We start from the raw sequence: 143,461 nt of genomic DNA on the forward strand, positions 1-143,461 counted from the left end.
GGATGGATGAGTGTGTTTGCAAGGAAAATCAGTGACTAGACCACAATGGTTAGTGATACTGGGAGGCATTGAGTCTAGCACCATGTAACTACTGTCTCATTGTGCCATCAGGAATGGAGTGAACCCCAATTGGGTTGTGTACCCCTCCACATTTTCTCCAGGAATAGTCCTGGCTCTCTCCACCTCTCCCCTTCACGGGTTACAGGGAAGGGCTCCTGATTGCCATGTTCGTAAAGACATGGGGGCTGCCATGCTCAGAGCCACTCCCCATCCAGGTTAGGGGGTTGGGGACTTAGTTGGTGAGTTATTCTAGGGTGGCACTTAACCCAAGGTGGTCCGGTCTATGTCCCTTCCCCTGGAACTTGGAATCAGGACAGAGAGTCCTCTCCCTGCAGGCGACTGGACAAGCGCCATTAATTACAGACCCTGCCCATGGTCATGTTTTCTGACATATGGACCAGAGAAGCCTGTTTGCAACAAGGAAAGATAAAGCTTTCTGAGACAAGATGCAAGATAATGAGAGGACTCTGATGGCTTTTCCAGACTCTGGTTCCAGGATCTTCCTGTGGCCTGGACACTTTCCTGACCTTGGGGTTCCATGAAACACTCCTGAAGCCTTATTTGAAATTTCCCTTTTATTATTGGAATTAGTGTGAATAACTTACATTAGTAAAAGCAACTACTGTATCACTTATGTCTCAGAGCCCTGAATCTGCTTGTAAAATAAGTATGGTGGACATAAATGAAGACTGCCTAAATGAGAACGAGCCACGGCCATTTATCCAGAGCTTGCTGTGCAGCAATGGAGCCAGCCGTCATCACTTGCGAATGGCAGAGACTCAAAGGCAGGCAGAGGAGGAGGAAAGCTTTCTAGTTAAAGAAAGGGAAGACTGCGGTTATTCCCCGGTGGGAGGCTGATGGCCTGAGGAAGCTGTAGGCGGGCATCCCATGTGATGGGTTAGGGGTGCATATTTAGCTTCCTCTGGTTAGTCCTAAATTGGACATGGGGGCAAAAATTAGGGAAGTTGTCATTTATTAATCAAGTCCTGGCCATTTGGGGTTGATTGCTACAAGAGTTATTGTTTGGCCTCCTGGACTAGTTGCTACAAGCTGTGGGTCAGAGTTTTATTTTCAGGGTGGCCGTTGTCCATTTGTGTATGCAGTATCTTAGGGTGATACCTGTGTCTGTCTCCTTTACTGGGAAACTTTCAAGAACTTCAATTCACCTGGTTAAGGGAGTGATATGTGCAGGAACACTTTCTGCTTTTGGAGGGTGTCTTAGGATAAGGGGCACAGAAATCAGGGTATATGCATCAGGCCAGGAGGGTTCTAGGATATGTAATCAGAATAAGCCGCCTGCTCCTTCTGTGCGCCCAGGGCTGGTGAAGTGTCTTCGTAGTGAAGGATCCTCCACATTCTCAGCCTTGGAAGTCTGCTGGGAGGTTGAAGGTGAGCACATCAGGCTTTGAAATCGTTTTGCTGAATTCCTCTTTCAGTCTCGGCTTTGGGGCCTGGTGAAATGGGGAGTGGATCGTCTCTGCTTATAGAGCTGCAACTAGTCCCCAGCCTGTGCCGTGTCTCCACCAGTTCTTAAGTGCATAGGCTAAGGAGGCCCTAATATACAACCGAGCACAAGGAGTGAGCAGATGTAAAGTGAAAAGGGTTCTTAGATCTCATCCAATCTGCTTTCTCCCACCTCCCCACCAAATGTCTGAAAGAATAGCGAGGAAACAGATTTAGCGAATGTATTAGTTTCTATTGCTGCTGTAACGAATTATCACAAACTTAGTGACTAAAAAGAACACTAATTAGTTCACAGTGCTGTAGGTCAGAAGTCTGGGTGGGCTTGACTAGGCTCTACGCTCAGGGTCTCATAAGGCCGGAAATCAAGATGTTGGCTAGATGAGGCTATTATCTGGAGGTTCTGGGCAGAATCTGCTTCTAGTTCTCTCAGATTATTGTCAGAATCCAGTTCTTTGTGGCTTTTGGTCTGAGGTCCCTGTTTTCTTGCTGGCTGCCGGCCAGGAGCTGCCCTCAGTTCCTTAGAGCTGTCTTATGCCTTCTCACATGGCCCCTCTACCTTCAGCGCAGCCGGGGCTCATAGATGCTTCCCACACTCGAATCTCTCCCACTTCCCCTTCTGTCTTTTAAAGAGCCATGTGCTTGGGTCAGGCCCACCCAGATAATCTCCATATTTTAAAGTCAATTGGCTTGGAACTTGAATTACCTCTGAAGAATTCCTTCACAGGAGTGCCTACATTCCCGAATTGAACAACCAAGGGACAAGAATCTGAGAGAGGCCGTCTTTAGAATTCAGCCTACCACAGAGAGATCATGGTTTACACTCTAAAGGAGTTTTGAGTGGAATAAAACTCTTGTACCAATTCTGAGTAATGTGTAATTATCATTCGGAGGTGGAGAAAGAGGATGAACATTGTGTTATTTTTTTTAACAGCAGCCGTGGGAAACTAACGTAACCTGTTTGCTTTAAGCAAAAACATCAGGGAGCATGCAGGGCTGAAGGAGTGTTGTGTGCTGATAGAGTGAAAAACCCTGAAAACCAGACAAAACTGAACCTGGGGCGTCGGCTGGCTCTGGAATTGTCAGCATCTGTCCCTTTCTCTTGTTGGCATCAGACTCATGTCATCATCATCATCCTCTTCATCATAGCACCTAATATGTGCCAGGTACCAGGCTCAGCATCAGCACCTTACCTGCCTCACCTCAGTGAAACCTCCCACCGTTCTATGAGGTAGGTACAGTATTAGCCTATTTCTTTTTTTTTTTTTTTGAGGAAGATTAGCCCCGAGCTAACATCTGCTGCCAATCTTCCTCTTCTTGCTGAGGAAGACTGGCCCTGTGCTAATATCTGTGCCAATCTTCCTCTCCTTTATATGTGGGATGCCTACCACAGTATGGCTTGCCAAGTGGTGCCACGTCCGCACCTGGGATCCGACCGGGTGGACCCCAGGCCACCGAAGAGGAACATGTGCACTTAACTGCTGCGCCACCAGGCCAGCCCGTAGCCTATTTCACAAATGAGGAAACTGAGGCTCAAAGAGGTGATTTCCCATCTGTGGTTGCACAGCATAAGTGACAGAGCAAGGACTGGAACTCAGGTCTGTCTTACCCCCACTCTTGGCTTTGGCAGTTCCCTACACTGTCTTCCCTTTTAGTTAGTTCTCACGCACAAGCTTAGTCTTTGAGTTAAAGCTCCATCATTTCAGGTGGCCAGAGGCAGAGGGGTGGGATAAGCAATGATCTCCATGAGCCTGAGTCCTCCAGGTGGCGGCATCCCCCTCCAGGCCAAAGCAGGCCTGGTTCCATGGATGTTTGTTAATGAGGAAGTGAGTGGATGGGATGCCAGCTGAGCTCTAGCTCCCTCGGGGCCACTGGAGGTTCCTAGTGATCTGGACCGACTGGGCTGGTCCCACCCTCTGTTCAGTTAGAGGAGGGGAACACAAAGCTAGATTTTCATTTCTACTCCTTTCCAGGAAACTATCAATGTTATAGATGTTAAGGTCCAGGTAAAATATCTTCAGTGCAAGAGGGAATAGAAAGTCTCTGGCCCTGACTCTGACAGGAGAGCCTGGTTTTACAATTTGTAAAGGTGGTTGGCTATAGCTTGCTTTTCTCCAAGGACGGGAGGGACAAGATGAGCGCCAGAGGGGCCAAAGGTAAGGGCCTGATTCTGCTGCAGCAAAGAGGGGGCCATCCGCTCCGCCCCATACTCGTCATCCGTCACCCCACATTCCCTGCCATGGGTCTCCCAGATGAGGCCAGACTGTTGATGTCTTTTACATTTCTATGGAATTGACTTCTTCTATCCCTGCCAATGTTGAATTAACTTTGTACCCAAATCAAGAATTCCCCTCCTTTCTAGAATTTTCTCTATTTGTCAGCAGAGGCAGGAATCCCACTGAACGTTTGTTAAAGAGCCATAGAAGAATTCTAGGTGGCCTTGCTTGCAGAAGATAACTGCACTTGAACTCTATTTATATATATATATGTATTTTTTTTTTTGAGGAAGATTAGCCCTGAGCTAACATCTGCTGCCAATCCTCCTGTTTTTGCTGGGGAAGACTGGCCCTGAGCTAACATCCATGCCCATCTTCCGCTACTTTATATGTGGGATGCCTACCACAGCATGGCTTGCCAAGCGGTGCCAGGGCCGCACCTGGGATCCAAACCGGCGAACCCCGGGCCGCCGAAGTGGAATGTGCACACTTAACTGCTGCACCACCAGGCCAGCCCCTATCTATATTTTTTATATTATTCTTATGTAGTCTTCAGAGATTCAACTGGGATTGAAATTATATTTACCAAATTTTAGCATACTGGTACCTTAAAAGAAGTAAATGTAAAATAGAAAAATGTATAGCTTTTTATGCAGTAAACAGTAAACTCAGGAAATTTTCATTTATTCAACAAAATTTTGCCGACTGTCTATCAAATTCTAGGAATATAAAACGGAACAAGTCCTGTCCTCAACTTGCTCACAGTCTGTTTGGGAAAACTATTATGAAGCTGTTGAAAATCATGTTTTCGAAGAATTTGGGGAGCCCAATGTAGGACTGCATACCGAGTACACTTAAGCCCATAAAAGATTGGAAGGGTATTGTTCAAAATGTTAAAACAGATTATTTCTGAGTTGTCGGATTGCAGAATTATTTCCTTCTTTATACTTTTCAACATTTTCTAAAATTTCTAAAGTGAGTCACGTGATTTTGATAATTAGGGAGAAAAAGATGTCATTAAAAAACGATTGCACCTGATTAGCTGCAGCCCCCGCTCTCTGTTGCCAGCTGATCCTCGCCTTTGGCAAGAGACAAATTTCATGAGCCCGGAAGCCCTGCCAGGAAAAATGCAATTAATCAGAATGAATCGACCCTGGGGCCTGGCCAGCGCCCGCCGGAGGGAGGGGAGGCTCAGAGAAGCCCCTCTGGAGAGGGGCTATATTGTTTCTCAGGGACACTCCAAGATTGAGCTGTGCCCACCTTTGGATTCCCAGAGCGCTGACCTAAAGATTAATTGCTGGGCTGGACTGAAAGCTGGATAAACGCTGCCTGGACTCTGGCGCTGCGTGCGCACCTTGAAAAGTGAGGAAACGTGGCTGGGCAGAAGCTCAGGCAGATCTGCACCCCTCTGAGCTGCCAGGGAGAACGTCATACTTCCCTCCAAATGACCATCAGGTTGCTTGACTGGGAGTCCAGGTTTCTGCCAGAATGCATTTGAGACTAAAATCCCCTCCTGCTATACTGTCTAGCGCTTTTCCTCTCGGACCAGTAACATCTGCATCCCCAGGGGGAATGCAGAAGCTCAGGGCCTCAGCTAGATTTGCTGAATAGGAATCTGCATTCCAACAAATCCCCGGGTGACTGGAGAGCGCTGGGTTTGCATAGCACCGCTCAACACACCTCTCAGTTGCTTGAACCTCAGACGGGCTGCAGGGAGGAGCGAGGGGGCCCTGTGGGAAGCCTTGCCTGCAATCAGCGGGGCTGGAAGCAGAAATGGACCTGAGGCCAGGCCAGGCAGCTGGAGAGAGCACTGGTTAGCATCTTACTTCTGCTATTTAGAGCAAATGAGGCCGGACACTAGCCTATTCCAGGGCGACCTTCTCTAGGAATGTGGGGGGCTTACTGGGTAATCTCTCTCTGTTCCTCACAGGGTCCCTGGAGCTTAGTAGGAAGCAGAAGGTATTATTTTTATTTTCCAGATGGTTGTATGGGGGTTGGGAGGAGGGAGGTTGGGAGGTTGCCAGCCTGCTGGGAAAGCTCAGAGCCCTCTCCTCGGTCTAATGGTGCCAGCTGGCTCTCGGGCCAGATATGAAGGCTGCGTCCAGGCACACCGTCATTCCAGATCTCCAGAGAGCTGCCAGGTGGGCTGCTGGATCCTCTCGTCACAGCCGAGGCCCTGCAGCGGGGCAGCTCGGGAGTGCAGAGACACAGGGCCACTTTTATTTTTTGAGAGCTGGTGGTGATGGTTTTCAATATGTTAAAAGTCCAGAAATGCCGGAACAGGTTAAAATGTTATAGTTTTAAAAAATATTCATATTTGAAAATATTAATGTTTAAAAACACATACAGTGTGAATAGGATTTACGTTGTATTCGTCTGCTAGGGCTGCCATAACCAAGCACCACAGACTTGCTGGCTTACACAACAGAATCTGTCTCAGTTCTGGAGGCTGGAGGTCTGAGATCAAGGTGTGTGTAGGGTCGGCAGCTTCTGAGGCATTTCTCCTTGGCTGTGGTTGGCTGTCTGCTCCCCATCTCATCATATAGTCTTCTCTCTGTGTGCCTGTGTCCAGTTGTCCTCTTGTTGTAAGGAAACCAGTAGTATTGGATTAGGGCCCACCCTAATGACCTCATTTTAACTTAATTATTTCTTTAAAGATCCTGTCTCCAAATATAGTTACCTTTTGAAGTCCTGGGGATTAGGAACCTCAACATTTGAACTTTTGGAAGATACAGTTGGGCTCATAACAAACATCATTTGGAAATAACATCGAAAGTCTAGAATAAAGCCCGTTTGTGAATGTAAGGCCCGGGCCCAGGGGCCCTCCTCCTTCCCTCCATCCTGTCTGCGTCCTGGACCCATAAGCCATCCAAGTGGGCAGAGGGAGGTGTCTGATTTTCCCTGTGTTTGTGTGTGGGGTGGAAACATTGTAAAAGGTCTTCCCTCCCCTTCAGCCTACTGTGGCTGCTTGCTGCCCTCCGAACCAGTGTTCACTGTGGTCTTTATGTGGGTCCCAGCAGATTTCCGCTTTGGTGGGAAAATTTGAGAGCTTGGCTTCAGCCAGTGCTCATGGCTTGGGAGAGTCTCCCCAGGGGCCAGCAGTCTGTTGCCCCCACATTTGGGGCATGCATGGAGGAGGCCTGCCCAACGTGATGTCTTCTGGCCCTGAAGGTATTCCTGCAGTTCCAAATCCCCTGGAAGAACTTCCCTGGGGAATTATTCAGTAATCACAAAGTCAGAACTGCCCAGTGTCCATCTGTGCCTGGGGACCTGCCCCCTCACAATGGCAAATGTCAAGTCTCTCAAGTTTTCCTTCCTCCCTGAGGCCACCTGTTATGGGCTGAATTGTGTCCCCTACAAAGGATAATGTTGGAGTCCTAACCTGCAGTACATCAGAATATGGCCTTATTGGAGACAGGGGCTTTACAGAGGTGATCAAGTTAAAAGGAGGTTATTAGGGTGAGCCCTAATCCAATAGGACTGGTGTCCTTATGAAAAAGGGGAAATTTGGAACCAGAAATACCCAGAAGGAAGACGATATAAAGAGACACAGGGAGCAGATGGCCATCAACAAGCCAGGAGAGAGGCCTGGAACAGATCATTTCCCTCACAGCCCTCAGAAGGAACCTTGGTTTCCAAAACCAATTCTCCAGAACTGTGAGACGATAAACTTCTGACGTTTAAGCCTCCCAGTTCGCAGCACTTTATTAGAGCAGCCCTAGCGAGCTGACGCACCACCTGTGCTAACTCCTCCCCCGCCCGCCTCCCGCCTCTCTCTCCTTCTCTTGTACCCACCCGGCTCACTCTTCATTACACACGGACGTGTGCGAGGCCTTGTGCCATCCCCAAGGGTGTCTTGTCTAATTTACTTATGTGGAAGTCTTGGTTCTCTTCAATGATCATAAGCTTCCTGAGAGTAAGGACCAGGATTATGTTCCTTTTTAAAATTCCGCTGGACCTTGCTCAGTACTGGCCAGAAGATCAATGAAACCGTGTTGATCTGAAGGACTTTCCTCCCTTCCTCTGTGACCATCTGTGACCCCCTCCAGACACATGGGCTACAAGAAGACACCGAAGACCCCACCCCTCAAAGCTCGGGGGACTTTGACGAGGTCCTAGGATCAGGGGGTGAGTGCGTTCCAAATGCAGACTACGTTTCTGCCACGTCGGTGAGACGCGGATCAAAACAAATAAAATTCAGTGATGGAAAAAAAGTTTTTCGCACACCTGAATCTGTGGCTTGAGCTTGGGACCCACTGCAGGAACTTTTATAGAGATTTCATGTCTGATGGAGTTAGAATTAATGTTTCTTAAATACTGACAGCTTCCCTGTCCAGGTCAGCATTTTAAAAGAAAGGAGCAAGTGAGAAAGAGGCAGAAAAGGTGGGGGAGGGTGCTCCAAGGCGGTTTCCACCCAGCCCACAGCCTGTGCCATGGAACCTTCCACGGGCCCAGATGCTCTTTCATAGCTGCTCTCCTGCTGGGGAAGCCCTGGGGGCCTTGTCTGCTGCTGCTTGGGAGGAAGTGTCAGCTGTCTGGGCTCTTGAAACCGCCTGAGCTTCTGCTTTGTGCTGCTTCCCATATGGGAAAGAGCAGGGTTCCTGTTCCACAGCCTGAGAAACCCCACAGGCAGCCCCTGAGTGAGATGTGAGAAGAGAGTGAGGGGTGGAAGGTGGGCGAAGGGGCCAAAAGACACAAAATTCCAGTTATAAAATACATAAGTCACAGCGATGTGATGTCCAGCATGGTGCCTGTAGTTAGTAATACTGAATTGCGTATCTGAAAGTTACTAAGAGAGTGAATCATAAGTTCTCATCACAAGAAAAAAACTTTGTAACTGTGTGTGGTGACAAATGGTAACTAGACAGTGTGGTGATCATTTTGCAATGAATACAATTATCAAATCATTATGTCGTACACCTGAAAAGAATACAATGTTATATGTCAACTAAAAAACTGACCGGGGGAGGTCTGAGGTCCCTCCCGTTTGTGACCAGGGACGCCACGGGCTCTCTGAGCCAAGGTGCGGAGCTCCGTGCTCCTGGGACGTGGCCCTGCGGAGGTTCTCAAGCTCAGTGGGGCATCTGGGTCTCTGGGAGAGGCATGCGGAGTCCTGTGGGGTATGGGGGAGGGGGCTCACTCCGGGGTCAGATGACCTCGGTTCACGCCCTGGCTTTCCTCCTCATTAGCTGGGTGAACTTGCTTCTTGACTTCTCTCATTTGTCAAACGTGGATACGAAGAGCATTTTCTTTTTCGCTTTGCTGTAAGGCTTTAATGCAATAACCTACGTGAAGCATCTGGCATGTAGGATGTACACAAGAAATCTCCCTGATGATGATGCGCAAAACGTCTAGAGGGGAGATTTTGCATTTGGTAGGATGCTAAGATCCTCGTTAGGGTGTTCCATCAGTAGTTGGAGAAGAGTGTTGTTTTCCTACACATCAACATGTGCTCCTGCCTGGTGACATTTATAGTTTTTGGCTGTCCATCATCTAACCCTCACTTCCTAATGGCACCTGTCACTTTCCCTTTCAGGAACCACACACCTGGGTGGAGTCGTGTGTGGGGCCCCAAAGGGCCAAACCCCAGCTCTGTCCTCAATGGGGGTCGGGCACATGCCTTTGGCTTGGCCAATTCAGCTCTCCTGGAAATGGTCTCTGATCCCTCTCTCTGGACTCCTATTAGGTAGGTATCCAGCCTTCTGGATCAGTCATCTTTTCTCTCTGTTGATTTTGTTCCCTCTACTGGATAGTTTCTCTATTTTATCTTCTAGTGTTTCCGTTGAATTTATTATTTTAGCTATCATAATTTTAACTCCTGAGAGCTCTTGTCTGTTTTCTGATTATTCTTTTTTTTCCTGCTTTTTCTCCCCAAATGCCCCCAGTGCATAGTTGCATATTTTAGTTGTGGGTCCTTCTAGCTGTGGCATGTGGGACGCTGCCTCATCGGGCCTAATGAGCGGTGCCATTTCCATACCCAGGATCCAAACCAGGGAAACCCTGGACCGCTGAAGCAGAGTGTGAAAACTTAACCACTCGGCTACGGGGCCAGCCCCTGATTATTTTTTTTTAAAGATTGGCCTGAGCTAACATCTGTTGCCAATCTTTTATTTTTTTTCTTCTCCCCAAAACCCCCCAGTACACAGTTGTATATTCTAGTTGTAGGTCCTTCTTGTTCTGCTGTGTGGGACGCCACCTCAGCATGGCCTGATGAGTAGTGCTAGGTCCACACCTGGGATCTGAGCCAGCAAAACCCTAAGCTGCCAAAGTGGAGCTCGCAAACTTAACTGCTCGGCCATGGGGCCAGCCCCCAGATTATTCTTTTCCCTCCCTAAATATAACATTCTGTTCTTGTTTCGTGGATGCATACCGTCTTAGTCTGTTTGGGTCGCTAGAACAAAATGCCACAGACTGCCCGGCTTACAAACAACAGAAATTGATTGCTTACAGCTCTGGTGGCTGGAAGTCCAGGGTCAAGGCTCTGGCATGGTCCCCTTCTGGGGAGGACCTTCCTGGTTCGTAGCTGATGCCTTCTCTCTGTGTCTTCACTCTGGAGGGTTCTCTCTGGAGCCTTTTTTATAAGAACATTAATCCCGCTGATGAGGGCTCCAGTCTAATGGCCTAATCACCTCCCAAAGGCGCCTCCCTCCTAATACCATCACCTTTGGGGGTTGAGATTTCAACATATGAATCTGGGGGGCCCACAAACATTCAGACTATAGCACGCATCTTTCCTGAAGGGTATTATTTATGTTTTTTTTCTTTTCAGTGTTCCTCTGATCCCTTTAGTCCTCTCTCCCCTCTCTGAGCTGCTTTTACTCTGATAGTTTGCTCTCTCGCCTTTTAGAGTGAGGCACCAAAACACGAATTTGACAGCTCCCTGGGCGTTCCCGCCCGTTGCCCCACAATGAACAGCAATCACGATGCTGCTTTCTCTGTTCCATCTTCTTCTCTGAATACTTATTATGGCACTTTACATTGTTTGACATGTTCCATTACATTAATGACTGTATTTACTTACAATTTCCCAATTGTTGGGCATTAAGTTTTTCCTTTTTTTTCTCTCCTAGAGGTAAGTTTGCTATAAATATCTTTCCACATATGGCTTTTATTGCCATCTGAATCATTGTCTTGGAATAAATTCTGCTTGTGCAATTGTCAGGTCAGAAGCTGGTGGGCACTTTCGTCGCTCTTCTCTGTGTTGCCAGATTTCTTTCTTTCTTTCTTTCTTTTTTTTTTTTGAGGAAGATTAGCCCTGAGCTAATATCTGCCGCCAATCCTCCTCTTTTTGCTGAGGAAGACTGGCCCTGAGCTAACATCCGTGCCCATCTTCCTCTACTTTATATGGGGGACGCCTACCACAGCATGGCTTGCCAAGCGGTGCCATGTCTGCACCCGGGATCCGAACCGGTGAACCCTGGGCCGCCGAGAAGGGGAACGGGTGCGCTTAACGGCTGCGCCACCGGGCTGGTGCCCCAAGCAGATTTCTTTCTAAAGGTGGTGGATTCAGGTCCAATGTCAGCGGCAATAAATGAGTACAACCCTTCAAGCACAGGACTTCCGAGTCTTCCTTGATTGCTCCTAGTTTCAAAAGTACAAAATGGCACTCATTATTGTTCAAATTTGTCTTTCTTTGGTTCCTAGTGAGGTTGGACATTCTTTTGTGTGGAACTGGACAAATTTAGCCTGGAGTGACATAAGGAAGCCTGCCGGATACAGAAAAGCTCCTTAAAGCTCCTTCAAATAGATGCAACAGCCAAATATTCTGTGTTGTTGTGTTGGCAGTGGTTCTTAGCCTGGTGCTGCGGGCTGGTTGGAGGCTCTTCCTGGGGGCTGTTAATTCCTCTGCACGTCCAGCCTGCGCCTCAGGCAGAGAAGGTCTCAGCACCAGAGAACGCTCAGAAACAAGGACTTGCAGGTGCTGGCAGTTTGATGTCCATGAGTGATGAGTGGCGGTATCTGCCACAGTGTTTCTCAGTAGGAACAAAAGTTCCCTTGATGTAAGCAGGGTCAGGTGTGCATTGGGACGCAAGCTGGGTCCCAGTGAGTTCTTTCTGAAGCCTGAGGTTGCCAGGGCCTCTGTATAAAGTTGTTTGGTCTGTGCGCTTCATAAAGGCAGCGGGCCACAGAGGCACAGGGGCTGCTGAAATCTAGCTTCGATTCTGCTCTAGGCACCATATGGGCCAGAGGCACTCCCAGTAGACCGGGCTTTAAACTCTGAGGGAAGATGAACCTGTGGAGTCTGGTGAGGGTGAGAGGCAGGTGTCGAGAAGGAGAGCCGGGGCATCTCAAGTCCCAGGATGTGCCTACTTTCCACTGCTGGGTCTTCACCATCAAAACAGGAAGTGGGGGTGGCCTCCCCGGAGACCCCTGGGCTTTTGTCATGTGTGTCCCGTCAGCGTCTCCCTTTGAGTGCTCTGGAGGAGGACAGCCTTCTGGACCTCCCCTGGCCTGGCCTGGCTGAGGCGGGTCTCACAGCAGAAGGAGAAGCGTGGGCCTGCGGGTCTCCAAACCTGGCCCTAGTCCCGGCTCTGCTCCTAACCGGCTGTGTGACCCTGACAAGTCACAGAGGGGACTGGGCCTCAGTTTCTCCAACTATAAAAAGAGGAGGTTGAAAAAGGAAATCTTAAAAAAAAATTTATTATGATAAAAAATCTGGTGATTCTATGGTTTTAGATACGTAACTTTATAAACACTTGCTCATCCTCAATCTCTTCTGTATTAGGGAGAATTAAATTCAACTGAGAATAACAGAAAAGCCCCAAATAAGCAGACTATAATTTCTCTCTCATTTTCAAAAAGTCCAGATGTAGAAATTTTAGGGCCAGTGTGTTACTCCGTGGTGTCAATTCTGTCCTGTTCTCTGCTATGACACTTGGATTCCCAAAGTTTCCTCCTCAACCTAAGATGGCTTCGGGTGCTCCAGCCACTACATCCATATTCCAGCGTAGGAGGAAGGAGAGGAGGATGAAGAGGAAACATCAACAGTCTTTAAAAGAAGATTCCCAGAAGCTACCACGAATTGTTTGCTTTACATGCGATCGGCCAGAACTTAGTCATATGACCACACTCAGCTGCAAGGAAGTCTGGGAGATATAGTCTTATTCTAGGCATCTACGTTCCAGATAAAACTGTGGGCTCTCTGACTGTGAAAGAAGGGTAGAGCAGATATTGGGAGCCATTGTCCCCACCTTAAATTTCTCCAGGTGCAGGGCTAGCCAAATAAGCCTCTCCCTTTGGCCTCTGCCCCTTGCCGCACAAGCCCAGTATCAGTGACTCCACCTTGCTTCTGCTTCTCTGGCTCTACGGGCAATTTTTGTTTATCAGCCTCAACTTCTACCTCTGGGTCCCAATTTCCCGTTATTTCTTCATTAGGGATGTGGAAAGAGCGTTTCGTTTAGTCTTTTCACTTGTAAGCCCCCAGGTGTCTTTCAGCTGCTGGAGAGAGGTGACCCATATTTCAGGGGTGCCCAAGAGCACGCCCGGGTTCCGTGACTCGGTGAGAGGACTCAGCATATCGTCGAGCTCACAGCGATGGTTTGTGACAGCAAAGGATACGAAGCAGAAGCAGCAAAGGAAAAGGGGCATGGGGCAAAATCTCGAGGGAACCAGGTGCGGAGCCTCCCAGCTTCCTCTCCTGGAGGGTCACATGGGATGTGTTTCATTCTCTCTGCAAGGAGTTGCAACGACCCGTGTGAAATGCCTACCTGGAAGCTCACTGAACACTCAGTGCCCAGGTTTGTCCTGGAGGTTGGACACGTCAGCGCTCTCTGCCCAGCATGTTCCCAAGTTCCAGGCTCCCAGCAGGACGGCAGGTGCTCAGCATAAACCATGTTGCACCGTTGAGGCCCAGCGAGCTCTTACCAGCTCTGGGAGTGGTGGGAGCCTCCGAAATCCAGTTTCTCAGACACCAGCCAAGGGCCAGCTCTGCCAGCGGGCTTTTCAGGGAGAGCAGGGTCAGGCCTGCTGTGTGAACTCTTTCCTGCACAACTGCTGACTCTCTTCTGTAGGCACAGGATCATGGCAGGTTTGGAGCCAGTGACGCGGCTTTGAATCTTGCCTCTGCCATTTGTAAAGTAGGTGTCCTTTGGCAAGTCCCTTTACCATTCTGGGCCTCAGTTTCTCCAGTTACAGAAAGGGAATCCTCTTCTCCTCTCCCCCTCCCCTCCCCCCGCCCCTTGCAGGGTAGTTGTCAGGATTAGGGGTGATGTGTGCAAAGTGTCTGGAAGGCTCTCTAAACGGAGCAATTACTGTTGTTAGTCTTTTTTCCTCCCTGTCTTTGGTCCGATGCCTGGGGCAGGGGCGGTGCCGTACAGCCAAATCAAGGTGGAGTAGGAAAGCGCTGGGTGTCCTGCCCACCTTCTCCATCCTGCTCTCTGTCTGGGGGGCTGGCATGGGTGCTCTCCATCAGTGGCCCCCCTTGCACCTGGCTCTGGTTGGGTTTGAGCAATCGTGTGGGGGAGGTTGAGGTTGGCTGTTAATTTCGTTGGCTTCTCCTGGGGATTTACAGGGTGGCCGTGCTCCTCTCCCCAAGGCTGCAGCTCTGGTGGGCCAGCCCTCACTGCACCCCTACCCTCTGCAGGTGTTAGTGACCACCCTCCCCACTTTCTCTGTCAAGGGTGGCGGGAGGGGTGGGAACAGCTCCCCTCTCTTGTGTGGTTTGGTGGTGCTGGGGAGGAGTGGAGAAGAACGTAGGGAGGGATGCTGCACTCTTTGTCTTTCCATTTCCTGAAACCGCCCCCACTTTCATAACTCGCCCTCAATTAGCCTGTCTGTTTCTTGTGGAACCGGGCTGGGACAAGGCATTAGGACACCTGGGTTAGAGGCCAGGCCTTGCCATCCACTAGCTGTGGGACCAGGACACGTTACTTACCAGGCTGTCAGCCTAGGGGTGGAGTGGACACCCCTCTCTGCACTCCCTGTAGACCTTGCTGAGGGCCTTGGACACGGCAAGTCCAGGGTCCCAGACTCGGTCACCCACAGGGGCCGGGCAGGAGCCGAATGAGCGAAGAGGGGGGCATGGGCATGGGAGGTGCAGGGGACACCGCCCTCTGCAGGATTCCTGTGTAGGAACGCAGATGGGAGGTCAGAGCTTTCGATTTTTTAAGAGAAGCTGGAAATCCAGGCTTTATGTGAACTCTTCCAAGTTTTCCATGTTTGCTCACCTTAACAAAACAAACAAACAAAAACCCAATGACAATAAAAACACGGCGCAGGCCAAACAGTTTTTGACCCAATCAACTTCTGTCCGCCACCTCTCCAGGCCTGGGAAGCTGCCCTCTGCTCCCTGCAAAATTGTGCCTCCTGGTGGCGCATTCAGGACGAGGGGCTTCTTGACCCAGCTGAAAGCTCTCAGGATTAAGTAAGCAGAGGTTCTTCCAATAGACAAGCGCCTTATAGTGGAGAGCAAGCAAGGGAACCAGAGATCAGCTTCAAGGTTCATCCAATTCTAAAATAAAGTCCGCTTTTGCAATTATACTCAGTATTAGAATGAAAATGGCTTTCACTCATACAGAGGCTGGACTAAAGGCGACTGGATGTGTGTCCTTTTTGTGTCCCTCACAGTGCCTGGCACATAGTAATTGCTCAATGGTTGTTTGAAGAATGAATGAGTGTGATGAATGGGTGGACGACTGGCTCTTTGCTTGGATTGCAGAGGAGACTATCATGTGAATTTAGGCTGAGGGACAAGGGAAAAGTCCTCTTAGGCGATTCCTGAAAGACAGCTGAGAGAATGAGACTTCAGTGTTCATTCAGAGCCTAATTCGAAATAATTCAGTTAGGATGTTTTGTGTGAGGTTGTTTTTTTTTTTTTAGTCTGTATGTTTTGGTAAATAAGAGTTCGTAAGCGCAGCGCTAGGCATAGAGTAAGTGTTTAATAAATTGTGGTTGTTATTTTTTACTTTTAATGATCTTTAAGAGTCATCTTTAGCTAAAAAGGAGCTTATTCAGAATAGGGCTATTTTTGGAGAATTGCTGCCCCCTAGGGGACGCTATGGAGAAAGACGAGAATGTGAAGCCTCCCGCTATTGGGCTTGGCGCAGTTGGCTTTTCCAACTGGACAAACATTTCATTGAGGGCCCGAGGGCGGGGTACAGAGGGGAACAGTGCACAATCTTCTTCCTCCAGGAGCTCACAGAAACCACAGGGCTGGAAGGGACTTTCCAGACGTGGGATCTCAGACCGATGTTCCCCCTTAGTTGGACGGCTTTTTTTGTGGACACACACGCTCCCACGGTGACACCCTGTTGTGTTTTATGGTGTATAAATTGGATTTCAGTTAGCAAGTTAAACTCAGGGAGGAGGAGCCTTGTGTGCTAGATCACAGCGTGGATGAAGGATGGAAATGAACCCATCGTTCAGGGTACTTTGAACTGAGGCTGTGACTTCCGGGGGCTCCCCTCCAGAGCAGGGTTGGGACCTGGCTCCACCACCCGCTGGAGCACTCGGCTTGGGGCCATTTGTGGAATTTCTAGGGTGAAGGACATGGTCTGGTCTAAACACAGACGTCTTTTACTTTTAAGAACTAATCCAAACAGTAGGAGCTGAACAACGCAGGTCCAATTTGTAGTGGCTCAAGAAGCTGAGTTGGGGTCCAGCATTGGGGATGTGAGTTGGGAGATAAAGCCAAGGCTGTTTATTTCTATTTTATTTTTTTTCCATTTATGTCATTTAATCACCCTTACTTCTCTCAGTTGATATTCTGCTGAACCAATTTAAACTGCTCACTGGTTTCTTTGACACGTTCGTAACCTTCATTCTATTCTGTTCCTTCTTATAGAAACAACACTTGTGCAGGAGTTTTAGACTAGGGAAGGACCTCCCACACCAAGAGGGCAGAGCAAAAGGAGGGGAGGCCAGCCCACAGGGCTTCCTGCAGCCCCACAGGTGAGGGCCGGGAGAGAAAGCCGAGCCGCCCAGGTTCAGACAGATTTGGGGGCCTCAGCTGTCGTCTTTCAGCCTCAGGGAGAGGGGGGTGGGTGCTGACCATGGTCGTGTCGGGGGAATCTGAGTGGACAGATGCCCAACCCAGCAACACCGTGGGGCTGAGAAGGCATCCTAGAGCCTCAATCCTGGGAGGAGAGTGGAAACCCAGAGAAAGGCTGAAGGAATGTTTCTCTGGAGTCTGGCAGAATGAGCTCTCCAAATAAAAACAAGTTGAAATTTGGGGATTAAAGTTGGTTTTTCTCATAAACCTGGGTTCAAGGCCTGATTCATGTCCACTACACTGCTGAGGAGGTGGGTGATGTGAGGAAAATACTTTTCATTCTTTTACGATAAACTGAGAAACAGGCTGCAGTTACTTCTCAGTCAGGGTCCAGCCAGAAGAGGTGGGCTTTCATTCTGCAGCCTCATTTACCCCACCCCTCCAGAGAAGTGGACCTGTGTAGGCCTCCTTATAAGGTTTAACATAGGGAGCAGGGGAGAGAGAGGTGCTCCCTGCCACATCCCTACTCGGGGCCCCAGGTCGGGGCCAGTGCAGTCGTCGGTCCGTGTGGCTGGCAAACGAGGGGTTTGAGAGCTGCGAGCAGGATTGCCCAGGCCACTCGGCAGTGCTGAGCCAGCTGCTTGGTGACGCCCCAGAGCTTTCCCCATCTGCACAGTGACAGTCCCCACTGTAGAAATGGGCTGTGCTCTAGAACAATTGCCAGCCACTTATTAGGGATTGAGGATGTCTTTCCCCAGGCTCCCTCCAAATAAAATCATCCTGTCAGTGTTGACTGTCCCTGGGCTGGTTTTTGCTGGTTTCGATTTTGCTAATGAGGGCAGCTTTTGTACACAGAAAACACAATTTATGGCTACTTTGGCTTTTAAAATTAGCATTTGATTAATTAAGGATACAAATTCAAAACCTTAAGTTTATAAGTTCAACTTAAAAATCCTATTACTCTACTGCACTCTATAAATACACAAATCTTATTACTCTGTAGCAAAATTTATAATCACTTTTAAGCTCTTGATTAATGCACAGTCCCATTTGCAAACTTTGTTAATTAAATCTCCTTAGGCATTTTAAATTGCATTTGTAAATTTATTAGTCTATAATATATAAAATACCATGCTAATATGTAATATTAAATTTAATATGTTTAAATTTCATTTATAAATTTAATTTTTCTGTCATTTAACAAAAACTACCAAGGTACTTAAGTAACTCTTTTAAATATACAGATTTATAAATATTGAGAATTATAAGTTATCTTAACCACTTCACTGTTATTTATATATTTAGCCAAATTCTCACATACTTTTTAATTTAAAACACAAGCCTAAAATCAAATACTCAAAGATACATTTTTATTTGAAATCACAAGTTGAATTCATTAGATTTTCTAATATGCCAAATTCTCTTAAATATTTCAAGTTCTTTAAATACCACATATTCAATGATAATTCCAAATACCACTCAAAAATATTAGGATGGTGGGTTCAGCATCTCTACGCTGAATTCTAAGTTTTCTCAGGAATGGAAGACATTTACCCACTAAAGAAACTATACTGTCTCAAGACATTTTGGGGTAAACTTCTCAGTGGATTGAGGTTGTTTATTGATCAAGATTTTGTTTATTATAAAGATTTGGGTAGTGATGTAAGATTTGGAGCTGTTCACTGAGGCGATTTTTCTCATGACTCCGAAGGAAAGGTTGAGCCCTCTTTTATAGTCCTGGTATTCTTAGGGACCCCAAGTGTGTGCCCTCCAAACAGGGGCCCCTCAACCCCACGCCCCTAGATTCATATTATAAATGTCCTGGTTCTCAATTGTCCTCACCTCTAGACAAGTTTCTTATTTTGTTGCATTGAGTATATTCTGAGTTATCTTCCTAGTCTGGGCCATAAAAAGTGCTTACAGATATTTAAATAAGAGGTGGCTGGATTCTGCATCTGTCTCATTCTCCTTGACTCTAGAGCCCAGGGCCAAAATTAAGCCAAGGACAATTGCCTGTAATAATTCTGAGATATAGGAATAATGACCTGGGAGGGGAGAAGGAAGAGCCTCCTTTCTCTTTCTTGGGTGGAAACAAAACATACTCCACCCCACTCTGTGCACCTGCCCCCGTGCCCTGGGGCCTCCTCCTGATGCCCCTCGTGCCTCCTCCTGCCCCAAGAACCCGTCACACATCCTGTGGATTCTACCCAGGCAAGTCTTTTCCCCATAGTGCGTGCCTCTTCCTTTTCCCAGTCACACTTCCGGTCCTCTCAGGACCTTGATCTCAGGGAGAAGTCGGAAGGGGAGACTAGGCAGTGCAATGAATTCATCCAAGTTGGTGAGTGAGTGATGGCTTGGACTCCTAGAGGTGTTAACAAGATCCCAATGAGGACCTTACTAACCTGAATGGAACTCTCATAGGAATTTGAGTCACTGTGCTAATGTTGAGTATAAACATTCAAACATCCCAGGGTGGGACCTGTGGGAGAAGGCGCCACACCTGCCAGTCCTTTCCCATAGTGTGTAGCGGCCATCTGGCTGGCCTCTCTCAAGGCCTTCCTGATTTTCACAACTTTTTCCACTTCTCTATTTCTTTTTTTTTAAACTGAATATATTTGACATGTAATATGGTGTAAATTTAAGGTGTACAAGGTGTTAATTTGATACCTTTATGATTGCCGTTGTAGCGATATTTAGCACATCTATCACATTCAATAACTATCCTTTCGTTTTTAGTGGTTGGGGTGATTTTTAGTCTCTTAGTAAGTTTGACAATTGTGCAATACTGTTGTCTATATTCATTATACTGTGCGTTAGATCTCTATGACTTATTTACAACTCATTGCAAGTTTGCACCCTTAAACAACGTCAGTCTTATCCCCCTACTCCCCATCCTCTGGTCACCACCATTTTACTCTCTGCTTTTTATGAATTTGACTTTAGATTCCACATACATGTGATATCACACAGTATTTGTTTTTTTCTGTCTGGTTTATCTCACTTAACAGAATGCACTCAGGGTTCACCCATGTTGTCACAAATGGCAGGATATCCTCCTTTCTCGTGGCTGAATAATATTCCATTGTATACATACACCACATCTTTTTTATCCATTCATCTGTTGATGGGCATTTAGGTTGTTTCCATTTCTTGGCTATTGTGAATAACACTGTAATAAACATGGGAGTGCAGATATCTCTGTAAAATCCTGTTTTCATTTCCTTTGGATAAATACCCAGAAGTGGAATTGCTGGATGATATAGTAGATCTATTTTGAATTTTTTGAGGAGCATCTATATTGTTTTCCGTCGTGGTTGGACCAATTTGCCTTCCTACCAACAGTGCACAAGGGTTCCCTTTTTACCACGTCCTTGCTAGCACCTGTTATCTCTCGTCGTCTTGATAATAGCCATTCTAACAGATGTGAGGTGCTAGCTCATTATGGTTTTGATTTTAATTTCCCTGTTGCTTAGCGATGTTGAGCATCTTTTCATGTGCCTGTTGGCCCTTTTGTTGTCTTCTTTGGAAAAATGTCTATTTAGTTCTTCTGCCTGTTTTTAAATTGGATTGTTTGTTTTTTCCTTGAGTTGTACGAGTTCTCTATATATTTTGGTTATTAACCCTTATTGAGTATATGGTTTGCAAAATTTTTCTCCCATTCCGTGATTTGTCTTTTCATTTTGTTAATCGCGTCTTTTGCCGTGCAGGAGCTTCTGAGTTTGATGTGGTCCCTTTTGCTGTTTGTGTTTTTGGAATCACATCCCAAACACTATTGCCAGGACCAACGTTGAGGGGCTGCTTCCCTACGTTTTCTTCTAGGAATACTTCTTCACTGCTTACACAGGAAGTTTCCTGAAAGTTCCAAGATTTCTACACCAGCCTCCAAGATATTGAGGAGGGATGACTAGGAATAAGACAAGAGTGTACCGAGTTCTGTGTTGGTAGGTGTTTGACAGTCAACTTTCTGGAGCCCTGATTTGTAGTGTTTGCCAATTTCTGAGGTGTAACTACTTCCCCCATGGCCAATTTCAAACTATCAACAGTTTAACAACTTGCTCACAAAATTCCTAAAAATTGAATGGTTGGCTCTCATGATCTGGTACGCACCGGCCCCAGCACACCACTGGATCTACCTGTTCTATCTGTTCTCTGTTTGTATATAATAACTTTTGTCTTCCCGACAATGTAATAAGCTCCCTAAAGGCTGGAGTCATGTTTTAGATCTCCTGTGGGCCATGGTACTAGCATGGTTATGGACACAAAAGTATTGGTTAACTGCTGAAACTTTCCTGCAGATATATTGCTTTCTCGGAGCAACTGCACAGCCAGCAGCAGGGAAATGGCGGGGCCGGGGGGTGGGGGGGTGGGGGGGTGGGGGGGGTGGGGCAGGGCGAGAGGAGGCGTGCTCAGGGAGGCTGCCTCCTCTTTCCCGCAGTCCCGCAGTGTAGGGGAGAAATAGGAGCCACACGATGGTTTTGATAAGGAAACCAGGTTCACTGAAAGTCAGATCAAGATATTATAAGAATTCAGCTGAGATTCACATCCAGATCTGACCAACCAACACACTTTCCTCTGGGACGTCAGTGTATTTCACGTGCAGGCTCTGGTATGTACTTCAGTGATTAGAATGAAACCCCTCAGGAAGAGGCACAGACTGCCTAGTAAAGTGGCCAGGACTCTGGAGAAAGGACATTAAAATAGCTCTAAAGGTAGAACACAACTGTGCCACAGAGCCGGGGGTGGGGGGTGGGGGGGGGGAGGGCCACGTGGGTGAGAGAGAACCTAAGGGCTCAGGAAATAAGCTTTCAGTGAGACACAAAAAGTGAGGAAAAGGGGAAGATTGAGAGATGACGACCTCCAACCCAATAAAACTTGCTTCTCTTTCCCAGGCTTTTTGGAGTTGGGAACGATTTGTAGATGTGGAACCACAGGTGGAAAAAAGCCCATGGCAGCAATATGGCCCAGAAATCCCTGGGCGGCCGCTCCTGAAGCAGGATCCCCCCGGGGAGACAAGGTAGTGTCGTCAGAGGGAACAACGTGTAGACAGGCCTGAGTTCTGTCCACTCACTGAAGACCCGGATGTGGGAGATCGCTCTCCCTGAATTGTGAGCCCACACCCCTGCAGGCTTTCCGTCTCTCACGTTGCTCACACTGTGCCACGGTGCTGTCTGACGACGGAAACTGTGATAAAACTGTGTTCGGAGTGTTTATCCTTTATTTATGATTTAAGATATTTCCAGGAATTATGGAATAGGAGGATATGTTACTACCCAGCAATATTCTTTAAAACAAAATGCTTAGGGAATTTATAAAAATTTGCCTGGATCTTTGCCTTACAAATGGAATGGCAGAAAGGCTAGTGCATCAATTAGGCAAGTTTCCACCCTGTACATAGAGCAACGCTACTGACACCACTGGGGTCAGGGCACGTGTGGTGAGCAGCTTTTGAGTCGTAGGAGGGCTTACGTGATCCATCTGCACTACTGACCTCTAGTTAAGATGCGGTCATCCAACTGACCAGCAAACTTCTACTGATAGCTACTATATGCCAGGTACTATGCGACACAGCGGGGATACTGACTGGAGTAAGACACGGCCCTTTATGCTCAACGAGATGATATCCACTAGGGGGAGCCAAATACATACGTAAGAGTGATAACCAGTGGAAGGTGCTGGGATAGTCTGTGTGGAAGGTGTCGGGGGTGGGGGCGGGTATCAGAAAGAAATGGGCAAATCTGGCCCAGGATTGGTCAGGAAAAGTCTTCAGAGGGAAGGTACCCCTGGCACACGTTTCTGAGGCTCCTTACCCAGAATAAGGAGGCTGCAGAGGTGAGCATGGACAGTTAGGCTTCTGTATGATGCTAACTGCAGTGACCGAAGGTGAGACCTTTGGGCTGGGCCTTCTGAGTCACGCACACGCTCCATCTCACACTGACCTGGTCTGAGGAAAAAGATCCCCCTACGAGTTCAACGTGGCTGCCTAGGAGAACAACACACCATCCGAGCCTGAGCCGCACGTAAGTGATGTCTGAGTACCACGGTTTTTAGAAATTATCTCTTCTTTATTGGCACATTCATATAAAAAGTTTGATATATTTGGGCTGGTAAAAGAAAGCCACAGTGTATATAAAGAAGGAAGTTAAAAAATACATGGCTTTAGTGTTTGGAGAAGCAGTTACGGATTGCTTCCTCAGTTTAATTATCCAGGCGATCGAAATTCTGGGTTTGAAACTCTTGGAAGTCCTCTGGGATGGTGTCTGCAAACAAGAAGAGGCACAGCGGGGGTTAGTGAGGCTGCTGACACCCTGGAGGCCCGTCCCTCTCTTGCTGTGCGGGCATCCTGTAGGGGTCAGTGTCAGCCTGCCCAGCTGGCCCGGGCAGCCACTTTCGACTTCAGGCTGCTCTGCAAATTGTTGGCTTAAAGCCCAGGAGTGCTCATTCACAGGCCTCGAGAAAATTAGCAGGCAGAGCAAATTTTTAGTCTGATTATGTTTGAGCCATATGAAAATAAAGGCTGCCTGTAAATTAAACCTGACTGAATCCTAAACCAAGCAGTTTAATTCCATGGGTCTCGATTTCCTCCTCCATCAAATAGGAAAAGTGAAATCTACCTTTTACTTTGGTGACACAGGGACTATCAGGTTTTAATGTGCATGAGCTTTGGGCTTCTGGGAGGAAAGTGTGCTATAAAAATGAGGTGGCATTATTTGATTAGTTCGAGTAATAATACTTGCAGTAACAAGACTGTACGTTACCATTGCAGCGATACTTGAGGTTGGACCAAATGATGTTTTCTTGGGAGAAGCAGAAGACGCCAAGCCGGCCTCCACGCATGGTGGTGTCGATGGTGACCCCGGAGTCAGCCACCAACTCGGAGCCTTCATAAAATCGTACCCTGCAGACAACACAGCCCGAGCGGGTCTCCGTGAAACTCAAACCGAGGTCAGGGTGAAGTGCTCATCATGAGACCAGGGTCCCACTCCTCAGACACCCGCATCTTTCTCTCCTTCATACTCCATTTGTCACAGACCTGCACTGTGCTCCAGCTGTCCCCCTTTCCTGCTAGATTGGAAGCTCCATGAGGTCAGGGACCGTGTGTCCATGTGCTCTATCTTCTGTCTCTCCAAAGGTGTAACACGATGTTGGGCACAGAGTCAAACTTGATGGGAACTTGCTGGGTCGCAATACGACCCAGGACTAAGAGGCTTTGCGACTTCATTGTCTTGTGAGTTACCTTGTCTAGACACCATGCTGAAAAACGGCTCCTCTCCTTAGGTCTGACTGATATCATTTGTTGGAATCTCAGAGCAGAGATTCTCATCAGGAGTGACAGCGTGCCCTCAGCAAGGCTGTAGAAATTTGTGAGGGTATTTATGACTGTCACTGTGGCATTCAGTGACAGAAGCCAGGGATGCTGATGGCTTACAATATCCTGAAGAGAACAATCAAAACTTTTCCTGCATCCCATACACTTCTGGAATGTTCCTCCAGACACTTGGGTAAGTGAAGAGCCTGTGTACAATTATCCAGGCCTAGAAACTAACTTGTTTTCACTTGTGAACATCAAGTACTTATTGCAGTTTTAATATAAAGTGAATTTTCTAGGGTAAATTGAGAAACTGTTGAGTACTTTGTTGTGTTTGAAAATTAAGAGCTGTCCACCATTATAGAAATTCCCATCACTGTTGGCAAGACCACTGCAGTATTTAAGTCACCAAAACCACAGCCTGTGTTAGAATGTCACCCCCACAGTGATTCCAGGTAACGGCGCAAGTGCCTGTCTCACTCTGTGTTCTGGTGTGGTTCTGCCCAAGCGTTTACAAGATTTTGTTATAAATTATTCTCTTTTCTCTATTATATTCTTAGGGATCAAATTGATTTTCTAAAATTATAGGTGCAGGTAGGTTATTTTCTATGATTTCATTTTGGGACAGAAGAGGGTACATTTCAAAATATTTGTTATAAGAAAGAGGTGTTAGGCTTAATCGGGCTGAGAACATGATTACGTTACTGTGAGACAAACACAGAACATTTGACATAATGTCTCAGAGAAGAGCAAAACATGAACTAGCCCTCGTGATTTCCTTTTCTCCACTAGGCTGCTTTCCTGCCCTGGTCAGCGGAAGGCAATCGGTATACCTTCCCAAATGCGCTACGGAGGCTGGCGTGGGCGCTGATCTGTAAGTCTGAGGAATGAGACGGGAAGCACAATACGTAAGTCTGAACTTCAGAGATGTAGTCCTAAGCCATCCTAACTTCTGGGGATAGTTTTTAGCTTTTGTTCTGAAATAGTTCTCTAGGAAAATAGGCAGATGACACTGGCACACGTGAAGATCAGTTCATGCCGCGTGCATCGTGCCAGGCACTGGGGACCAAGCTAAACTAAGACACAGGCGCTGTCCTCACGGAGTTTACAGTCCAGGAGGGAAGACGGACTGGAAGGGAGTCCCTGCGGTGCAGTGGGGCATATTCGAATAAGTGATCGTTCAGGGCCCAGAGGGATTGCAGGGGCGGTGTGGATGGAGACTCAGCCCCACGTCCCACCCCATACCGGTCAGTGTGTCCACGCTCGGGCATCTCTGAGAGCACAGCAGGAGGGATCACCATTCAAGTGCACCAGGCCCCCAGTGCTGAGACCTCCCCCTGTGAAGGTCCTTCCACCCCCAGTTTGGCCCTCCTGTCCAGTGGTCAGTCTGAGGTCTCAGAAATCCTGGCATGCCCTTGAGGGTCAGGACTGCTCAGGGCAGCAAGGGCTCTGCGGTGCTGAATGAGCGGGCGCTTTGCTTCAGGTGCCAGGTGAGGAGACGGGCCCTCCGCCTACCTGATGTAGCCCACCTGGGGCCGGTGTTGCAGGAACCAGCGGTAGGATACCTTGTCCTTCCAGCCCACGTTCCTGGAGTCCTTCCACAGCAGCCTCACCTGGTCGCTGGTGTCCCCAGTGTGCCACAGGGAGTTGCGGAGATGCTCCCCTGGACCTGTCTGAGACTTCACGGCCTGGACAATGACACAGGCAAGGCTTTAGAACAGAATGCACAGACCATCCACCCTTCCTGGGTGCCTAGGGTGGTGAATTCTTGGGGATGATCTGGCTGCCTTGGATTCAGACAAAAGCATAACCACTTAAGTGCCATGTCTACTGAGGTGACCCCAACCCATTAGTAATCAGCACTGGCCAATATTCCACTAGCCCGTTCCACATTTTTCCTGCTGTAAATCCATCGTTCCCCACATTTGTCTGATGGGGGCTTGAAGTCTGCCTTTTCTCCCAGCAGGAAGGACAGGCGTAGCCGCTCAGCCTTCAAAGTCAGCCCTCTCAAGGAAACAGACGAGCCCATCTCCAACATGGTGTGCCTGAAGATGTACCCCCAAATCTTTACTCGGGTTGACGTTCTCACCATTAGAGGCACCCAGGGGTTAGAATGTAGCTCGTACGTGGGAATGAAGGCAGGGCCCTGACCTGAACACTAGCACAAATGCATCAACTTCTCAGATGAACTAAATGCCAAATGGGAGAAACCACAATTTAAAAGGAGGGTGAAGATCCTGGAAGGAAGGGAGACGAGTGACTTTAAACCGCCACCTTAAGCTGAATGCCAGGTTCTGCAACAGCTCGGAACGGGGTGGCCTGCCAATACGTCTGCTCTGTCTGCTTCCACATGACCACGTAGAAGCTGGAGCTGTCTTGGTAACCAAAGATAAAGCCGGCATAATCATCGTCCGTCTGGGTGTTTACGTGGAAGGTCCCCTCAAAGTCAACTCCATTAAAAGCGGTGTACCCTGCAGAGATCAGGATAAGACATTAGAAAGGCAGACAAGCCACAGGAACACCTGGAAAGAGTGAATTCTACACAAGTGGTAACTGAGGCCCTGGACATACCCACTGCCAGGCCGGGGTCACTGTTCATGGTCTGCACGATCTCCATGCCCTGCAGAGAGAGTGGGAGGAGTTAAGAGCAATCCTAGAGGGCCTGGAGAAAGCTCAAGGACGCCCAGAACCTCAGGCGTCATGGGTGAGTGGTAAGTGATGTCTGACCTCCACGTAAAGATCTCATTATCTGAGGAATTGCTGTACCTGATTATGTGCTCAAAGAAAGGACTAATTTGTTAAAAAAAAAAAAAAGTTCAAAGCAGAATAGAAATAATTTTGCTGAAATTGTCATTTAAGCTGATCCAATAAACTCTTACTTGGAGAACGTACACTTCTAATGAAGGTGATTTGCTGGGTGATGCTAGAAAGCTTAAGCCTCTCTGTGCCTTCCTCCTTCAGTCACACAGTGACCAGGACATGCAGGAGGCAGTCTCCTAGAGAGATCAGGAGCCTGGCTCTAGGGTCAGACCAACTGGGTCCCAATGCCAGCAATCTCAGCCATCCTCCTGCAGTGCTTCCGTGAGCCACCAGTAAAGCTTCATGAGACTCAGTCTCATCATCCGTACCACGGGGCTGATGACTGCTTTGTCGTAGGGCTATTGTGAGGAATAAATGCGATGTGGAACAGCGCCTGGCTTGCAGTCAGCACCCTCCAAAGTTACCTACTGCCCTCAGAAGGGCCTGTGTTGAGAGGCAAAGCTGAGCTCTTGCCGACCATGTGACACTCACCTGGTTCAGGACCACCCAGTTGGGATCGATCTGGGCGTCGCCTTCAGGGTCCAGGACCACAGTCTGGTAGGCCCTGAAGTCGGTCAGGGTGACCTCCGCGTTCTCTGGGCAGACGTCGATCCAGTCGATGACCTGGTCCTGGTCAAAGTCTGTCTCACAGATGTCTCCCACACCGTCTCCTGAGTGCGGAGGAGGAGGGGAGAGGAGGTTGATCGTACCGACACCCCCGCCCAGACCCCACCATTGCTCGACAGACAAACGGGCTGGGCAAGGAGCGGAAGAGAGCCCAAGCTCCACCTCCAGGGCTCTGGTTTGCACCCTCATCGGGAGAGAAGCCCTAGAATCAGCTGCATCTGAGCTGGCCCTGGGCCCCCACCCCAGAGTCCTTGTGGTGGGTTGGTGAACCCCACTGAATGTGATCAAAAGAACTTCCTGGGGACAGAGTGGAGGGCAACCATTCAAAACTGACCTTACAGGAAACTCTAGGTGTCCTCTGAGGACAGTGGGGTTCACCAACTGGAGGATTCTAAGCCTGACCTTACACAAGCAAATGTCTCTAGCACTTTCTGGACTATAATGTATAAAAAACAGGGGAATTATTGTCACCACAGCATCTCTAAGACCGTAATTTCTGGTGGTCCTTAGGCTGCAGCTGGCCCACCGTGTGTTTTGTTCCGCTGACATCATGGTATTAAGATATCTGAATTTGCATAGCTGTGGATGGGCATGCCCCACCAGCCCGCCACAGTCCTCAGCTCTCTGCTGCCTCATTTCTGGCTTTGTGCATCCCTTTCCTTATCTGCTTGGCCCCGCAGGCATCTGAGTTTATGGCCCCACCTAAGCCATGTGCTGCTGTGACTCCTCGTGAAAAGAGCAAGCGGGATGGTGGAGCAGCTCTCCAAGCCCCTGGAGCAGGTGCGTGAGGCTGCTTCTCTGCTCCTAGGATCTCATCCTAGGGCCACTCGGAAGCTGCCAAGCAGCTTTTCTCAGACAGAGGTGGAAACCAGTGTCTACCACACGTCTACTGTCCACACAGGCTGTGGCTACTCAGAGAAGCCGGTTCCCTGGGAGAGGTGCGCCACCAGGTGCCTGGCTGAAGGGAGCCCGGGGTCCCACGCAGCCCTGGGCTGTGCCCACTTACTGTTGCTATCCTCCTGGGCTGGGTTGGGGACCAGCCGGCAGTTGTCTGGTCCAGGGGGCACCAGGTCTGGGATGCCATCATTGTCATCGTCATCATCACACTCGTCACCAATTCCATCCTTGTCAGTGTCCAGCTGGGCACTGTTAATGACAGTGGGGCAGTTGTCTGTACTGTCCTGGTGCCCATCTCCGTCACTGTGGGAGGAAGGAGAGGTGGTTTGCATCACAGAGGGCAGGAAGAGTCCAGCGCTCAGGAGGGAGAGTTTGGGTTTGGGGTTTTAACCAGGCTTGGTCTAGTATCAAACCCACATGTCCTTAGATGAGGCTGCCCTCTGGGCTCAGAGACCATTTTCCCCACTTCCTCAACCTGTTTCAAGTAGATCAGGTCCTACGCAGGAAGATAGGGCTGGTTTCCATGATTTTGTGACCAGATGCTCCTATCGGTCCCTGGGACTGATGTGCAAAGGGAACAATGTGAGGGCCAGGGAGTAGACTGCTCGGTGTGAACCCGGGCTTAGCTGCGTACCAGCTTGTGGCCCCAAGCATGATCCTTGACCCCTCGATGGCTCAGTGTCCTCCTCCGTAAAATGGGAACATAACAAAGCCTACTGCATAGGGTTGTTGTGAAGATTGAGCGATTAGAATGGTGCATATTCAATTTTAATAGATGAAAAAGCATTTCTAAGCACCAGGCTCTTAGGAAGCCTTGCAATGTTTTCCTTTCTATTACTCTTCATAATCCCCTGCCAGCGGACCCAAGCAGGATTGGATGTGAGGGCCAGCAGGAGAGTGGCGAAGAGGACAGAGCCGTGCTTCCCCACAGGTGGGCACGTAGGCTGGGCTCAGGCTTGCAAAGCACTTCTCAGAACCCTCATTCTCTGCCTGCCTGATTTTTCTTCTTTCCAGGTCTAATGGCCACCTGAGGATGAGGCTGTCCTGTCCCCAAGGTTTCCCTGAGGTGATGGAGACCGCCTGTGGCTACTGTGGATCAGAGTAGATACTCCCTTCACCTGGCTCTACCCATGGGCTGTGCTGGGCTGGGAGCTGCCCCTATGCAGTCTAGGATGGGACGGAGAGGGGTGCCAGGGACCAGTCTATGTCCTTCACGCCATGCTTCCCAGGGCGGGTCCCAGAGAACATGAGGCCAACCTGGACAAGCAGAGATAACACGGCTCAAACAGTGAAATTCCTGGGCATGTAGCAGGGCTGCTTTTGAAATCACAAGCTTGAGCTATTTCCATTAGCGGCCATTCTATACAGCCTTGAAGATTTTTATGCAAAAGCAAGCAGTTCCTGTCCTCCTCGCCAGGGTTCAAGTTTGTGGGAATTAAAACGTAGCAGAATGAGTCATTTATTTTAGGCAAATATCTAGCGGCTGGTGGAATAGGATATTTTAGAAATTACTTTGATGGCGATCAGAGTACAGGATGACCTGCAACAGGAAACATTCCTGATGGGCATCATTTAGCGAGGTTGCCACGGCACCAGTTCTGCCTTCCTCTCAAAAATGGAGACATTCTATGTGAGACCCTGTCGTGGACTTGCCTCTCCTCAAGCTGTGGCAACAATATAACACAGCCACCACTTTCTGTAGGTCACCTGAGGGCCAGCACTGGGCCAGGGGCATTCCCTGCAGTATCCTTCATTTTCACTATAACCTGCCAGATGCATTTAATTATCTCTCTGTTGCAGATGAAGAAATTGAGATTCTGAGAGATTGACAGATGTGTTTAAGTTCACTTGCTGAGCATGTACTTTGCAGCAAGGACACTGAGCACAAGGACGGAGAGGGGACTTTATAGGAGTTGTCCTTGAGCAAGGTTTGGCTTGAGAACCGCTGTCTGCAGGGCAACCTCTCAGAAGAGGTTGAGAAGGGCAAGCTATGTTCCTTTCCGCTTTGCCTTTCAGAATCCCTGCCTCTCATCCTGGCCCACTGCCTCTATAAGGATTCCCTACAGAGATGAAAGGGTGAAGAGTGGGGGACCGCAGGGCCTCTGGGGCAGAGCTGCACACGTCTGTGTTTTTGGTGATGTTCTTACGGCATCTGATCCAGCCGTGTGTCCTAACAAAGGGCTCCATCCATGTGGGGCGAGCAGGGCTGACAACATTCATTTGCATAGAACAATTCCACTCAAATAAAGGAGACTGAAAGAAAAAATCCTAAGGACAATGAAATAACAGTGATCTCTCAGCAAACTGACAGCTTTCTATTTCGGGACAATGGAGAAGCTTTCCTGTGCTGAAAGTAGAATAGTAAAAGAGCGAATACCTGCAGAGTGCTGTCAATGGAATGGAAACTGTAATATGCACTCTTCATAAATTAACTCGGTTAATTTTCACAACAGTCCTATGCGCTACCTTCCGTGTCATTCCCCTTTTACGGATGAGAGAATCGAGGCACAGAGAGATTAGGTAAGTTGCCTAAGGCCGGCTGTTTGTCAGTGAAGGAGCTGGGACTTAAACAGAACTGTGTCACTCCAGAGCCCATCTCTGCAGCGAGATGCTATGCTGCCTGTCTTGTAATAGAATCTCACTTGCTAGAGTGCCTAGTGGCCCCTCCTGATACTGTGACCCCCATGCAGAACTTTCAAGGAGGCAGGGCTGTTGTCCCCTGAGCAGCTCAGTCTACCCAGAGAGATCCCAAAGCATGGTGGCAGCAGAAAGCTCTGAAAGAAAGAGCACATCTGGCCCTGTGCCGCTGGGAGATGTGCCATACCTGTCCTGGTTGGTGTCACAGGAGTCCCCAACCAGGTCGTTATCCACATCAGACTGCAAAGAGAACAGAATGTGTTGTTACTTATCCCTGGGCCTGCATGCACAGAATGTTCCAGAGGAGGCAGACCTGGTCCATCCTCACTGGATCTCTGGAATTGGGGTGATGCAAAACTGCAAAAGGACAACACCATATCAATGTAGGCACAATGCTGAACTTTCACAAAAGGCCTTCCAAAATATCAAGCTCCATGGATGGGCTGCCTACACACCAGACGAGCTGGTTGGGAAGGGCACCAGGGCAGCGTGGCTGCAGGTGGAGATGCGGAACTCTGGCACGGGTCGGAGGGGAGCCAGCCACAGGCACGGGGACGAGGCACTCTGGTGGTGATGTGCTTCTGCATGTTGGAGTGGAGCCGGCATGGGAGTGAGTCACAGAGGGAACAATGACTCCCTCTCTCAGGGCTTAGAAAACCCATGACCCATCACAGCCAATTATCCAGACAGGAAGGAGGAGTGAGAGGGGAACACCACATCGCTACTGAACTTAATCTGAAACGTCCACACACAGGCTGTGTAGGGGTTTGGGGACTAAACAGTTAATTTCCACATAATATTTTCTTGTCTGCAGAAAAAATTTGTTTTGGGCATCATTAAACTCATATTATTAATGCCATAGGCTATCTACAGCCAGCCTGGGAGATTAGTCCAGAGGGCCTCAGATCTCCTGTAATGTCCTTCCTGTCACCTCTGGGCCTGAAGTATGCAATTTCACCCCCTCTGCTCTGTTAGGTATGCAGCAACAGCAAAGAACTGAGCCGGCGGGCTGTACTGTGATTTTAGATATTGGTCTTCAGTGAATCTTTGCGTATGGAATTCAGCCCAGAGACTGCATTCCCTGTATCCTACTAACCTGGTTAGGGTTGCTGACATCAGGACAACTGTCGCAGGCATCCCCCACGCCATCACCATCCTTGTCCTGTTGGTCACGATTGGGAGCTTTGGGGCAGTTGTCCAGAATGTTTTTTATTCCTATGAGAAACGAATGCTTCCTTGAGGCAGGCAAAGACCCCAGAGAGGTCTGGGACACAGACTTGCAGGTGCTGTGGCGATCAGGCCTGCACACAGGCAGTAGTGGCCTCTGCCGGGGCCACCCTCAGACAGCCACTGTGTTTTTAGCAGTTATCTGGACGTAGCGTCAAAGGATGGGTTCTGGGTGACTTGAAAACGAAGGGTGATTTGAGGCATTTATTCAGTGAGTTATAATTTGTCCAACACAGCAAGGGCTGTCACTGCAACCAGAGGAGTGGGTCCCAAGGGCTAGGTGGGCCACGCCTGGAGAGGGAGCACCTGTGGGCATGTGAGCTGTGACTGAGACCAAGGGCTCCGGCAGGGGTATGCTGGAGCTGGCCCATTGTGACCCTCTCTTCCCAGCTTCCCCTTCAGTCCTGTCATCTCGCACTGTTAGCTTGAAATCAGCGATGGTGGGAGTGGTAGTTACATCATGGAAACTGGCAAATGCTACAACTCGGAGCTTTTTGTGTATGTTTTGTTGAGCTGGTTTACCAGCACACCACTGGGGTGGGGAGTGCATTTCTAAAAGGAGTTTCCTTCAAGACGTTGTCATGTGATGTTTTTCAGAAACTATTGGAGCCACCTGCACTTTGATGATAGTCATCTATGTGTTATGGAAGCTATACAGGAACAAATGTCCTTCCTCAAGTCCTGTGAGGCTCCAGGGGGCGCCATGCACACAGACCACAACAGGAGGCCCCTTCAGCAGACCCTGGAGCCGGGTGATGCAGCCGCCCTGCCTCCACAGCCCTTCCCAGAACAGGCAGGGGATGTCCATGTCTGGCAAATGCCTGGTTCTCTGCAGCAGGAGCCTGACTCGGAGGCGGTAGCCTGTGGCCCTGTTCAATCCCCCTAGTTCAATTCTCCATTTCCAGGACTCTCACGTGGGAAAGGGACGGTGAGGAGTGGGCAAAGGTACAATCTGGAAGACAGATGCCCTACAAAGACACAGCCCTGAAAGACACTGCCTGAAGGGACTCCTACAAGGGTTCTGGCAATGATGTAGAGTTGCAGAAACACCCAGGGTTATTCAAAAGGAGAGTGGGCTGTGGAATCTCCTTCCACAGAAACAAGTGGACCTCAGGTCCCCCAGGCACAGGCTGTGTTGGAACCACCTGGAGCGGGAAGGCTCCGTGAGTCAGTCGGTCCATTCCTGCTCCTAGCAGAGAACAAGGGCGAACAGACAAATGAGTCCCCCCAAAAAGACAAAGCAAGACAAACCCACCATCGCCATCCATGTCATCATCACAGGCATCCCCTTTTCCATCCCCATCAGTGTCTTTCTGGTCATTATTTAGGACATTCCGGCAGTTGTCACAGGCATCCCCAAAGATGTCTTTGTCACTGTTCCTTTGGTCCATGTTGTGAGTCAGGACACAGTTATCCTAAAGGATCAGAAGACTGAACATTTACTCAGACTTTCACTGAATCCCTCCTGTGTGCGCAGTCGTGTGGTGGATGCCGCCCAACCTCCACCCCCATCGTCATGAGTTGTCAGAACTCAGGAGGCCCAAGTTTGTCAGTTTCATATTTTAAACATTTGAGAATCTTAGAATACAAAGTTGCAGTGCTAAGGGAATGCATGCATTGAAACTAACATTTGGGATGATGAATATAAACAGTTGACTTCATGGACTTTATTCCATCACCCCTAGTATGTGGCAATTCACAGGCCTTCCCAGCAAAGCAGGTACCTGCTCATTCAGGACCCCATCTCCATCAGCATCCTCATCACAAGCATCTCCAATGCCATCTCTGTCTGCATCTTCTTGGCCAGAATTTGGCACATACTTGCAGTTGTCCTAAGGGGGGGAAAACACAGCTCAGAGAGAAATCCACATCTGTCTTTTTGTTTTTTTCAGCTTTATAGAGAGATAACTGACAGGTGAAATTGTAAGATATTTAAAGTGTACAATGTGATGATTTGATATACATGTATACTGTGAAAGGATTTCCCCCCTCGAGTTGAATAACACATCCATCACCACACATATTATGCCCCCCCCTTTTTGGGGCAGAGAACATTTAAGTTCTACTCCCTTAGCATATTTCAATTATACAATGCAGTGTTATCAGCTATAGTCACCATGTTCTACATTAGATCCTCAGACCTTATTCAACCTATAACTGAAAGTTGGTACCCTTTTACCACCTTCTCCCTATTTCCCCGACTCCCATCTACATCTGTCTTAAGCCAAAAACTATTTCTGACCTTGAAACTGACCAAGGCTGCCTGGCTTCGTCGTTGGTGACTGTTTTGCTACATTTAGATGCAGCTACTTTAAAAATGCAGTTTTAAATGGAACCCACAGAACCTCTCCCCCAGATAAGATGTGCCCTTGGGAAGCCAAGTGTATGTGTGTTCGTGTGTGTCTTTTTTCCTGCTTGTCCTCCTTACCTTCTTACAGTTCCTGGCAGAGCATGGCAGTTCCTCATCAGGGTAACTGTCGATGTCCACATCCTTTCCACAGATGTATCCATCACCAGCCCAACCGACTCCGCACTGTGAAGGGAAAGGCCATCAGAGGCCTGCGAAGCTGAGCCTGGTGGGAAGCTGGTGGCTAACAAGGGCCTCGCTCCTGTGTGTGCATCCCCAGAGGGAGGGCTCAGAGCCAGAAAGCTTTGTTGGGTAGGATTTTAAAACCATCAGGTTGTTTTTGAACAGTCTAATGGTTCAAAATTCAAAAAATATAAAGGGAGATATAGTGAAACTCCTTTCCACACCTGTTCCCTCGGCTCAGGAAATCAGGGCGATCTGTTCTCATGTACACTTTCTGAGACACGCTGTGCTTAGTCAAGCAAATGCACAGGCACACTCTCTTTTTTTCCTTTAACACAGTCTGTAGCACACACATACACAGTGGTGCACCTTGATTTTTTTTCACTTTTTATTAAGATTATGATAGTTTACAACGTTGTGAAATTTCAGTTGTACATTACTGTTAGTCTTGTTGTAGGTGCACCACTTCACCCTTTGTGCCCTCCCCCCACCCTCACCTTGATTTTTTTCAATTAACATTGTATCTTGGAGCTCTTTCCATATCACTCCACGTGGATTCATGTCATTCTTTTTGGCCATGGATGTATCATACATAAGGTGTGGTATGCGTCTGCCTCAATTAATTCAACCAGTCCTCTCCTGGTGGATGTCAGGTTTTTAAAATCTTTTTCTATTGCAAACAGTGCTGCCATAAATAATTCTAGTACATTTGTCATTCTGCACATGTACCAGTTTCTTAGTGGGATGGTTCAAAGTGGGATGATTCCTGGTTCAAAGGGTATTTGTATTTGTAATTTTGAGTTATTGTCAAAATGTCCCCCATATTATGGTCAACTGTCTTCTCCCAGTGGGAATGAATGCGTGAACGGGTGGAGTGGCCTATGTGGCACTTTCCTTATCTTCTTGGGCCACAGTCATATCTCTGAATCTAACAGTCTTCTCGATCAATCTCCACCAAAGGAGGAACTTTCCGAGGTGCTGTACCTCGGTTCATACCCTTTTCTTTTAACAGAAGAAGGTTCTCACAGGCGCAGTGCAGGGTGTGCACGTTCTCTATTCCCTGGAGGGGTGGGCTCTTACCCTACCACCCTCCAGGTGGGCTCTTAACATCAGCCGCTGGGAACAAGCCTTCGCTGTCAGCAGAACAGGCATTAAAATAACAGTTATGCCAAACCAGACTCTATAACCATGTTCTCCAATGCCTACACTGATGCTGCAAGGTCATCCTTATCCCATTTTACAAAAAGGGCAACTAGGCTCAGAGTGGTTAAGTCCCTTGCACAAAGTCTCAGAGCTGGGACTTGAACTCAGGCTCGTCCTGGTCACTGTCTTTCGCCATTTCTATTTGGTTGATGCGCACACTGAGCTCCTCCTCTGACATTCTGTACCCTCGTTGGCCTAGTTAAAGGATGGCTGAGAAACCAGAGAAAGGAAGTCATTCCACAAGTGGTGTCCTGGGGATGAGGGGTCCCTGGGAGCTCAGCCCAGGAAGAGGAGGGGTGGCAGAAGAGCAGAAAGAACAGGGGAGAAGGGGGCCTAGAAAATAAAAGAGAACCAGAAAGGCAGGGAGAGGGAAGAGTCTGAGGGGAACAGAGTCAGGGGCAAAGGAAAGGAAACCTTACATGAGTCAATATTAAATTTCCTGACCTCACTAATCAAAATAAGGTGATTTAAGACTGGTGACTTTCTAAGCTGCAGCCTGCCTGTTCTTAATCATCTGCGCTCTCCTTCTGCAACCAGAGATTTAGGAGGCAGGATTCCAAAGGCAGCCCTCCCAAAACTACCCCTATTTCCGCTCAATTGCTTCAGCAGGGCCTTCAGAAGGCCTGGAAGGCTCAGCCGTGGGGTATGGTCCTTGACTCATTTTAATGAAGAAAAAATTCCCTCTAGGAACAAATACATTTTTAATGAGCCATTTTCTGGCAGATTACGTTATTTTAGTAGTCACACCAAGCGTATTAATCCTTTACCATCTGTCGTTGTGCCTTATTACAATTTCAAAAACATATTAAGAGCCCCATCACCCACCATCCCAGGGAAGTTGTTAATTTGTTCACAGAAAATGAGGATTTAAACATAGATATACACTTGCCTCTCAATGGTAATAAACACGCGCGAGCAACAGGAATGAGGGAAATTGTTGGCTTTTTCCCCCCTCCACCCTAGCTCGCTGCTTCCTCAGGACCTTGTTACAGACTACCTATATTGCTGGAGAGAGCTGACCTCATTACATTTATTTCTTTTACTTAGTTTTGATTCTTCTCATTTTTCCTATTTGAAAAGTGATATGCTCACTGTAGAAAATTTTGCCAGCATAAAGATAAAGAAGTCTAAGTTTGAGATATAAAGAAGAGGGAAAAAGTCTCCCAGAATCCATCCTGCTGCTCGGAGGTTATCAGCATGTACCTGTGAGTCTCAGCCTCTGAAGGGCCACCTGCCAAGGGCCTGGCTCACTGGGAAGGAAGGAGGAGGTGTGCAGCTGAAGATGGCTGATTCATTCGTGCCTAGAATCCCCAGGGACTCAGGAGCCTGGGGTTTGGGAGTGGATGGCAGGAACGAGCCGCCTTCTTTACCAAGGGCCCACTAAACACGCCTGGCGTGAGACCCAATTCAGGCAGTGACTGGCCTGTTCTCGTCCCAGCCTTCTCCTTCCCATTTTGGCTCCAGGGCTGGGAAATGCACAGGAAGAAGAGTGACCACCCACTTAGCTATTCCTGAATCTAGATGGGGGCGGACACAGCATGGCGCCCTCCGCCCTCACCCACTCACCAGCGGGAGACGGGAGGTTTCCCTCTGAGGGTTTATACGACCCACCACCTCTCCAGTGCCACCCACCTCCTGGAGTATTGGGTCAGATTTCGAAAGTGTGAGGCCAATTAGAAATGACAGCAGTACACTAATAAATCATATAAAGAAGCAAGGGCAGGAGACGGAAGAGAGGGAAGGAGACTCCTTCACCTCGTGCTGCTCACTTCTCGGGCTTTCCACAGAGGGCGCTTGGGAGCTGGGGCTCCACCACTGAGGTGCCCAAGGGGATGGTGTTGACCCACGGCCAAGAGGGACAGAAAAGGCAACTGATGGTTAGATGGACTTCAGGTTGCTCCCCACAAACTCAATTGATGACCCTGTTCCTATTACATCCTCTGTTTATCTTGACCGAAATGTTTCCATTTTTGAGTGCATTTACCCTGAAGCAAGTAGAAATCAGGGAGGGGTGGTGTTTAAAATGGATGAGGCAAAAATGATAAAGCAAGTAACAAACAACTTACCACGCACGTCACATCCCCCTGCCTCCCTTCGATGCACTGCGCGTTCACGCTGCAAGGATTCAGTTCTGGATTCCTGCAGTTTCTTTCAATTTTGCATCCCCTTGTCTGATCGCCAGTGTACCCTGGTTTACAAGGCCCACAGCGATAAGACCCCTGCAGGGAGCAAGGACAAGACGATGAGCCAGGGGCTTGGAACTGTGAGCAAAGGTACCATGATGGTGTTTATGTTTCTATGTCCTCAGCGATGCCAGGACTAAGGGAGACCCATGCCTGCCTCTCTGCTTCCGTGTACGTCTTATAAGATGGTATGAATGTTGGGGAAGATGCCACCAGATTGGAAGATGCAGCCGTGAAGGAACAGAACTGATGCAGAATAAGGCTAGACAGGGAACCACCATCACTTTGACTTGCCAGCTCTGCTATGGGGGGCGGAGGGGGAAAGGGCTGAAAGTCCCAGTGAGAGGCTTTCCTCTGGGGACAGGGGAGATGGTTGGATTAAAAAGCCAGTTAGAAATTTTCTCTTTTACTGCTCCTTTGGCTTTTTTACAATTGAGAGAAAACGAACAGGTGTACAGAGAAATGTTGGTGATGTTGGTGGCCCTGCACTGAGAATTCTTGATGAGGTGGGCTGCTACGGAAGAAACCTGGCAAATGAGCTGTCAGCCCCATGGCAACGGCACCTCCACAGCCAGGCAAGACTTGTTCTTAAACAGCTTTCCTGAGATAAAATTTACATATCACAGAAGACACTCATGTAACGTGTACAAGTCAGGGATTTTAGTCACTTATGACTCTCAATCGCCAAACCCAAGGATGCCCTTCAATGACCTTTCTGGATCTACCCGCCTCACTGGATTCTCCACTGGTCAGCTGCCTCCTATTCTTGGCTTCTGTTCTTTCTCCTTCGTCTGCTTCGTTTGTGAGGTTCTCTGGAGTTCTACTTTCTAGGCACTTCCACTGTCTCCTTTCCTTCTCCCTGGGTGGCTTTAGTGATTACCTTTATGTCAATGTCTCCCATATCTACTTCTGCAGACTAGCTTTGTCCTGGTGAAAAGCTAAGAAGCAATAAATCCCTGTATATTCCTAGGTAGTAAGGCATTGTGGATAAGAACAGAGGCTCTGCAGCCAGACTGGAAGTCTTATGAGATGTGTGGCCTTAGCCTAATTACTTAACTTTTCTGTGCCTCAGTTTCTTCAACTGTAAAATGCGGATAATAATAATGCCCATTGACAGGGTTGCTGCGAGGATTAAAATAAGTGACTTGATCTTTAGAAAATGCTTGTAAATACAAGGAAACCAGGAACCTAGAGATTAATACTTTCCCGAGGACATGTGCTAAGTTAGAAGCAGTACACATGGGACCAGTAGATCTTTCCTGACAGTCCACTCTGCTACACCTATCATCTTGGAGCGGCCAATTTTTCAGAAGTGGGCGGCCAGGTCCTTCTTCCTAGTCTGACTTAATCTGGAGGGTCCACTGAAACCTGCCCACCATGGGTGAGCCTGCTGTTATTTGAAATCCTGGTGGCGTGTCTTTCAGCATCACAGTAACATGCAGCCCCTGTGGTGTGACAGTCAACAGACGGATTGTGTGGTTCCCTGACCAGGAAATGAACCCAGACTGCAGCAGTGAGAGTGCCAAATCTTAACCACTAGATCAACAGGGCTGGCTATATTCTGGAATACTGAACTATTAATATAAACTAAGAAGCTCTTCATATTTTTAAAATGCAAGAACAATAATATTTTATTCAATCATTTATCTTAAAAGCCCAACATTGCAACTTTGATAGAAGATAAAGAACAAGTTTGGCATTTATAAAATAATTCTTCTTTTTTTTTTTTGGTGAGGAAGATTGACCCTGGGCTAACATCTGTTGTCAATTCTCCCCTTTTTGCTTGAGGAAGATTGTTGCTGAGCTAATACCTGTACCAATCTCCCTCTATTTTGCATGTGGGATGCTGCCACAGCATGGCTTCATGAGTGGTGTGTAGGTTGGTGCCCAGGATCTGAACCTGCAAACCCCGGGCTGCCTAAGTGGAGTGTGTGAACCTGACCACTATGCTACCAGGCTAGCGCCTATAAAATTATTTTTATATAAAAAATTACTTATAAAATTACTCTTAGACTAAAAACTTTTTCAGCACAAACTTTTATCCTCATTTGCCAGATATATTATGCCCACATGTTGTACATGTTTTGCGGTTATGATTTATAAACATACCCTTGTTTTAATAACTGGTTTGCTTCGATAACAACAGCCATGAGAAACACTTACCAAAGTGTTAACACAGATGGAATTGAGAACGCATGCTCCATTTCGACACTCATCAATATCAGCGCAGACCTAGTGCAGAAAGGTTTAAAGAGACACTCTGTTTAAGGAGAAAGGCAAATAAATTTTGCTTTGTTTTGATATCTTTGTGTGAAGTGAAGATATGGAATTTCAGGTAGACGGTAATTAGAGCATCATTTCAGCCATCTCCCTGTGTTTGTACCCGTCCGTAGTTACCCTAATTCCAAGTGATAGCTGCCTACTTGGTATTTAAAGTTGCTCAGAAAAGACAACTTGTATGATTAACCTGTTCCACAACTTTTTCAGTCAAGAAGGTTCTTCTTTATCCTGCTTGGGACTTAGTGTACTTCTTCTATCTGAGGATTCCTATCTTTCTTCATTTCTGGAAAATTCTCAGCTTCCCTCTGCTCCAATTCTTTCTATTCTTTCTTTGGAACTACAATTAAACAATTAAACAAACACTGGGCTTTCTTATTACTCTCTTCTTTTTTTTTAACTTTTTATTGAGATTATGATAGTTTACAACCTTGTGAAATGTCAGTTGTACATTATTGTTTGTCAGTCATGTAAGTGCACCCCTTCACCTTTTGTGCCCCCCCCAACCCCCATTTCCCCTGGTAACCACTAATCTGTTCTCTTTGTCCACATGTTTAACTTCCACATATGAGTGGAGTCATACATAGTTAATCTCCTCTTTTGACTCTTAATCTCTCATCTATATTTTCCATATCTTTATTTCTCTGTGCTGCATTCTAGATGACTTCCTTAGATCTATCTTCCAATCTCTAAATTCCCTGTTATCTGTCTTGCCCATCTATTGAGTTTTTAATGTCAATGATTATATCTTTCATTGAATAAATTTTACATGGCTATTTTTCAAACTTGCTTACTTTCTTCCCCCGACATTGCCCTGTTCTTTAATTATGGTATCCATTCCTCCCTTTTTCTCTTGATCCTTTTGAACTTGTTTTTTATTGATCATGTTTCCTCATGGTAGCCTCTTCATATAAATTGCCATTTTTGTTGATGAGCATATCCTTGGTGGCCCCACTTTTGCCTGTGGGCGTTTGACTGGCCCTGAGTTTTGGAGTCTCTTCACAAAGTGGCATGGCTTTGACATTAGCCAGGGCCCTGGGGATTTTATTACTCCGTGGCTGGTTTTTGTATTCATTTTTTGGCTTGTGTTTCTGCATTATATGTGTAACTTAGATTTGGAGCTCACAACCGTATGTGGTACAAGCTTGGAGCTTTGGTTTGTTCGGGGCAACCTTCATTTCTGTCAACCATGTTCCAAATCAGAGATACCAAGCTTCCTTGTTGATCTGGGGGCTGGTAAAGTTTTCCCATTTCTTAGTACTGGGTAAGGCAGCCCTTTGAGGCTCCTGGCTTTATTCAGGAGTATAAGGTCTTTCTGAAGGTTCAAGACTACATCTGCTGTACCCACATAGGTGCTAAAGCCCGTTCCCCACTCCTTGGTCCTACACCCAAATCCCACTCCCACAAGCTGCTGTGGCATCAGCTTCCACCCACAGCTCTGGCTTTGAGTTCCCTTTTTGTTTCTAGAATCTGCACATTTTCTTTGATTTCTTCTGATATTAGGGATGCATTAAATTTGTCATTAAATTTTAGCAAGGTGGCTCCCTTCTACTTCAGTTCAGTCTCCCATATTGCTGGCAATCCACCAAGAAGTGCTCCTTCCAGCTTACACAAAGCACCTTCAGTTTCGTCTGTTTTCCTTGGTTTAGTCTTGGAGATTTTGTCATGAGAGGAGAGAGGAAAAACTTTGGGTCATTATCCGAATGGCTTCTTGTCATTCACATGTGTCTAGCTTGCATCCTTTCTCTAGTTAAAAAAATGATGCCCTCTAGAATCCTTTGATAGGCAGCTAGGAAATAATGAACTCCTGCCCTTCTTCAAAGGTAATAATTTCCCTAAGGTAGTAAAATATATTTATAGACCAACCATTTTTAAGGGCTGAAAACATCAAAAAGAATTTCACAGTCAGTCAGTTAAATAATGACCAGGATATAGTAGGACATTTGGAAATAAACGGAGACTGTCACAAAGTGCTCAAGTACTTTATGGCAATTTATAGCTTATATAAGAAGAAGGGGGGTTTCCCCAGGGGATTATTTCCTCTCTTGAAATCCTCTCATCTCTAAAACAGCTTCTGATCAGCAACAATGGCTCCATAAAAGTGACCTGATTTTTCAAAGCTTTTATTTGTTTCCCTGATTCTCAAGTTATTCTGCAGGACAAAATGCTCACTGGCGACCAACAATAGAAGCCTGAAATCAAGCGACATATTCAGTATCACCTCATTCAGTGTTTTGCTAGTGATACGCAATTATCCCAATTTAACAGCTTGCTCCCTGCTAGACTTCATGAACGTATAAGCCCAGAAATGAGTGGGAAAGCGTCCTAACTCTTTATTGTGCACCATGACATTCCACATGGCATTGGCTGTTCAAGGAGGCAAAGAGTTATACGGGAAGAGATGGGAAACAATCAGAGTTTTTCTGTTGGTAATTAAGATAAAAAATGAATAGGAAGACCATGACATCAGCCCACCTGCTTGTTTGACTTGGCAAAACTGATCCCAACACCCTGCAACACCGGCCCTGAGAAGCCCACTGGGCAGGCGTCACATCTGAAGCCGGGCGCCAAGTTCACGCAGCGCACGCCCGGGTAGCAGGGATGATATTTGCACTGGAGACAAAACAAATTTCAAAGTCTTTAGCCACATGGAGAAAACAGTCTCAAGTTTCACTCATCTATTTGCACATGCTCATTTATTCATTTAACTATCCATTTTTGGGTTGCCAAATGATAAAAGGAAATAGAGCCTTCCAATTCTGTAGTCACCCACGGAATCCCTGACCCACACAGTCTGGGGCTGCCTGTCAGTTACAGAATAAGGGCACAGCCAAGTAGAAGGAGTCCTTCGTGTTAGCCAGTTTACCTCCCGGTGTAAACTGCCTGATATTCTAACTTGGACTTTTAAAATCTCTGTGAAAGGATGGTGCTCCTGGACCACTTGTCAGCTGGCTGTTAGACGAGCCAGAGGGATTACTGAACCAGCCACTCACATGAAAAGACCTCGAGAAGAGAAAGTCAGGGCAGTTGCTTCTTCAGGAGGATGTGGTCCATGGGAGTCTGTGCCTGCCTTTGTGCCCTGTCAAGTCCGTGGCTGTTCCAAGGCTCTCAGAGTCTAGGAGATTGATTCTGATCCTTTTTTTTTAACCACTTCAACTAATGTAAAAAACATGACCACTTCCTGTCCTTTCATAAGGAGGAAAATTCCAGCTCACAGATAAAAACCAGATGCAGTTCTATAAAATATGTGCAGCTGTTTCTTCAATTGAGGGATTATTAGAGACCATCTTAATTGCTTACTACTTGGGGAGATAATCAGCTGAGTGCTACCAGGAGCCTGCAGGAGCTGTGTGTGTGTCTGTGTGTGTGGGCACGGATATGTGAGTTTGCATATGTGTGTAAGCATGTGAATGTGTGTGACCACATATGTGTGTTTGCCTGCATGTGTGTGACCACGTATGTGTGTGTGTGTAAGTGTGTGAGTCCGCACGTGTGTGTGTCAGCATGTGCCTAAGTTCCTTGCATGCACCTCACCCCCTCCATTTCTCCTGCCAGCCTTCCTCTGGCCGGGTGGGAGGGGAAAGGCACATTCTGGTGGCAGCCTTGCTACCTACTACGAACCCTGCTTTGGGATTGGAGTAGTCACTGGCTAACCGTGGTCTTGAAACGGTCTCTTTCAGAAGCTTTGCCAGCCAGCCAAACAGCCTGTAGTTGCTGGATGTGTCTTTCTGGCTCTGTCCCTGGGCACTTCTGGCTACTCACAGGTTATGTACCCTCCTCAACAGGTCTTGTTGGTTTGAGATTCCCTTCTACTCCTCTATTTTAGGAAGCCTGAAGAAATTAGTTGCAACCCTTGAAATATATCCTTACAGAGATCTTCCCCCCCCACATTTGCAAAAGTGTAGAAAAATCAAAATTGTAACATAGATTGCTAAAGAGAAATAATCCGTGTTAGAGTATAAAGCTGAATTCTCAGCATTGTAGCAACACGGAGCAGTAGATGAGCTGGAAACAGAGAGAGAGAGATTACAAACACAGCCACAACCACGAGTCACGCCTCCTTCCTCCCGCCGCTCACGCTCACAGTGTCTCATGTCTTCAAAGATTCACAAGGAAGTGATTTTTACGTAGCCTGAGGACAACTCAGGTCATCTCTTGTCATCAGCTTGCCTTCTTTTCCCACAAGCTGCAGGGGATGCAAGATTCTTAGGGAGCCCCCACCCTGTCTAGCCGAACTTTTACCTCATCAACATCAGAACAGGTAACCCCATTTCCCGTGTAGCCCTCAGGACAGGGCCCACACTGAAAGCCATCTCTGGTGTTGGTACAGCGGACGCCACGGAAACATGGGTTGGAATCACACCGGCGCATTGGGGGTGTCGGAGGTGCTGGGGGTGCGGGGGGCACCAGTGTGTTCGGGGTCGGAGACTGAAAGCTGAGAGGACCTAGAGAAAGACAATAATCCATAGGCTTATTCACCACCAGGAAAACAGCTAATACAAAAGGAAATTTGGTTCCCCGGTGAACTTCCCTTCCCTCCGACTCTGTGCCAAAGCTCCAGAAACCACAGCCAAGGCGGCCTCACCCCAGGCCCTTCATCAGTCTGCATCTGCTCGTCCAACTCCGAAGGAGCCAGTTACTACAAATGCACTTACCGCAAGCCTGGCATTCAGCTATGGTGTTTCGCAAAAACGTTGTTTCCTTGACCTTTAGAAATGAGAAGGGAAAAGAAAAGATGGAAAAGAGTACCTGATATATAATCCAGGAATGAAAGAATCTGTGTGCAGCAATCTATTAAACAGCTGTGGGTTTTTTGATGAGGAAGACTGGCCCTGAGCTAACATCCGTGCCCATCTTCCTCTACTTTATATGTGGGATACCTGCCACAGCGTGGCTTGATAAGTGGTGCGTAGGTCCACACCTGGGATCTGAACCGGTGAACCCCTGGCCTCCGAGGGAAGCATGTGAACTTCACCGTTATGCCACCGGGCTGGCCCCTGCACAGTTCTTAAAGGGAGAGCTAACGTAGGCCCTGACAGCTCCCGCTCTGCTTGGAGCCATGGTCCGTTTATTCCATGCTTGTCCTCCATCTCCGGAGCCCTTGCAGTGGAGCCCCAGGGCGGCAGGCTGCGTGGGGCCACCTGCATTCTGGCTCTAGGTCCACCGCCCTGCTCTGCAGGCCGGCACTCCACCAGCTTGTCACAGAGCTTCTCTGATAAGACTGGGGCTTTTCTGACGGTTTGTCCTCCCTGTTACCTGCTGTCTCAGAAGATCCTTCACCTCTCCCAGGAGCTGGTTTAGTTGTGTCATTTGCCCCAAGAATTGACGATTAAAGTCTCCTGTAGCAATAGCAAAAGGTAAGGAGCATTCAGCCAGTGACAGCCCTCTCTGTGGTGACTCACAAATGACTTCCCAGAGAATCATCATGACAAAAGCCTAGGGTTTAGGAATTTAACTTGGGGTAATTCATCCAATTCACCTAAAAAATAATGATAATGATGCCGCTAGCTAATTAGTTCAAGTTCAGATGAGTTACAAAAATAAAGATGCAATGGAAATATTTCTTGCCCTGGACTTTGGCACAGGAACATGATTTCTGAGGATACACCCTGTAGGGCTGCTGTGCTGACAGCCCACGTTTCAGTGATGGGACCCAGCCCATCCAGGGGCCTGGGGCTTGTTTTTAATGAAGGTGCACAAACTGTGCAGGAGCTCACACCTGTGCTCGTGGCGGCCAGCGGCTCACTCTGCTGCAGGAAGCAGTCTTGCAGGCTGGCGACCTGGAACAGCGAGCCTCGCACCACCAGCTTCAGCTCTTCCAAGAAGTCCTGGAAGAAACCACATTCATAGCACACATTGCTGACGCTGTTCAGAAGCCAAGGTGTGTACATTCTCACACAAGTTTCGTAACAGAGTAGCCCTGTATATTTGGACCCTGACATCTTACATACTTTTGTGGGTCTGCCTTTCTCCTAAAGCCTGCCAGCCCTGTCCTTTTGACTGACACAAATACGGAAGGAGCCAGTAGCCTAGGAAAATGCTGACATTCAGCTCAGCCTGAGAGTTCATCGAGGTGGCTCTGAGAAGAGCAAAGGCTTTTTCCTTCATGGCAAAGAAGTTATTTTGTGGCACGAGACTCTGAAGACGTGTCTGGAATTTGTTTATGGAGTTTAGACTGTAATAAATAAGACACTGATCCCAATTACAAACACTGTTGTTTTTAGGATGTCTTGGCTCCAGGTTTTAGCAAAATTTCTGATTTCCCTGGGCTATGAGCATGAATAAACAGTCTATTCTAGGATTATTAGGTAGCTGGCATCATATTGTCACATTACTGGTTGATATCGATTATTCACTGTTAGTCACAAAATCAGTCAGTTTCCTCACCCCTTTATTTTGGAACTTTTAGTCATACCCATTATTATATATACATGACGGAAAAAGTTTACGTTAACTGCCAACGTAAAGTCATCATCTTTATTTTAGAAATGAGCATGCTGAGGATTTTCAGAGGAATCCTACTTTTTAATTTAGCTAAGTTATGTATGCAAGAAGTGCTATGTAACAGATACTGTGCTGGACATCAGACTATAAGCTCTACGGAGGCAGGACCATGACTATTTTGCCCACCACAGTGTCCCTAAGGCCTAGAATGTGCCTATTTGTTGACTAATTGTCTAAATGAATGAATGACAAGGTGACTATGAAGGTGGAGCACTGTGGTCCCTGCTAATAGTCTAAGAAGGTAGAACTTTTGAGAAAATTCTAAGGAGCATAGTTTCTGATGACCTTGTCCTGGCTGACTCCTGGCTTTTAGAATTGACTTATTTGGTAGTGGACATTAATTTCTGAAATGGTCAGTGACATAATTTCTGACTGTCATTCTGATTATCTGAGCTAATTTGGGGATTCAGAAATAAAGTTTAGCATCTCTTCCTATTCATTTTTTTTCTCTCTATATAAATCTCTCTACACTAAATACATATACATCTTTCTCTCTCTCTGCAAAAACAAAACAAAAAAACCTTGGATTTTAGCTTTCTTTCAATTTCTGCTTGAAAATGCTTCCTATTTTCTAAGCACAAAATTCTTGTATCAGAGCATAGTTTTTATATTATTATCTAAAACTTCTTAGCATTCCTGCTTGTAATGGGAATTATTGCTTACACTCTGTCTCTTTGTAGAAAGGGTTCAGAGCAGCTTGTAACTAAAGCACATATAATAAAATAAAATAGGAATGGAAAATGAGGATTGAGAGAAGACAATGATATTATGAGCTTGTAACAGATGAACAAAGTTACAGATTTTGGCACTGACTTCCACATCAGATAAAATTCAGGAACTACGACCAGTTATAATTAATGGAAGGGACAAAGAATACTAGTTCTTTATAGGAAACAAAGTATTTCCTAGCACAAAACTCTAAAAGAAATTTTTGTGGCAATTTCTACAGAAAGTGCAATGATATAATGAAAAAAATACTATTAACATAGCATAAAACAGAAGACAGAGGTGATGGGACTGATAAGGCCTCATGGAACTAGGTCGGCAATAAGGTCCTTTGTGTTAGGGATGTTCTAATAAGACCTGTGAAGAATGTCGTTCCTAGCGCTTGGCAGTTCCAATCATTCTTTTTTACTTTCATTAAAAAATAATAAATAATAACACTACAGAAAGATTGAAAATAGATCATCCTATTATGCTGGGATAGCTTAATTTTTGCTATTCCTTTCCAACTTTACATTCATATCCCAAAAGTGTCAGCTTATCATCTAAAGCAGAAGATCCCAATTTTGGCCTCACATCAGAATCAGTATTTTTAAAAATCCTGATGCCCAGGTACCATCCCTACAGATTCTGATTCAATTTGTCTGGAGGGTGAGCCCTCTACCAGCAGTTTTTAAAGCTCCGCAGGTGATTCTAATATTCGGCCAGAATTAGACCCTCTCGTGATGTCAGCACCCTCCTCTGCACTCCCTGAACCTCGGCCACCCAACTCTCCACTTTGGACAATGGTCTGTGGGTTCCTACCTGTGCCTTCCTCTGGAAAGTCCTCAATTCAACGGACTCAGCATTCTGGGAGAGGCCAGAAAAGGCTCTGGGGAGATTGTGAACGGAATCCACTTGCTTGCAGTCCAGGTAGAGATCCACAGAGCCAGCCCCTCGCCGTAAGTTGGTCAGTCTCAGGAGGACCCTGTGCCGCCTGCCATCAGCCAGCTGCAGGTTGTTGAAAGCCACCAGGTGAATCTTCCCATCATTCTTCAGGTAGCGGAGGATGGCTGGAACCAAGCACAGATCGACGAATGATGAGATAAGGGAACAGGGGAGATTCTGAGCTGGACAGCCTCCAGGTCACATAGCTGGGTGGCTGGAAAGAATGCAAGCAAGTTGGAACCATGAATTTCCAACATCTTGTAGGCCAGGCATTGTTCTAAGCACTGGCAAGCCACCCTGTTGCCGAGGATGTTTTGTGCTTATGGAGAGACAGACAATACATAGCAAACGTGAAAATAAACAATATAATTTCAGATAATGATAAGTACAATGAGCCAGCAGAGCCCAACAAAAGTCAACTAAAATCCATCTAAGCTCCTGAGGGCATGAATTCATTAATTCACCAAGCATTTACTGAGCGCTACCATGGGGCTGGGTGCTGTGCTTAGTTTCTTTAAACACTTAAGTTCTACTCATTGCAACCCTATGAAATTGGAACAACTAGTGATGTGGAAAGTGATGCTCAGATAAGTGAAGGAACTTGCTCAAGGACATAGCAAGTGGCAGGACTAGAATTTGAAACTGTGTGTGGTTTATTCCATGACTAAAAGAATGGGCAAGGATAGGCCTTTGTAAGCATCTGTTGAATCAAGGGTAACCTGTCATACTGTCCCTCAGCAACCTATCCTCATATTTAACAAAGCTCAGTTAGAAAACCAAAGGTATCCACGGGTTCAAAAGAAGGACCAGGAGGGAGACCCACCACCTGATTTTGTTTGTTTTTTCTACACAGGTAGCTATCTATTCACAGATGTTATTAAGCTCACTAAATGAAAATTCATTCAAATTCTAAAATTCTGGTTTTCTGCCTTGCTTTTTACTCTATTATTGTCTTGAATATATTGAGCCTTGACCTAAAATCTATGCCTGGATGCTGAACTTTTGGGAGTGAAGCCCATTGGGTGAGGTTTGCTGTAAAGACTAGAGTGATTTGCTTCCAAGGGCTTAATGAGTTTACCAACAACACCTCCAGGTCCATTTGTAGGTACCACTGCCAAACCCAAGTTCATCACTAGAAACAATCACTTCAGAAATCTTATAACAAACATTTGAGAGAGGGAGGGCTGGCCACTTAAGTTATGGTATAATCATAAAACAAAATACTGTGGAACAGTTGCATATTAAAAACACAAAAAGACATTCCAAGTATTTTATGGAGTGAAAAAAAGGTTATGAGTCAGTATAGTTTCAACAGAAAAAAATATATGTGTGTATGTATATACATGTATATATGCAAATACAGGTAATTAGAAGGAAATATGTCCACATTAATATGGTCATTGATGGGCGCTTGGATGATTGTTTTCCTCCTCTTGCTCATCTTCATTGTCTAATTTTTTGAGAAGAAACATGCATTACTTATATAAGACAAAAAAGTGAAAAAGAAATGAATTACACACATATACCCAGACTGTGCTGCTGTCACTCTGAATGATTCTCAGAAAGTAATTCAGACAATCTTTCCTCAAGTACCTTTCCTGTTGAGTGTAAATGCCAACTTGGTGCTGCCCCACGGAGTAGCCAGCCAGGAATACCTGTTTACATTGCAGTATTGCCAGAGAAAATAATCACCACTGTCAAACTCAGGATGTATTTGAAATATATTAGACTTTCTAGGTTGATTTTCCCATCCCTTCTAAAACCTGTCTAGATTTGCTTTTCCATTTGCCCATGGCTGGAGAGGGCCAGGTGGCATCAGATTCTGTGATGTAGAGAGATGCCAGGAGGAGTCAGGAGATCTTCTCGTTGCCTATGTGGTCACCACCACTTGCTCCCTGAGAGAAGAGAATTGCTAAGACCTGGCAAGGTAGACGGGCTAGAGGCCTTTCTATGATGGTAGTATAACACTATGTTTCCTGAAGTAAAGTATTGGTAAGACTTAAACAAATGTGGTACGAAGAGAAAGAAAATAGTGGGAAGGAAGAAAACAGACATGAGCAGACATTCTTGAGGCATTTTAACTATGGGGTTCAATTGGATTTTTACCCATTTATTCACTACTGTTGAGAATTTACAGTGGTAACCGCATGGCTGGAAATTGGAGGTACATATGGTACCCAAAAGATGGGGAAAATTGAGCTCAAACATACGCACTAATTCAGTTTTTAAAAACTTCTACTTCTTTACTTTTTTGAACAGTTTTGCAAGTACCTGGAGTTTTTCCAGGCCAATAAAAATACCACTTGGACCACCAACTTTCACTTGGTCATAGACACGTATACTCAACATCTCCTTATTCTTGTTACAGCCACAACTACTGTTCTGCACATTAACAATTTAAGTGGATTCCCATAGTGGTTTCAAATAAATACCCTTGGTTTTCCTCCCCAAACTGAGGATTTCTGTGGAATTCAGAGGAAACATATTTTCATGGGCATCTTGCCTGCTTTTAACAGGCCTTCTTCCAGGGCATGTGGGCCATGATTTATTTTCATAATGGAATTGTGTAAGTTTAATTTTATAAATAGTACCTCTTGGAGTACTTTAATGTAACAGGTACACATTAAATGTTGTGAACATGAACTTTCAATGAATAATTAAATGACTAGATTTAATGAGCTTTTAATATATAAATGAAAAAGTTTAGAGAGTGGCAATTCAACGTCTACTGCAGGCAGCAAAACCTACTTGTGTGTTTATGCCATCATTGAAGGGGATTCTATCCTTCTGCCTTGCTGTGTGTTGCAAGGCAACACTGAAATGACAAATTCCTCATGCTCCTAGATCTTGAGACAACAGCAAGAGGACAAAAAGGAAAAGAAGAATTATGGAAACTTCCATCTTCACAGTGTCTGTCGGCAGAAAAATTATCAAGTGCTTTGTCATTTACCATTCTTCATACTTGATCCAATAACTCTCATTTCTCTTATGGCTTCCATTTTTCATTTTTCTTTTCTATTGCAGAGTCAATAGTGCTTCTCTACTTATTTTATCTTCAGAGCAGTAAGACGACCCCAGAGGGCAGACAGGCACCTGCTTAGGATACTCAACGTTTTCGCATCAGTCAGGCCGAGTCTGGAAACAGCCTAGAGTTCCGGCCCGGGAGCCTGCAGCCTGCTGGGTGGGAGTCTCCCTCATCTTCTCCAGAGGTGGAAAATCGGACGGAGAGAAGAGACACAGTGCCCTTCCTCTCTGCTGCCCCCTTTCCCAGTGCTCACCTCACCCTACCTTAGCCCAGCACACACACAGCAGAGGGGGGCACAGGGAGGGGCAAATACTACAGAGTGAGTAAGACGGGCATTTCCCCTCCAGAAGGAGCAACAGGGCAGCACCCTAGAAGGAGCCGCCTTCTCCTGGGCCCACCACCCCTCCGCCTGTCTCCCCCCGGGAGCATCGCACTCAGGGAAAGTCAGCGGGGACAATTCTTCAGCTGCGGCACACTCAGTTCTCTGGTTCCCTTCTCACTCACCACCAGCTGGAACAAGCGTGCTTGGTGATTTCCACCTGGCTCTCTCGCTGCCCGGAACAAAGAACTCAGGGCACATCTGATTAAAACTGAAGACTGCAGGTCTTCAAATGGCCTTTCTGCCTCTTCTTGGTTCTGTCTCTGGGTTTCTCTGCCAGATTCCTGACTCCCCTTCCTCCTGAAGGTCTCCTTCTGCACAGTTTTTCTGGAAGGACAGCCTGAGCTTCTCACGGGACTGTTGGGACCAAGTTATTGCCTTCTCAAAGTCACATGCAAACAAGCGAATGAAATCCTTCAATAGCCCTCTACTGGATCCTAAACAATGTCTAAACTCCTCACCCCAGAACCGGCCCCGCCCTTCCAGACCCTTCTCCCTGACGATGCTGACCAGGCTGAACGACCTGTCCTACGTTTCCGCCTCTCTCTGGCTCTCTTCAGCCTCCTCATCCTTCTCTCTCTGCAGAATGTTCTCCATCATTCTACTTCCTGCTCCATCATTCTACTTCCTGCTCCATCATCGCTACACACCTGAAGCCAAGATTCAGCTCGAATGCACTCTACTCCCTGAGGCCTTCCTGCATCCCCATAGGTTGGAAGTTATCTGTCTCATTCAAATTCCCATAACGTGTTCTCTGTGCTTTTCTAGGTGTACTTTTCCAGGACTTGCATTCCAGTCATGGCTCAGATACTGAAAAGCTATGTGACCCTGGGCCTGTTCATTTTGCTAAGTGTCCATTTCTTAAACTATTAAATGGAGTTCATAGAAGCTGCCCTTCAACTCCATTTTGTTTTTTGTGGTGGTCAAATAAGAAAACGCAAAACTGTAAACTGCTATACAAATGTAGGTATTAGTATATTTATTTTTGTTTATTTATTATCTTCTCTATTAGAGCAGAAACTCTTGGGATCAAGAGTCTATTTCTTACTAATTTTACCATACACCATAGCAACTGAGAGCATCAAGCACAACTATTTATTGAATAAAAAATAGATGAAATAGAGTATCCATGTGTCCACTCTGATTTTTTTTAACCCACAATCTTTTATCAAACGGTGGGGGGCAGTTTCTATTGGTTTGTGCCCATAAATCCTTTCCTTCTAAACCTGCAACTTTGTGTACTTGACAACTGGGGGCTGATTTCATGGCAACATTTCCATGCCTGGGTACCAGCCTGAGACAGGAACCACATCGCCTAGCCTGCTTAAATACCATCCCAGTGACTGGCAGGAGATGAAAAAGCAAACCCAAGCAATGAAGATTTGAAATATTGCTATCTTGGGGAAGGATTTTCAAAAGAGTTTTTGAAAAGTGGACCTGGTAGTCAAAAATATTATGATGTGTTGAATGTCAAAGCAATGAAGCAGAGTGCCGGCTTTAAAGAACTGGAAACGATAATATTTTGTCTGCTTGGGCAAAGGAGTTCCCAGTGACCTAGCCTGGAGGCAGCAGACTAGTGAAGGTAGTCTGGGACTTTCTGCTTTGCTTGGCAAATGGCTTTGCTCTTTGGCACTTTTAAATATATGAGGAAAGCCATTGCTGTCAACCTTTCCTCTTCTTTTTAAATAATTGTACATTTATAAAAAGCCTCCTTGCCATTAATGTCTCTTGCGATGGATATCCTTGTTTGCTTTGCTTATTTATCTTTATGACCTATACACTAGGTCTTCGTAACTTTAGTGCTTTGGAAATATATATAAAAGGTAAATCATCAAATTACATTTCCTGAAAGTACTCTGGGTGACTCCCAGGGGTGTCAAATGCAGTCTGTGTGTTTCCAAATTTTCTTATAGTAGTTTGAACAAATGTAAAGTTTACAGAGTACACGTACACACACACACACACACAGAGCAAAGAAACCACCCAGTGAAAGGAATTGTACAGCAATTAAATGAAACATCTGCAGAAAGCTTTACATTTGGAGAAGTTGAGACTGATCACTGTACACAACTGTGTAGTAGGTGAGAAAGCTGTGAGTTTGCACAGACTCCCAAGGTCGTGTTAGAGAGAGCTGCCGAGCACTTTCCTAAGCGCCCATGGAAGCTCTCTAGCCTTAGTAGAGCCACAGAATATTAGCATTATAAGTCATCCAGCTTAATATCTCATTTGACAAATCCCTTCAGTAAAAGCACAGCCTCTACCAGCACATTCCAATAACAAGGAACTCATTACTTTGCAGAGAAACCCATTTCACTTTTGGATTGCTCTCCAAGATTTTCCTTTTACAGAGCCAGTATCTGTTTCCTCTGACTTCTACCAACGGGTCCTAATTTTACTCCTCAGAGCTATAGACAGATTTAGTCTTATCCTCAACCCACATGAGATTCTTCAAATTTTTAAGGAAACTTCATCTCTCTTATGTCATCGTCTAGCTCCTTTATTTCTCCAGTTCCTTTAACTTTTTGACCGTTGATGGGGTAGAAAACTGGGTCCGGAGGGGTGGACTGTTGACTCTCCTCAAGGTAATCTCTGACTTGACAGTGCCCCCGTGAAATGTACCCTGGACTAGACACAACATTCTAGATGTGGCCTGGACAATTAAGAGGACGGTGGGACTATTAGGTCCTTTAATCTGGCCACATGTACACATTAACGAAGCCTAAAATTTAAGACGCTTTTTAAAAACAGTTGCATCACTGTATCTGTTCATTCACCCATTCAGTGAACATTTTTGAGCAACTGTCATGCGTCAGGCACTGTGCTTCACACTGCCTGGTTCTCGGTGCTGGTGACTAGGTCTCCCACATCCACTACTTCTATAGCTGACTTTCCACTCCGAGATGATGGATTACATTTATTCTTGTTAAATTTGATCTGCCTGATTGTGACCCATTGTGTCAGCCTGGTAGGACCTGTAAATCTTGAAGACAGCATCCAATATGTTCAACAGTCTTTTTCAGCTTAGTGGCAACTGCAAACATGATAAAACACTCTCTGTGCTTTCATCCAAGTCATGATATGTTGAACAGTTCAATGCCCGAGATAGAGCCTTGTTGAAAACCACTAGACACTTTGCTATAAGGCAACTTATCAACCCCTAACAGTACTATTTACCTAGCTCATGCTTTTCATATTATTCAGACAGGTATAATGAGTGACTTCATGAAATTCTTTCTGAAGTCAAGATACATTATGCTCACAGCATCTTTTTGATTTATCAGCTTAGAAACTTTACTTAAAAAAAAACGTTTGGCATGACTTACTTTAGTAAATCCACTTATCTTCAAATAATCCCAGATTTCTTTTCCAGGCAATCCCAAAATACACGAATAATAATATAACTCTCTGGGGGTTTGTCCTAAAGTTCACTAGAGTTCTTTTCATTTTCTGCATATGACCACTTTAAAATTGAGTTCATTCAAGGGCACCTCATAAGATTGCTGAGAGAGTTAAAAGGGAAAACGAGTGTTGAGCTTTTAGCACAGTCCTGGTACATTGTAAGGGCTCCATAAATATTATTATTAATGTTTGTGGCACTTATTTTTTCCCCTTCATTATTGAGTTGAGAATTCCAATTTTCAAACTCTTCCATCTCTCTCAAGCTATCTCTCTCCTTAGCCTGCAGGCTTCAGAACCACTGCTCTGAACTATTTGACATCTCCTATCCTTAGGCAAAGGAGCTTGACTGACTCTCTCCAGTCATTACTGCAAACTCTTGGGGTTCTCTTCATTTCCCTAGCACCAAGTTGTTCTTCTGGGGTGATCGAATTAAGACTAAGAAGCAGTTCTACTCATTTCTTTTTCTGAAAGGTGAAGCTTTCATCAAGGCAAGCCGGAGTTCACCAAATCATCATCTTTGGAGGACAGTTGCCTAAATAGTAGATCGATGTCTCTCTCTCTCTCCAAAAATCTGAAATTTTTATTAAGCTGCACAGTCTAAAAAATTTACTATACTTTATATAGTTCAGTTCTTGCAATCAACCTGTGAAGTAGCTGTTATCATCTCCACTTTAGAGATAGTAAATTGAGACTCAGATGATTCAGAGATGTATTCATGGTGACACAGTTGTTAGGATATTTAACTATGACTCAAACTTAGGGTACTAACTGGAAAGTGGCCTCTATGCCAGATACAAGAAAAGCATCAACCATATATTCTATCCTGCCAGATGGTTTCTGTAGAATGCTTACTTATATCAAGATTATATCACCTGCATTACTAATAATATGATAGATCATTTCTATCAGAAATATACCTGTATTTCTTTTATATTTTAATCCAAATGGTCTTCAACATTCATTCATTCAAAAATGAATCTGAATTGTGTACTTCCAGAATTTCCGCAACAGTGTATATCTTCTTTAACAAACAAAGCTACTCTTCTTGGCCGCCATCTATTCTATTCAATCTGTTCATGAGCCACTTCTATGTACAAGGCACTGTGCCAGAGGCTTTAGTAGACACAAAGCTGAGTTACGGGATGCTCAGTCCCTGCCTTGAGGGAGCTTACAAGTCACCGGAAAGAAGACCTAGAGGTAATTCAAGTACAAGAAAAACTAAGCTTAGTGCCTTCCGTAGAGGTACAAATATACCTCATATAAGGAAAGATGTCAGAAGAGTTTGAGATGGGTCTTGCACGTGTAGGATTTTGGTGTCTGGAGACGGTGCAGGACATGTATCGGGGGGAGCAGAGGGCAAGAACAAGAGGATGGAGGAGAGAAGATGGAGAAGCACAGGTGGGTTCAGGGACTGGTAGCTGGTCTATCTAGCTGAAGCACAGGCTTCATGGAGGGCTGGAAGGAGGGATGTGGAAAGGCTGGTTGGGGTTCACGCAGTGGAAAGCCCTGAATGCCCAGCAGGGACTTTTCTACCTTATTCAGTTTGGAATGGGGAGCCACTAAAGGTCTCCGGGTCAGCCATAACTTGATCCAAGTTACACTTTGTGAACAGTAATGAGGCAGCCACGGGTAGAAGGACTTGGAGAGTGTGAGAATGGAAGCAGAGCGCTCAGTGGCAAACTCATTCTTGCAGTCTTCATGAGCTACACTTTTGTTTACTATAGGAGCTCATCTAGGCCCACACGACAGATCCTGCTTTTCGATACTCTCCATGTCGTCACCCTCTCCAAAGTCATGACCTTTAATGGAGGGAAGGATGGGTCCTTTTTCCTACTTAGGTGTTTTAAGGCAGTAGAGATGCATCTCAATGTCTTCTTTCACTGCTTTCCTTGCAAACCAGCTGAAGTGGAGATCAGCCTAGCCATGCTGGTTGAATAACGACTGGGCTCACCTTCCAGGAAGAGGATTCTCCCCCTACCCTCCATACATTACATCAGGCCTGCATGGCCACCACTGAACACCTCAATGGGGAGTCACAACCACATGCCATGTCTTTTCCTTGTACCTGATGGACGCAGTGACTTCTCCTTATTTTTCCAGTCAGAACGGCCTGCTGCTCCTTCCAAGAACTTTCAGCTTCACCCGTGACAGCAAATCTCTGTCCTTTTTCCTAGTGCTCCAGTGAAACTTCTCTTTGTCACCTTCTTCAACTCTCCAAACTCTAATACTACTACAAATTCCTCTTTGTTTTCTGAGAATTTTAATTTCCGGATTCTTTTGGTACTTTTAAAAATATTTTCTAGGAACTTTTTATCTTCTCTAGTAGGTTGGAGGGTGGAAGGATGTTCATCAACTCTTTCGTCTTCTCCCCTAACATGGCGATCAGCTGGTATTAACAGCTCATCACATGACTGGTGATTCTTCTAAGGAAATGCACTAACAACCCCCTTACCTACCCACCTACCTGCCCATATATCTAGTGTTACCCCTGCCTATGTAAACAGAAAGAATCCATTTGGGGGGAGTTACTTCCTTATGTTTTCCGGGCGACACAGACTTTCCACAATGGATTCACACATACTGGCCAATTTAGAAATAGAGAGTGAGATTCACTGAGGGCAAAAAGCTAGAAGCAGAGTTTTTCACTGTACAAAGGGCCTTTTAGCCACTAAGCTGAATGAACCAAAAGAAAAAATCTTTGAATGCATCTAAAGTAGAAAGTTTAGCGAGAAGCTACTGATCTTTAGACGAAGTAGGGTGAATTTTACAGACCACAGACTGAGTAGCTGGCTTGTTAGAAGATGAGCAGTTCCTTCAATAGACGTGAGGCAAAATGGGGCTGATTCAAGGAAGACAGACGGGCAAAATTACCTCCCATCAGGGCCGAAGATGTGGCAGAGGAGGCAGGAAGGACTGAACCATCTGCTGAATCATGAACCACGTGCCCAGTCTCCCTTCATTATCTAAAACCTCACCATAGCCCCTGAGAGGCCAGGAGGCACAGACAGAGAAAGCAGACTTGTGAGTGGGGTGGAGGGGCAAAGGAGGATGTTGGAACTTGACATAAAGAGATTTAAAGTCTCATTCCTTCTTGCTTTTAACTCTATAGTCCTATGAAAGCTAAGAATTAGGAAATTCAGCTCATAACACCTACAAATATAGGTGTTCAATTGCAGTTATCATCTAAGAGAGAGTCTGAAGCACTAGAAGCATCTACTTTGTAAAGCAAACTGAAATAAATATAAAATCTAGCCAGAAGGACTGGTCCTCTTATTTTTATTAAAAGCATGAGGCAGCAGGAACACGTATCTGTCACATTCCTCAATAAGCAGGAACAGGTGTTGTCCCCAGGGAATGGGTGGAGGGGAAGAGGATGAAAAAATAGTGACCTTTTCTTTGGGAGTCACTTCTTAGTACTTGTAGTAACTCCCTTTGACAGTGAAACATTTGGTAGCAGAGAGACCAACAGGTGACAAACCTGGGTAAACCGGCAGGAAACAGGTGGAAGCGAGAGCTGCTCCTTCAGTTCTCCTGACTGAGGTTTACTCTCTCCATCAAGTCCAGGGAGGTGCTCGCAGAGCCAGGAGTCAGCTCTGCTAAGACCCACGCTTCCAAGGGAACAGAAGAACGGTGTGGGTGGCTGCTATGGACTGAACGTTTACGTCCCCTAAAATTCACGTGTTGAAGCCCCAACCCCTAAGGCGATGGTATTAGGAGGTGAGCCTTTAGGAGGTAACTAGGTTTAGATTAGGTCATGAGGGTGAGACTTCCAAGAAAAGGAAGACAGAGAGCTCTCTTTCTCTCCACTGGCAAGCACTGAGGAAAGGCCATGTGAGGACACAGCAAGAAGCTCGCTGTCTACAAGCCAGGACCCGGGCTCTCACCAGGAACCAAAACTGCTGGCACCTTGACCTTGGACTTACCAGACTCCGGTACTTTGAGAAATAAATGTCTGCTGTTTCGGCTATCCAGCCTATGGTATTTGTTATAAGAGCCGGAGCTGACCAAGACAGCGGCCTAATTGTCCTGGGTCCTTTCCCTTCCAGAACCGGACCCAGAATAACATGAGGATGGAACAATGTCAAAGGTCATTTTGGCCTCAAGCAATTCTTCATTCTTTCTCCCAATGTCAACTCACCCTCCCCGTAGAGGCAAACATGGAATTAGAAGAATTTGCTATTGAAAACTGAGATGAACAGTGGATGAGAATAAAACTGTACAACAGAACTACCTTAAGGAAACTCCAAATCTTGGAACAGAAAAAGAGGATTTTTAAGAAACTGATTTCTTAAAATTTGCTTACCTTTGTTTAATCGTCCCATCACAGTAAATTCAAAATATTTGCTGTTGTCAGTCGAAGAGTAAAGGCCAAAGACGGTGGCTGAGCTCCTGGTCTGCAGCTTGAAGGTGAAGATCACATACAGCTCGTTCAGGGTGGGGTCTGTCAGGATTGGCTTCAGGACAGCAGGATTCAGCCTCTGGCTGGAGGATGGCAGAAGGTCAAAGACTGGGGAGAATGTGAAGAAAGGGATAATCAGTGAAAGATTTAACTTTGGGGCAAACATGCTTTTTGAGGGGAGACAATTTGACAGTAAGCTATGAAGTAACGTAAACTAATATTGTAATCGTTTTTCCCCATTGCCACACTCACCAGTTTTTCCCCATCACTTGTACAGTGGCTGGACGTTTGAACCAGAAGAAACGTAGCACAATATTCATCATTAGGTTACAGCCTCTAAGAGATTAAAGGTGCAAACCCTGAACTGCCTCTGGCGGAAGAAGTGACTGAAAATGCCCACCACGACAAGCACTCACGGCTTAAAGTACCGGGGAACAATGGGGAGCATCTAAGTCATTGTTTTCCTTATGTCTTGGGGTCCCTCATGTACCTCCTGGACCAGAGTCAACTGTATTTTCCTGGTCAGTGATAAATGACACAGGGGTTGCAGCAGAAGGCAGGGATGTCATGGGAGATACAGAGGAAGCAAAAAGATTTGCTACCTCTGTGAGACCTAAGTGTTCCCTTTGTGCATTTACAGTTCTCCGATATTTCTCTGCTAAAAAAACCCAACGTGGAAACAAAACAAAATAACGTGGTTTCTATTTCTTGACTGTAACTTGACTGATAGAGTTGGTTTACAAAAACTAGAACCTGCATTCGTACTTGTATAAGTTGCTTTCGATGAAGCCAGCGGCGCTTTGCTCAAACTTTGTAATATTTATGAAAGCTATGAGAGAGTATATCCAGGGTTATTTAAAAGGCAAAGGCCAAAGGTGGGTAATACTGACTAGAAGTTACTTAGTATCTCTGGTAGTTACGCAAATATTGTTTGAACAGTTCCGTAGCCTGCAGGGACTTCAGCCTCTACAGCTCTCTCTGGGTACAATAATCTGGTTACTAAAGGGCAACAGTATCCAAAATATAAAGAGCATCCTGATAGAGAAATGGGCAGAGAACATGAAAAAGCAATTTACGGAAAAAGAAGTACAATGGCAAGTAAGTATATATATATAAATGTTCATGTGCCTCGCTAATGCTGAAGAAATTGCTAACCTAAACCGTAAGGTGTTATTTTCACCATCAAATTGGAAAAACATCAAATATAATAATACCTCACTCTTACTGAGGTTCCAGGAAATGGGCACTCATACACCAGTGGGTAAGATTTAAATCAGTGTAAGCATTTTGAAGACATTTTAAAGAACAGTATCAAAGGCCTTAAGACACATATGCCCTTTGACTTAGCAATTCTATGTACAGAAATGTATCCTAAGGAAATAATGGGTAAGATGGTAAATTATTTAGGTACAAAGATATCACCAGCAATGGTAATTCTAGAGTTTCTATTTAGGAAGGAATTATATGAAAATCTAATGGAAAGAGGTGGGGAAACTGAGCTCTGTCATCACAGCACTTCGTTCTGAAAACACAAATGGCTGGTAGCAAAGAAATAGGGAGCTGACAGAGAGTAAGGGGATTTTACTCATCCCAAGCCATCCTGTGGCACTGCCATTGTTCAACGAACTGTTATTTATAATATCAAAACACTGGAAACAACTTAAGTGCCCAGTATGAGAGCCCTGATAATACATTTCGCTCCTTCCAAAACGTGGGAGACTATCTATTAATAAGGGTAATGCAGCTGCATACTTACAGATATGGAAAGATGCTCATGATATATGAATTGGAAAAAAGATCACAATACTCTACATATAGATAATCCCAGTTGAAATATACATTTGCATATAAAAAGATTTGAAAGACAAAACAACAAAATGCTAACATAAAGAGTAGCTATCTCAGGCCGGTGGCGCAGCGGTTGTGTGTGCATGTTCTGCTTCCACAGCCTGGGGTTCGCCGGTTCCGATCCCACGTGCGGACATGGCACCGCTTGGCAAGCCATGCTATGGTAGGTGTCCCACATATAAAGTAGAGGAAGACGGGCACGGATGTTAGCTCAGGGCCAGGCTTCCTCAGCAAAAAGAGAAGGACAGGCAGCAGTTAGCTCAGGGCTAATCTTGCTCAAAAAAAAAAAAAAAAAAAAGAGTAGCTATCTCTGCGTTGTATAATTATAAATTTTTATTTCCTTTTCTTTTGCTTATCCAATTTTCTATTTTTGTAATAATGAACAAGTATTGCTTTTGTAATAAGAAAAAAATAACTAAAAGTTATAAGACAAACAGGCAAAGACCTAGTTATTCAGGAATGTCTACTCTTTTTAGAAGATAATCTGTCTTCAGACTGAGTCTGTATTCTTGCCTTCACATGTAGCAAGGACTTTACACAATTAGGGAATTGGAGAGAATTGGAAACTTTATATTTCCACCAGTGGGGGCAAAGGGAAATAAAATAATACGTTTAAAAGTTCCCTTCAGGACAAGAAATCCCCAGAAAAGAGATGTGTGTTTAAGGTATGGGCACTGAATTCAACGCTAAACTCTCAGTATTCCTGATTCCTGCTTTGACTAGGATCACTTCCCTAATTTAGCTCAAGCCAAATGTACTGTATTTCAATCTGTATGGTTTGTCTAATCCGCTGGTTTCTCCCTCAAGAGGCAAAGTTGGGATTAGTTAGTAATGAGTTTGGAGAGTGTTTTGAAAAGGAAATGAGACACTACAGTTTTCTATTAATGTTACTACATTTTAGTAACGGTGCCAGGATCTAAGTGCAACCTTCTAGTGTCAGAGGTGAAATTACTGCTACCAATGAGCCCAACACCACGGTATGAAAATCGAATACATACTAATAAGACTAGCAAGGCAGCCCAGAGGAGAAAGGAGATAAGCAAATGATCCAGGAGAGCTGGTAAATGCAAGACTAATTAACTCAATAAAAGAACCTATCAGAAACTTGACTTCATCAGATAAGCTACAGCACCTAAATTAACCAGATAATTGAGGCAGTCTAGCTTGATTTCTAGTCTCCACAAAAACACCATGAAGTTGTTAGTTCAAATGTCAAGAACTCATGTAACACAAAACGTTATCCCCTTGATTCTAACCTGCCAATAACTTTTGCCATAAGAAAACTTTTGAATTGAGTTAAAAAGCTTCCTTTCTGACACCAAAAGTGAAGGCAACAAAAACAAAAATAAACAAGTGGGGCTACATCAAACTAAAACGCTTCTGCACAGCAAAGGAAACAATCAACAGAGCAAAAAAAGGCAAACTATTTGCAAATCATATTTCTGATAAGGGGTTAATATCCAAAATATATGAAGAACTTATATGACTCAATAGCAAAAAAACAAACAATCCGATTTAAAAATGGGCAAAAGATCTGAACAGACATTCTTCCAAAGAGGACATGCAGATGGCTTATAGGTACATGAAAAGGTACTCAGTGTCACTAACCATCAGGGAAATGTAAATCAAAACCACAATGAGATATCACCTCACACCTGTTAGAACAGGTATTATCAAAAAGACAGGAAATGGCAAGTATTAGTGAGGATGTGGAGAAAAGGGAACCCTTGTGCACTGTTGGTGGGAATGTAAATTGGTGCAGCCACTATGGAAAACAGTATGTACGTTCCTTAAAAAAATTAAAAAGAGCATTACCAAATGATCCAGCAATTCCACTTCTGGGTATTTACCTGAAGAAAACGAATACACTAACTTGAAAAGATATATGCACCCCCATGTGCACTGCAGCCTTATTTACAATAACCAAGATATGGAAACAACTTAAGTGTCCATCGATAGATGAATGGATAAAGAAAATGTGCTATATACGTATATATATATATATATATACCCAATGGAATATCATTCAGCCATAAAAAAGAATGAAATCTTGCCATTTGTGACAACATGGATGGATCCTAAGGGCATTATGCTAAGTGAAACAAGTCAGAGAAGGACAAATACTGTATGATCTCACTTACATGTGGAATCTGAAAACAACAACAAAAACCCAAGTTCATAAATACAGAGAACATATTGGTGGTTGCCAAAGGCAGGGGGTGGGGGTGGGTGAAATGAGTGAAGGGGGGGTGAAAAGGTACAAACTTCCAGTTATAAAATAAATAAGTCCTGGGGATGTAATGTACAGCATGGTGTCTATAGTTAATTATACTGTACTGCATATTTGAAAGTTGCTAAAAGAGTACATCTTAAAAGTTCTCATGACAAGAAAAAAATTTGAAACTATGTCTGGTGATGGATGTTAACTAGACATTGTGGTGACCATTTTGCAATGTATACAATCATCGAATCATTATGTTGTACACCTGAAACTAATATACCGTTATATGCCAATTATACTTCAAAAAAATTTACAAGCTTCCTTTCTTCCCTTCCTAGAAGCAAAGTCACAATAAATAAATATAATAGACTACAGTATTTCAACCCAAACTAAAAACAGTACAGCACTCCCTGAAACCACAATTCTGGTTGTCTGGTCTGGAATCAAAATGAGTTATCTGGTGAAATGCAAAGTTCGAATGGATGATTACCGCCGAGGGAGGGGAAGGGACTTGAGAACGCCCTCCCGGGCATCCTTCACTCTGGCGCTGTGAGAATAACATTTTTACTTCAAGTTGTGTGTCTCTTTCAGCTTTATTTCCTTAGTCAGTAATAAATCAACCCCAGCACCAATTTCAAACAGATGAAGGTCATCACTGGATGACCCTAAGATCTTTTATTATATAATTTCTTCCTTTTGGTCTCTACAAAAAATTCTGGTTAAGTGCTTTCTGTCCAACGGCTATTTTCGCACCAACTCACAAAGGGGTTTGAGGATTATCCAGGTGTCTTTCCAAATCACTTATCGAATTTTTACCTCTTCATAGAGAAAGAGCGTTTTCTCAGCCCTTCCTATTCTATTGATCTCGGGAATCAAGAGTTCAAGCCAACTCCCACAGCAGGCTTTGGGGGTCCACGCACAGCCGGAGCAGAAACAGGCGAGTGGCCAGGCAAACAGTGACGCTGCGCCGCCTTGGGACGCCCGTCTCAGACTGTCCCGGCGAACTTCGCTCCCGCCGCGACGAAGGATTTAGGGGACAAGGGCGAGGGGAGGGCAGAGCAGGGCGGAGAGCCGCGGGGGACAGAACCCAGATGTGACCCTCTCCAGGCAGGACCTGTTAGAGGTCTGGGGCCGTGTGGTAAGCTTTGAAGTAAAACCCGGGTCTCTGCATAAACTGACGATAAGTTTTGCATCCCCAAACTATTGTTTAGGCAATTGGTCTCACCGCTGGATAATCGAATCTCAGAAAATTCTACACGTACTCTAAGCACCGCCTCCAATCACGATATGCTTTGACTCGGACCCCGCGGGACAGAGAGGGGCCCGCGAGCCCCGGAGCCCCGGGCCGAGCAGCGCGCCGAGCAGGTCCCCGCGCTCGCGATGGGCCCTGGCCCGCGGCCCCGCCGGCGGGCGCCCACTTACCGTGCGGGGAGGCCTGCGCGCCGGCGCCCAGCCACGGCTGCAGGGCCAGGTGCAGCAGGAGGAGCGCGGCTCCGCGCGGGGCCCGCATGTCGGCTCTTCCCGCTGCCCGCGCGCGCCCGCCAGCCACGGCCTGGCGGCCCTGCCTCGGGGTCCCGGCTCCCCGGGGCGCGCTGCCGGCGGTCGGCCCGGCGGCGGCGCAGGTGGCACGGGCGCGGCGTCCGGGCTGCCGTCGGGGGCGCGCTCGCGTGGGGCGGCGCGCGGAGCTGGGGGCGCTGGCGGCTGGGCTCGGCGGCCGCCGCCCGCCTCTTTATGGCCTGGCGTGGCCGGCCCGGGCGGGGGAGGGCCGGGGCGGCCCCCTTGGCTGGGATCCCCTTTCGCCGGGAGGAGAGGGGGCGGCCGGAGCGGGAGCGCGGTGGCGGAGAGAAGGGCGCGAATGTGGGGACGCGAAGCAGTCCGTCCCAGCCCCACCCCGTCCCGTGGTGGGCGCGGCGCGGCCCTCGGGCGAGTGGTCTAGGAGGCTGGGAAGAGCGAGGATGGGCAGCAGGGGGCTGGTGAGAAAAGGACTAGGCGAGAGGCACACAGGAGGACCCAGGAGAGATGGAGAGGAAAGGGGCGAAAGGAGGAAGAAAGGACCCTGCCCCGCTAGCTTTGGGCACCATCAGCCCCCCATCTCTTGTACTCGATTTGTTTTCTGAAAAGAACATCGTTTGGACAGGCCTTTAACGCCCGTCTTGGGTTCCCTTCCCAACGAACCCTGAAGGCTCTCCAGGAACGTCCAGCCTCCTAAAAAGTGGTCCAGAGCAACTGGTTTCTTTTACTTCCTAAAGCTTTTCCTCAATACTTCAGATGTTGCATATTTTTCCCATCAAGTTTTGAGGCAGGAACAGTGAACGTTTGAAAGTTTTTGAGTTTTTAATGGAAATAAAACACATCTCAGGGAATCCTTCCGGATAGACCCTTTTTATAGGACAGTGGATTGTGCTTTCTGGAGAATTTTTCAGTCGGCTCTCCAAACACTCCGCCTGCCCACTTCTGTTCCGCACTCCCAAAAGATTCCATGTGCAGTTTAAAATATGGGAGTAGGACCCGAAAGACACGGAAGGAACCTCAGGAATTAGTCTTCCTCCTAGGCAAAGCCCCCGAAAAATAATGTAGAGTAACTAAAGAAAAAAATATTTCAGAACAATGGCAAGCTTTCTCCTCTGAAACAGTCTTGACTAATGGAGAAGAGCCAACAAAGTATTTCTGTCCATCTCTTTATGTCTCAAAGAATTTCTTTCAGAGTTTAGGAAGCTGTCTGCCACAAGCTGAAAGGTTAACTCGTTATCTTCTTCCCAAATTATGCTGGAATAATCCCTCAGCGGTTATGATGCCCTTTACAGCTAATGACCTGGAGATTTGTGAGCTGCCTTCTGAGTGGTCTTCTATTTGCGATCTGACATAGTTCTAATCCAGGCTTCATTTAGTGCCACTTTACACTAAAGTCACTGTATGGAATGGGTCACCCTGTGTCTACGTATGAGAGAGCACTGAAGAAACAAGGGGAGTACATATTTCTAGCAACGTGACTGTAGACAATGAGATGGTTAGGTTGGAGAGTCTTCAAGTCTCCAAACTGTGTCCCCAGGAGTGGCTTGGGGCGGAGGGGGCTCCAGGCTCCCAACTTCTGCTTCAAGTAGAATAGCTTTGCTTGTATACGTTTCACTGTGGACTTCAGAGTGAGCACAACTAAACTATAAGTTATTTGAAGGCAGAGACTAATTTTTAGTCATCTTTGCTGGGCATCCCCAATTCCTAGCAAATTCTTGGCAAAATAGCTCACACAGTTAGGCGCACAATAAATTTTGGTTGAAACTGGATAACTACTAAGTCTAATGGAGCAATAAAAGACCCAAATGACTCTGCTAGGCTAACAGAACTTACATCTAGTTTTGCTTCTAAAGAACCTGCATTTTTATGAGGCCATTCACTGGGGAATCTAGTCAGCTTTTTCTTCTTGTCTTCAAAATCAAGAGGATATTTGATTACAATAAAGTTCATTAAATTGCCTATGAAATCTATGGCAAAAGAGATGAAAGAGTTCATCAGTTTCTTTTCTGTGCCACCTCATTAAAATATCTGTTGCACTTATCACATTGAATTTTAATTTAATACTGTATTGATTTGTTTGATATTTTCCCAATATCAGACTGTGAGCTTATTGGCACTGGCTCATTTATTTTTGTAGCCCCAATTCCAAGTATAGTGCCCAGCACTTCATAGTGAGTAGCTCATTGAATTGACTTTCCTTCTCTCAGTACTGTAAAGTAGGATTAAAAAGTTGTGATACGTTAGTAATCCATTCATGCTGTAGGTTGCAAAAATGGTTCCAGTTCTTCGCTCTTCTACGTAAATGCCTTTTGCCGTCCCTCTATGACCCTTGGATTTGGCCATGTAGCTTATTTGGACTGTAGGATTTTAGCAAAGGGTCACAAGCAGAAACTTAAAAAGTACTTGCGTGCTTGGGCTTGTGTACTCCTGCCCCTCTGCCTTTGCCGTGACAGCATGGCTGTGCTAGCCTGTTGGAGGATGAGGGACGTGGAGAGAGCTGAGTGACCAGAGTCACCCTAGGCAAAGCCAGCTGAACAGCTGACGGCTGACTCAGGTGAGTGAGTTCAGGAAAGATCAGCCCAGGTGTCTAGCTGACCCTAGACAAGTGAGCGGTAAGCGTTTAGTTTTGTATGCCATTAAGATTTTGGGGTTATTTGTTATGTCATATTATGGTAGCAATAGATAACTGATATACTAGGTTTCCGTCCATTTCTAACTGTTGTAATACAGAGGACGACTCCATTTTTGATATTTGCTGAGAGCTTTCAAACTCCGCCACACCACTCCCCTCCCCTTGGCCCCACATCTGAGTAAGCTCGTAAGAAGTCCTGGGTGCTCCTTCTCTTGGTGCTGGTGGGAAGCTCGGACTGTGCAAGCCCTAGACCGTGCACAGAACCCTCACCCCAGCCTCGCCTGCCAACCAGCATAAAGACCCCAAAGCCATTCTCCCTTCCTACTCTCTCAAGCCATTTTCAGACCAGGTTGGGAGTCCATCCTGCTCTTGCCAGAAAGCCTCATTATGAGAGTAATAAACCTTTCCAAACCTTTTGGCTGACTGTGTGGCATCACCATCAATCTCGAAATCCAAACCCAATTTGGGGTGTGAGGATACCCATCCTGCTCCTGCTGGTCTTCAGAAGTGGGGGGAGTTACTCATATTACACACTGTTCTTTGGCACAACTAAGTGGTTTTATACACATTTGTTAAAAGAAATTGGTATAAAGTAATCATTAATTACGTCGTTTTCCATTTCACTTCTTTTTTTTTTTCTTAAAGATTCTTTTATTTTTCCTTTTACTCCCCAAAGCCCCGCGGTACATAGTTGTGTATTTTTAGTTGTGAGTCCTTCTAGTTGTGGCATGTGGGATGCTGCCTCAGCATGGCTTGATGAGGGGTGCCGTGTCTGCACCCAGGATTCGAACTGGAGAAACCCTGGGCTGCTGAAGCAGAGCGCTCCAACTTAACGACTCGGCCGTGGGGCTGGCCCCTCCATTTCAATTCTTGAAAGGAATAGGGATGGAAGATGATGATTAACATTTTGAGATGGTTTAAAGGGAATATGGTTTACATTCTAACATGTGATGGCATTTACGCCACAGTGCTGGGAATCAGACTTTGGGCTGCTGTTTAGTTTAGTGTTAACAACAAAGGAAAGTGCTCGATTAAGTGACAGGAAAATAGCTTCTCTAGAAACTAGTTAGCACAAATGAGGGCCCAGTAGATGAAGCAGGGGGCTTTTGATTAGAGTGCAATTAAAAGTAAAAAACTTTTTTTCAGCATTTAAAAGATATGTTGCTTTAGCAGTTAGGCACTGAAGATTAGTGAAACAAGAAAAGAAATGTGTAAAATCACTCATTTTCAATCTTACTAAGGGTCTAAGTAGACTATTAAAGCTCTCATTAAGCTTCTTTTTTTTTTTTTTTTTTTACTTTTTATTAAGATTACGATGGTTTACAACCTTGTGAAATTTCAGTTGTACATTATTGTCAGTCATGTTGTAGGTGCACCACTTCACCCTTTGTGCCCTCCCCCCACCCCCCCTTTCCCCTGGTAACCACCAATCAGTTCTCTTTGTCTACATGTTTAACTTCTACCTATGAGTGGAGTCATACAGAGATTGTCTTTCTCTGTCTGGCTTATTTCACTTAACATAATACCCTCAAGGTCCATCCATGTTATTGTGAATGGGATGATTTTATTTATTTTTTTACAGCTGAGTAGTATTCCATTGTGTGTGTGTGTATATATATACATATATACATATATATATATACACCATATCTTCTTTATCCAATCATCAGTTGATGGGCACTTAGGTTGCTTTCACGTCTTGGCTATTGTGAATAATGCTGCAATGAACGTAGGGGTGCATGGGACTTTTGGAATTGCTGATTTCAAGTTCTTTGGATAGATACCCAGTAGTGGGATGGCTTGGTCATATGGTATTTCTATTTTTAATTTTTTGAGACATCGCCATACTGTTTTCCATAGTGGCTGCACCAGTTTGCATTCCCACCAACAGTGTATGAGGGTTCCTTTTTCTCCACAACCTCTCCAACATTTGTCACTTTTTGTTTTGGTTATTTTTGCCATTCTAACAGGTATAAGATGATATCTTAGTGTAGTTTTGATTTGCATTTCCCTGATGATTAGTAATGGTAAGCATCTTTTCATGTGTCTATTGGCCATCCATATATCTTCTTTGGAGAAATGTTTGTTCATGTCCCCTGCTCATTTTTTGATTGGGTTGTTTGATTTTTTGTTGTTGAGCTGTGTGAGTTCTTTATATATTATGGAGATTAACCCTTTGTCAGATATATAACTTGTAAATATTTTTTCCCAATTAGTGGGTTGTTTTTTTGTTTCAATGCTGTTTTCCCTTGCCTTGAAGAAACTCTTTAGTCTGATGAAATCCCATTTGTTTATTCTTTCTATTGTTTCCCTCGTCTGAGAAGACGTGGTGTCCAAAAAGATCCCTTTGATACTGATGTTAAAGAGTGTACTGCCTATATTTTCTTCTACAAGCCTTATGGTTTCAGGTCTTACCTTTATGTCTTTGATCCATTTTGAGTTTATTTTTGTGAATGGTGAAAAAGAATGGTCAATTTTCATTCTTTTACATGTGGCTTTCCAGTTTTCCCAGCACCGTTTGTTGAAAAGTCTTTCTTTTCTCCATTGTATGCCCTTAGCTCCTTTGCCAAAGATTAGCTATCCATAGATGTGTGGTTTTATTTCTGGGCTTTCAATTCTGTTCCATTGATCTGTGCACCTGTTTTTGTACCAGTACCATGCTGTTTTGATTACTGTAGCTTTATAGTATGTTTTGAAGTCAGGGATTGTGATGCCTCCAGCTTTGTTCTTTTTTCTCAGAATTGCTTTAGCAATTTGGGGTCTTTTGTTGCCCCATACGAACTTTAGAATTCTTCATTCTATTTCTGTAAAGAATGTCATTGGGATTCTGATTGGGATAGTGTTGAATCTGTAGATTGCTTTAGGTAGTATGGACATTTTAACTATGTTTATTCTTCCAATCCATGTGCATAGAATGTCTTTCCATCTCTTTATGTCGTGATCAATTTCTTTCAGGAAAGTCTTGTAGTTTTCATTGTATAGGTCTTTCACTTCCTTGGTTAACTTTACCCCAAGGTATTTTATTCTTTTTGTTGCGATTGTGAATGGGATTGTGTTCTTGAGTTCTTTTTCTGCTAGTTCGTTGTTAGAGTATAGAAATGCTACTGATTTATATATGTTGATTTTATACCCTCAACTTTGCTGTAGTTGTTGATTATTTCTAATAGTTTTCCAATGGATTCTTTAGGGTTTTCTACATATAAGATCATATTGTCTGCAAACAGTGAGAGTTTCACTTCTTCATTGCCTATTTGGATTTCTTTTCTTTCTTTTTCCTGCCGAATTGCTCTGGCCAAAACCTTCAGTATTATGTTGAATAAGAGTGATGAGAGTGGACACCCTTGTCTTGTTGCTGTTCTCAGAGGGATGGCTTTCAGTTTTAGCCCATTGAGTATGATGTTGACTGTGGGTTTGTCATATATGGCCTTTATTATGTTGAGGTACTTTCCTTCTATACCCATTTTATTGAGAGTTTTTATCATAAATGGATGTTGGATCTTGTCGAATGCTTTCTCTGCATCTATTGAGATGATCATGTGGTTTTTGTTTCTCATTTTCTTAATGTAGTGTATCACGTTGATTGACTTGCGGATGTTGAACCATCCCTGTGTCCCTGGTATAAATCCCACTTGATCATGCTGTATGATCTTTTTAATGTATTGCTGTATTCGGTTTGCCAAAATTTTGTTGAGGATTTTTGCATCTATGTTCATCAGTGATATTGGCCTGTAGTTTTCCTTCTTTATGTTGTCCTTGTCAGGTTTTGGGATCAGGGTGATGTTGGCTTCATAGAATGTGTTAGGGAGTGCTCCATCTTCCTCAATTTTCTGGAATACTTTGAGAAGGATAGGTATTGAATCTTCTTTGAATGTTTGGCAGAATTCTCCAGAGAAGCTGCCTGGTCCTGGACTTTTATTTTGGGGGTTTTGGATTACTGTTTCACTCTCTTTACTTGTGATTGGACTATTCAGATTCTCTATTTCTTCCTGCTTTAGTTTTGGGAGGTTGCAAGAGTCTAAGAATTTATCCATGTCTTCTAGGTTGTCCAATTTGTTGGCATATAGTTTTTCATAGTATTCTCTTATGATCTTTTGTATTTCTGTGGTATCCATTGTGATTTCTCCTCTCTCATTTCTAATTTTATTTATTTGAGTCTTCTCTCTTTTTTTCTTAGTGAGCCTGGCTAAGGGTTTGTCTATTTTGTTTATTTTTTCAAAGAACCAACTCTTTGTTTCATTGATCCTTTCTACTGTCTTTTTTGTTTCAATTTCATTTATTTCCGCTCTAATTTTTATTATTTCCCTCCTTCTGCTGACTTTGGGCTTTGTTTGTTCTTCTTTTTCTAATTCTGTTAGGTGTCATTTGAGATTGCTTATCTGAGATTTTTCTTGTTTATTGAGGTAAGCCTGTATTGCAATGAACTTCCCTCTTATGACCACTTTTGCTGCATCCCAAATGAGTTGGTATGGCATGTTTTCATTTTTATTTGTCTCCAGATAATATTCTTCTTTAATTTCTTTAAAATTTATTCTTTCTTTAATTTCTTCAATAATCCATTGTTTGTTCAGTAGCATGTTGTTTAGTCTCCACATTTTTGCCCCTTTCCCAGCTTTATTCTTGTAGTTGATTTCTAGTTTCATAGAATTATGGTTGGAAAAGATGCTTGATATTATTTCAACCCTCTTGAATTTGTTGAGGCTTGCTTTGTTTCCCAAGATATGGGCTATCCTTGAGAATGTTCCATGCACACTTGAGAAGAATGTGTAACTTGCTGTTTTTGGATGGAGCGTTCTATATATATCTGTTAAGTCCATCTGGTCTAGTTTTTCATTTAATTCTATAACTTCCTTGTTGACTTTCTGTCTGGATAATCTATCCATTGGTGTTACTGGGGTGTTGAGGTCCCCTACTATTATTGTATTGTTGTTGATGTCTCTTTTTAGTTTTGTTAATAGTGGCTTTACATACTTTGGGGCTCCTGTGTTGGGTGCATATATATTTATAAGTATTATACCTTCTTGGTGGAGTGACCCTTTTATCATTATAACCTGCGCCTCTTTGTCTCTCTTTATCTGTTTTGCTTCGAAGTCTACTGTGTCTGATATAAGTATGGTGACACCTGCTTTCTTACATTCATTGTTAGCTTGGAGTATCGTCTTCCATCCCTTCACTCTGAGTCTGTGTTTGTGTTTGGGGCTGAGGTGTGCTTCCTGGAGGCAGCATATTGTTGGGTCTTGTTCTTTAATCCATCCTGCTGCTCTGTGTCTTTTGATTGGAGAGTTCAATCCATTTACATTTAGAATGATTATCGATATGTGGGGGCCTAATGCTGCCATTTTATTGCTTGTTTTCCAGTTCTCTTGCATTTCCTTTGTTTTGCATCCCATGATTTCTGAACTACCAATTCAGGTAGGTAGTTTTCTATATTGGATTTCTTCTTATTTGTAATTTGTGTCTTTATTCTTGTTATTTGTTTAGTGGTTACCATGTGGTTCGTATAAAACATCTCATAGATGAGATAGTCCATTTTCTGATAGCCTCTTATTTCCTTAGATTAAGCCGTTCCATCCCTTTACTCTTCCCCTTCTAGGTTGCTATTGTCAGATTTTTTTTTCTTCCTTCTTGTGTTGTGAGTCTGTGGTTAAAATGACAAGATTATATTTATTCTTGGTGTTTCCCTTCCTTTTATCTTTAGAGTTATACTTAGCCTTTGCTAACCTGTTCTGATGGAGAGCTGCAACTTTCTGATTTTGTCTTTCTACTTATCCCCTTTGCTCTTGGTTTTGTAACCCCTTTCCTTTTTTTGTTTTTTCAGGTATGAGGGTCTTCCTGAGCATTTCTTGTAGGGGAGGTCTTGTGGCAACAAACTCCCTTGACTTTTGTTTATCTGGGAAAGTTTTTATTTCTCCATCATATTTGAAGGATATTTTTGCTGGATAGAGTATTCTTGGCTGCAAGTTTTTGTCCTTCAGAGTTTTGAATATATTATTCCACTCTCTTTTAGCCTGTAAGGTATCTGCTGAGAAATCTGCTGACAGTTTTATGGGAGTTCCTTTGCAGGTTATTTTCTTCCGCCTTGCTGCCATTAGTGTTTTCTCTTTGTCATTGACTTTTGCAACTTCACTACTATATGCCTTGGGGTTGGTCTTTTTACATTGATAAAGTTTGGAGATCTATTAGTTTCTGTCACATGGAGTTCCATCTCTCTCTCCCAAGGTTTGGGAAGTTCTCAGGCATTATTTCTTTGAACAGGCTTTCTGCCCCCTTCTCCTTCTCTTCTCCCTCTGGGATGCCTATAATCCTTATGTTGCATTTCCTAATTGAGTCAGATATTTCTCAGATAGTTTCTTCATTTCTTTTTAGTCTTAGTTCTCTCTCCTCCTCTATCTGCAGCATTTCTAGATTCCTATCCTCCAAATTGCTAATTCTGTCTTCCATGTTATTGACCCTACTGTTCAGAGAGTCCAGATTTTTCTTATTCTCTTCCATTGTGTTCTTCATCACCAACATTTCTGATTGGTTCTTCTTTATAGTATCAAGCTCTTTTGTGACATAGCTCCTGAACTTGTTGAGTTTATCTGTATTCTCTTTTAACTCATTGAGTTTTTTAATGATGGGTATTTTGAATTCATTGTCATTTAGGTTATAGATTTTTGGGATTGTTTTCTAGGTACTTGTCATTTTCCTTCTGGAGATTTAATATATTTTTTCATACTTCTTGATGGCATGGATTTGTACCTCTGCATTGAGATAGAGTTTAGTTACTTCTTCCACTTGCTTCTACTGGGGGGGGGGGCGGGGCAACAGCTGTGTAATCTGCACTGACCAGGATCCGTGTCAGCTGTTGCTGACTGGGCCTGGGCCCCTCCTCGTGGTCACAGTGGCCCTGTGGGGTCCCTCATCAGCTGTGACGACAATTGCAAGGGGGCCTTGGGTTGCTGGTGCCTACTGTCACAGACCACCTAGACGCACTCCCTCCTTAGGGTCTGCAGCTGTGTTATGGGCTTTCACAGCAGCCAGGAGCAGGGTCACCTAGACTCACAGCTCTGCCACCATCAGGGCTTGCAAGATCTCACTTGTCCACTATGGGCCACAGCAGAGCTATAGGTATCTACTGCAGTCTGTGGTTAGCTCACCCAGCTGTGCTACTTCTGCCCCAGGGCCTTCCAGCCTTGTGATTGCTGGGCGGGGCCTCTCCACTAAGGCTGCCTGAGGCTTCCCCTGCAGATGCTGTGGGACCATGGATTTTCCCCCTGGACTGCAGAGCAGGCTCACTGGGACTCCAACCGCCCACTCCCGCACTCCCTCTGGGTCTTCCTTACCCCCTCTGGGCCACAGCAGGACTTTGTGTGTTAGAGGTGGCTGGTGGGTTGCTGTGCAGGCCAGGCTCCTTTTGCCCCAGGACCTCCCAGTGTTCTGAATGCTGGGTGGGGCCTCTCTGCTAATACTGAGGAGAGGCTTTCCCTGCGGCTGCTGTGGGACCGTGGATTTTCCCACTGGGGTAAGGAGCAATCATGGGGGCTTAGGTAGGGCTGTAGTCACCTGTTTCTACTGTCACACTGCTGATGCACGCACACGCCCACCCTTGGTGCCGTGGCGATTCTATGAGTGTGTCAGCTGGTAGAAAGTCGCTTGCAGGTACTAGGCTGTCCGGGGGTCAGAGAGTTTTCACCCATCTCCACCTCTTCCCGGGGAGAAGTCCGTCCACCTTCTGATGTATAGCAGCATGGGTCTCTCAGGCGTCCTGAGATGCTGTGTGGGTATCCTTTGTTGACCGATGAATGTCCAACTAGTTGTAGTTTGAAGGGGGAGAGACAAAGAAAACTGCTCACTCCACCATGTTGCTGATGTCACCTCTCTCATTAAGCTTGTTTAATATACTTTACTCAATTTGTTGTTAGTGCTGTCAAGTCCATTCCTATTCCTAGTGACCCTGTGTTCAGCAGGGTGGAGCCCTGCCCCATCTTTTTGCTCCATCCTCTCCCCTTCTGGCACTCTATCACATGATGCTCCTCCTCTGCTATTCATGGGATTTTCATGGCCAATGTTTTCGAAAGTGGGTGGCCAGGTCCTTCTTCCTAGTCTGTCTTAGTCTGGAAGCTTCAGTGAAACCTGTCCATCATGGGTGACCCTGCTGGTATTTGAAATAGTGGTGACACAGCTTTCAGCATCACAGCAACATGCAGCCACCACTTGATGACAACTGACAGATGGGTGGTGTGGTTCTCTGACTGGGAAAGGAACCCAGGCCACGGTGGTGAGAGCCCTGAATCAACCACTAGACCACCAGTTCATTAAATACTGTGTAAAAATTTCTTGAAACAATAAACAGAAATGCAATTGTGAGGACATTTATTACAATGAATAAGTATGTCCACCCAACTAAAAGTCCAGAGAGAGTTTTGACAACTAGCATTTCTTAAAGTAACTGCTCTCTTTCATTAAACAATGCATTAATTCATCCACATGGTGGTCCCTGCAATGTCTAGTGATAACAATGATAATTGTGCCAGGAAAATCCCAGACTTAGTGCCAGATGTCTAAATGTATCTGCTAAGAAAATGTGAGGTGGAGTGCAATGAAATAATAGGATATAAAGCAAACTTGCTAAGTTCTGTTCATTTGAACGTAAGGAGTTTAGAATTTGGGATAATTTGATATGAATTGGATTGAAGTTCCTCTATGGGAAAAAGAGATTTGTAAGCAAATGAATAACATTACTTGAATTCCTTCAGGGCGTTTAACCTAACTGAAAGATCTAACACATGAAGGATTTTAGTAGTTAACTGTCGACAGGAAAATTAGTACTGCTAATTACTAATGAGCCCTAATGAGTTCATGAAGGAGCTGGACCAGATATATGCAGTTTTTTCCAACTCTAAATTCTAAAATTATGTGGGTTTTGTTATCCAATTGTTGACAAAAGTGTTGTGTTAGAAAAAATATTTGCTTATCAGGCATGAAATCTTAAATAGAATTTCTTCGCATTAATGTAATCAATTATCCAACAAATAATTACTATGTGTCCTTTCATTAATTCACTCAAAAAGTATTTATTGACAGTCTTCTAGAATGTGCCCACACTGTGTTAGATGTGGGCCTACAAAGATGAAGGAAATACAGTTCTTGTTTGCCAGCTCTTAGTCTACTCAGACAAACAGATGATATCAGTAATACGATAAGGACTATAATAGACATATGTCCTAAGAAATAAAGAAGTGCTGAGGAGAAAGCAACTTGTAGTTAGAGAGTGTAAGAAAAGGCTTCCTAGAAGAGCTGGCTTTTCATTTGGGTCGTGAAGGACGGGGAAGCATTCTTTACGTGATGATGTAAGCGAAGAACATTGCAGGCAGAGCGAATGCATGTTGTATGCAAGACCACAGAGGGAGAGTCAAGGTGATGTCTGGGGTTCTGACCTGGGCAACTTGGTGGACTGTAGTGCCATTCACTGAGATACAAGGGATAGATGATGATTTGGCTTGGTCATGTTGAGTTTAAGTCACCTTCAAGACATTTAAATGGAGCTGTCCATTAGGCATTTCGTTACAAGGGTCTGTAAGTCAGGAGAGGGGTTTATAGGTGTGGGCATCAGTAATTTATAGATAGCAACTAAAGCCATAGGTGTAGATGAAACTACCTAAGAAGAGCATTTAAGATGAAGAAAGAACGCTGAGCAACACTAACGTTCAGAGACCAGCAGAGAAGGAGAAACCAGCAATAAAGACAGAAAGATGTAGAAGAAAATCAGGAAAGAGCGGTGCTAGGGAGGCATAGTGAATAGTATCAACACTGTGGACACTTCTCTTGCCAAAGAAGATAAGAAGTAAAAACTGTGCTTGGGTTTATCAACACGGAAGTCGTTGGTGACTTTGTTGACAGCAGTTTGACGGAGTAGTGTGGGGGAAAGAAGGGCAGACTATTGCCATTTGAGGAGTGAGGAGCACAGAATAAGAAGTGGAGATAGTAAGGAGAATAATAAAGCTTTCAAGAAGCTTGCCTGTCAAGTGGAAGGTGGAGACGGGGCAGTGACTATGGGGAGAGAAAGACGCATCTTTTGATGTAGATGGAACAGGGCTGCTAGGGAGGGAGTAATTGATATGCAATTGTTCTTAATCAAGGAGCACTGCAAATATAACTAGTATCATGTGGTGGTCTACGACATTTGGTATTTTGTGTTTTCTTCTAATCATTTTTCATTTTATGTGTCACCTCACCCCTCTAACAACATAAGCTTCACAAGAATGAAGGCTGTCTGTGTAAGACAGTAACAGAATTCCCAGGGGTTTGTTCTCTCCTATAACGTGAAGTCCAGAGGCAGAGAGTCGAAGGGGGAGTTCAGTGAATTAACAGTGTTATGCCTCTGGATCAGCTCTTGGACTCCCCTCATGGTTTCAAGATCGCTGCTGCAGCTTCAAACATCATACTTCTGCATGACAGCATCCAAAAGTAGGAAGCAAGGAGAGGGTGAGTCTTCTGCTCTTGTCTTTCTCTCTCTCCCTCTCTTCTTTCTCCAGTGAGGAAAACCTTTCCCAGAAGCATGCAAACAGACTTCTCCTCAGGTCTTATTGTCTGGGAGTGGGTCACAGACATACCCATGTCTTGTCTGCCAGGAAGGGTGGGAAGGTGATGACTGATATTTTCAGCCTCTATTGTGATGGTGGACACACTACCACAGTGGAGAGGTAGGAAGAGGGAGAAGAGAATGGATAACCGACCATGTCAACTTGGTCAGCCACAGGCTCTGCGTCTTGCACGTCGTTAGTGCCCACCAGAGTGCTGGGTGCTCACAGGTGGGTCTTTGGCAAATGGTCCTTATTGTCTTGTGAGGTTCATAGTGTGAAAAAACAAACAGGAGAAGCTAGAAGAGAAGTGATGTACGGTAAATCACAGCAGGAGGGAGGGTGTGGGGCAAAAAACAGACGTGGAAAAGTGGACGGGCAAAAACAGACAAAATAACTTCAATTTCAATGGATTTAATGTGAAGAATACACTGAATACACAAAAAGTTCTAGACCAGGAACTGGCCAACTGTGGCCCACAGGCCAAATCTGGCCCACTGCCTGTTTTTGGAGGGGCAGCAAGCTAAGAATAGTTTTTACATTTTTAAATGGTTTGGGGAAAAATGCAAAGAAGATCATTATTTCTGACATGTGAAAATTATGTGAAATTCAAATTTCAAGGTCTATAAATAAGTTTTATTGGAACACAGCCATGTTCACTTGTCTACAGCTGCTTTTGTGGCACGATCACAAAATTGAGTGGTGCAACAGAGTCCGTATGGCCTGCAAAGGCCTCACCTATTTGTTCTCTGGCTCTTTACAGAAAAAGTTGCTGACCCCTGTTCCAGACCATACATTTTCCAGCAATCCTGTCCTTTATACTCGACTTAACTGGTAAGCAGAGGAACGGGTAGGAAGGAAGGGGAAGCAATTATTAGTGGACTCCTGCTGCTGGATTCCATTCCTTACTCTGATCTGCTCAGACTTAGGAGTTGAGGGGCACAGGGCACTAGAGTTATATCTTCTTCCTAGTACCAAAAACTAATAAATCTTAAATCTACCACTCCTCTCCTTCCTTCCTCTAGGTATAGTACTTTTCCAGTAGTATTAAAATGGACCAGCTTTGTATCAGTCTCAGGAGAAATGGGAGGGAGTCGGTCGCTGACTTGAAAAAAACTGTCTAATGAAAATGCGATTCCTTTTATGGATCAAGGGAAATGTGAACTGCAAACACAGTTTACTATTCCATTTCAGCATTAAATTTCGTTGGTATATAGCACGTGTTTCATCATACATGTCAGTTAAAAATGAACTTCCAACTTACATAATTCTCAGAAAGATTTCCTTGTGGCATTCTGGCATGTCCCTTCACAAAAGTAATTCTGAGTATGGATATAATTGCTAGTGACGTTGATTATTTTGGCTGCCGCACTTAAAAATTGACCGGGGGAAAGGAAAGTAGATGTGACAATTCCAATAAGGTAAAAATTTTAGTAGAAAACCCAGAAGTAAGCAAAGTAGCAGAGGAATTGGGAACAAGAAGAGAGAAGGGGGGGAGGGAGGAGCTGGGAGGGAAAGGTGAGAGGGCAGCAAAGGGTCCCTCAGGACAAGCTCAGTGGGGCCGGAGATGCCGAGGGCTGATGCCGTTTAAAGTACCTGTTGAGTCCCGTGCCCCATTTAGTACCTCAATCTTTCATTATCCCCCGCAACACACTGCCTGGAATGCAAGCGCTCATTTCCAACACCCTCTGAGATGGGCTGGGGCCCTGGGAAAGTCGCCTCTGGGGTCACAGGCTGTGGTGCTCGTCCTCCTAGGACGACTGTTCTTCTTATCATGGTCACAGCAGCAATCTCTCAACATTGTCTGCGTGTCTGACAGCTAAGCAGCCAAAATCAGAGGCCTGCAGGCTGGCCCTAGCACACTCTCTTAGGGTTTTTGCTGTGAGATTATGACAAATTGTTTTCATCTTCATTTGCACAACACAACTTTCTTATACATATGTACTCATGTGCATATTCATCCGTGCATATGTGTGCACTCATAGGCATAAGTACACTCATCTTTTTCTGTGGAAGAGTACAGTAAGCTGTTATCTCTTAGCAACACACATAATAGTAACAATCAACTTCAAATATCTCATTCAGGTACAGAGCCCTGTCTTATGTTCAATCCCATTTCATCTTTACAACAATGAGGCGAGATAGATAGGGTGGTTATCATTTCCACTATACATCGAGAAAACGAAAGGTCAGGGAGGTTGAACAACCTTAACAAGGAAATGCAAGAGCTGGGACTCGAACTCAGGTCCCCAACCCCATGCCCAGCACCCTCCACTCTGCTGCCCTACCTTTGGGAGAATGAATGTCTGATCAATGCAGGAAACTCTGCTTCCTGGGAAGTCTGAGTGAATCGAGGCCACAAGAATGAATTTCTTGCTGTTAATTTTACTTACTTCCTTACTTCCTTCTAATATATTATGTGAAACCAAAAACTCAGTTTCTAGTATTTGCTTTTTCTTTCTCTACACTTTTTAAAGACCATTGCCAAAATACATCACGATCTAGCCCTGTCCTGTGAAGGAATTCTAGGTCTGATCTGCAGAGGTGGCACACTGGTGAGTGAGGCCCGGGTCAGTCACTCACAAGGTCTATGGCCATGTGGCTGTCCCTGAAGCCCTTGTGGGGGGAGGAGGTGGCATCTCCAATTCCTCACCAGGAAGTGGGAATGACACCCACCTTATGATTGTATGAGAACTAGCTTTAGGATGGTGCCGGGTATATTGTGGCTCTGAACTCACAGTGGTTGTTTATTCCTGGGTTGGGGCCTGAAGCCAACTCCCAGGACGCATGAATTTGGAGCATTTCTGAGAAGGGCTGGTGAAAAGAGGCAGGGGTAGTGTCTTGGTTAGGAATGCAGCAGGCTCTGCAGCCACACTGCTGGCTTGATCCTGGCTCCAGCACCGTTTGCCCTTGGGAAGCCACTGAATGGCTCTCTTCCTTAGACAGGACTGTCATTCGTAAGAAGGAGATGCTAACAGTACCTATTGTAAGGTGAGTGGAGATGCCAATAGCACTTGTTAGGTGAAAGAATAAATATGGACATCTAATCTAGTGCCTGGCACATTGTTGTTTGATCATCATTATCATCTCTCTCTCTCTCTTTTTGATAGGATTCAGGTATTTCCATCTGCAATGGAGTTTGTTAATCTATTATTATCCAGAGCCCAAATGAGAGGAAATGGGAAAGCAGTAGGTTGCCTTGACAATCTTTAAACAAGCACAGCATATTCTCATAGGGAAGGGGCGCCCAAACCTCTTGTTGCAAAAAAGGGAAGGACAGCAGGACTTAGAGGAAATGTTGATTACCCTGACTACAAGCTGAATTAATGCTTTTGGGTGCCTTGGTAACCTGGGGCAAAAATTGAGCTCTAAAACCAAGACGGAGGCTGTGTTACTAGGTATAGAAACACAGTAATCTCGCTGGAGAGTAACTGTGCGTGTGCAGGAGCCACTAGATATGTTGGCCAACATACAGATCAGAAAAATAGAGTTTGAGGGGCTGTTTCAGGTCAAGGAAGGTCCCAGGATAAAAATATCCTCCATCCACAATGTGTAATTGACACTGGGGAATAATTATTCTGCTCTAATCAGGGACTGTGGGACATCATGGAATGCTATGATTCTGAGATTTGCTTGTTGCAGAACAGCTAATGTTTGTTTCCTTTACTTTTCTTTCTCTATTTGTCTTTAATAAATATTCCTGTTCACCAGTTGAGGCTGGTGTTCATGCAGCTGAGGAAATTGATGGTAACCTACTCAGCTATCCAGGGGAAGGGTTTCCCCTGATTTTTAAAGGGAGGCTTGAGTTAAGGGAAGTAGGACCTCCTCAGAACAGCTTGGTCCAGCGCATCCTCAGCTCATGACAATAAAAAAGAAAACATGAGATACTGGCTTTAGTATTCTCCTTATACGAGCAAATAAAAAAAACATGAGAAAAGGGATGTATTGCACATCTCAAAAGGGCTATTTCCACTGTTGTTATGAAAGGTATTTATGACTTACTGAGAAGGTGTTCTTTCATAATCTGGTCTCCCTTTATACGTTCTTTTCTGGTACAGAATGTAGAATTATGGCTTTACAATGATTTGAGTAAAAGAGCTTCATAAGTTAGGGGAAAAGATTGGCTTGGTAGAGTACTTTTGCGTGTTCAGACAACTATATTTTCAACTGCGTAGTTGCAAGGTAAATACACTGGATTTAGGTATTAAGGCCAGGGGCTTTTTTATAATGCTACGATAAGAAATATTTTTTTTCGAAGCTTGCTCATGGTTATAACTGCTATTTAAATCTCTACAGGAATTGGAAGAAAAATAATTATGATTTAACTTCTGTGTTTTTGTTTTTGCTGAGGAAGAATCACCCTGAGCTAACATCCGTGAAAATCTCCCTCTATTTGTTAGTGTGTGTGCCGCCAGGACAGCATGGCTGCCAGCAGAGCAGTGCCAGGTCTGTGCCTGGGAACCGAACTTGGGCTGCCAAAGTAAAGCGCGCTGAACTTAACTGCTAGGCCACCGAGACTGGCCCTGAACTTCTGTTTAAAATGTTCTTGCATAAAGACGTCTGTTTCTAGCAGTCTTATTAATAGAACAGGATACCCTGAATGATCCTCCTAGTAAAAACAATTAAAAATTGGGGGTAGAAAATATTTTAAAAGTTAGATGAATTACTGAGCTGCAAGAAGGCAAGAAATTCATAGAGGCCAAATCTAAAGTTAAAGCATGAATCCTGCAAGGTGAATGAGCAGCAAAGTCAGCTTTTAGCCTGAAACTGTCTATAAACCTGGGATATTAAACTTCTGTTTGACCAGCTTCCTAGGATGAAGGGGTGAAAACAGCCCAGGCCCTCCTAGGGTGGCGAGTCCAGTGGGAGACACTTCCCTTCCCCTCTGTGAAGCTGACACTTGGAGGAGGAGGCATCAGAAACCAGCCTGTTCAGGGGAGAACAAGGAAACTTGCCTGCCTTGGTCCTGGCTCTGGTGGAGGGGAGAAAAATCTCCCCGCTGAGAATTTGTAGCTACTGCTATCCCTCATGTGGCTTTTTGTTTATATTTTTTTGTCTTTTCCCAGAAAATTTTAAAATTTGAACATTTCAAAACCTGCAGAAAAACTGAGAGAAAAGCATAATGAACAGTTCTCCGAGAATCACCAATTTCTCTCTATAAACCTGTACCTATACCTGTATGTGTGTGTGTGTGTGTGTGTGTCTGTATGTGTAGATAAATATTTGGGGTTTTTGTGTGAAGCAATTGAAGCTAAGTTACAAGCACAAGCTACTTTGTCCTTAAACATGTCAGCAGCCACCTCCTGAATAAGAACATCCTCCTGTATGATCACGATATCATCTCGCCTCAGAAAAGTAATGATAATTCCACGATGTCATTTAATATATGACTTGTATTCTCATTTTCTTAGTTGTCTCCCAAATATCTTTTATGACTTAAAAAGATATTGAGAAGCTGATCAAAGTGCATGCAATGTATTTGATTGTTCTGTTTCTACAGTTTCTTTTAATTAAGAAGAGTATCCTGCCTTCTGTGTGTTTGTGTGTGTGTGTGACAATGACTTTTTTGAAGAATTCGGGTCAAATGTCATGTAGAATATGCTATATTCTGGATTTGACTGATTATTTCTCATGATTAGATTCAGGTTAAATTTTTCTGTCAAGAATGCTTCATAGTCGATGTTGCTTCTTGTGGTTTTGTAGTCTCAAATTCATGCTACCGTATGGTGTGAAAAAATATCAATAGAGAACTGGCAGTGCCTCCAGGCAATTGAAGTCAAAGAAAACCCTCTCTGGAGGACACCAACTTTAACCCAGTCCTCAAAAAATTGCTACAGATAATGTTCCAAAGAATATAAGAGCACAATAAAAAAACTACAGAATATTCAAAGAAATGAGGCACCGTAAATGAGAGCCAGCAGAAACAACAGACAGCAGAATCACACTTTCACAGACTTTCAAACTACACAATAAATATATTTAATATGCTTCCAGAAACAAAAGAGAACTCTGAAAATAAGGACAAGAAACAAAAAAAGTTTAAAAACAAGTATATTTGAAACAGAACTTCTAGAAATGGAAAATACATTGAAATGTAAAACACTGAGTTAAACAGCAAATTGGACAAAATTAAGAGCTAATTAGTGTAGTGGAAGGTAAATCTAAGGGAATTATACAGAATATAGCTCAGAGAAATGAGATTAAAAGGAAATATGAGAAGAGTAAAGGAGGTTAGAGTGATAAAGTCCACATGTCTAATTAGAATTCTAGAAGGAGACATTAGACAGAAGGGAAAAGAGACACCATTCAAAGAGAGAATGGCTGAGAATTTTTCAGAATTGTTGAAAGACATCAAACCACAGAATCTCCCAAATCCCAAACAGAACAAATAAAAACAAAATCACTCCTAGGCACATCACAGTGAAAGAACACCAAGGTCAAAGAGAGGATCTTAAAAGCAGCCAAAGACGAAAGACAAATCACCTCCAATGAATCAGAATTAGTTACAGCGTTGTGTTCAACAGCATTACTGGAAGCCAGGAAACATAGAATATCTTCTTTAACGTGCTGAGAAAAAAAGAATTATCAGTCCCAAACTCTACAATTAGTGAAAGATCTTTAAGAATAAGGGTAAAATACATTTTAAGACAAATAAAACTAAGCACGGATCCTCACAAAATGAAATTTTAAAGGATATACTTCAGACTCAGAGAAACTGAACTCAGAAGTCTGAAATGCAAGAAGAAATGGTGAGCAAAGACATTCAGAAATAAATAAATTTAAACATTGGTCATATAAAACAGTAACAATGATGTTCAATTTGTAGAATTAAGAAGCAAGATATAACTAAAGTACCATAAACTATAAAGTTTGGAGGGAAGAAATTTGATATAATCTTACAATGTCCTTGTGTTTTTCAGGAGCAGGCAAAAACGCTGATTAAGCTTAGATTTTATTAAATTCTACAATATTTATGCTAAACTTTGGAAGAATAGACAGAGGATGTATTGCTCAGAAAGTCATAGAAAGAAAAAATTGAACATGGAAGAAAATCCCTCAAAAAACACATAATTCTTTTGGTTTGCATGTTGCCAAACTATATTGTGGGATTGTGTCATCCGCATCACTGAGTTTTTCTTGTATAAAGATATAAATAAGAAATTTCTTTCAGATATAAGTGACAAGAAATAGCTTTGTTGAGGCTGGCCCTGTGGCCGAGTGGTTGAGTTCATGCACTCTGCTTCAGTGGCCCAAGGTTCACCGGTTTGGATCCTGGCGTGGACCTAGGACTGCTCATCAAGCCATGCTGAGGCGGCACCCCACACAGAGGGACTAGAAGAACCTGCAACTAGGATATACAACTATGTACTGAGTGGCTTTGGGGAGAAAAAAAAGAGGCAGATTGGCAACAGATGTTAGCTCAGGGCCAATCGTCCTCCAAAAAAAAAAAAAAAAAAGACCTTTTGAAAAAAAAGAAATAGCTTTGTTTATTTTGAAAGATTTTTTTTAGTGGGTAATAAGTAATTTTGCATCTATTATATTTTCATTTTTGCTTTTGCTACCCGGAAGTCCAGCCCAAACACTGAGCTCCACTTTAATACTTATGTAGCAAGTACTGTCCTAAAGATAATTCGTCCCTCTCACTTTGATCATCTAATATTTACAGGCATACCTCGGAGATATTGTAGGTCAGTTCCAGACCACTGCAATAAAGTGAATATCGAAATAAAGCGAGTCAACATGAACTTTTTAGTTTCCCAGAATGTATAGAAGTTATGTTTACACTATACTGTAGTCTATTAACTGTGCAATAGCATTATGTTTAAAAAACCAATTTATGTACATTAATTAAAAAATGCTTTATTGCTAAAAAATGCTAACCATCATCTGAACCTTCAGCCAGTTGTAATCTTTTTTGCCAGTGGAGGGTCTTGTAAAAAATGCAATATCTGCAAAGTGCAATAAAGCAAAGCACAGTAAGATGAGGTATGCTTGTGTTTTTACTTTTCCTGATCCTGATTTGCATCTGTTCTTCTCATCTGTCTTAAATGCTCTGTGGAACAAATTTGTTGCTACTGTTGTTGAGTTGATTCTGTCTCCTAGAGACCCTGTGCACAGCAGGGCAGAACCCTGCCCGGGCTTTTTGTGCCATCCTCTCACCTTCCGGTGCCACATCAGACAATCCTCCACTGCTATCCACAGAGTTTTCATGGCCACTTTTTCTGGAAGTGGGTGGCTAGGCCCTTCTTCCTAGTCTGTCCTAGTCTGGAAGCTCCACTGAAAGCCATCCACCATGGGTGAGCCTACTGGGACTCAAAATCCTGGTGGCATCACTTTCAGTGTCATAGTAACACGCAGTCACCACAGTATGACAACTGACAGACAGGCAGTGTTGTTTCCTGACCAGGAATGAACGCCGCCTGCAGTGGTGAGAGTGCCGAATCTTAACCACTAGGCTACCAGGGCGGGCGTGGAACAAATTAGGTAGGAATAAATAAATATATGGTTAAATGGACCAATAAATAAAAATAAAACGGTTGAAGCCAATAGAAGATTGAAATGTGATCTTTAGCTTCTTCATTAGCGGCAGCACAGGGAGTGTGGGATGGATTAATCCCTGCTGGAGTTAGTTCCTCCAAGGGTGGGCTTATGAGCAGCTTGTTTACTCTTGGGCTGTTTAGCAGCTGCTGGTGGTGCAACCACTAAGAAGACAAGCAAAACCTATCAGCAAAGAGAGAAACGAACACTTGCTACTTCACATTGCCAACACTTCACTGACCAACTTTTAGAGCTACTAGTAATTCTAAACGTGACAATAGACGTGTATTCATTTCATCATTTATGAGCACAGTTTTGTCTCTCAGATAGAAATTGTACTGGGGAGAGAACCTGTCCTCCTCTGATATAATGCAGCCGATTATGGCAGTTGGATTTGTTATAAGATTTCATCTCACTTGATTCAATTTATGCTAAAAATAACATCCTTTCTCAGAGCAATCCCACTCCAAAAATCAGTGGTGACATTCAAAAGAACACAGAAAATAAAAATGCAATGAAATAAAACAAAATGACATTTTAAGACCACAGTGTAGGTGCTATATGGGAGGAAGGCAACAATGGGGTGACCCCAAGAATCAGGCCGTGAAAGGAAACAGCCTTTGCCAGCTGAGCACATGCAATAGGTCAACCCAGTATGCAGCCACATCTTACAGAGTACAGAGGCTTAACTTTAACGTGTCCTGATGAAAGATTTTAACACATTTAAGGAAAGACTGTGTCAGTCAGAAAGGAGATTGGTCAGACATTGAAGTTCGGAAATGGGTGGCATGAGAGGAGTCAGTGAGGCAAAAGTTGGCAGTGGACATGTGAGTGCTGTCCAGGGAAGGGTTGTCCTGGCCCCAAACACAACCCTTCTGGTCCAAGAAGCAGACAGGCTAGATGGCAAAATGGATGCATCGGGTTATAGGCTGACCCCATTAGACATCACCCCTGTCACTTGCCAGGCACTTTCTGTTAAATTGGCTTCCTTGCAGTTTGTTTAAGAATGTGCTTGCCAGGCTGATGCTAATGTCAACCTCGTAGAAGACACCTTGCCTTTTAATGACAATACTCGCAGTCTGCTTGTTATTCTCCAGCCTCCCCCACACGCTGACAAGAGAAGAGTTTCTACTCTGAGACTGAATCCCCGACCCTGGTCTCTGGCGCTTTCACCGTGGAAAAGAACACTCCCCTTGGGAGCCAGCCTGCCAATCTTGCCTGTGACACCTGGCCTCCCCAGGGACCTTCTCCATGGATGTCACCAATCACAATCCCTTTACTATTGATGAGGATGATGTTCCAGTGACACACATGGTTATCCAGGCATCCTTATCAGAGGGGGAAATGTGCCGGAAAGCACAGGGCTGAGCTCCACAACATGGATTCCCCCTCCTATGACATCTCGTAGAGGTACCAGCTCTCTCCTCGCCGCCCCCAAAGGGTATGGCAGGCTTTAGCCCATTAGCCTGTGCCCTCCTGTCTCCCAGGGACTGTAGAACTTTGTAGAAGGCCTCTCACTTGTGACCAGGTATACAAGCCCCAGAGGGGCATCACTCGCCCTGGCTGCGCCTGGCCCCTGGATCACCTCGGAGAAGTCCACACCTGAGATAGTCAACTCTTACCTAGCTTTTGCTGCCACCAGCTTGGTACTAAAGAAACGAAAACTTTCCCCATCCCCTAATCGAGTCTTTATTTTAATGCCAAAAGGAAGAAGTATAACGGGGTAACACCTTTTTTTTTTTGCTCCATCTTTTCTCGACTAAATTTGGATAATGTGCTAAGGTTGAGTACTGAATGTTAATTATTTTGAAGGATGTAAAATTTCCATTAAAAGGTTATTTACCAGAATGGTAACATTTCCAAGCTCTCGGGAGTTACATATTTGAACTGGGAAGGAGGGTTAGGGAGACCTTGGCCTTATCTGAATCTGGTGGTGGTGAAATAAAACCGCCATGGGAAGCGCCTCACTTATCAAGTACAACCCTCTTCCCTTTTGTCTACACACAGAGAAGTTTCAAAATGGTGAAGGTACGTTCCCGGAGAGAGAGGCAATGGCAGACTAGGATAACGACCCGGTGCTCCAGGCTCCTGGTGCAGTGCTCTCTCCTCTTCCTCCCTGAAATATGGTGCCGGAAATGAAGCTCTTCGTTTGACACTTTGGGGCTCCCAGATAATAGAAGTGTACTTCATAGCTCCCTGCCTATTTTCCTCATTCCAGCCCAGTTCAGAGTCTCTTCTCCACTTCCGTCATACTCCAAATTTCTGTCCCGTGGACTATCTGCACATGTTCATAAATAAATACGAGCAGTGACTCCATGGTATCAATCGTTTTCTTCCTCTCTTACCCCATCCATTGGCCAATACCACATCCTTGAGCTCCAGCACCACTCTTGGTCTCAATATGCCTAAGACTGTTGCTGCTTCCAAGGGTCCTGCTGCATCCACAGAGCACCATTCTGCTTCTTCTAGAGAGACCACCACATCTGCGAGGGACCACTGTGGTGTCTGCTGGTTAGACCATTGTTACAGCTGTTGGGAACCATCTTCACATCTACCAGGTAATGTTGTCACGTCAGTTGGGAACCACAGTCAAGTCTGCTGGGTGCCATGATCACCTCTGGCGGGGACCACCCTCATGTCCGCTGGAAGCCATCGTCACATCTGCTGAGTACCACCACTGATGCTTTGGATCCTGTGAGATTCCAAAGCTGGGCAGCATTTTGAAGTGAAGAGTGAGAGATGACCTCTTGCCCAGTTAGATGGGACATTTATTTAGGAAGCTGTGGTGATGCCAAAGCAACACTGCCTTGTACCCCAAAGCCTTAGCAAGTTTTTAATGAAACAGTTCTTTTCATAATTTACTTATAATCCAACCTCTATATGGGGTTTGACTACGAATTCCTGGGAAGCTGGGCCAGGAGGCACAGCTAAGAGCTGGGCACCAAGCTGTATTCAGAACTCTCCTTCTGAGGTTTTCTTACTGGGTCAAGTTGACTGTCTTCTTACCTTAGGGTAAATTTCCTCCAAGGAGGCTTATTTATGGGGTAGCTACCATTACAGTTGTCATTTATTGGGCGCTTACTACGTTCTGGGCCCTGTGCCCAGAGCTAATTTTACCTTGCTTAATTCTTACAACAGCCTGGTGAGGCAGATGTTATTATTTTCTCCCTATTTTACAAAGGAGGAGATGGAGGCTTAGAGAGGACACATGACTTTTCTAAGGCCACACAGCTAATACGTGGCAGAGCTGAGCTTTAAACCCAGATCCGTGGAATCCTGGAGCCTGCTTTCTGAATCGTTATCCCATACTGCCTGAAACAAACACACTTTGGGCGGGCCGTCACATCATCTATCACATGTGCCCGGCTGCTGCTAAACCCCGGGGGTGGATGTGGATACGGCTCAAAGCTGGGTACTTTGTGCAGATAACGCTTTATTCTTAAAATATCAGTTTGCAGGACCTGGCATGACTCCTCCGGAGTTAAGAAATTAAACGCTTTTTTGGGGGAGGGCAGAAACTTGCCCCATTTTGAGGATCCCTATGGCCCTGCTGAATGCAGCTAACAAGTCCCTGTATTTCAGCACTGGGTGTGTGGGAGAGGATGGGGACGCGGGCAGAGCGCAGAGGGGAGGGGGACACTTCAAGGAGCCTATTGGACATTCTAGAAGTCAGACATTTTATGCTCCCTCATGCTCCCTCTGTTTCGGTCTCCACAGTTTCACTATCATTTTCCTTTTACTGCATCCTGGCTCCACTCTCTGTCTTATTCCAAGTGCACAAGAGCATCGGTGGGTTGGCCAGTTCCACGCTATCAAATACCATCCAGTGCCGCTCTTGGTCAGAGTTTTATTACCAGGCTTCTTCAGCGGCTGCTGATCTCCTTGCGTTCAGCCTGCAGTTGGCGGCTCTTATGCTAGGTTCCAATCCCTGGGCCAGTCAGTGGCGGGAACTGGTACGGCTGCTTTGTTCAGAATGGGTAGCAACACATAAGGTTTTCTTAGTCCCCTTCCTAGGCACACACCATGGTTATGCTGAAAATCCAAGCGCCACTAACAAGCAGTGATAACTTTGTATTACTGCTATCTGATTTGTGTCGATACAATTACTGCTTTCTTTGTAGAAGCAGAATCATATTCCAGTACATTTTATCCTCTACATTAAATGACTTGCTCTGATTTCTGACAGGTCTTAGAAAAGCATCTAATCCCAGAGGTGCACGTAGATAGGGCTCAGAGCAGGGCCCTTCATGGAGATAGCGCTTTACTCCATTTTCTTTGTGGCGTGGGGTTTGGGGAGCAGATTGGAAGTGTGTTCCTAGGACCTGCAGAGTTCTGGGGAGTCAGCCCCTGGCTCTTTCTAAAATCTAGCTAAGTTTGGTGTAGTCATCACTACTCAAGGGACATCACTGGACACGAGAAACCTCTCGGTTGCTCTTGCTCTATTTTTAGCTCTCGTTCTGCCTCTGCGCTTTGTGGGTACCTTCCTCAGTGAAATAGTTTTTGATCTAAAATAGTCAATGAGCTGAACAAACTCGTGCAATGACTTTCCTTCCCTCTGGTGATTGTCCCCCAATATCCTTTCCCCACTTCTTGCTTTTAGTCATAGCTAGGCACATGGCCTCTTAGCTAAAGACCATATTTCCCAGTCTCTTTTGCAGCTCTGATGGCCATTCTAGACATTCTAGATGATGAGATGTAAGTAGGAGGGGTTTGTGCAACTTCCAGGTCACAGCCTGTCCTGGATGCTGTGCTGTGCTGCCACCTAGCCATCTGGAAGGTTGTTGGCGCCCTCTTTGGGAATTGCCTCAGCCCTCTCATCCAAGGTCATGCCCCCTGCCTGGAGCAGCTCACAGCCAATAAGTGGTCAAAGGATATAAAGGCCCAAATTTCCATTCTAACTCTGAAAGGCCATCTCAGCTTCAGGGCTCCCTACAGGGTCACTTGAAGCCTTGTTGTGACTGTCCTGCAGCCTAACTTCTCCCTCTGCCCAGTCCTGCTTCCTTCCTTTCCCCTACAGGTGTGGATCCCAGGAGTGCTCCCTAACGAAGCTTCTGCACGCTAATCCCCATCTCAGAATCTGCTTCCTGGGAAACCCAAACTGCAACGCATCTTTAAAAGAAAGCTATTTGCTCACCTCTCTGCCTACCTTTCTACAGGTTGGAACAAGAGGGGGTGGTGGTGAGCGAGCTTTGACCATATGGATGAAGAGAATGCCTTACGAGGTGGAGAAGCAGCAAGACAGAAAGTATGGGGTGACTGAATGACCTCATGGATCAAGCTCCCCATAAACCCTGGACCACTGACCACTTGCATACTTCTAATCTGTTACGTGAGAGAATAATCAACTCTGATCTTATTTGAGGGGCTCTTTGTTTGAGTCTCTATGTTAGAACCACTTAGCCTACACCCTCAGGGTTGGAGAAAGCATCATCAACTCCAGTCAGCTAATATGGGACCTTGTAAACTGAAGTAAGGATTCTGGACTTTATCTTAAGGGCAATGGGCCCTTGCTGCATCTTTAGGTATTGTGTATATTGTTTGTCTAAAGAAAGAACTGTGGACCAGAACTGAGTTGCTTCACCCTTAGAGCAGAATTGCCTTGACATAACTTTAGGAAAATATATTAATAGGGATATTTGTCCTCTAAATTTAGTTAGCATGATTCAATTAAAAGAATTTTATTGCATTATCCCCATGAAACACAAAATTGTAGATTTCAGATTAATAAAGGCAGAATAAGAAGTTCATGTATTCTCTTTGGAATTTTGTTTTAACCACCGTTCTTTTGAGTGTCTCTTTACTGGAAGTAGATTTGGTTTTTCACTCCAATCTGGCAATCATGTAGAACTTGAGTGGAAAATAGGATTATGCTGAAAATTCCTTGGAGGAAGGAATGATTGGTGACTCTCTATACGACCAAAGAACAGTAAATAGAGCCACAAAGACTTGACAGGTTACTCCCTTAAAGACTTCCCCGTAATATGTGCAACCATGTTATTTTCTTGGTTTAGATAGCACACTGAATTCATGTGTTTTCTTGAGGAAAATAAAAGCAACAACACCATAGCAAAATTCCCTGTCAAATTGTTTTCCGAAGATCAAACAGTAAATAGTTTCCCCGCACTGGTTCTCAACATGTCTCTTGGCAACTTGGTTTTTTCTTTGGATGCACACACACAATTACTCAGCTGGGTGGTCTAGGTTGGAATTTCAATTATTGCTATCCAAATAAAACACTCCTTTTCCAGAAATCAGCAGCTTCTGGACTGACTGCTCTTTCAGAGCCTGGGTGAAGACTGTGCTGGGGACCTGAGCCTTCTCACAAGGACTTTCTACTGCCTTTTTCTCTCAAGGAGGAAACAGAAGCTTCTCTAACAGAGCCTCAGATTGCAAAACATCCCACGTCCACCAGCTCTTTGACCCCTCAGCCATTTCTCATCACTTCTTCATTGATGTCTCTCCCAAAGCGCCTTAAAATGAAAACTACACAAAATATGGCTTTTGTCTTCTTTCTTCAAGACTGGACAGGCTGGTTTTCTACCAAAGTACATGTGCCACACTAAACTTATACATAAGCTTCTTCTCACAGAACAGTGGTCCCCAACCAGGGATGACATTTCCCCCAAGGGACATCTGGCAACGTCTGGAAACATTTCTGGTTGTCACAACTGGGGGATGCTACTGGCATCTAGTGAGGAGAGGCCAGGGATGCTGCTAAACATCCTACAAGGCACAGGATGGCCCCCACCACAAAGACTTCTCCAGCCCCAGATGCCAGTAGTGCCGAGGTTGGAAACCCTGCCTCAGAAAGATTTGAAATTGTGTTTAATTATTTTCCAAATTAATTGGTTATCATATACTTTGAATTTTATTCAGGAGTAGTGTTTGGAAACGAAATTTGCCCTTTAGGTGATAGTTACTATATTTAGCAAATAAAAATATGGAAAAGCCAAGTTAAATTTCAAGTTTTTACTTATATGAAAAAATTATCCATTATTCATATGAAATGCAAATTTAACTAGGCATCTTGTATTTTATCTGGCAACCTTACCTTAGATGGAGACATTTGCCTTAGTTTTTTACTGGTAGAACCACTTTTGTATCTTAATTTAAACCACTGATTTTAGTTAGAAGATGCTCACTGGTTTTTTTTTTTTTTAAAAAGTTATGTTAATGTGGTACATAAACAAACTAATTATCTTTCAGAAGGACCATATTACTATGAACACAGCTTGAGAGTATGTTTAGTTTCTTCTCTGAAAATTATACCAATCAGATTTTTGGTAACATTGCTGTGATGAGATAAGAAATTTTTTTTTCCGTGAAGAAGATTTGTCCCGAGCTAACATCCATTGTTAATCTTCCTCTTTCTTTGCTTGAGGAAGATTAGCCCTGAGATAACATCTGTGCCAATCCTCCTCTATCTTTTGTATGTGGGATGCCTCCACAGCATGGCTGATGAGTGGAGTAGGTCCATGTCCAGGATCTGCAAACCCTGGGCTGCAAAAGTGGAGCATGTGGAACTTTAACCACTTGGCCACTGAGCTAACATCTGCTGCCAATTCTCCTCTTTTTTGCTGAGGAGAACTGGCCCTGAGATAACATCTGTGCCCATCTTCCTCTAATTTATATGTGGGACGCCTGCCACAGCATGGCTTGACAAGTGGTGAGTAGGTCTGCACTTGGGATCCAAACTGGTGAACCCTGGGCCACCGAAGCAGAAAGTGTGAACTTAACTGCTGTGCCACTGAGCCAGCACCCCCCAGGAAACTCTTTTTTAAACTTTTTATTAAGATTATAATAGTTTACAACCTTGTGAAATTTCGGTTGTACATTATTGTTAGTCATGTTGTAGGTGCACCACTTCACCCTTTGTTCCCTCCCCCCATCCCCCCCTTTCCCCTGGTAACCACCAATCAATTCTCTTTGTCTCTGTGTTTAACTTCCACCTATGAGTGGAGTCACACAGAGTTCGTCTTTCTCTGTCTGGCTTATTTCACTTAACATAATACCTTCAAGGTCCACCCATGTTGTTGTGAATGGGATGATTTTGTCTTTTTTATGGCTGAGTAGTATTCTATTGTATGTATATATACCATATCTTCTTTATCCAATCATCAGTTGATGGGCATTTAGGTTGCTTCCATGTCTTGGCTATTGTAAATAATGCTGCAATGAACATAGGAGTGCATGGGACTTTTGGAATTGCTGATTTCAAGTTCTTTGGATAGATACCCAGTAGTGGGATGGCTGGGTCATAAGGTATTTCTATTTTTAATTTTTTGAGAAATCTCCATACTGTTTTCCAGGAAACTTTTTTAATGCTCTTCTGCTCTTCTAGGAATGGTCCAAATTCATTCTGGATCTGGGCCCAGTTTGTCCGAAGTTCTTGCCCCAAATACCCAAATCAGGGTCTTTCGTTTTCTTTTCCTGCAGAAGTATTTATTGGTTTCTTCACTCTTAAAATAAAACTAAGTAGTTATGATTTGAGAAGAATATGAAAATTGATACTGATGATCTCAGACAAAATCCAACATCCCATCCACATCACCAGAAGAAAAGTGACAATAAAACCCAGAACAATAATATTCATCTGTCATAAAAATATGCAATATGCGTATGAGCCCAGGGCTGGTGTCAGAAGACCTGCATTCTGGTTGAAGTTCTGCCACTGGCTCCCTCTGGGCCTCTCCCTGATTCTCTGGGCTTCAGTTTCATCTGCAGACAAGCTGGGCCCCTGAAGCAGATGGATCCCCCAAGAGCTGTGTCAATTGACAGGATTCCAGCCTTGTGGTAGAATTTGACTGAGAACCAGGATCTGGGTAGAAGCTGAATCCTGCAGATAGAGCACATGTAGTGGACAGGGGAGGGATGTCTGATCCTTAAGGGGGCTGACCTCGAACACTAGCCCCCCAGCTTCACTGTACAGATTAATTCCAGGAGGCGTAGGATCACCTGCACTCAGCTCTGCTTTTGTTGATTCAGGGCAGCATGAGGACCGTCCTTTCAAAGTCCACAGACCTGTGCTGGGCACGGCTGGGACAAGTAGGAACTGGTACTAAATTTCAAAAAGTTTGAAAAAATTACTAGTGTTAAATTAACGTAGTTCTTTTTAGTCACGTTATTGTATACATCTGTGAAATTCATAAGACAAAATAAGCTTAATTACTCCCTGTTAGTATCAGTCACTTATGGTCAAGTTCATAGGCTATGGAGTCATGGATGAGGGTGAACGCCTCCTGGGCTCTGTCCTGTTGTTCAGTGGGCACCATCCACTCTCTCTCCTATCTGAGCCTGCTGGGACTCTGACGTCTTTGGCCTCATATTCTGGAATGTAAGCTCCAGAGAGGAGGAATTTTTGTCTGTTTTTTCCATTTATGCATCCCAAGTACCCAGGAGAGTGCTGGCACATAGTTGGTGCACAGTAAACGTTTACTGAGTGCGTGCCTGGCATGCCTCCTTTATTCTAAGCCAGCTTTTGCCACAGCACTGAGACTCCACCCTTGGCCAGTCCCACTTCAGACGTTTTCAGTCCTGTGGGATCTGCCAGCAGGGCAATGTTGAGGTCCAGGGGGCAACAGTGCCCCATCTGACTGTGAGTGGCAAAGGGTCTGAGGGAAGAGGTCTCGCTCCAAAGAGAACTAGAGCAGAGTAGAGGTGACCAGCCTGGGGCAATGAAACCTTTTGATATTTTATAGCTATGAGAAAGAAAAAAAAGCTTCCCAAGTCCTTTTCTGGAAACCACTACTCTTCAGGAAAGCTAAAATGCATATAAAACCCTTCACTTTAAAAACAATGCCGCAAACGATCCTCGCGCACGGTGTTCCAGGTTGTTAACATCTCTAACACACATCATCTCTCTGGATCCTTACAATGCCCCACCAGCCAGGCAGAGAGCTCCCTTTTACAGAAAACAGGACTCTGAAGCTTGGGGAAGTGAAGCAAACTGCTCAAGCCAACACGTGCCAGAATCTGGCTCAACCCCAACTCGCTAAAATTCACATCTAGTGCTCATCCCTGCGAGCCAGGCTCTCTCTCTACAAAGTTTAAGCTGCTTTGTGGTTTAGGCATATTAAAATATATTAGGAATGACTTAATTTAGTCACAAAATTGTCATGTCTGGTAAATTAAATTTTTCAGGATAATTAATTCAGATAACTGCAAATTTACTAATTAAATTAACCTTTAACTAAGCTTATTTTTATTACACATGTAACTACAAGCTGCTAAACATTAAGAAATTCATAATTACTTTTTGCCAATATAGGAAAAGCTGGCGAATACTACAGTGAAAAGGAAGACATTTACAATATCTTCTGAATTTCTGGTTAGTAGCATTGAGGCACTAAAATAAGTATTCAGAAAAGGAGCTAAGAAAAAGAACAAGGAAAACTCACCTTGTTTCAAAAGATATCGAGTGGAACTTTTCCACATGAACTTTGTCTAATTACTGTCGTTCCTGAGCTCTTACTATTCTAACTTTTTAAATTGGTTTTTATTTTTCCATTTACCACAGTTGCAGAATGCTAAAAGTTGTACCATGCCCCAATAGGTACCCAACAGGTAAACACTAATCTTTCATCTCTTTGTTCATTTCTAAATTTTTCTGAATTTCTAAATCAAATGCACAGGCTACAGAGAAGGGGAGACTCTAGAGGTAAGAGCCAAAAAGGGTCGCACCCGATGTCCTGGCTAGGTCTAGCCTGCACGATGTGTCTGCAGGCTTTCAGCTCTGTGTCTCAAGAATGAACCCCGAGAGATGCCCCGTGTCACCAACATCGAAGAGCATTGGCCCGGTGAGAGGCACAGAGTCCCGACTTGCCCAGCCCAGTTGAAGGCAGTGCTGATCCAGCTTGCAGAAGTTGGACAGCATCATTTCCACATCTTAGTCATCACTCTAGAATGGAGAATCTAAAACTTTGCCATTTCTCCCTTTGGGAGGAAAAAAAACCTGAAGGCAGCCCTGAATGACACTTTAGAAAACCTGGCTTCTGGATTCATCTCAGCCGTCGTGGCGAGGGTTTCTTGTGAAAGCTAACTGCCATTTGTAGAAAATCAGGAAGCTGAACGGGAAGATTTTCAAAGTCCTTTTAGCTGTAAAATGTGATTCCCTTTCTCTTCTCCTCTCTGGCTTCACCTGAGTGGTTTAAGGCGCATTAGGAGAGTCTCAGGTACCAATGACAGTCCCTCTACCCTATCGCATATTTCCCTGTGCTCAGCTGCTCTCTACCTTTTAAAGAAACAGACTTGTAGAAGAAAGTCTAAAACCCACAATATATGAAGAGCTTCTCCAGAAGCTCTCACCAATCTGTTTCTGATGATAAATACCAGATGCTGTGGAGGAAGATCAACCATGCAGACAAGCTGCATGTAAATTATACAGTAATGACAAGAAAGGGGGCTGGAGGGACATGGGATTTCATTCTAAACTTGACTAAGGCATCTGCTTCTGCCCCCAAAGGGGAGGAGTATAGAGTTGCTTTAGGTTCATTCATACATATATGTTCGTTGTTTTTTCTTTTCTTCTTTAGGGAATTGCATTTGCTGTCCATTTTTTTTCTTCTTTTTTCCTTTGGAAGAACTTCTTCTGTGTCTGGGTTGTAGAGACCAGAATCAGAATGCCACGGGAAGCTGCTTGAGCCTCAGGTGTGGGGAGAAGTGGTCAGAGAGCTTATTCAGTCAGGGCAAGAGCCGAAAGGGAAACTCACTAGCAAACAGCCTGGTGACCTCTAAACTCACCCTTCAAAAAGCTCTCTGGGTTCAAAACCACCCCTTCTCCTCTTTGTCTGTGATTCCCTACTTATTTCTCCTCTTTGTCTCATTCTCTGCCCCTCTGATCTCTTTCTTGCTCCCTCTCTGCTGTCCCTAAATATGGCCTGAATCTCCAATTAGCTTTTTAAAAGCATATGAAATGCCTCAGGCACACATAAAGGCATAAGGAATAATATGACAAACATTCGTTGCTATGACCCAGCTAAGTTCGTTATTGGAAATTATCGAGGCCGCTTCTACATCCCCCTCCTGATAACTCCACTCCCCATTCCCCAGCCCGGGAGTCAGACACAAGACTTGACTCGCTTTTCACTCACCTGTGACAGACTATAATACGGAACTTCCAAGAAACAAACTTGTTCTTGCTGGAAAAAAATCACATTCTTTGTTCTTATGATAAGAATCAGGGCATTTAATTACATTTTTAAAGAGAAGATGAAATGAAGTTTTTCAAATGAACTTTCATTGAAATAGTAGTTCCTCCGCCACCTGCTGCTCTAGGGGCGTGTACTAGTTAAGCTTCGTGCCACCATCAATCCAATTTTGTTCCGAAGTCTTTTTCTGCATCTGTATAATTTTAATGTTCTTTTGTTTAATTCTCAGCCTTTCCTTTTTTCGCCTTCTGGAGTTTCCTCAACTGTCCTGTATTCCTCTCCTGTCTGGTTACAGGACTCATACCAATGACATTTACTGCTTGAATAATTTATTCTTGAATGTAAAGTGTTCTCTCTGCTTTCTGCTCTGTACTAAGTGATTATAGTTGACTTGCTCTGCATCCTTTCTATTTAAATGATTTGGTGAAAGAGGATGAAGACCATTCACATTAGGATGGAGCATGAGGTCACGGAGAGGGGTGTTTTCCAGCCCATCTGAGGCAGTATGACTGTGAAACATGGCAGAGGGCATGGTCCTTGGGCCTCTGCTCCTCTTTGGAAAATGCTAATAGCTTAGGGGCAGCAGAGTCATCCTTAGCAACTGGGCCTCCCCTGACATCCATTGAGGGGGTGTCAGTCCCTGATGCCAGGACGGGGAGAGGCCTCTGCTCCCATCAGGCTCACCCGATGTGCCTTGGTAGAGGTGCCCTTGATGTGAAGGTCTGGTCTCAGATCCACCTCTGTGCCAGGCAGCTACTGAGGGCAGTGGCTGGATGCCCAAAGAGTGGAGTGCTTCTTGTGGAGCACCCACCAAGTGCAAGCCCAGTACTAGATGGTGGTCAGTTTGCTATTTTAATATTAATGACTATTAACAAAAACAAAGAGAGTGCATGGTATAGTGTAAAAGATGAGAATAAAAGATATCTAATCAGTAGGCTCAAAGGTCAAAGAATATTGAAAGTAGAGTTCAAATACTGGCTTTTTCCGGGGGCTGGCCCAGTGGCATAGTGGTTAAGTTCACGTGCTCTGCTTTGGTGGCCAGGGTTCACAGGTTCGGATCCTGGGTGCTGACCTACACACTGCTCATCAAGCCGTGCTGTGGTGGCATCCCACATACAAAATGGAGGAAGATTGGTACTGATGTTAACTTTGCAAAAATCTTCCTCAAGCAAAAAGAGGAAGACTAGCAACAGATGTTAGCTCAGATCCAATCTTCCTCACCAAAAAAAACCCCCAAAACACTGGCTTTTTCCAAACAATATTATTTACATATTTTCAAATTGGTATTATTTTCCAAATAATGTTATTTACATATTTTCAAATTGGTATTATTTCTTTTCCTCCTAAACAAATAATATTGTTTACATCTTTGGTAAATATTTCACTTCAAGAATGTCTATGTTTTAGTGTAAAAAGCACAGTTTTTACAGACAAACAGAACTGGGTAAAAATCCTCATGTACTCACTTTTCAGGACAAGATATTTACCCCTGGTGCCTCCAAGTCCAAACTCCTTAGCTTTGGCTACCTAGGCCTCTGACTGTGTCTGTAGTCTTATTTCTCATCGTTATCTATTGCCCACTTTCCCTCCTGAGATGTTCAATTACACATAGTTCTCAGGCAACAACACAGAATTTCTCTACTCCATGTCTATATTGGAGCTGTTTTCTCTGCTGGGAACTCCTCCCTTGTCGGCTGCCTCCAGGGACGCTAGTCTGACACTGCTTCAGCTCCAAGCTCTCTGCAGACGAGTGAACTATCCTTCCCCTAGCATCTCATAGTACATGGAATGTATGCGCATCAGCATGAACCACACAGAATGGATGCTATATGCTTATCTCCTCCGATGTAAGCCTCTCAGTAACAAGAGCTACCTCTCATTTATGTTGGTATCACTAGTGCCAGCATTTCGTAAGCTCAATAAATGTTTGTTGGATTGAAAGGGATATATTTAGAAATGAGTATAATACTATCCCTACGGTTATTGTGAGGAGGAATTAAAAAATGCTACTGCTAATTCTGTTACTAAACCTTCTCCTAAGGTATTTGCAAAGCACAGAAACAAATACACAGTATATACAAAGAAAATATATATTGACAATCACCTCTAGATGTCGTTTTTGTACTCACAACATTTTCCATAGAAAAATATGTTCAACAGAATTGCAACTATATTTGCCAATTTTAAGGCAACATTTGGCTTATGAAATCCAAATAGAGGGAAGACACTTACGGACCAGATGAGCAGTTTAATTAAGACTCAACTGGTCTCTCTTAATTTTTATAAGTTGTTGGCCATATCTGCAAGTACAAATTGTCTTGAAGAATGAATGTAAAAATACACTATTTTTAAAACAGGTCCACAAACATAATGAATACATCTACACACAAAAAGATTAGAGAGAAGAGAACTTTCTCTTCAAAATGGAGACCCCCTGGGAATATTTCTTTGCCTGGGGAAGCTGCTATAACAATTCCTGCCTCGCCACCCTTCCTCCACCCGCCATTGCACATGTACATGTTTTGGAGCACTACCCCTGAATAATCTTACTGAGTCACTGCTCCAGAGCGGAAAATACACCCAAGAGAATCCTCTCCGGACTTGCTCATTCTCTTTGCTCATTCCTTTGCTCACTCTCCTTTATCCTGTTGGTCTTCAATATTTAGCTAGTCTTGGATAACTTGGATAAGAATTCAAGGTCACTTAATCATCTATTCCAACAAAGAAGGGAAAAGGCACATAAATTGTGTTTATTCACATAATAGTCTTACTATCACACCCCTAACATGGGGATCAGAGGTGCAGAGTGGAAATCTGTAGTGGCAGTAACAGAGCATGAAGTATTGGGAAGCCAAAGGATGTATATGCCTTGTAGGGGCAAGAGTCAGCAAAAGGAGGAAGGTTCCAGAAGCAGGGAGAAGATGCAGTGGAAAGATAGAATACAAACATCAGAGGAAACTACTATAGGGAAGGGTGGACATTGTGATGAGAAGGAATGGGGAAGTCTGAGACATTGGAAACTGAAGAGGCAATAAAACTTCGGCTCTCTCTTTTTTTTAATATTCTTTTTTTTGAGGAAGATTAGCCCTGAACTAACATCCGCTGCCAATCTTCATCTTTTTTCTGAGGAAGATTGGCCCTGAGCTAATGTCCATGCCCATCTTCCTCTACTTTGTATGTGGGATGCCTGCCACAGCATGGCTTGCCAAGTGGTGCGTAGGTCTGCACCCGGGATCCGAATCGGCGAACCCCAGGCTGCCGAAGCAGAACATGCGGATTTAATCACTGCTCTTTTAATAGTTGAACACATTTTCTGTCCTGCCCTCCCAAAGGGAAACTTAAACTATGAACATCTATTATGTGCTTGCTGGATGCTGTGGGAGATATAAGACTTAGCCCCTGAATTTGAAGTGGAAAACCAGGTGCAACTTTATGTGTGGGCAACTATATGGTGTGAGTAGGTAGAGTAACACAAAATTAGTAATAATTCACAAGTGTTTACACACAGAGACTTTTGTCAAGTAGTCAACATATATTTCATTCTCCCGTGTACCTGCTCAATGTACCTTTTGGCTTGATTTTAAGCTGTTGCCTCAGCACTTTGATGAATATGGGAAGCACAGAGATTTCAAGAGCTTTGTTCAAGAGTGAACAATATACAGGAGAGAAACTGTCCTGTGACAGGATTTCAAACTCATTGGACTCTGTCCTTTCCTCTTCCTAAGTCACTTCCCTTACTCAAAATATACACGAATCCCTTTTAGTATGCTAAGATCACATTTAAAACATTAACGTGAGTACTGGTTGACATTTCAAGAGGAGATTCCATAAGGTGGGGTATCAGACCAGAAGTGTCATTTTACACAACTGATCTGATTGTGTATAGATAGAATTTACGTATTTAGACTGTTTTTTAAAAACCGGGAGAGTTTGCTGTTTAAAACAATTTACCTATAAAGCAAAGAGTCCCTCCATAGTGAATCCCCACTCAGCCAGGCGGCAGGGTTCCACAGGCGCAGCTTGTTCGTTCTTCACCATTAATGGTAGCCCACTAATTTGGAAAAGTTAATGCAGCTCCCTAAAGACTTAACAATATCATGAATTGACTTAAGCTCTGGAAGCAACTATTTTATATTCTCATTTTTAAACAGTTCAGAAAGTGGCACTTTATCTATACCTTTTTAAATTACCATCATAAAAAAAGGAGGCATATGAGTTTGACGTTTTTTCACCCAATAAATTGGGCTAATTCAATGGAGGAAACATAAAGGAATTTACATACATACATAAATTATATGTAGTACATAAGAATTACATATTACACACATAACCATATGTAATATGATATACTAAACATAATATAATTAATTATATATAATATTTATTTAATTAAAATATAACTATATTATATATAACATATAGTGTATATCTTTTTATAGGTTCACATTATATGTTATATATACATTATACATGTATGTAAAATATATAATATATAATAAATATAAATATATGTATATAAATATATGTGTATAAACTTCTTTATATTTCCTCCATTGAATTAAATATACACAACATATTTGAATATATATATTCAAACAAAGCATTTTTATACATTGCTTTTTTTTTTTTCTGCTTTATCTTCCCAACCCCCCCATACATAGTTGTATATCTTAGTTGCAGGTCCTTCTAGTTGTGGGATGTGGGACGCCGCCTCAATGCGGCCTGACGAGCGGTGCCATGTCCGTGCCCAGGATCCGAACCCTGGGCCGCCGCAGCGGAGTGCGTGAACTTAACCACTCGGCCACGGAGCCAGCCCCTGCTTTTTTTTCTTAAAGAAAATTTTGAAATGTTTCTTTAGCTAAAATAGAGGATGCTGGATTATTTGTAGGTTATATTGAAGATTCCAGTGATTTCCAAGGTTAACTCAATGTCAGTGGTTTAGAGGAGTTTATCCGGTGCTGAGATCACGTCCTGGGGAGCTCCTTAATCCCTGCTGTCCCTCCTTACTCGTTGTCATTGATTATAGAGAGTCATGTGGTCAGCTGAACACAGCTCAGCACCACTTCTGGGAAAACGTTTAACTGTCATGGCCCTGCTGACGAAAAGACGTCCTAAATATGAAGATCCGTGCAGGCAAATGGTCCACATTTTTAGTTGCCGTGTCGTTGAGGGTTCTGGATATTTCGCGTCCTCATTTTTTGCATCATACACTATTATGTCACATTTAATTCTTTTTTTAAAAAACTTTCATTTTCAAGTAAGTATAGACTCATAGGAAGTTGCAAAACAAATGTACAGAGAGGTCCTGTATACCCTTCATATTGTTTCTCTCAATGATAACATCTTGCATAACAATAGTACAATACCAAAACCAAGAAATTGACATTGGTACAATCCACAGAGCCTTTTCAGATTCACTAGTTTTGCATGCACTCACTTGCATGTGTGTGTGTGTGTGTCTGTATAGTTCTGCGTAATTTCATCATGTGTGCAGATTCTTGTAACCACCACCACGATCAAGATACAGAACCATTTCATCACTACAAGGCTCTCAAGCTATCCCTTTGTAGCCATACATATCCCATCACCCCCACCCCTAACTTCTGGCAACCACAAATCTGTTTTCCATCTCTTGTTATTTCAAGAATATTATAAAAACGGAATCATACAGTATGTAACCTTTTGAGATTAGTTTTTTTTCACTCGCATAATTCCCTTGAGATTCATCCAAGTTGTTGTATGGATAGTTCATTCCTTTCTATTGCTGAGTAGTACTCCATGGCAAGGATGTACCACAGTTTGTTTAACCATTCACCTATTGAAGGATATTTGGATTGTTTCTAGTGTTTAGCAATCCTGAGTAAAGCTGCTATGGACATTTGTGTACAGTTTTTTTTCCTTAATGTAAGTTTTCATTTCTCTGAATGAATGTCCAGAATTGCCATTGCTGGGTTGTATGCCAGCACAATAAGGCAATGCATTTCAGTGAAATGTCTGCTCATGTCTTTTCATCATTTTATTATCGGATTGTTTGTTTATTTTACTGTTGAGTTTTGAGAGTTCTTTACATATTCTAGATAAGAGTCCTTTGCTAGATATGTAGTTTATCCCAGTCTGTATGTTATCTTTTCATCCTGTTCACCAGATCTTTTGCATCTTACATGCGTGCGGTACATTTGTTACAGTTAAAGAACAACCATTGATGCATCATCATTAAAGTTCATACTTTATTCACATTTCCTGAGATTTTACCTAATCTGTGAACTCCCACCGCAGCAGTGATGGCTCCCACTATCTGACATCCGTTTACTTAATCGTTCAATTCCAGAATACATACATAGGACATCTTGGTTGCTTCCAGTTTTGGGTGATTATAAATAAAGCTGCTGTAAACATTCCTGTGCAGATTTTTGTGTGGATGTAAATGTTAAAGTCAGCTGAGTAAATACTTAGGAGCATAATTGCTAGATTGTAACAGTGCGTTAGTTTCCTAGGGCTGCTGGAACTCATTACCTCAAACTGGTCGCCTAAAACAACAGCAATTTATTCTCTCCGAGTTCGGGAGGTTAGAAGTCTGAAAACAAGGTGTGAACAGGGCCATGTTCCCTCTGAAGACTCGAGGGAAGAACGCTTCCTTGCCTGCTCCCAGCTTCTAGTGGCTGCCAGCAATCCTTGGTATTCCTTGGCTGGTAGGTGGATCACTCCAATTTCTGCCACTGTCTTCACGTGGCCATCCTCTCTCTGTGTGTCTGTGTCTCTATGACTCCTTCTCTTTATAAGGACACCAGTCATTAGTTTTGAGGTCCATCCTAGTTCATTATGATCTCATCTTAACTTGATTACATCTGTAAAGTCCCTGTTTTCAAGGTCATATCACAGGTGCTTGGGGTTAAGACTTCAACAAACCTTTTTTTAGGGAAACAATTCAATCCACAACATATGGTAAGACAATGTTTATCTTTGGGAGAAACTGCCAAACTGTCTTGCAAAGTTTTGCATTCCCACCAGCAATGAAGGAGAGTTCACGTTGCTCCACAGCCTTGCGAAACAGTTGGGATTGTCAGTTTTTTGGGTTTTAGTCCTTCTAACAGGTACGTAGTGATAACTCATTTTAATTTGTTATTCCCTAACGACAAATGATGCTGAGCGTCTCTTCATGTGCTTATTTCCAACTGTATATCCTCCCTAATGAGGTGTCTGTTCACATCTTTTTCCCGTTTTTAAATTGGGTGTTTGTTTTCTTGTTGAGTTTTAGGAGTTCTTTCTATATTTTGGATACAAGTCCTTTAACAGATTTGTGTTTTGCAAATTTTTTTCCCCCAGTCTGTGGCTTTTCTCTTCATTCTCTTAACAGGATGTGTTGTATTTTCATTATTAAATTGAATGTATTTTTTTCTTTGAGACTTCCTCTTTGACCCATTGATTATTTAAGAATGTGTTGTTTAATTTCCAAGTGTTTGGAGAGTTTACTGTTGTCTTTCTGTTATTGATTTCTAGCTTGATTCTAGTATGATCAAAGAACATATTCTGTATGATTTCATTAAAATTTTTTGTTGAGGTTTGTTTTATGACTCAGGATATGGTCTACCTTGGTGAATGTTCCAGGACCTCTTGGAAAGAATATGTGTTCTGTTGTTGGGTGGAACATTCCATAAATGTCAGTTAGATCCTGTCATTTAACTCCTCTACATCTTTGCTTATTTTCTGTCTAGTAATTCTATCAATTGCTGAAAGCAGGGCATAACTATAAATATAGTTATGGATTTGTCTATTTATTCTTTCACCTCTGTCAGTTTTTGCTTCATGTACTTTGAAGCACTGTTGTTTGGCACACACCTAGGATTGCTGTCTTCTTGGTGGATTGGTCCATCTATCGTTTTGTTATATTCCTCTTGTCCCTAGCAGGGTTTTTTGTTGTTCTGAAGTCCACTTCATCTGATATTAATATGCCAATTCCTACTTTGTTTTGGCTGATCAATGTTTGCATGGTGTGGCTCTTTCCATCCTTTCATCTTCAATCTACCTACATCATTATGTTTAAAGTTTCTGGTAGACAGCATGTACCTGGGCTGTATTTTTTTCATTCACTTTGCCAATCTCTGTTTTTTAATTGGTGTATTTAGGCCATTTACATTTAAAGCAATTATTGATTTTGTAGGATTAAGTCTGTCATTTTATTTTTTGTTTTCTATTTGTTCCCTGCTAATCATTCCTCTGTTTCTCTCTCTCTCCCCCTCGTTTTTTTCCTTCTTGTGGGTTACTTGAACATTTCTTAGAATTCTATTTTGACTTATTTAATGTTTTAAAGTATATCACTTTGTACAGTTTTCTTAGTGGTTGCTCTAGGTGTTGCAATATGTGTACATTACTTATCACAGTCTGCTAGTATATGGTGTTTTATTACTTTGAGTGGAGTATAGAAACCCTATTTCCTTTTAGGACCCTCTACCCTCCTTTTAAAAGATAATTTTCCTGTTTCTACATAAATTTATAAGTTTGTCAGATGATATTATTTTTGATTCATTTAATTCTCTTTTTTTTCTTTTTTGAGGAAGATTAGCCCTAAGCTGACATCTGCTGCCTATCCTCCTCTTTTTTGCTGAGGAAGACTGGCCCTGAGCTAATATCCATGCCCATGTTCCTCTACTTTATATATGGGACACCTGTGACAGCATGGCTTGACAAGCAGTGCATAGGTCTGCACTTGGGATCCAAACCAGTGAACCCTGGGCCGCCAAAGTGGAACGTGCAAACTTAACCGCTCTGCCACCAGGCTGACTCCTCATTTAATTCTTTTTAATGCAAAATACAGACAACAACTTCACTATGCTAGAGGAGCAAAATGAATCCCTTTCAATATATATCACTGCCTGATAGCCTTAATATCAAATGAACAATTGAACCTGGCTCCCCATTTAAACTTCTGGGCAACAAAGTACCATTGGAGAAAGCTACACAACTGTGCTAACTTAGGTAGACTGAAAGATGTCTGAATCCACTGCTGAAGCTATAGATTCCACCTTATTTCAATGTCTGGTGCAATTCCCAGGATCTCCTTCCTCTTCTCCCCATCATCCTCAGGACCAAACTTTAAGGGGTACTAAAACCCAGGTCTCCACATAGGACTTCTAACAGACAGAATTGGTAAAATGTAAATTCATCTTATTATATTCTCTAGCTAACTTCATTTACACTTTTTAAAAGCTGAATAAATATTTAAAGAATATCTGTTTGAAAGGGCACTTAATTATTAGCCAGCCTATGGCTCTTACTTGATTTATCTCCTACATCATAATTTAAATTTGACCTTTGCCACTGTCAGTAATGCTTCTATTCACTTTTTTGCTAACTTCCTGGTACATTCTCTAAATTGTTCTCTCTCTTTTTAAAGCCCCAGTATCTTTCTCTCAGGCTCTTTGATTTGTTTTCTAATGTAACAGGAAAATTTGAAGGCAACTGATTTGAGCTAACTCAGCATCTCATGCTCCCCTTGAAATTTCCTCCAGTGTCAGAGAGAAAGCACGTCTCTCACTTTCAGTGCCAGCTCCACTGCTCAATCTCCTGATCTCAGCCTCTCAACCATTAGGGTGATTCCTAGGAGCCCATGCCTCTTCTTTCTGGAATATTCAGGCTTTTACTCACTAGTAGCTAGTTTTGTCTTCATATATATGGAGATTCACTCTGTTACCTCTTTCAAAAAGTCTTCTGTTCCAGCCTCATTGCTTTCCTTCCTTCGTCTGTCATATTCTTCATATTATACCTGCCTCTATTCCTAATACCATTTTCTTCAGTAATATCTTGCAATTTGATTTTTAACAACCTATTCAATGAAAAATGTTTCATGCAAGGGTTCCAGGTGACTTTCTTCGAACAATAGTTAGCGCCATTTCGTCACTTCATTTTCCATAACATTTTGCTTCATTTAATACAATTTATGGGTTCATAAAACCCTTCCTCTTATGATGCCCATGAAACAATAGCATTCCACTTCCCATCCATGACTATGTGAATTCATTAACATTGTATTTAGGCTTTTATTCTTTATTTTTACTTCCTCAATACTACATATCACCATGCCTTCCAATATCACCGATTCCAGTTCTCAAGTTAGCCAATCAATACTCTTCCTGATCAGTCTCCAGCTCATTATCAAATCCAGCATCCATTTATGTCTTCACATTCTTTGCCAAAGTCTTTCCCATCTCTGCCTTGACTCATGTAGCAAAGCCCATGTGGAATGCCTTCCTCTGTGCCAATCTAAATCCAATGTACCCATCCTCCAAGGTCAGCTGAAGTTCTACTTCTTCCATTAGGCCTTTGCCAAGCATTGCAGTACATTTACGCTTCTGTCCAAAACCACATTAGACTTGTGGTCTGCTTGACAAAATGGTACCTCCTAATTATCTCTAGTTACCTCAAATATGTAGGCCTTGTTTTACCAACTATCCCTCTGAAAGCATGAACATAAGGTTTTATTCTCTGACAGCCCAGCAGTGTGTTCGGCATATCGAAATTGCTTAGTGAACTTGTTTAATGGCTTAATACTAAACAAATATTATTGACACAAGTAATGATAGTAATATCATGACACTGATAACTCTACTTTGAGTGAAACAAGGATTTTAAAAACTACTTAGAAGGCCACAGGCAGTATGACATAGTGGTTAAGAGTGTGAGCGCAGACTGTGTGGGTTCAAATCCTGCCTCTACCAACTATTGGCTAGGTGACCTTTGGAAGGTTAATTAACATCTTTCTGTCTAAATTTCCCTCCATGAAAATAGGGGAACATAACAGTACCTAGCTTCTGGGGTCATTATGAAGATCAAATGAGTTATGTCAGATACTTAAAACAATTTCTGGCATGTAGGAATTGCTCCATGAACATCAACTATTATTAAATGTTCATTACACGTTGAATGGTAGTATCTCAGAGCTAAAAGAGCCTTTGCTTTGTAAATGAATGAGTTGAGGAACAAAGGTAAAATGATTGGTTCACGGGCATACGGTTGATCAGAGGCAGAGTCAGGAAACCAGTCTTCTGACTTCTATTGAGTGTTTGTTTTTTTCCTCCCCAAGGATTCTGTATCTGAACATGGAACTGAATTATAGAAGTTCAGAGTTGAAAGACACATTCAAGTCTCTCTAGTTCAACTTTTCGATAAGGGACCATACTGCAAGCATGATCACCTTCCATCTTTGCTGACAGCACCATTTCACAGATTCTTAAACACTCAGACAAAAAGATCCTAACAGAACTTTAGGCTCCCAAGTTAACAAACACAAGAAGGATAGGAATGGATGCCAAGGTCAGGTCCCCTGAGTTCAGATGACTATTATTAGATGAGGCCATTTTTAATATCTATCTTTTGAAAAATAATATTTATTTCTCAGGGAAAACATTGTCTGGAATACTCATTATAAAGCCACGATTCAAGTCATCCCACACATACGCGAATGTTTTGCAGATAGTATGCTTCCTGCTAGGAGCCTGAAATTATGATTTGATGAACTCTGAACAATACTCTTTAGCAGCCAGAAAAAGGCACAGAGCCAACTACCCATACCAGGCATAATTCCTGAAGGTTTCAGCGTTCTGTATGGTTCTCTGGAACAATATTCAGCCTGGTTGTGCGATCAGCTGTGCTGGTGTTTTAGAATTCAATCTAGCAAATACACACTCTCAAGAGGAATTGCAGCAACAAAACATTGCTATTCAATAAGCACAAACAAACCTGTGTGTAAGGGTTCTCTCATCAGACGCAAGAGCATGTTGCTCTGTCTCAATTCAATGTTAAGAGATTTAATTTCTCCTTAATGCAAATAACATTGTTGTATGTAACAGCAGCAATATGGGAGAAGGTTAAATTGAGCAATTATATTGCGCATCCACAAAGAATGTGCATCTATTTCCAGCCCCCTCCACTCTACAAACAAGACTCAGAATCCACATTCTCTGTTTATGATTATTTAAAATGCCTGATTTTAGTGTATGGACTCTAAGCTTTATGGTTTGGCATTTTAATCCTCAAACCAAGAAGGTCCCATTACTTGAATCTGAAAGTTGAATTACCTTCTTTATACTGAAGACTGAACAGAGGGCCTCCAATGATCCCACAGAGGATGCATCATTCCTGCTTTGTGCTTCGATAGTATTTTATTTATATCTCTAACTTTACTCATGATAATCTGACTCATTACACCCAGTTAGATGTCTCCTTTGTAGACTATAAACTCCTGAGGATAGAATTCATATCTTATTTATCTCTGTATTCTCCCAGAGCCTTACAATGTCTTGGACACAGACGCTGCTCAATAAATGTTTGGTATTTAGTTTTAACGGTATATATGTTAAACATTTACCAATTTTAAGTATTATTAATGGATTCCTACCTTTGACATACTTTTTCCTTCCCATTTATGAGAAATCTTGCCTTTGAAATGTGAAAAACTTTAGCAGACTGACACTGTAATTTAGATGGCTATGTAAACAGTAAAGGAGTGCCTAGCAATTAGTTCTTGAATTGTAATTTTATGAAAATTTCCAGAGGATTCTTTTGAGCCCTCAGTTGTTTACAGGGACCCAACCATCTCAGTAGGGCAGAGGAAAAGAAAGAACTCAGAGGAATGACTGGGAGGGTATCCCAGAAAGACAACTGTGCCTTCTAGAAAAAAGATCCAGCACTCAGTCCTGACTCCAGGACCCAGAAAGCATGTTAGGATCACAGCATTCCCAAGGCCTTTCTCCTTTAACAGTTTTCCTCAGAAATCGCCAGTTTGATGTTCAAGAAACACTTAATTCATGCCCATTAGGCCCACAGACACTACTTGCTATGTGATTTGTAGCATCCAGCCCAAAATAAAAATGCAGCTCTTGTTCAAAAATTAAGAATTTCAAGACAATCATGGTAGAACATTAAGGCCAGTGTGAGCCCTTCTAAGCACAGGGTGCCATATGACTGCATGGGTCTCAGGTCTATGAAGCCAGTCCTGTTCTGTCTTCAAAGAGCTTCCAGTACAGTGAAAGGCAAAAGACCTGGAAGGGAAAGAAGCTACAATTCAAGTGCGTACATGTGGCTCCAGGAACCCACAAGTTCTTAACTTTGTAAAATTGTCCCCAAGAAAGTGACAGTTAAGTTCATTTTTGAGGGAGGAGTGGCAGAGAAGAAAGATATTAGACTGAAGGAAGCAGAACTCACTTGACGCATTTCAGGAATAGGGTTACTTTTAAGGAGAGTGGAGCAAGTGAACATGAGGGTGACATAATTGAGATTGAGAGTGGAAAGAGGCAGAGGACAAATATATGGAGGAAGGGAATAAACAATTATTGAGTGCCTACTGTATGCCAACTTCTTTCCTCCCATGCCATAATCTCAAACACCCACAACAATCTTGTAAATTAACTGCCATGTCTATTTCACAAATGGGTTAGTTTAGATACAGGGTAGTAATGTTCAAAGGGCTTGGGACACTTCAGGCATGCAATAAATATTTGAGGAATGACTGGCGGGTCTGTCTGACTTCAGGCCCAGGAGGACTCAATTCCAGACCAAGCTGATTTTAAGCGCGCTTTTAACTGCCCCAGGTGTCCTTTCTGCATCTCTCCAGAGCCCACAGATACCCATCCTGCCCTCTCCTCGCCCCGCCCCCGCCTTTCCACGTGCCGGAAATTGGGCGGCAAAAGTACTTCCGGGGTAGCAAAGGTCGGCCCCGGCAAGATGGCGGCCCCCTTGGAGCTCAGTTGTTGGGGAGGCGGCTGGGGGCTCCCATCGGTACACAGCGAGTCCTTGGTGGTGATGGTGAGGCCGCCTCGCGGGCCAGCGCGCGGGAGAGAAGGGGCGGGGCCGGGGGCGCGAGGCTGGCCGCGCCCGGCCCGGCGGCAGGACGCGGTCCCCCGGGCGCTGGGCCGAGGCTGGCCGCACCGCTGCTCGCTGCACCGCCCCGGGCTCCATCCCGTCGACGAGCCACAGCCTGGCCTGTGACCCCGCCGAGGCCTGGCGGGAGAGTCACAGCTTCTCCGCTCGGCTCCGAGTCTTCTCAGCCTTGAAAGCTCTCTGGTTGTGGAGAGAAAGCCGCGCCCCTCTCTGCACCCCCGGAGCTTTTGGGGAAAAAGTCCCCGAAAGCTGGGTATTTTGCGCGCGCGTCCCTGGCTAGAGATCCGGGAGGGACGCGGCCCCCGTGTCCGGCGTTTCTGCCTTCGGGGGACCGGGCTGTGAAGGAAAGCTGCTCTGCAGACTTGCATTACGTACTCAGTCTAAAATGTTTCCTTGCAAACTCTGTTTCAGGCGTACGCCAAATTTTCTGGTGCACCCTTGAAAGTCAATGTCATAGATAACACCTGGAGAGGTTCAAGAGGTACAGTGTAAACTTTTAAACACCCCTTTCCGCCGTCTTAAAGACCCCCCCCCCCCGCCCCCTATTTAAAAGTTTGAGGCATATAGCCATGGAATACCTTGGGGTTTTAGTTTCTTCTTACCATGACCTTGGCTGTGTGTTGCTTATGGTTTGATCATTCTGAGTAATACTTCAAAGAACAAGCCAAATCAGTGGAAATTATGAGAAATCACAATGTTCTCTAAAACTGCTCTTTGTGAAATTGCGAAAAACCAAGATGAGCTTGCTCATTTTTTCCCCCTCCAAGTATGCAACTGGTATAGTTTTAGGGTACTGGAATCTCTTCAGAGGAAATAGAAATGTTTCCTTGTATGTAAACTACATTTTAATTCTAGGCGATGTACCAATTTTGACAACTGAAGACAACATTGTTTCTCAGCCAGCAAAAATACTAAACTTTTTAAGAAAACAGGTGGGTGGTTCCTTTTGAAGAAGTAGATTGTTGATCCCTGCATGTTACTTTTTTAATACATTTTAAGGTTTGGGGTTTTTTTTTAGAGTTCTTTTTTGCCAACTCAGTAGACAGCTGGAGATACCTGAGATTTGATATGAAAATAGACTTGAAAATTACTGCTTAAAATCATGAGTTGTACTGTGATTCAAAAATCATATAGTGAGGTGTAGTCAATTTATATTTTCATGCACTTTGCTTGGATTTTTTGAAGTTTAGATAAAAGCAGATTCTATTTAGTCATCTTCACTATTACAGTTGTTGATATGACTGTCAGTTTAGCTACACAGTTGGTAGGCATTTTGTGCTGGGTATGACTGAATTCTTACCCACCAGCAACTATTTATTTTATTTTTTAAAAGCACTTAACTAATAGTTGCAGTTAACTGTTTCATGAAATAATGTATCTAAAATGTTTGAACATGTAAGACTTATATAATGTATCCGAAATGTTTAAAATGTAAAGATTTATATAAATGCGAAAGTTATTATTGGTTTTGTCTATTTTCTTTTAAGATTTTATTTTTTTTCCTTTTTCTCTCCAAAGCCCCCAGTACATAGTTGTATATTCTTCGTCGTGGGTCCTTCTAGTTGTGGCATGTGGCACGCTGCCTCAGCATGGTTTGATGAGCAGTGCCATGTCCGTGCCCAGGATTTGAACCAATGAAACACTGGGCCACCTGCAGCAGAGTGCGCGAACTTAACCACTCGGCCACGAGGCCGGCCCTTGTCTATTTTTTTTTTTTAAAGTCCTCTGTCAACAAAATTTAGAACTTTTATAAACTGGAAGGTTTTCTTTTTTCATGGGGAAAAATGCAACCAATTAGAACCTTTTCCTTATTGTTAACAAAAATAATAATACCTTCTATTTATTAAGTTTGTACTACATGCCATGCACTGAACTAGGTCATTAACAGTCATTGAAATAATAGCAGTTAAAAAAATGATCACTAACGTCTATTGACTTCCTGCTGTGCTAGGAACTTTATTTGCATTAAACAGTATTTGTCATTGAATTTGTATTTCTCTTTTCCCCTTTTAGTATCACGTTTGCCATGTTTGAGGAAGAATAGGAATCCTAATTTATTGAGCTTCACTGTTTTGGGATGCTCTTGACTTCTGAGGTTTTTTGCGTTTATATTTTTTAATAGAAATATAATGCTGATTATGAACTCTCAGCGAGACAAGGAGCAGATACACTGGCTTACATCGCTCTCCTTGAAGAGAAGCTTCTTCCGGCAGTGGTGAGCGCTGGTGAATATTACAGTATTTTAGTCACTTGCTGGAAATGTACTAAGCCTATTTAGAAGAAAAATAATGAAAAAGGCTTAAGACAGGAAATTTTATTTAAGTATTAATCTTGATTCTTTCATGTTACTGTGAAACTAGATTCCATTAGACATTCAACTAGTATGTGAAACAACAAAGTGAAAGATAATGTCATTTTGGAAATAAAAGTTCTTTGTGGAAGATGGGGTTTGTTACTCCATGTATAGAATTGGGCAAACTGTAATTCATTCATTCAACAAATACCTATTGAACACCTGCTGTGTGCCAGGCCTTGTTCTGGGAGCCTGGATATAACAGTCACAAAACCCACATGTGTAAAATCTTGTTTTAATCCTTGAGTCTTTCTCACTGGAAAATTTGTATGGTCACTTTATATGAAGGTATTTATGAAAAAAAACTTCCACATGGATTGAGTGATTTTTCTGTTAGTAAAAGAACATCCTTGTAGTGTGTTTTCCCTTTTTTTTTTGCAGCTTCACACTTTCTGGGTTGAGAATGACAATTACTTTACTGTGACAAAGCCATGGTTTGCGTCACGAATTCCCTTTCCCTTGAGTTTGATCCTGCCTGGAAGAATGTCTAAGGGAGCCCTGAATAGGATTCTCCTGACCAGAGGAGAGCCTCCGCTCTACCACCTCCAGGAAGTGGAAGCGCAGGTATGGTTGGGATGACCTTCAGAGCAAGGGCCCTCCAGAGGAGGGATGAGAGAGGTGGCCGAGATGAACTTACCCATAGATACCTGCCTAAAAAGACGTTCTAGAGCATCTTTCCTACTGTTGAGATCTTTCCTACTGTTCATCCTTATTAGATATACAGAGATGCCAAGGAGTGCCTAAATCTTCTGTCACACAGACTGGGGACATCTCAGTTCTTCTTTGGAGATATGTGAGTGCATTCCTTTAAAAATGATTTTGATGTTTTATGTGCATATATTCAATGAGCAGTTATTTAAAGCAAGTTCCCATGTCCCCTCTCACCCCCAAAATGAGTTTTTCACTTGAAGAAAAAGATTTAATAGATTTTTACTGTAGGAAACTTTTTCTTTTGATGGTAATCTAACATTGACTTAATATACTACATCTGTGAATTTAAAACATCTAAAACTATTCCCACCCTGTCTGCAGTCTCTATATAAACTTGAAAGTAAAAATGAATCTTTAAGTTATGACTTAATTTTCTTCTAAATAAGATAAATGGATAGAACATTTTTTAAAAACTAGTAATGGGCTGGCCCTGTGGCCTAGTGTTAGGTTTGGTGTGCTCTACTTCAGGGGCCCTGGCTCAGTTCCCGGGCATGGACCTTTACCACTCATTGGTGGCCATGTTCTGGTGGCAATCTACATACAAAATAGAGGAAGATTGGCACAGATGTTAGCTCAGGGCAAGTCTTCCTCAGCAAAAAAAAAAAAAAAACTAGTAATGAGTAAAACCCTAGTTGCATCATTTTTGTAAGCTAAAATCAGTTGTAAACCTTTTTAAAAGGCTATATTATATCCTTCAGAATTGACAAATATATTTGAGAAAAAAATTTTTTTTTTTTTTTTAAAGATTTTATTTTTTCCTTTTTCTCCCCAAAGCCCCCCGGTACATAGTTGTGTATTCTTTGTTGTGGGTCCTTCTAGTTGTGGCATGTGGGACGCTGCCTCAGCGTGGTCTGATGAGCAGTGCCATGTCCGCGCCCAGGATTCGAACTAACGAAACACTGGGCCGCCTGCAGCGGAGCGCGCGAGCTTAACCACTCGGCCACGGGGCCAGCCCCGAGAAAAAAAATTTTTAACATAATCCCAAGTTAATATTTTCTTACATGCATTTAAAAAATCCTTAATTTATTTTTAGGCCTTCTACCCTGGATGCCTACGTGTTCGGTTTTCTTGCACCTCTTTATAAAGTACGCTTTCCTAAAGTTCAGCTACAAGAACATTTGAAACAGCTCTCCAACCTGTGTCGCTTTTGTGATGACATCCTAAACAGTTATTTTAGGCATAGTCTTGGAGGTAAGCTGGCTCCTCTTCAGCTCAGCTTTATCTGCGTAGAATATTTGCATATTCTCCTAGGACTGTATAAGCAAAATTCATTACTTATTGAAGAAGTTTGTGCTTTGTCTTTAAATGCTGGTTTATAGCACCTCAAAAAGTTGCATTTTTCCAACTTTATTTTTGTTTCCATGTGTTCTTATTTAAATAGAGAAATAGATATTTGCCTTTTGTCTGATCTTCAGAATTTTATACATTTCTTGCTGCTTCTTTTTTAAATATTGCCCCTTTGAAGTGGGTCATTTTCTTCTAAAAGTTAACCACAGGTATTTATTGAGGACCTGCTGAAAGATAGAATTTATCCTAATGCAAATGGGCAATTACTTTAAATGTTGCTTCTAGCATTTTCCTGCGTGAACAGAAATCAGCAGCAGACTGATTTTGGTGAGGTACATGCCCATGATTCCACTCCTTGAAAACTGATTGCATCAGACTGGAGGTATTGTAAATAGAGGGCATCTGTCACTTAGGAGATGATTCTTTGGGAGTGTGGGGCCTTGTGCTTAAGTGATTGGGATACTCAATTTGTATTGGGAGAAACTGTCCTTTTAAGAAGCAGAAGTTATAAGGACAGCTGGCTTAGGGGCAGTTTATTTTTATGGTGGGTTATGTGTTTTGTATGTTAACGGGTTAGTAGTTTGGGAGTCATCAAATTAAGTAACTTTCAACTTTGCTACTTTGGAGCAGTAGTTAGCAAATCTGACTATAGGACAAATACGAAATCTTGGGTCACATACCAGATTTCCTGAATTAGAATCTCTTAGGGGTAGATCTCAGGAATCTGTATTTTTTTAAGTCCCTCCAAATACTTGGGATGCCTGGTAGGTAGCCCTTTGGGAGTCACTGCCTTAGGAAGCTATCCACACAGTTATGACTGAAGACCTGTTTGGGATGGGTGGGGAGAAGGTGCAGCTGGCATTTGAGAGGGAAGTGAGGACAGCTGTGCTCTTGTACCGATCACTTTGGCTTGCTGCCTAACACACGGCCAACAGTGTCTACTTTGTGGACACGTGAGTCCTTTGTTTAGGGTTTGGTTTTGAAGCATTACTGTCCCTCTTAGCTGCCTTTGAACCCACGGTGGTTTTTCTCCTTGCCTTTTTTTTGGGGGGGTGCAATTGCGAGGTGGATAGATTCAAAATTCTTTCAATCTAAACAGCTTTCAAGGCTTTCAGCACTTCCTGTCTTTCTGATTTCTGTCCTGGCTTCTTAGGCATCTCTCCTGCTGGACAAGAAACGGTCGATGCCAATCTGCAGAAACTCACCCAGCTTGTAAATAAGGAATCCAACTTGATTGAAAAGGTCAAGTTCCCTTCAATCATTCTATAGTAGTTTAGTATTCTCCTTTCTGCAATTAATATTGTAATTGGGATTATGCATTAACTTTACCCTCTTAGATTTTTGGAAGAGTTTATTTTTTCAGAAAGCTGTTTAAATATACATTTACTGAAGTTTTATATAATAGTGTTTTGAAGCCAGTAATGGCCTGATTGTTTTGGGGAAAGATCTGATAATGGGATTGGGTTTACTTTTACCACACAATTAGTATTTTTCAAATTAGGAGACCCAAAAGTCTGACTTTAAAAAAAAGAAGAGAAAAAATACTTCTTACTTGCCTGCTTCTGTCTCTGAAGTGTTTCTTGAGATTGTAAGCATCTGTGCTTTTCTTTTGTTGTTAATAGCACTGTAATGTCTTTTCCTTTCTTGCACATAAACGGTTTTATATGTTGTCTACAATTTTTCACCAGTGTGGATATTTGGCCACTTTGGGGTGTTCATTTGGTGAGAGAGATATTGAGGAACTGGGTGGAGGAGAGAGCCAATAATAGAAATTTCAAGGGTGATTCTGATAGGAAAAATACAAGAGAGCTATGCATTTCTTTCCTGTCTGATAAACTTGCTTTTTTTCTTATACAAATGAATACTTCACTCTTTCACAAACTAATGGGGCAACGTGGCCAGATAACACTAGCTAGCAGTTTTCGAGGTCTGCGTACTAGGTACTGTGATGTCGGAGCTTTATCTGAGTGATCTCATTTAATCCTCCCAGCAGCTCTACCGATCGCGTGCAGGTACTCGATCATCCCGTTTCACAGATGAGGAGTAGCTTATGTCCCTGCCCAAGGTCATTCAGCTGGCAAGAGGTAGAGAGGGAATCTGAACAGTAGAAATTGGATTCCAGCATGGGCTTTGCAGTTAGTCAGCCATCTAACTCAGGAATGAGATTATGTATCCATTGCCAGTAGTCCTCAGAGCCAAGTTTATAGCTGCCACTCTCTGGAATAACTGTTCTGTTTGTTTTTCTAGTATTTCCTGTGTTGTTAGAACTTGAGAAGTGACTAAAACTGCACAGTACAATTGTAAGAGTTGGTGGTTACGGTTTGAATAAACTGAATGAAAGCCAAGTTTGTCTTAATTCTTAGCCCAGCCCAGTAAATCTCATGAGAGGAAAAATACTGAGTGTTAAGTGTGGATAATGGAAAGATTACTCAGACACCTACCTTCTGGATGAAGGCTATCCAGTACAGTTTTCGTTTTCTGTAGGTGGCAGATTCATGACAGACATGTAAAGGGAACCATGAAATACCTACATATGCAGAAAGTTAAACCAAGAGGCCCTGTCACCACTTTGTGCACTTCCATCTTGGGTTGTCATCGTTATGTGAAAGTTTCCTGACCCTATATCAGGCATCCCCTCCACGCCACCTCCCCCCCCACCCGCCCCTTTCATATCTGCTCTTCAGTATGGCTCACTGTTGGCTACAAGACATTGGAGCAACAAATCCTATTGGCTACCACTGTGCACCATTTGGACAGAAAATCTAGAGCTTGTAAAAAGAAAGAGTTATTTTAGAGGAACTTACTTTTTGCAGGAAAAAAGACATTGATTCAAATATTTCACTGGGAATACTTTCTTCCATTGGAAAGTTAAAAGTTAATCTTTATTCTCTTGCTTTCCTATTAATCCTGTGTACCTCTGCTGAAACATTTCCTCTGTGCTTTATGAGAGCATCTTGAGAAGCTAAGGGAGAGTTTTGCTCTGCACATATTCAAAACTAAAAACGCCCGCCCACCAAGTGGGTAATAAGATGCTGTATTTTGTTGGTTTTGGGTCTTTGATGGCAGCTTCTTTCAAGTCTTTTATGAAGTTAAGCTGAGAGTGAGCTCACCGCCAGGGCCTGAATCTCACACTCTGTTTGTGGGGTGCTCTGGCTAAAGGCAGTTTTCTGAGGTGTGACTCAGTTCTAAATAATCCCACTCCTAGTGTTTCCAGGGATGCTAACGTACTCTTTAGGGAAAGTCTGAAACTCTTGAACATTTTCTCAGTATGCTCCATGTTAACTTGTTTCTCTGGAGCAACTATAGAACTGATCCAATGTTTGGAATGCCTCTGGATTAGGCCTAAAGAATCGAGCCTTCTTTCTGTCTCTTTTCCTGTCTTTCCTTTGTCAAATGCAGTCATGTATTGTTTAGCAACAGGGATATGTTCTAAGAAATGCATCGTTAAGTGATTTCGTTGTGTGAACATCAGAGCATCCGTACACACACCTAGATGGTGCAGCCTACTACACACCTAGGCTCTGTGGTCCTAATCTTACGGGACCACTGTCATATATGCATTCCATTGTTGACTGAAAAGTTGTTACGGGGCATATGACTGTACTCACAGCCTACAAGAGGTGTTCTTTTGGGGTGGAGTACAGGTCGTTTTCATGGAGGCGATGAGGTATCGTTGAAAGAACAATAGTGTCAGACCAGGAAGACTTGGGTTCACATTTCAGCTCTGATGCTAGCTGTGCAACCTAATGCAAGTTCCTTAACCTTTCTTTGCTTTATTTTGTTGCTAATCTGTAAAGTAGAGGATGATTATGTCTGCCTTTTTTTCTTCACAATTGTGTTGGGAAGATCAAATGAGGTATTGTACATGAACATACTTTGTAAACTGTGGAGCTTGGTGTAACAGAAGTATTGGTTTTACTTCCTGTGAGAAGACCTCTTAAACCAAGTTGTGCTGCGATTGAGTTCAGTAGAATATTCATTCTGTGGAATTACTATAGTTTTGTGAAGGCATCAAGGATGAGCCATATTGCTTTTGTACATATACTGAGTCAGCTGGTATTTGAGGTATGACATTTAGAATTCTTGAGAGATTATTTGCAAGAAAAAGGTTTCTCCAGCAGTCCTAGAAACATATGGCTCTGTACTCTTCTGGGCTGTAGTTTGGATGGGGAGGCCACAGTCCACGTAAGTGGTGCCACTGCCATTAGTCAGATGTACCTTTTGTACTTTCCACAGATGGATGACAATCTTCGCCAAAGCCCTCAACTCCCTCCTCGGAAACTGCCGACACTTAAGTTGACTCCAGCGGAAGAAGAAAGTAATTCCTTACAAAGGCTGTCACCCTGACAGTCATTGTGCTTTGTGTCCAAAGTTAGATGATTGGTGCAGTAATATTATACTAAGTGTGAGAAGGCAAAAAGGAAATGCCATGAATAGGTACAAGGAAGACTCTAAAACAAAAGAAACTTTTTGTGACATCTATTTTTTTTAATTATGAAGCTTGTCTTTTGGCTTGGCAATACACTTTGCAAAATGAATGCTGACCAAACTTGGGGGAAAGAAGAAAACACATTGTACTGTATATAAAAAAGCCTGCCTTAATCTTGGCAGCTTTTTGCCTTTGGTTCACATGTTGCTGACCAAAAGCTCCATTTCTGTTCTGAATGTGCACTCTCAATTTATTCAAGTTAATTTGTTCATTTAGTTTTCTCAGACCAGTCTGAATACCTAACATGTGGCTCTTTGGCTGAGGCTTTTTTTTTCTGTTTAGAAATCTGATGCCTATTTTAGCTGTTAGGAAAAATATATTATTCTAATATTGTATTTACTTCAATAGAAAAGTCTGTATTTAACTTTAAAAAGCAATGAAGAATGTGCTTTTTAATGATGCTTTCATAAGTCTAATCTTTTGGGGGGTTAGTACCATATATATAAATATTAAAGGTGGTTACTTATAGTATTCTTCTGACTATATGCAGTTCAGTAGAACGTTAGTATTTGCTGATTTGTTCAATATAGGTTAGCAAAGGCTCTTCTAGTTTATTGAGTGAGTGTGGCAGCTTTAGACCTATGTATTTGTAGTACATTTTTAACTCTAGTCATCTCTTTCTCAGATTAACTTCAGGACAACTGAATGTGTTGGTTGTCATTGTTATGCCAGGTTGTAAAGTCTTACTGAAACTTGCCCAATGGTTAGACACTACTTAGGAGGAGCCCACCGCCAGAGCAGTAGAAGTAATACCATGCGTCTGGTCCAGGTTCACCAGACTTGGCTCTGACCAGTGTTCTTTCATAAGAAGCATATCATGCAGTCAAAAGCTTTATGGCAACTAATTATTTTCCGTATAGTTTAACTACAGGTTAAAGATCCAATGGAATAATCAGAAATAGCAGTAGATTTTATGTTATTTTATTTTATTTTATTTTTTCCTTTTTCTCCCCAAAGCCCCCAGGTACATAGTTGTGTATTCTTAGTTGTGGGTCCTTCTAGTTGTGGTATGTGGGACACCGCCTCAGCATGGCTCGATGAGCGGTGCCACATCCGTGCCCAGGATTCAAACTGACGAAACACTGGGCCGCCTGCAGCGGAGTGTGCGAACTTAACTACTCAGCCACGGGGCTGGCCCCTAGCAGTAGATTTTAAAGAATATTTTCTATTTATTGATTGCTAACTGGATTTGCTCAAAGGATTTGCTGTGCAGGTAATTTTACTAAAAATAGAATCTTGTTTATTTTAGTGGCTGAGGTGCTTCCATTGTCGTAAAACCACTTCTGGGATTTTAAAAATATAGGACTATGTTTTTGACAGTGTCTTAAAAGATTACTATGGTGCTCAGCAAATCTTACTGTGTCCTGCAAACCCCCGTGTTAGGAGAACAGCTTTGTAGTCAGGTCCTGTGTATTTTGAGCTGAGTGGGGCTCAGCTGTGTTTGACCTGCATCCTCCCCATTTGTTCTGTATTTAGGTAGCTATTTATACAGGAGTCTTTAAGTTACTGTAAATACTTTTTCTTGAAAGTTTTAATTAAATGAGAAACAAAGTAGTCTTCAAAATCTTGTTCATCTCTTTGGACGCATTTAGGGATAGTAATTAATGAGTTTCACGTCACTTCTGCAACAGGCAGGAGAGTGTGTGTGTCTGTTTTGTGTTACTCCTCTGTTAGATTCCAGCAATCTGAAATCCGTGTGAATATTCTCTACTGAAAATCGTGACCACAGGACTTTATCATCCCCTCTGGTTGATGTATATTGGAGAAGGGTGGTTGAGTACTTTAATCAGACATCTGTTTATGCTTTAGTCAGGGTTAGTCATTTTCAATTATGATTTATGTTAAAACTCCCAAAAAAGCGTTTGAAGTTTCTTAAGTTGACAAACACAGGACAATTAAGATTAGTTTCTGGAAAAATAAGAGATCTGTGGGAAAAAGATTTCTGTCAGTCCTAACAGATTCTAAAATCAAATGGTAAATTTTACTTCAGGTTTCTCCATGGGCAAAGTCAAAAGATAATACTGGGTTATATGAATTTTACTGTCAGTAAAACTATTGATGTCCATGAGTAAGAAAAATGTGTTTAAATTTTTATAAGAATGTCAGAGATCATGTTCTTAAGGACACACAGACTTCAGGCAATAAGCATACTGTAATGTTTCATGTGTTGAAAGTTTAATCAAAAGACATCATTTTAGAGTAAGAACGATTTGTCCTTTTTTAGTAGAGAGGATGACTGTAAATATGTCTTATTTACTTTTGGTCATTTCTGCTTTCAGCTACCTTTAGCCTTACACTGTATATAGATCATGATGCATCCAGACCACCTTTCCTAATATGCAACATGTGATTTAGATAAGTAAGCATTTATCTCTTGGGTTACTTAGTTGCACTTTTTTGGTATAAGCCCATGAGATGCTAAGAAGCTATAGCTGAGCACAAACCGCTCCAGGATCAGCCACTCATACAGGGAGCTCTTAGAGAGGAGCAACTTTCCAGCCTGGACGTAGAGCTTGTGATTAGCCTGTCAGGATATGCTTTGGATAAAGTTTGAGTTTGCTGAGATAAATGGTCCACAGTCTTAAACAAACTATTGTGAGCCACTGTCTTTTGGAGGTGGTGATAAAAGGGGCTATGTTTGTGTTTATGTTTGTTGGTAGTATAGGATTAGGAAGTTGGTCAGATAATTTCCGTAAGGTAAAGATCCTCCATCAGCAGACTGTCGTCAGTCATCCCTAAGACGGGCCATTCTCGTTCCACTAAAGAAACTGGAAAGAAGGTTGAGGATCCTCGTTCCTTCAGGAGTGGTCGTTTTCCCCTACACAGGCTGGCATTGACAAATCAAATTTCAACTTAGGTATGTTTGTATTTTGGGAGTTCTAGACGATTGGAGATTTTATATTAAGCCCAGCATTTTGATTTCCATTTGTAATTTCCGTTCATTTACTATTAGCAGATATATTAACATGAAGGAATGGGGAAGCTTATTTCAACCAGAGCTAAGTTAAAATTTTCAGAAGTCTGCAAAAACAGAAAAAACTAGACATCCAAAGAGACAGAAATTGGTAACAGTGATAGTAGCTCAGAAAACCAATTTTTTAAGGTAGCTTCATGTGATAAAAGTGGTATTTGAAGTTGGTAGTATGTTTTCTTAGAGCCTCTTCCAAGAATGTACATTTATCAGACCTCTTAGATTCTTTTGACAGTTTTTCATAAACTGTCAAAAATTTTAACCCTTTTAAAACCAAAATATAAATGCTTAGAGGTAAAGACAAGAAGCTGAGTGATGGATACGTAGGATCTCTACTATTTTTGTAACATCTTGTGAGTCTATAATTACTTCAAAATAAAAGGGTTTTAGAAAGTAAATTCAATAGAGTAAATTTATTATCTACGTAAACTATAATTTAAAATTTAATGCTCCAAATATAGTTTTCAGTATTCATTTCCAGATGAATAAATACATAATATAAATTAAATATAATTTATTTCATTCTTGAGTTTAAAGAAAAAAAACAACTCAGGTTTATAACAAATGATTATCTAAAGATCTATTTTGCCTTACCAGAAAAGAAAAAAATAACCTAAAAGCAGGAACTCCTTTTTCCTAGGATATAAAAATTCTGTGATTTTATGTTTGCAGTGGTATCTTTTTTTTCCTACGGTACCTGGTTTACTTTTGAGGATAAAATATTTTAAAGAAAGTCCTTCTGTGTCCTCACATGGGAGCCCGCCGTTGCTGTGTGTGTTTTCTCTGACTGCACGGCAGGCCGGGCTATGCACCGGCACCACACCTTAAGACCGGGCGGCATTTTGTTTGACTGACTGCTTTTTGTTTTAAGTTCACAGGGATTTACTAATTGACTTTGTCTTGGTTTGGTTATTTTTATACTTGAAATCCTGAGCAGAGTCCCAGAGTTGAATTTGGGTTGTGATGACGGTGTTCTGTACATGTTGTTGGCATGCAGAATTATCTTTTGCTCTTTTTCTTGTTCAGCTCTGTGGAATTTACATTGACCTTTCAGTGTTTTCATATTTCTCAAACAGATTATTAAGAAGTTTGTTGTTAGTTACATGAACCAAAGGTCAATAATCTTATCATCCTCGAAGGTTTAGTTGAAGTTTCGTTAGAGCTTGAAAAGGCCGATTTTCACAGAGGTGTAAAGGTGAAGTTTTCTCTTTAAGGGTTTGCCAAATAATTCACCCAAAACTCTCGTTGGCATGTAGTGTTTGCTAGGACCCCAGGTTACCTGCCCTACACTTAAAACTGTTGTGATTGAGGAGGAGAAGTATTCTTGGAATCAAAAAGTGTACAAAAACTATTAATTCCAGACGAGGAGGCAAATGATTACTGGTGAGAATGAACATTCTTGAACAGTGATATAAGAAAGGGCAACTCTGGGTTGGATTTTTGTAACTACAGAGCAGAGTGTTATGATAGGAGAGTATTCAGAGCAAAACAAAGCAGTTTCTTTAAAAAAAATACAGGAAAACAAGTCTCTTTGTATCCTCATTATTATTCATTTGGAATTATACTGTAAGATCTTTAAAAACCGTCTTTTAGTTCTTTGGAGAAGCAGTTCCTAAGGTGTATTTTGGCAGAAAAGATTGTTACTGTGTGAATAGGGGGTTCTGTGGCCATCTCAGCGTGGGAAATGCTGGGTTATAGAGTTAAGTTGCTGTGGGCTTTGCAGAACCTTTGATGTGCTGTTGTGTGGTTTCAGTCTCCAGGAAGGGCCTATATTTTATACACCATTTCCCTAATTTGTTTGCATGTGGATTTTAAAAAAAATAAGCGTCTTGTGGGATTTGTGTTCTGAGAAACACACTTAGGGAAATGCTGCCCTAGCATGTTTTTGCTTGTCTGTGCTCATTGCCAGGGTTTCCTATTGTCGGGCGCCCCTCTGGTGAGCGGCGGTCAGATGGAAAGAGACGGATGAGGACTCCCTTGGACCATGATGTTGAGAGAGGGGTGGCTGTGGGTTAGAGAGTTTGCTTTTTTAGGCACTTGTGAGGCCCCTGGTCAGACCACCCCTTTCCATAGCGCTTGGCTTGGACTAGCTGTACAGGGGTGTGACCTGCTGGTTTCAGAGAACTCTGTGGTGCTTAGGTGTCTCTGAGACAAAGGGAACCAACTTGGAATGCCAGAACAATTTGCGAACCATTTTTGGCTATGCTTTAATGATGCCAAAAAAGCAATGGGTATTTATAGCACGAAAGTCCCTACAAACTGGTCATTTTATACGTATGTACACATACAGCTGTACATGTATGCACACACACATACACACACACACACACACAATGTCGTAGAAAGTTTACAGCTGCTTCAGTGACAAAGCAAAGCAGTATGTTTTCAAATTCTATTCTGTTACTGAAGACATGGTCTAAACAAGGATTGTGTGTGTGTGTGTACATTTTTTAGGATGAGGGTTTATAGTTTTCATTAAATTCTCAGCAGTTTCTGTATCCTAAAACACTTAAATCTCCCTAGACCTCCAAATTTCAGAGGACTTAGTATGTTTGATTTCATTTCAAAGTACTAAATCAGATTACTAATCAGACATAAAGATGCTTTTTGTTTGTTTTCTGCAATGTGTCCAGTTGCACATTTGGAACTCCACGCTTTGGCTGTGTATTTGCTAGAAGGCCTGCCTGTGGGTTTTGAGTTGTGGTGTAATGCTGAACATCTAACCATGGGAAAAGCAGTTCGATCTTGATTCTGATTCCTCAGTTTTCCTCATGCAAATTCAGAGAAACGCCTTTTAATCATTTAGTTTACATATCCCAGATCCTTGGAAATCATGCAAAATGAGCTGCCAGACTTTGCGTCAGTCCTCAGCGAGTCATACGCTGTAGAGAAGGTTGTGCTGGCCATTCGTTCTCTGGACCGCTGGCTACTTCTCTTGCAATGCTGGCATCTTTATTTCTTGGAGAAGGAAGGGTGTACTCAAGCTTTTATGTTAATTGCATAAACATGAACTATTCCTCTTCTGACTCAATGTTTTATTTGTAAAATAGGAAACAATATCTTTCCATTTTTCTATTCATCCTTGAAGTAGAAATTTGAGTTGTTTGTAATGTAACTTTAGCTTTCCGGAAGATTGACAGCAAAGATAAATAAGAAATATATGTGTACACATATTGGTTTTGTTCTGCCAAGCCTATCTTTGAATTATAACATTTTAAACGTCTGTTCTAAGTGTACAAATACTATAGTTTTGTTATAAAGTAAACAATCTTAAAATAAGCAATGTTGGTCATAATTTCAATATTCTAGCCTTGCCTAGTGTGAATATATTTTACTCAGAGACTATGTATAAATACCCAGAAGTGGTGATGATGATCAATGTTGTAAAGAATTTATTCTGATAAATGAGAAACTGGATATAATGTCAAAATAGCTATTTTCACAATAAAATCTCAAATTGCTGGAATGTTTATTAATCCCTGATTTAGTGTTATTTATTCCTTGAGATGGATATTTTCATTGGGAAGCATTTTTGGGTGGTTGAAAATAGTTGTTCAGTGCTGGGACTGAGCAGATGGGAGGTTGTTCCTTTTAAAATGTCTCTTCTTCCTGTGATGCACTGAGATCACCTGTGGTCCTTCTGCCCCATGCCTGGAGGATAGAGGCTGCTCCCCAGGCCCTGGTGTGTGTGTGACCTCAGCTCAACCAACTTTTCAGTGCTACAGTTGTCTCATCCCTTTGGCTATAGAAGTTTCTTTAAAATTTTCCCTTTTGCCCACCTAGATAGCCCACTGATGTTCCATGTAAGTGAATGGAAGACATACACTGAGAAAAATCATCAGTTTTAGCTAGGGGGGAAATATTCACATTTTTTGCTGCTTTTTTTGACTGGGTAGAATATACTGGTATAGAGAACCCTGTTAGAACTGTTAACTCACATAAGGGCACGTTCCCTGAGGGGATGAGTGTCTTTTTAAAAAAAATATATTTCGGTTTTTATTTTACTTAATTTTTATTAATTAATTAATTTTGAGGAAGATTGGCCTTAACGTCTGTTGCCACTCTTCCTCTTTTTTTCCCCCCGTCTCCCCAAAGCCCCAGTACGTAGTTGTAAGTCATTCTAGTTCTATGTGGAATGCCGCCACAGCATGCCTGATGAGTGGTGTGTGGGTCCACGCCCAGGATCTGAACTGGTGAACCCCTGGCCGCCGAAGTGGAGTGTGCGAACTTAACCAACTTAACCACTCGGCCACTGGGCCAGCCTAGGGGATGAGTGTCTTTGGGATGAGAATTTAGTTTTTTAAATTGAGGTATAATTTACATATAGTAAAATGCATCGATCTTCCAAGTAGAGCTGTTCAGGTATGTATTTCCCTCGCATGAGAAGCCAGCTACATCTTTGTTGATACTTCTGTCCCAAAAGAACACAAACCTTAATTGCGTATGAACTTCGGGTTCCAGATGAAAGGTTCTTGAGTGGAGTGAGGTGGTTAGTAACAATCACCTGCTTTCTGCGAGAGCAGGAGAGAAGAGTTGGTATTGCGGTATCACGGAATAATGGAATTCTTTTGAAGAAAGATAACTATTTGTAGTCACAGAGCTGAGAACCGTACAAGAAAGGACTTCAGAAATTTTGGTTCTTAATTGCTCAACTCAGAGGCTTGACTTTGGTTTGGGTCTGTTTGGGGTGCTGAAAAACTCTGGGACGACTGTTTGGGTGTCCTTCAGTGGATGGTCGGCTACGGCAGAAAGAGTGCCCTGTTTTTCCTTTGCCGCTATTAGCAGCTATTGGCAGGAAAACTTTTAAGTTTTGCCATATTGGGATCTTGTCCTAAGTGCATCTCGATCGGAGAAAGATTGAGATAAAGGGGAAGCAGTGAGATCCCTGCGTGCTGCCCATGGGTCTGAGACGACAAGTGCCTACCAGAACAAGAAGGAAATGATGGTGAAGAAATGGAAGGATTTGTCTTACTCTCCATCATCTTGTAAGTTCCTAGTTGCAGAGCAATGGAGAAACCAGTCCCTTCTTGATCTAACTGACAAGAGCTTCAGGAGAAAGAATGAGAAAACGTGCTCCATTTCTCCAGGTACATTAAGTCAGCCTCCTGGAATGCTTTCGACATCTGTGATGAAGTAATGAAGACAGCTGCGCGTCATCAAAGACATTTCTAATTTTTAACGCAGCCAACTCGAGGCTCCAAAAGTCATCCTTTTCCAAGTGAGAGAGAGGCTATTATATTTATCCTACTTTTTGAATAAGGAAGTGAAAAGAATAGGGTAATTTTAACATATTTATAAATACAATTAAGGATTGGTTTCTCAGATCCTGGTTTGGGGGAGGTGGTCCTTTCAAGAATGCACATTATGAAGTTAAGAAATCTTTTGGTGTAGAAGAAAGCATGACACTTTCCAAATATCACGGTTAAGACCAAACAGATTTCAGCTTTATTTAAAATGCAAGAAGCAAACTGACTTATTTGAAGACTGTCAGATTGTGCCTATTCTGATACGCGTTGTCCCAGTTTTCTTCATGAGGGGGAAATTGTCTTTTTCATCGAATGAGCATGATTTACATTCTGTATTACATATAACATCCAGTTCATAGGGTGACTACTGCTGGAATGATTAGACTAAGGTGGGAAGGGATATAGCACATGTAGAAATTAAGGGGAAAAAGAACCAAAGAGAAAGGAACTCTGGAGATGACGCAGTTGGGGCTCTGGGGGTGAAGATGAACGGGATATGGAAAGACAATGGATTTTAGAGTTATTAAGCCAGGCTCAACACAATATACCAAACTGGTGATTTTGAGCAAGTTACTTGATTCTTAGTCTGCATTACTGTTTATTGCAATGCAGTAGAATAACTGGATCTGAATGAATGAAGATTTTTGTGTGTTTGTTTTTTTTAATTATTAAAATTTAGAAGATGCTAATAGAAAGAGCCCCATCCCACTTCTTATGAATAACCTCTGTTAACATTTTGGTGTCTATTCTTCCAGTCTTTTACTTTCTCTACACACACACACACACACACAATCCTGTATATATTGTAATCTCAGTATATACTATAATATTCTTTTTCACTTAAAAATCAGAAAATCTTGTAGGTCGTTACATATTCTACATGATTTGTAAAGGCTCTGTGCAATTTCATCGTATTGATGTAGCATTGTTTACTTCATTCTCTTGTTGCGGATGCTAAGGTCAGTTCCTCTCATAAGGGTCCTTGTTACGTATTATTAAATTGTGTCTCAGGAAGACTGCACCACTTTATATTCTCTGCAGCCCTATGTGGGAGAGCCTGAATTACTGCAACCCCACCAGCGTCCTGTGTCCTTTCTCTCTTCACCATCTGGATAGGTAAAAAATAGTATTTTTTATTTAATATATATTTCTGTGATAACTAGTAAGGTTGAATATTCCCCCATATGTCTATTGTCCATTTGTATTCCTTCTGTAAGTTGTCTATTCATATTCTGCATAAAAGGCAAATTACTTAACTTCTCTGAAACCTTGTTTTCTCACCTGTAAGATGGGGTTTCCATGTGGTCTAAACGGGATAACACATTGCAGATCCAGAATATGGCAGGTGCTCAACAGTTTCATTTCCCTTCATGCTCCTTCCTGGATTAAGGGCTCCTGGAGGACAGAGACTCTTCTCATTATCGTACCCCAGCACCCAGCACAGTGCTTGGAACACAGAAGGGGCTCCCAGAGTTTTGAGGAAGGAGTAGGATTTGGAAATATTTTGTGTATATCAGGAAGAGGAGTGGGACATGTTGAAACCAAGACCCAGTGAATCAGCAGTGAGAAAACTGGTGGGTTCCTCAGAAGCTTACTATTAAAATGGAAGAATCTGTTTCAGTTTCAAAACTCTACTAAGAAACAACGTCTTATAGACTGAGGTGAAGTGGCTAAAGGACATTAAATATCTATATTCAAGGCTACAATTAGCCTTGAAAAGTTGAGGGTTTTTTTTTTTTTTTGTAAGCTAAAGAGTATTTTAAGTATACTAGGAAAGATAACTAGTTAAAGGAATTAATAATTAAGTTTGTTGTAAAGTGAATAATAACTTAAAAAAATGATTAATCCTCATTGTCACATTTTAGATTTACCTAGACTAGGAGTTAACATGTAGTAATAACATAATCGTATTAAAAAATGGTAGTAACACACCAGAGCTGTGGTGGCTCAAATGGAAGGAAGAGAATCAGTGTCAGGTCTTGTTTTATTCAGTATGTCCTGTGATTGTGGGGGAGCAGGAGTCAGTGGTTCGTTAATGAGATTTGCAGATGGCTTTAAATTGAGAGGTGTTGTAAACAGCAGGAATGAGTGAGAAATGATACAAGAGGAGCTGGAAAGATTAGGAACATGGACAGGAAATCAAATGATTCAGCCTGGAGTAATGCAAGCCAATCTGACATCTGGGCCAAATAAGAAGAAATACAGATATGCCCTGAAAGAGACAAACATGGGAAATAGTCATCTCAAGGGAAGTTAAGGGGGCGGGGAACTAGAGGAGAACAAGAGAGGTAGGAAGCACCAACTAGTGATTGTTGAATGCCCACTATGTGCCCAATAGTATGATTTGGTACTTTCCATGTTGATTACTTTTTGATCAAGGTTAAGCAATTGAGTGCTGTATAAGAAATAGAGATTTTTAGGGATTAGTTATGTACAAGAGCTCAGTACTTAATGAAACAAAAGCTCATCCTCCCTCTAGTTGATCCTAATGGTTTTTAGAGCTCCATCAGTATCAAGAGCCTTGGGGAAGTGGCATGGAATCTCCAGAAAAGCTCTAGTGGGAAAGATCATTTGCCGCATTCCCACCTGGCCACTTCTCATTCAGTAGGTGTTTCCAAGAATTTTTGGAGCAGCTTCCTCCAGGCTATCCTAGTTGCTGGACGCTCCATGGCGGCTCCACAAGACCTTTGGTGAGTTAGCACAGGAGTCTAGCTGAAAAAACTAAGACGTGTGTCTCATCATGGCTGCCCCGTGAGGTGGTCTGTCCCTTCCAGTCGTGCCCCTCCCCTCTCTCTTCCAGGGTCCTCGTGTAAACCTCTGGTAACATAGAGCTCCCATCCCAGCCCTTTGCTTGATTCCTACTACCCCTTCTCCTTCTCTCTTGCTAGAAAGGTCTAGTGATCATTTGTATTTCCTCTAGATGTCAATAAACTAAATCAGATATATTGGCAACATTGACCTAATTTAGAAATCTTCAACATATTTTTCAATGGAGCCCCTACTTCTCATCTTTTCAGTTATAAGGGCTTGAGGAATTGGGCCACAGTGAGGACCCCATGGAAGTGAGGAGGAAGAGGACCAAATTATTCCAAGGAGGACCAACCGTAAGCAGGCGATGCTGACTGTACCCCGTCCACGTCCTGAGGAGCAGACCAGAGCACCGAGGCAGAGAACATGTTGAAGGGGAGCTGGAAAAGAGAGGTGTCAAAAACACGTTGCTTGTAGTTCCAGTTCTAGTAAGATACGTTAATGGCTCAGATCGGTAGCTTGAAGCTGATTGTGTCACATGTCCCCGATAATATTTGCCTTGTAACAGGAGCCCCTTGTGGCTAAAAATTCATTTATTCAGCAAGTATTTACTGTGTGTCTCCTATGTTCCAGGCACTGTTCTTGGTACTGAGAATAATACATCACTGAGCAAAATAGAGCTCTCTGTCCTGTGGCACTTACATTCTAGTGGGGCGACAATTAACACTGAACCTAATGGATAAGCAGATTACGTCATACAGGAGAAAGTGATAAGTGCTATGGAAAAAGAGAGAAGTAAAGCAGGATAAGGGGACTGGGAGAGCTGTGGTTGGGGGCAAGTGACAGTATTAAATATGGCAGAATAGGCTTCATCATGAAGATGACATTTGAACAAAGACTTGAGAGAAGTGTTGGTTTGGCCTTCCAGGTATCTGACAAAGAACATTCTAGGCATAGTGTACAGGTGGAGCAATGGTCATAAGGTAGGGCTTGTCTGCCATGTATGAGAAACAGCAAGGAGGCCAGGTCTCTGGAGCAGAGTGAGCAGGGGCGAAAGTAAGAGATGAGATCAGTGAGCTAAGGGTGGAGCAGATCAGTAAGAGCCTGTAGGCTTTTATAAGCCTTTGGCTTTTACTCTGAGCCAGTTCGAGGTTTTGAGTAAACAAGTGATGTTGCTGCTTACTTTTTAAAGGGATTACTTGAGCTAGGGTGCTAAGGATAGACAAGGGTGTAAGCAGGAAGACAAGTTGAGAGTATATTATAGTAACCTAGCCAATGGATAGTGGTGGCTCAGATAGGTTAGGATGGTAGCAGTGCAAGTGATAAGAAGAGACTGGATTCTGGATGTATTTTGCAGGTACTGTCAACAAGATTTCTTGACTGACTGGATGTGGGCTGTGAGAGAAAGAGAAGTCAAGGGTGCCTTCAAGGTTTTTGGCATGAGCACTGGATGGATCAAGTTGCCGTCCGCCGAGATGGGGAAGGCTACGAGGAGAACAGCTCTCGAGGGGAGATAAGGGGTTCTGCTTTTGACGTGGTGAATCTGTGACGTCTCAGACATCCAGGGGGAGATGTCAAGGTAGCACTTGGGTAGAGGTAAGCCTGGCGTTGAGGAGATACAAATTGAAGAGTCACCAGGATAAAGATGTTATTTAAAACCATGAGACTGAATGAGATCATCAAGGGTTTAAGTTATAGAGAAGAGAAGAGGACTAAGAACTGAGCCCAGGGACATTCTGAACATGAAGAGGTCATGGAGAGAAGCAGCAAGGAAGGCAGAGACCAATGAAGCAGGAGGAAAGGTGTCCTTGAAGCCGAATGAAGAAGGTAGGTCAAGGAAGAGGGAGTGACTGACTGCCGTGAATGTGGCTGATGGGTCTGTAAGGCAGAGACTGAGGCTTGACCATTGGATTTAGCAAAATGGAGGCCATTGGTGACCTTGATGTGCGGTTTCAGTGGAGTGGTGGATAGGAATAGGTTCAAGAGACAGTCAGAGGAGAGGAATTGGGAAGTGTGAGAAGAAAACGAATGATGCGTATGATAATTGTCAACAGCATGACGGGGATGGAAAGATATCTAGGCGTAAAAATGCCTCCCCCTTGGTCCTTGAGCTCCCAGCAAGGAGGCAGCCACTTATTTATTTATGGATATTTATGTATAGCTGCAAATCAGTTCCGCATATAGCCAGCAGTGATGAGCTAGGTCGTTAGAAAATCTTCCCCATTAACAGAGATCCAAATGGGATTTAGCAGAGTTTGTCAAGGGATTTCTTATTTATTACAAAAATATTGCTGTTTGAAACATTGGCTTTTTCTCGTAGTGATGAGCTAAATCATTTTCTTTGGTAAATAAGGTCTAGCATATTAATACTTTTATACTTAGTTAAGCCACATGATGCAGAGGCCGAGTCAGTCGCTGGAGTCTTTGCATCTTTCTCTGGGGATTTCAGCTTCTGTGGTTGAGGTAATAGAATTTGTTTCCTCTACCCAGGCTGGGGCCCAGAGAACTGAGCCCAAATGAAGTAAATCTGCATGTTTATTTTCCGTTTGAGCTACTTAATGACTTGAGCATTCATCGGGACAGGATGAGAACATATTAGAAAATTAAAGGGTTATCGCTACAGAAAGCATCGATGGTGCTGTGTGAAGCATAGTACATAGTGGTAGGAAAAATGCCGTGTATTAAGGCACAGACTAGTTTGAGAACAAACCAGAAGCCTTGGTGTCGTCTTCTCCCTCGTCCTCTCTGTGTACTCAGTCACCTAGTCCCATCTGTTCCTCGCCGTGGTCATCTCGCGGCGGAATGCTTCTCCCGCTCTTCCATCCTGGGTCCCTGCTGCGGATACACCAGTGATCTCCCAGCTTCTGTTTTTGCTCCTTTCCAAACTACTCACCTGTTCGAGAGAGATCTTTCTAAAATGCAAAATGATCGTGCTTCACCCCTGCTTGATACCTTTTAAGGGCTCCTCGTTGTTATCAAGCCTGAGCTTCCTTAACACAGCGTGTAAAACATTTCATCCTGTGGTTCACGCTCAGCTATGCCCCATCTTCTGTTATAAGTTATATGGAAGAGCCAGCCACCAAAACCACCTCATCTCCAGATGACCCATGCTTCCTTTTACAGCTTTGGATAAAGAGGCTCCAATCAGTAATCGAAGAAGCCACAAAGTCAATTCAACAAGACTAAACAGAGAATTAGATTTTCAGGCTCCAGTAAAATAGAAATGGAAGGGAGGACCTCTGTTTCAGTGTTCCTTCTATTCAAATTTTACTTGATGTTTCTATTTCCGCTTTTCCAACGCACGCGTATAACAGCACGTAAATCACTTGTTGGTTTCTTCTCTACGCAGCTTTGAGAACTCTCAGGCTCAGGCCTTGGCCCTTTTTTCACACTTTCCACACCCACTTTCCACACCTTCCTGTGTTTGTCTTTCCCATTCCTCGGTCCTTAAATGCTGCCTGTGTTTTGAAGCCTCACAGATTGACATCCCAGGCCCAGGCATCTCTTCTGAGATCAGACTCCTCCCCAAAGGGGATGTCCGAAAGTTCTGCAGCAATCTCAGACTCGTATCTAAAGCTGACCTCTGATCTCCACTGTGCCAGGATCTCTCCCTCCTCTGGTCTTTCCCATCTCAATAAACGTCCCCTGCACTACTCCATTGCCGAAGTCAGAAACCTGAAAATTTACCCCTTTCTTAGTTTGGAAGAAAACCTACTAATATGCCAGGCAATGTCTGAAATATTTTATGTATAATAACCTGTCTAGTCCTTTTAACAAATCTTTAAGGTAGTTACTACTATCACCCACTTTATAGATGAGGAAACCAAGGCACAGAGAGGTTAAGTAATTGGCCCAAGGCTACACAGCTTACTAATGGTGGAAGTGGGATTTAGACTCAGATGATCTGGCTTCAGAATCCCTGGTTTAACCTCTACACCAGCCTTTATTCTTGGCCCTTCTCTCTGATTCACCTCTACATCCAACTTATCAGAGGTGCAAACCGTTCCACCTCCAAAAATGTCCGGACTGCACCTGCCTCTCTCCATCACAGCGGGTGCTGCCCAAGCCCTTGCTGAGACTGCCGTCGTAATTCCCTGGAGATCTTCAGTTCTACTCTCATCCTCCCTGCTTCAGCACACCAGTCATTCTTCCCAAAGAAGCCGCATCTTAGCTTAAATGTAAGTTTTTTCTGAGAAGCACCCCCTCACCCCCGTAGCCAAGTCACATCCCCCAATTATTCTTTCTCATATCGCCCTATTGTTTTCTTTCACAGTGAATTTCATAATTGAGAATTATACCTTGGCGTCTTTGTTTTTTAAAGTGAGCACCATGAGAACAAGTTTTATTTTCCACTCTCTACCTAGTACCTAGCACAGACCTTAGTAGGCATTTGGTAATATTGGTGAGTGGATGGACGGATGATGGGTGACTAATATTGAGTAAGAAGCGACAATGTAATTTTAATTTTATGTGTTATAATGAAAGTACAGTTTCGCTTCTCTCTAATGGACTAATGGGAGGATGCATATGAATTAGTGAAAAATATGCAATGTATGATTCTTAAAATAAAGTGTGGTTTATTGTATCAATGAAGGACATTGTGTAATTCTAGAAAGCATGCCACCTATTGCCTCCACCCCCACACTTCTACGAGATTCCCTCACTACTCTCACCTGCCACCCATTGCTTCCACTCCTTCCTCAGGGATTCCATCGCTGCCCTCACACCCATAACCCAGCTCAGTGGACCAGGGAGAGAAACTGACCTGAGCAGGGCCAATTCAGAATTTAGAATGAGGAAACAGAAACAGATCTTTAGGGTAACTGCAACCATCCCTCCTTCAAATATTTATTGAGTGTCTAGAATGAACAGACCATCAGGGATAAAATGAACAAGGCATGTCTCTCCTTGAAGGCATTTACAGTTCATCTGAGAAAATAGGCGCATAAACCTGCCCTTGCTGTTCAACGTGTTAAGTGCTGAGACCTGGGAGGTACCGAGAAGCATGCTGGAGCACACAGGAGACGGACCTTATGCAGTCTTGGGAAGGCGGGGAAAGCTTCCCAGTGGAGGTGTTGTCTTAGCTAAAAGAAAGCTTAATAGATCCAGGAGAGAGTAGGGGTGAGGGGAAGGGTATTCTAAGCAGAGGGAACGGAAGATGCAAACACAACGCGTTCAGTCTGGTGTGCATGGACAGGGAGGTGATGCTCAGAGGCGAGTGCCGTCTCCATCGTGAAGGCCCTTGTCAGCCTAGGCAAAGTTTGGACTTTATCCTGAGGGCAGTGAGAGTCCTGAACAAGGCATTTTAACAAAGGAGTGACATGTCCAGATTTGTACTCTGGAAAGATCCGTCTGGTCTCAGTGGGGGGAAGTATTGGAAGCAGATGTATCAGTTAAGAGATTGGTATAGAAATTCAGGCAAGAAATGGTGATGGCCAGAATAAGGTGGTGACAGTGGGAAGAGACAGAGTGGATGGATAAAGTGATATTTAGGATGGCGATGGGTGAGGGAGAGAGGAATTAAGGAGGGTATCCAGGTTTCAGGCTTAGGCTAGCGGAAGATGTGAGGTGGCCCACTGAGACAGGAGACACATGATGGAGCTTAAGGGAGAGGTCAGGGCCGGAGACATAGATGTGAGCATTATCTCCAAAGGATTAAGTCAAACCTCTGGGGCAGATAATACCCAGTGAGTTTGTAGACAGTGAGAAAAGAGGAAGTCCACGGATCGAATCCTGAGTAGTTCCACTAGTTAATGTGGGTGTGGAAGACAAGCCTGCAAAAGAATTTGAGAAGTGTCCTGAGAGCCAGGTGGAAACTCAGGGAAACCAACAGATAGGACCCTTTCCGGGAGGCTCTAATGGATGTCAGCACTCTAAGAAAAAGACCAACACAAGGACAGCTTCAAAGGAACTAACTGCTGGAGATATCTAACATATGGGGAAATTTCTCTTAATTAAGTAAACATTATTCTTAAACAATCTCATTTACCGTATTCATCCATTTGTCCCTATGAAAGCCAGCATAAGCTTCCCTGGGGTCCCCTAGCCTCACGCCTAGCAAAGTCTCTAAGAGTGGAGTCTGGGTCCATGAGGGTTTTCTGAATTAGGTTTTCAAATGTTATTACATGTTAGTTTGTGAAGTACACTTGAATGTCAGAGTTGAGGATGTGGAAAAAAGTAGACATAAGGAAAATTTATTTTAAAAATGTTTTTCAACTTTAAGAAAAGCATCTAACAACCCACTAAGTTTAACATTTCATGTGTGTTTATGACCTGTCAAAAACTGCCAGAACTTCACTGGTGAGCAAGAAGAAAAAGACGTGTCTGTTTGTCATCTCTCAGAGCGTCCAACTTCTGAAGGCCACTTTGCAACCAAAAAAGAACTTTCCTTCATCAGCGGACATATGTCGACGAAGAGTGACGTTAGTAATCGGATCCAGGCTGTGTAATGTTCACTAAACAATTAGATGCTCATGCCAGTCCATAATCGCTTTTTTCCATTTTATTTTCAACAGTTTGAGTGTTCCTAAGAGGCTGGCATGGAATTGGATCTGGTGTTTTAATCAGAATTTTAGTGTATTTTCAGTATTGGTAACGTCTCCCTCCCTCCTACTTACACTGAGCAGTAGACTCTCCTGGGTCTGATTCGTGCTCCTTCTTCTGAATGTTTAGTCAATTTAATATACACAGTGGACATGTTCTGGAAAAAAAATACTAGGCTTCTCAGCAGAGTCATTTTAAAGATTAGGTGTTGTTTAAAAACAAAGCCATACCATTCATCACAATCATAAGGCAGGGAACTCAGTGCTCTGCAATGTTTCATTAGAGCTTTTCTTTAAGGACTCTAGTTTCCATGCCCTGACAAGCACCCACCTTCTCTGAAGATGATTCTGTGACGTTCCTCTGAAATTTGAGGTCCTGGAAAAACTCAACAAAGTTTACTGAATGCTTTCCATTTAAAACCGTTCCACTGAATGATTATTGAAATGGAAAAGAAAGCATAAGATGAAGGCAGTCACGGTCAAGGCTACCTGTTCTTGGGTCCAGGACAGAAGGTCTGAGTCCTGCCAGAGGTTGGGGCCAGAGCGTGAACACAGACTTTTCTCTCTTGGGTCAATGCAAGAGGTGCACAGACGGGTGACAGAGGACACAGATCCCAGTCCACAAACTCCAGGTTTAAGAATAATTTGCTTCATTTTCTACAACAACTTGATTCTTATTTATTTGTTTTTTCTGTGAGGAAGATTGGCCTTGAGCTAACATCTGTTTCTAATCTTTCTCTTTTTGCTTGAAGAAGATGGTCGCTGAGCTCACATCTGTGTCAATCTTCCTCTATTTTATGTGGGATGCCGCCATGGTGTGGCTTGACAAGTGGTGCCAGGTGCACGCCTGGCATCTGAACCTGCGAACCCCAGGCCGCTGAAGCAGAGTGGGCGAACTTAACCACTATGCCATCAGGCTGGCCCCAACAACTCGATTCTTAATGCCAAGTTCTTATTTCTCCTGGCTGGCAGGAAAAAAACAAAAAAGAAACAAAAAATGGGGGCCGGCCTGGTGGCGCAGCTGTTAGGTTTGCACTTTCAGCTTCTTGGGGGCGTGGGGTTCACCGGTTCGGATCCCCGGTGCAGACATGGCACTGCTTGGCAAAAGCCATGTTGTGGTAGGCGTCCCTCGTATAAAAAATGGAGGAATATGGGCATGGATGTTAGCTCAGGGCCAGTCTTCCTCAGCAAAAAGAGGAGGATTGGCAGTAGTTAGCTCAGGGCTAATCTTCCTCAAAAAAAAAAAAAAAAAGAAACAAAAAATGCATAACTTCAGTCCTTCCTGGGGTCCAGTTTCCAGAGCTGATGCTGTGCCAAGGCCTCTGGGGTGGGGCCCACCTGGTCCTGCTTCTCTGTCTACACAGTTTATCTCTGAGACCGCCTTGCTCTTGCCCGGCCTGCATGGCCCCTGAGGCCCAGCCGCTCTGTGCTGCTGGCCTCGTGGGGCCCCCTCCCACCCCTCCAGCCTGCACCCAGGCGTCTCTGCAGAGGTGCTTCTGTGCCATGCTGATGTCACTCTCCCAGGAAGCAGGGCTGGCAGACCCTCCTCTCTGTCACCTCCACCTTCGCCTCCTCCTAGCGGAACAGAATTTCTTTCTAATTTGGGGAAATCGCTCCTTTCCTTCCCTGTTTCTTCAGGACAATCTGTGTTTTTTTTCTTTTTTAAATTGGATCTTCTTCGGCTAAGGGCTTAGGCTTTTTTGTTCCAAAGTCTGGAAGGAAATTCTTTGCCTTGTGCCCTGCTACAAACCTCCCACGGGGAGCACAGAGTCAGCATTATCTGCTTGAATGGGGGAAAGAAAAAGGAAAACAGGGATGCACTCCCAATACATAGATAGATAGCTCAAAATGTTATCCAGCCCGAACACACACCTGCCCTGGCTGCCTCTCCTGAGGCTAGGACACCCAGTGTTCATTAGGAAACACCACCTTACTCCTTCTAGCCACATTTCCCGATTTCCATGGGCCCAGGAGCCTAGGGGTTCATCTACAGACATGTACGCCAAATTACGGGAAGGACCAGGGTTCTGGGAAAAAAACTTCGCTATGCCTGAGGAAGCCCTGGCCCAGTCGCCTGAGCACAGCGCCCGCCATGTGTGCCATTCTGATCCTGCCCTGGGTGCTTGCATGCCCTGGACGGGAGGACTGTAACCCCAGAGCAGGCCCAGGGAAGGGTGCCCCTGGTCTGCATCTTCCCACCCCTACCATACACAGGCGAAATGGAGCACACAACAGAGCAGGACACAGAAGGCAGAGTGCTGTCCCTTCCAGCTAGTGAGAGGCCTGGGGGTAAGCAGAGACACCAAGGGGCCTATAAGCAGCTGGAGAAAGGAGCGCCGATGGCCCAAAGTCTATTAGAGGTCAGAGGTGGTTTGGCGCCACTCGGGGACTTAGGCAGGTCCACGGAGGTCACAGATCAAGAGGCCGGCCGAGAGGAAGGAGGGAAGTATAAGCAGGAGCGTGAGTTGTGTGCGCTGCAACTTGCAGGGTGTACCGCTACGTGGATTCCCAGACACAGAAGGAAGGCTAAGGGAAGAAGTTTTGTCATCGTGCAGGTGGGAACAGGCTGGGCAGTGGCTGTTATTGTAGCAGAATTACGGACAGGCTGTTAAAAACCTTAACAAGGATCTGTAAGCTGGAAAGAGCCAGGGCAGTGACAGACACCCGCATCCATGTCTCCATGTCAGTATTTTAACCCATGCGCCATAGTGGAACAGGACGAGCCTTTTCCCCACGTGGATCTGGGTTTAAATTCTAGGTCTGTTATTTCTTAGCTATCAAGTGCTTCGGCAAATTGCATGATCTCTTTTCCCTCGTTTGTAAACGGGCATAATAGTTTTGTGAAGTACTAGCATATTACCTGCCGTATAGTAAGGACCAAAAAAATGAAGTTTGCTGCTGTTGTTGTCATTATTATTATTATTATTGCTCTCACCATTATCATCCGATCCTTTGACCTCACTAGCAAGAGACCAGGGCAGGAACCTGGAGGGTGTTAGACTCTCACTGGGCTTTTGCATCTAATAACCTGCGTTAGACCAGCTAAGAGAAGATAGAGTATAATCAGATGTCCAATGGGGACTGCTGTGAGACTGTGGACAAGTGGTCGCTCTTTGTTCACTCATCAGAGTCACATACATGGGTCATCATCATTTCTCTGGGGGTATTGGGACTGAGTCTGCAAAAATGATGGCATTTGCTGAACCTAAGCTGTGAACAGCTGTGCTGGGCTAGAAATAGCTTTTCAAACGATGACTTCCCTTGCCAAGTCAAAGGCACAGCTTGCGGTGGGCTTGGAACCAGAGAAACATCTAAGAGGAGAGGTCTCTTTTTCAGGGTGACACCCAGCAATCTTTCACCTGCAAAACAAGGAGATGGCCAATTTCTAGAACATATTCTTTGGCCTCTTTTCGAACAAAGGGACAAGAAAAGATTCAGGGGAAAGAGAAGCCTCAGTAATTTACTAGGGTGAAACAGTTTCATCAAATCAAAATCCCAGTGGGAACTGTAAGTTAGAGAACTTTGAAAGCTTCTGGCTCCCTCATCCTGTGTTGCCTGCGGTCAAGAGCATTTCTGGACGTAATAGCCAAGTCTATGTCCCCCAAACCCAGGCCAACTAAAGAAAGCATTGCATTTGGTGGAAAAGTCATAAAAATAAAGACATTCTAATAAAGTGGTTGGACTCTTTTCCCTACATTTTGACCAGAAAAGGGAGCTATGGAAAGTTTCTGTCACCAATATGATCTACTTGCCATAAAATCATAAATCAGAGTGCTGGCGATGGAAGGACCTCGGAGCTGTAGCACAGCATTCACCTCTGCCCGGAGGCTTGAGCTAATGTATGGCAGCTTCAGAACTGGAACCCAGGGCTCCTCACTCTCGGCCAGGGCCCCAACCAGCCAGGCAGATGGCCCAGAGGCTGCAAGAGCACACGTGCACACATTTACAAAGAGTACTGTAAGATCACTAACGAAAAGGTGCCATTTAAACACCAATCAATACTTGCAACCGAGGACCAGGATGAGTATGACACTGCATGTTGAATCTAAAGGGACCAGGAAGCCAACAATATGGGCTGC

The 143,461-nt window shown here is 43.6% G+C and overlaps 2 protein-coding genes and 2 long non-coding RNA genes across 8 annotated transcripts; 3 read left to right on the forward strand and 1 right to left on the reverse strand.

Moving 5' to 3' along the window:
- The first annotated feature begins 9,273 nt into the window (after window positions 1-9,273).
- LOC139075354 (uncharacterized) lies at window positions 9,274-22,682 on the forward strand. The gene is made up of 4 exons (XR_011525702.1): window positions 9,274-9,423; window positions 20,485-20,606; window positions 21,101-21,271; window positions 21,555-22,682. It is a non-coding gene; the product is annotated as an uncharacterized lncRNA (long non-coding RNA).
- A 24-nt stretch (window positions 22,683-22,706) lies between these two features.
- On the reverse strand, window positions 22,707-65,469 carry THBS4 (thrombospondin 4). Its single transcript, XM_070571539.1, has 22 exons — window positions 65,199-65,469; window positions 59,612-59,815; window positions 48,383-48,630; window positions 46,071-46,179; window positions 45,608-45,690; window positions 45,007-45,058; window positions 44,594-44,796; window positions 42,827-42,964; window positions 40,238-40,306; window positions 37,958-38,110; window positions 34,587-34,691; window positions 33,883-33,990; window positions 33,414-33,573; window positions 32,028-32,146; window positions 31,119-31,171; window positions 28,404-28,597; window positions 27,263-27,441; window positions 26,543-26,591; window positions 26,246-26,442; window positions 25,487-25,659; window positions 23,421-23,560; window positions 22,707-22,922 (listed from the first exon to the last, which is right to left on the reverse strand). The coding sequence occupies exons 1-22, from the start codon at window positions 65,284-65,286 to the stop codon at window positions 22,861-22,863; spliced, it is 2,886 nt and encodes a 961-aa protein (XP_070427640.1). The 5' UTR covers window positions 65,287-65,469; the 3' UTR covers window positions 22,707-22,860.
- LOC139075355 (uncharacterized) lies at window positions 23,429-25,596 on the forward strand. Of its 2 annotated transcripts, XR_011525704.1 has the most exons (4): window positions 23,429-23,607; window positions 23,941-24,164; window positions 24,764-24,845; window positions 25,455-25,596. It is a non-coding gene; the product is annotated as an uncharacterized lncRNA (long non-coding RNA). The 2 variants fall into 2 exon arrangements; XR_011525703.1 differs by lacking the exon at window positions 25,455-25,596 and having other exon boundaries at window positions 24,764-24,900.
- A 47,360-nt stretch (window positions 65,470-112,829) lies between the features above and the next one.
- On the forward strand, window positions 112,830-128,322 carry MTX3 (metaxin 3). 4 transcript variants are annotated; one of them, XR_011525308.1, is made up of 10 exons: window positions 112,830-112,960; window positions 113,447-113,516; window positions 113,891-113,967; window positions 115,158-115,250; window positions 115,770-115,952; window positions 116,105-116,181; window positions 117,133-117,290; window positions 117,672-117,768; window positions 118,540-118,628; window positions 121,623-128,322. XR_011525308.1 is itself a non-coding variant. In XM_070569791.1 (10 exons), the coding sequence occupies exons 1-9, from the start codon at window positions 112,880-112,882 to the stop codon at window positions 118,600-118,602; spliced, it is 849 nt and encodes a 282-aa protein (XP_070425892.1). In that variant the 5' UTR covers window positions 112,830-112,879; the 3' UTR covers window positions 118,603-118,628; window positions 121,623-128,322. The 4 variants fall into 4 exon arrangements, 3 of the variants coding, with proteins under 3 accessions (XP_070425892.1, XP_070425891.1, XP_070425893.1); XM_070569791.1 differs by having other exon boundaries at window positions 117,672-117,718; XM_070569790.1 differs by lacking the exon at window positions 117,672-117,768.
- Window positions 128,323-143,461: the final 15,139 nt, after the last annotated feature.

This window comes from Equus przewalskii, chromosome 13 (genome assembly GCF_037783145.1).
Source record: "Equus przewalskii isolate Varuska chromosome 13, EquPr2, whole genome shotgun sequence".
In the NCBI taxonomy this organism is placed as follows: Eukaryota; Metazoa; Chordata; class Mammalia; order Perissodactyla; family Equidae; genus Equus; species Equus przewalskii.

Bases quoted from the DNA above. Each gene is read 5' to 3' on its own strand.
- MTX3 (XM_070569790.1), top strand. From the start codon at position 112,880: ATGGCGGCCCCCTTGGAGCTCAGTTGTTGGGGAGGCGGCTGGGGGCTC. The intron at 113,968-115,157 runs GTGGGTGGTTCC...ATTTTTTAATAG, and splicing joins TAAACTTTTTAAGAAAACAG to AAATATAATGCTGATTATGA. The intron at 117,291-118,539 runs GTAAGCTGGCTC...CTGGCTTCTTAG, and splicing joins TTTTAGGCATAGTCTTGGAG to GCATCTCTCCTGCTGGACAA.
- THBS4 (XM_070571539.1), bottom strand. From the start codon at position 65,286: ATGCGGGCCCCGCGCGGAGCCGCGCTCCTCCTGCTGCACCTGGCCCTG. The intron at 42,965-44,593 runs GTAAAAGTTCGG...TTTTGTCTCCAG, and splicing joins CCTGTTCTGATGTTGATGAG to TGCAAATATCATCCCTGCTA. The intron at 34,692-37,957 runs GTAAGTTGTTTG...TTCCCTTCACAG, and splicing joins AGGGGGATGTGACGTGCGTG to TGCGGAGTCGGTTGGGCTGG.